General features: G+C 53.1%; 5 protein-coding genes across 16 annotated transcripts in view; 2 read left to right on the top strand and 3 right to left on the bottom strand.

Moving 5' to 3' along the window:
• Positions 1 to 56,580, top strand: part of KIF9 (kinesin family member 9) — a 57,257-nt gene extending 677 nt beyond the window's left edge. The window contains exons 1-21 of one of the 8 annotated variants that reach the window (XR_008448619.1): positions 29,955 to 30,043; positions 31,311 to 31,411; positions 33,510 to 33,675; positions 34,400 to 34,506; positions 35,947 to 36,171; positions 37,519 to 37,602; positions 37,696 to 37,788; positions 38,788 to 38,935; positions 40,031 to 40,095; positions 41,100 to 41,177; positions 42,784 to 42,852; positions 43,134 to 43,235; positions 44,551 to 44,606; positions 45,625 to 45,715; positions 46,953 to 47,086; positions 49,140 to 49,322; positions 50,324 to 50,532; positions 51,842 to 52,021; positions 54,001 to 54,116; positions 54,230 to 54,362; positions 54,470 to 54,883. Coding sequence is in view for 7 of the 8 variants with exons in the window: in XM_054059207.1 (XP_053915182.1) it covers positions 31,316 to 31,411; positions 33,510 to 33,675; positions 34,400 to 34,506; positions 35,947 to 36,171; positions 37,519 to 37,602; positions 37,696 to 37,788; positions 38,788 to 38,935; positions 40,031 to 40,095; positions 41,100 to 41,177; positions 42,784 to 42,852; positions 43,134 to 43,235; positions 44,551 to 44,606; positions 45,625 to 45,715; positions 46,953 to 47,086; positions 49,140 to 49,322; positions 50,324 to 50,532; positions 51,842 to 52,021; positions 54,001 to 54,116; positions 54,940 to 55,044; positions 56,331 to 56,438 (2,415 nt within the window). In the remaining variant the exon portion in view is untranslated. Of the gene's footprint in view, positions 1 to 29,954; positions 30,044 to 31,310; positions 31,412 to 33,090; positions 33,392 to 33,509; positions 33,676 to 34,399; positions 34,507 to 35,215; positions 35,338 to 35,946; positions 36,172 to 37,518; positions 37,603 to 37,695; positions 37,789 to 38,787; positions 38,936 to 40,030; positions 40,096 to 41,099; positions 41,178 to 42,783; positions 42,853 to 43,133; positions 43,236 to 44,550; positions 44,607 to 45,624; positions 45,716 to 46,952; positions 47,087 to 49,139; positions 49,323 to 50,323; positions 50,533 to 51,841; positions 52,022 to 54,000; positions 54,117 to 54,229; positions 54,885 to 54,939; positions 55,045 to 56,330 lie in introns of those variants that run through there. The other 7 variants (XM_054059205.1, XM_054059206.1, XM_054059207.1 and 4 more) reach the window with 7 other exon arrangements.
• Positions 1,314 to 4,483, bottom strand: LOC104055048 (cathelicidin-2-like). The gene is made up of 4 exons (XM_054059219.1): positions 4,242 to 4,483; positions 3,060 to 3,167; positions 2,884 to 2,967; positions 1,314 to 1,472 (listed from the first exon to the last, which is right to left on the bottom strand). Exons 1-4 carry the CDS (start codon positions 4,407 to 4,409, stop codon positions 1,362 to 1,364), a joined length of 471 nt encoding a protein of 156 aa, XP_053915194.1. The 5' UTR covers positions 4,410 to 4,483; the 3' UTR covers positions 1,314 to 1,361.
• KLHL18 (kelch like family member 18) lies at positions 9,589 to 29,796 on the bottom strand. Of its 4 annotated transcripts, none has more exons than XM_054059216.1 (10): positions 29,475 to 29,796; positions 23,837 to 23,967; positions 22,652 to 22,792; positions 21,498 to 21,696; positions 17,958 to 18,118; positions 17,413 to 17,549; positions 15,617 to 15,854; positions 13,680 to 13,784; positions 13,481 to 13,592; positions 9,589 to 11,580 (listed from the first exon to the last, which is right to left on the bottom strand). In XM_054059216.1, exons 2-10 carry the CDS (start codon positions 23,899 to 23,901, stop codon positions 11,194 to 11,196), a joined length of 1,545 nt encoding a protein of 514 aa, XP_053915191.1. In that variant the 5' UTR covers positions 23,902 to 23,967; positions 29,475 to 29,796; the 3' UTR covers positions 9,589 to 11,193. The 4 variants fall into 4 exon arrangements, with proteins under 4 accessions (XP_053915191.1, XP_053915189.1, XP_053915190.1 ...); XM_054059214.1 differs by lacking the exon at positions 29,475 to 29,796 and adding an exon at positions 29,164 to 29,381; XM_054059215.1 differs by lacking the exon at positions 29,475 to 29,796 and adding an exon at positions 29,164 to 29,380 and having other exon boundaries at positions 15,617 to 15,839.
• A 5,218-nt stretch (positions 56,581 to 61,798) lies between the features above and the next one.
• SETD2 (SET domain containing 2, histone lysine methyltransferase) lies at positions 61,799 to 133,600 on the top strand. Its single transcript, XM_054059204.1, has 21 exons — positions 61,799 to 61,940; positions 79,082 to 79,097; positions 80,573 to 85,017; positions 87,083 to 87,214; positions 88,099 to 88,227; positions 91,709 to 91,832; positions 92,257 to 92,334; positions 92,454 to 92,551; positions 93,224 to 93,350; positions 93,820 to 93,954; positions 94,597 to 94,725; positions 95,118 to 95,765; positions 105,047 to 105,095; positions 106,339 to 106,507; positions 112,336 to 113,011; positions 116,523 to 116,657; positions 117,578 to 117,717; positions 120,074 to 120,185; positions 127,429 to 127,509; positions 128,923 to 129,024; positions 132,927 to 133,600. Exons 1-21 carry the CDS (start codon positions 61,903 to 61,905, stop codon positions 133,086 to 133,088), a joined length of 7,725 nt encoding a protein of 2,574 aa, XP_053915179.1. The 5' UTR covers positions 61,799 to 61,902; the 3' UTR covers positions 133,089 to 133,600.
• Positions 133,601 to 137,023: 3,423 nt separating this feature from the next.
• The window catches only part of LOC104055044 (death domain-containing membrane protein NRADD), a 4,168-nt gene continuing 2,654 nt past the window's right edge, over positions 137,024 to 138,537 (bottom strand). For both annotated transcript variants that reach the window (XM_054059228.1, XM_054059227.1), the window contains exon 4: positions 137,024 to 137,496. In XM_054059228.1, coding sequence (XP_053915203.1) covers positions 137,189 to 137,496 — 308 coding nt within the window. In that variant the 3' untranslated portion in view covers positions 137,024 to 137,188. The remainder of the gene's footprint in view (positions 137,497 to 138,537) is intronic.

The raw sequence follows: 138,537 nt of genomic DNA, 5'->3' as shown, positions 1-138,537 counted from the left end.
TTCATTCCATGTCATCCCCATCATCTCCATGACATCATTGTCCCTGTGGTGTTCTGTCCCCCCAAAACCAGTGGTGAGGCCACAGGGGAGGCACCAAGGCCAGGAGTCCACCATGGAGCTGCAGGAGAAGGGACAGGAGGTTCAGCTCCTGAGGGGCCTCAGGAGGTCATCACCACCAGTTTGACGCGAGGACGTTGGGACACAGGGATGAGGTGCACCTTGGTGACCCAAGAGTGGTCTCCTTGGAGGTGTGGTTCCCACATCAGTGGACACGGGAAAAACGATGGATGTCATCTCGCTGGACCTCTGTAAGGCCTTGGTGCCACGTGACATCAAGGTCTTGATGTCCACATGGAGATCCGTGACAAACGGTGGACCTCAGGGGTCCATACAGGGACCAGAACTTCATTAATGACACAGACTGAGATTAATGATCTAATTTGCCACCAACCAGAACCCCCAGATCCCATCTCTGGAGGTGTTGAAGGCCACGTTGGATGGGGTTTGGAGCAACCTGAGCCCGTGGGAGGTGTCCCTGCCCATGGGAAGGAGGTGGAACTGGATGGGCTTTGAGGTCCCTTCCAACCCAACCCATTCCATGAAGCTTCTTTTGGGGTGGAGATGCCAACTCCTCCATCCAAGCCCTTGATCCTCAAGGTTGCGAGGTCCGAGGTGGCACATGGAGACGATGAGGGATGTGGGGAGAGGACCCTGGAGGTGTTGAAGGCCACGTTGGATGGGGTTTGGAGCAACCTGAGCCCATGGGAGGTGTCCCTGCCCATGGGAAGGAGGTGGAACTGGATGATCTCTAAGGTCCCTTCCAACCCAACCCATTCCATGAAGCTTCTTTTGGGGTGGAGATCCCAACCCCTCCATCCAAGCCCTTGATCCTCAAGGTTGCGAGGTCCGAGGTGGCACATGGAGATGATGAGGGATGTGGGGAGAGGACCCTGGAGGTGTTGAAGGCCACGTTGGATGGGGTTTGGAGCAACCTGAGCCCATGGGAGGTGTCCCTGCCCATGGGAAGGAGGTGGAACTGGATGAGATTTAAGGTCCCTTCCAACCCAACCCATTCCATGAAGCTTCTTTTGGGGTGGAGATCCCAACCCCTCCATCCAAGCCCTTGATCCTCAAGGTTGTGAGGTCCGAGGTGGCACATGGAGATGATGAGGGATGTGGGGAGAGGACCCTGGAGGTGTTGAAGGCCACGTTGGAGGGGGTTTGGAGCAACCTGAGCCTGATGAATGTGGGGAGAGGACCCTTCTTGGCTCCTGCCTCAGTTTCCCCCTCCCCCTCAGCACCCAAGGAGCAGCGAGGAGGTCAGATCACACACTTTGGCCACCGGTGGCCTCTTTATTGGCTCAGCCGAGGCCGATGGAGCCGTGGGCGCCGAGGTTGAAGCTGATCCTGGGCCGAAAACGTCGGACTCTGCTCAGGAAGCGTCCGAATCGACCCCTCTGGACGAGAACCGGCTGCCGGAAGGACAATGAGGTCATGGAGGCTGCTCAGGACCTTACACGCAGGACTTCATCCAGGAACCCACCCAGGAACCCATCCAGGATGTTACATCTGGGATTCCTTGCCCAGGAACCCATCCAGGACCCCATCCAGGACCTCACATCTGGGATTCCTTGCCCAGGAACCCATCCAGGACCTCATCCAGGACATCACATCCGGGATTCCATGCCCAGGAACCATCAAGGAACCCATCCAGGACTCCATCCAGGACCTCAGACCTGGGATTCCATGTCCAGGAACCATCAAGGAACCCATCCAGGACCTCAGACCTGGGATTCCATGTCCAGGAACCATCAAGGAACCTATCTAGGACTCCATCCAGGACCTCAGACCTGGGATTCCATGTCCAGGAACCATCAAGGAACCTATTTAGGACTCCATCCAGGACCTCACACCTGGGATTCCATGCCCAGGAACCATCAAGGAACCCATCTAGAACTCCATCTAGGATCCTTGGTGGACACCACACCCATGTTCCTGCTCCCAGGACCCTTGGTGGACACCATACCCATGTCCCTGCTCCCAGGACCCTTGGTGGACACCACACCCATGTCCTTGCTCCCAGGATCCTTGGTGGACACCACACCCATGTTCCTGCTCCCAGGACCCCTGGAGGACCTTCCACCCATGTCCCTGCTCCCAGGATCCTTGGTGGACCCCACACCCATGTCCTTGCTCCCAGGACCCTTGGTGGACCCCACACCCATGTCCTTGCTCCCAGGATCCTTGGTGGACACCACACCCATGTTCCTGCTCCCAGGACCTTTGGTGGACACCACACCCATGTCCCTGCTCCCAGGATCCTTGGTGGACACCACACCCATGTCCCTGCTGCCAGGACCCTTGGTGGACACCATACCCATGTCCTTGCTCCCAGGACCCTTGGTGGACACCACACCCATGTCCCTGCTCCCAGGACCCTTGGTGGACACCACACCCATGTCCTTGCTCCCAGGACCCTTGGTGGACACCATACCCATGTCCTTGCTCCCAGGACCCTTGGTGGACCCCACACCCATGTCCTTGCTCCCAGGACCCTTGGTGGACACCACACCCATGTCCCTGCTCCCAGGACCCTTGGTGGACACCACACCCATGTCCTTGCTCCCAGGATCCTTGGTGGACACCATACCCATGTCCCTGCTCCCAGGATCCTTGGTGGACCCCACACCCATGTCCTTGCTCCCAGGACCCTTGGTGGACCCCACACCCACGTCCCTGCTTCCAGGTTCCCCCCATCCCACCCTGAAGACATCAAGGTGTCCCTTTGGAGAGCAGCAGACCCCAAGACACGTGGTGGGAGGAGGGACACCAGCACCCTGACCCCCACCTATGGGTGCCACCACGTGCTGGACCCCAACTTACATCTGAGGAGACATCCACGCAGCGCAGGTCGATCTCGGAGGAGCTCTGGAAGAACTTCACGGGCCCCGAGCACTCCTTGATGACCTGAGGTGGGGAGGACACGTGGTGTCACCTCAGGTGGGGACACCCAGGACCTTCCTGGTGTGTCCTCCATCCACCTCCGTCCTCGTCCTCACCCCGTTCTCCTTGAAGTCGCAGTCGTCGGGGTTGGCGCGGGCGATGGGGCCACACTCGGTCTCCATGAGGCTGAAGTTGAGGGTCTTCAACTTGGTCAACTCCACATCCTGGGTGTCACCGGTGAGGGGACACGAGAGGGTGGGGGTCAAAAGAGGGATGGGAGTCATGAGTGGATGGAGGTCAGGAGAGGACAGGAGTCAGGAGAGGACAGGAGATCATGAATGGATGGGGGTCACGAGTGGATGGGGGTCAGGATTGGATGGAGGTCAGGAGTGGATGGAGGTCAGGAGTGGATGGAGATCAGGAGTGGATGAAGGTCACGAGTGGATGGAGGTCAGGAGTGGATGGAGATCAGGAGTGGATGAAGGTCAGGAGTGGGTGTGGGTCAGGAGAGGATGGAGGTCATGAGTGGATGGAGGTCATGAGAGGATGGAGGTCATGAGTGGATGGGGGTCAGGAGTGGATGGGGTTCAGAAGTGGATGAAGGTCAAGAGAGGATGGAGGTCATGAGTGGACGAGGGTCATGCGGGGATGGGGGTCATGAGTGGATGAAGATCAGGAGCAGATGGGGTTCAGGAGTGGATGGGGTTCAGGAGGGGATGGGGTTCAGGAGGGGATGGGGTTCAGCAGCGGATGGGGTTCAGGAGGGGATGGGGTTCAGGAGCAGATGGGGGTTCAGGAGGGGATGGGGTTCAGGAGCAGATGGGGGTTCAGGAGGGGATGGGGTTCAGGAGCGGATGGGGGTTCAGGAGCAGATGGGGTTCAGGAGCAGATGGGGTTCAGGAGCAGATGGGGGTTCAGGAGCGGATGGGGTTCAGGAGGGGATGGGGGTTCAGGAGTGGATGGGGTTCAGTAGCAGATGGGGTTCAGGAGCGGATGGGGTTCAGGAGCAGATGGGGTTCAGGAGGGGATGGGGGTTCAGGAGCGGATGGGGTTCAGGAGCAGATGGGGTTCAGGAGGGGATGGGGGTTCAGGAGCGGATGGGGTTCAGCAGCGGATGGGGTTCAGGAGGGGATGGGGGTTCAGGAGCGGATGGGGTTCAGCAGCGGATGGGGTTCAGGAGCGGATGGGGGTTCAGAAGCAGATGGGGTTCAGCAGCGGATGGGGTTCAGGAGGAGATGGGGTTCAGGAGCGCAGGGCGGTGCCCGGGTGGGGGTCACGGCTCGGGGGGTGTCCCTCACCGGGGTGGGTTCGGGGTCGGAGCTGAGCAGGCGGAAGACCTTCTGGGCGTCGGGGCGCTGGTTGTAGGAGTCGACGGCCAGAGCCAGCGCCTGCGGGTAGGAGAGGGGCGCCGGGAGGGCCCAGGCGCCCCCCAGCCCCAGCAGCACCAGCACCCAGGAGCCCCCCATCCTCGGCCCCACCGCCACCACCGCCGCCCCTTTTATCCCTCCCGGGAACCCCGAGGAACCTCAACTCCTTCCCTCCGGAAACACCTGCGCCAACCCACAGAGCGGCCGTTGGGGTGGGGTGGGGGGAAGGACGCGGCACCCAACAGGAGGTCCTGAGCGTGGCCCGAGGACATCGGGGGGCATTGCTGGGTCCCCTTTGGGGACACAGCTCCGCTTTCCAGGGGGTCTCCAGCCCTGGGAGCTCCTTGGCTGCTCATGGTGGGGTCTACAGGACCTTGAGGACCATTCCCAACCCCAATGGAGAGCACGGCCCAAGTGTGGGTGGTGGCATTTCTGGTCCTCTTTGGGGACACAGCTCCACTTTCCAGGGTGTCCCCAGCCCTAGGAGCTCCTTGGCTGCTTATGGTGGGGTCTACAGGACCTTGAGGACCATTCCCACTCCCTGATGGGACACATAGACCATGGTGACACCAGGACCCAAGTGTGGGTGATGGCATTTCCGGTTCTCCTTGGGGACACAGCTCCGCTTTCTGAGGTGTCTCCAGCCCTGGGAGCTCCTTGGCTGCTCATGGTGGGGTCTACAGGACCTTGAGGACCACTCCCAACCCCAATGGAGAGCACATCCCAAGTGTGGGTGGTGGCATTTCTGGTCCCACTTTGAGGACGCAGCCCTAGAAGGTCCTTTTCTGGGCATGGTGGGATCTACAGGACCTTGAGGACCACTCCCAACCCCAATGGAGAGCACATCCCAAGTGTGGGTGGTGGCATTTCTGGTCCCACTTTGGGAACACAGCCTTAGAAGGTCCTTTTCTGGGCATGGTGGGATCTACAGGACCTTGAGGACCATTCCCACTCCCTGATGGGCCACACGGACCATGGGGACACCAGGAACGTTGCCCACGTTGGGTTGGTTCTCCTGAGGTTTGCACAACCCCTGTCTCGCCCCATCCCTGTGGCCCAACGGTGGGACGATGGGTTCCTCTCCGCCCCCACAAACGCACACGTCCGACCCCCAAAATGTCTTTATTGTCACCCCGCAGCGGCCAAAGGTCCACGTGGTGTCTCCAGGTGGGATGGGACAGCGGGGGGACGAGGAGGTGGCCGTGATGATGATGATGAGGATGAGGATGGGTGACCTGGGTTGGTGGCCACGTCTCGCTGGGTGCCACCAACCTGTTGAGAGGAGAAATAGGGTTGGACTTCACCTTTCAGTCAAAAGAACCAACCGCAAAGCGTGAGGGGAGGGTGATGTCCCCACTTGCTGTCCCTTCTCCAGAAGATGGGGAGATAAAGCCCTCACCGGGTCCCGGCCGCATTCCACCATCGATAGTGGCACATCAGGAAGGAAGGCGAAGACGGAGACCTGGGCCATGCACCGTTGGACCTGGGGGATGGAACTACCTTGAGGTGGGGCCACCTTGAGATGGGGCCACCTCGAGATGGGGCCACCTGGAGATGGAGCCACCTCGAGATGGAACCACCTTGAGATGGGGCCACCTCGAGATGGGGCCAACTGGAGATGGGGCCACCTTGAGATGGAGCCACCTTGAGATGGAGCCACCTCGAGATGGAGCCACCTTGAGATGGAACCACCTTGAGATGGGGCCACCTCGAGATGGAACCACCTTGAGATGGGGCCACCTTGAGATGGAACCACCTTGAGATGGAGCCACCTCGAGATGGAGCCACTTTGAGATGGAGTCACCTTGAGATGGAACCACATCGAGATGGAGCCACCTCGAGATGGAACCACCTTGAGATAGAGCCACCTCGAGATGGAACCACGTCGAGATGGGGCCACCTTGAGATGGAACCACCTCGAGATGGAGCCACCTTGAAATGGAGCCACCTTGGAATGGGGCCACCTTGAGATGGAGCCACCTTGAGATGGTGCCACCTTGAGATGGAACCACCTCGAGATGGAACCATCTTGAGATGGAGCCACCTTGAGATGGGGCCACCTCGAGATGGAACCACCTTGAGATGGGGCCACCTCGAGATGGAACCACCTTGAGATGGGGCCATCTTGAGATGGAACCACCTTGAGATGGAGCCACCTCGAGATGGAGCCACTTTGAGATGGAGTCACCTTGAGACGGAACCACATCGAGATGGAGCCACCTCGAGATGGAGCCACCTTGAGATGGGGCCACCTCGAGATGGAACTACCTTAAGATGGAGCCACCTTGAGATGGGGCCACCTTGAGATGGAGCCACCTTGAGATGGAACCACCTCGAGATGGGGCAACTTTGAGTTGGAGCCAACTTGAGATGGAGCCACCTTGAGATGGAGCCACCTTGAGATGGAACCACCTCGAGAACCTTGGGGACACCTCTCTTGGGGGCCCCTGGTCCTATGCTTACCCTGCCCGGCCGAGCTCGGCAGGTGGCACCACGGCGGTCGGGGAGGTCCTTGGGGCAGGCGGGTGGTCGGGCGGTGAAGTTGATGCTGAAATGGGTGCCCCAATCGAACATCTGCCATGGGGAGAAGATGGAGCCATAGAATCATAGAATGGGTTGGGTTGGAAGGGACCTCAAAGCCCATCCAGTTCCAACGCCACCATGGGCAGGGACACCTCCCACTGGCTCAGGGGGATCCACACCCCATCCAACGTGGCCTTCAACACCTCCAGGGATGAGATCTGGGGGTTCTGGGTGATGGTAAGTTAGAAACATGGAATGGTTTGGGTTGGAAGGGACCTCAAAGCCCATCCGGTTCCACCCTCTGCCATGGGCAGGGACACCTCCCACGGGATCAGGGGGATCCAAACCCCATCCAACGTGGCCTTCAACACCTCCAGGGATGGGATCAGGGGGTTCTGGTTGATGGTACGTTAGAACCATGGAATGGGTTGGGTTGGAAGGGACCTCAAAGCCCATCCAGTTCCAACCCCACCATGGGCAGGGACACCTCCCACTGGATCAGGTTGCTCCAAGCCTCATCCAATGTGGTCTTCAACACCTCCAGGGATGGAGCAGCCATCACTTCTTGGGGCAACCTGTTCCAGGGCCTCCCCACCTTCACAGGAGAACATTTCCTCCTAAGATCTCCTCTCCATCTCCCCTCTTTCAGCTTCGAACCATTCCTACACATCCTCTTCCTGCCCTCCCTGATCTAAAGCCCCTCCTCAGCTTTCCTGGAGACCTCTTCCCTACCGGAAGGTCACCCTAAGTTCTTCTCAGAGCCTTTTCTTCTCCAGGTTGAACAACCCCAACTCTCCCAGCCTGTCCTCCGATGGAAGGTTCTCCATCCCCGGCTTCCCAACCCCAGTGGAGAAAGCTGTCCCCGTTGCGATGACCATCAGACCTGGAGGACACCCAACCCCATCACCCATCGTCTTCCTACCGTCCTGCTGACTCCCAACAGCTTGAGAAGCTTCAGCTCCTTCCCGTGGGTCTCCAGCACGGAGCGCGCCAGGTCGCGCGGAGCCGGCAGCCCCGGTGGGACGGCGGCGGCGCCCATCACCACCACCATCACCACCAGCAGCAGCAGAGGTCCCACCACCGCGGCCATGAGGGTGAGGGACAGCAGGAGAAGAGAGAAACCGTCTCTCCGCTCAGGAATCGGCTCTTGACTTGGGGCCCCTCAACTCCTCCGGCGTCACCTCCAGGATAAACACCGCGCCCCCGCTGCCGTCGGCAACGGATCAGGTTGCCGGTGTTTTCCTTGGCGCTCGCCCAGACCTGGTGGAGATGAATCTCAGTAGCGTTGATCTCCCCTCCGTGGCCCCTTCAACCACTCCCAGGTTGAAGGCCACGTTGGATGGGGTTTGGATCCCCCTGATCCAGTGGGAGGTGTCCCTGCCCATGGCCGGGGGTGGGACTGGATGGCCTTTGAGGTCCCTTCCAACCCAACCCAACTCGTTCCATGATTCTACGTGACAACCCACGTCCTCGGCATCCATCCAACCCCATCGCAACGCTCCACCTCCCTCCGAGCTGGGAGCAAGAAGATCTTTCCAGCTCCTCCAGGAAGAAAAACCTCCTCTTTCACTCTTTCTTTCCAGTTTCCAATCTGCTCGAGGGTTGGGAGGCTCTCCAGAGGGACCTGGACAGGGTGGATCCATGGGATGAGCCCAACGGGATGGGGTTCCACCAGGCCAAGGGCTGAGTCCTGCACTTGGGGGACACCAACCCCGTGCAGCTCCAGGCGTGGGGAAGAGCGGCTGGAAAGCTGCCTGGAGGAGAAGGACCTGGAGGGGGTGGTTGACAGCGGCTGAACACGAGCCAGCGGTGGCCCAGGTGGCCAAGAAGGCCACCACCATCCTGGCTTGGATCAGCCCTGGGGTGGCCACAGGAGAAGCACAGGGATTGTCCACCTGGACTCAGCGCTGGTGAGGCCACATCTCAAATCCTGGGGTCAGTTTTGGGTCCTTCACTCCAAGAAAGACCTTGAGGGGCTGGAGAACATCTGGAGAAAGGAACGGAGGTGGGGAAGGGGCTGGAGAACAAGGGTTGTGGGAACAGCTGAGGGCCCTGGGGGTGTTTATCCTGGAGAAGAGGAGGCTGAGGGGAGACCTCATGGCTCTCTGCAGCTCCTGGAGAGGAGGTTGTGGTGAGGTGGGTGTTGGGCTCTTCTCCCAAGTGACAGACGATAGGACAAGAGGAGATGGCCTCAAGTTGCACCAGGGGAGGGTTAGATTGGACATTATGGAACATTTCTTCCTGGAAAGGGCTCTCGGGCCATGGCAGAGGCTGCCCAGGGTGGTGGTGGAATCCCCATCCCTGGAGGAGTCTCAAAGCCGGGCAGATGTGGTGCTCAGGGATCTCCTATAGTGGTGGACATGGACAGTTGGACTCAAGCTCAAAGCTCTTTGCCAACGCAGCCATTCTGTGATTCGATGAAGACGCTGCGGTGGGAGAGCCACGTGGCAGATCCAAAGCCATGGAGAACGAGGAACCCAACTCCCTCCAGCAGCAATGGAGCGAGGAGGAGTCAGGCGAGAGATGGAATCCATCGCGTGGTCCTTCTCTCCCAGGAGTTGGAGGTTACCCTCCTGCAAAGCCCCCTGTGCCTCCACCTCCATCCTTTCTGCTCCTCACAGCCCAAAACTCCACATCTTTTGGGTTCCAACGTTCACAGGTGGGATTTTTTTCACCTTTTCCAAGTCTTAGCAGCGCGGAAATCCCGATGGAATTCTCCCTCTGGTGGCCCAAGGAGGAGATAAAGACGGAGGAGATACGAGATCTACCGACAAATCACATTTATAACCAGATACGCTCATTATATCCCTAAAATATACACGGTACCGGAAATATATTGACATCCACATGGACACCCCGAAATCCCGAGCGGCGCTGGGATTCGGCTACGAACAAGCAAGGAGGAGCTGGATGTGGAGCTTGGGAGGAACCTCCGGTTCTCCTCAGCTTGGGCCAAGGTGGAGCCCAGACTCGCAGCTCACAAAACACTGGGATAGGGCAGGAGGAGAGGGAAAAATTCCTCATCCTTTCGCTGCTGCCGGTGGGATTAGTGTCGAGTTCTTCCTCCCCACCGGGAGCGAAGAGGTTATGGCTTTGCCCCAGGGTGGCACGGGAGGACACGGGCGTAGAAGAAGACCCTGAAGGGCTGGTGGGTCACATTCATGCAAGAGAACTATGGAAGAGCTGATGCAAACAAGGACTTTGCCCAGGGAAGGAGCTTCAAGGAAGAGTTTCCCAGCCCCAAAACCCACCACAAAGACCTTTCCCAGCGCAACGGAGAAGAAAACGTCCAAGGGTGTGAGTCTCACCCCACCGATGTGTGGCTTTCCCTCCATCCTCCATCCCCATGTGGGCTTTCTCCACCTCTGCTGCCCGAGGTGGCTTTGCTTGGGGAGCCAACCTTCTCCCCACCCTCTCTGGGCTTTCAGAGCTGCCAAATCCATCATGGACTTCTTGCCCTTCCTGGAAGACCCCAACCTTGCTCTGCTCCAGCTGCCTCTTAAACATCGCCTTTGAGAAGCCATCAAGATCTCATTTGAGGACCTTTCTGATGGGGCACCTTCCGCGTTTTGCAATCCTACGACGGTTCCTTCGTGTCGTTTCCGTCCATCCTTCTTCTCCAGGGCTTGCTGAAACTCCTCGATGGTTTAACCGACCGGTTTTCCTCTTCCTAATTTCTCCATCGTGTGGCTCTTGCGGAGACGTTTTGCCCATGGAGCTGAAGACAGCGCAGCTTCACCCAGGAGAACCCAAGGACGTCTTGTGAAAGCCCTACCTCAAAACTCAAGACGGGGTTCAGGAACCAACGCTGTTGGGTTTTCTTCTCTTCTGATACGCTAGGTGAGAGCCAAGGTGCCACCACCACCACCCAACCATCGCCGCCGGCCAAACCCCTGGAGCGTGGGGGTCATTTTGGTGTTGAAAGAAGGTGCAAACGTATTTTCCAAGTCATTCAAGTGGTTCTTTTTGATGTCACAACCGTGACTTCCCTCCTCCCCTGACGCTGGCAAGTGCCAAAGGTGGTGCCGAAAGAGGACCACAGGGCTCTTTGGAGAACCAACGGCAAGAGGAAGGATTGGCTTCACCGCAAGGTAACGGGTGGCGAAGGGAAGCAGGAGCGTCCTTGCTCGCAGCAGCACATCAACCGCTCTTTCACAACGTTCCATCTTGGAGGAGCTTCAGCCCCAAAAAGCCAAAAGGTGGGGGGATCGGTTGGTCAAGTTTTTGGGGGCGTGTGGTTTGTGAACGACACTTGAGCACCTGGAAACGCCCTTTGGGTGGTTAACACCCCCTCCAAACCTTCTCTAAACCTCTCCTCAGATTGTCCTTGAGGAGATAACCCCCTCCAAACGCTTTCTTCTCAGATGGTCAAGAGGGGGATGCAACCCACGCCAACCCCACCCTCGTGGCACACCATTGGAGCCATGAACGTCCAGCGGTTCGTCTCCGGGTCATACATTTCCACTGAGCTGAGGTTGGATTGTCCATCGTAACCTCCCACCGCATAGAGGCGCCCACAGTTCGCAACGAGGGAGACGCGGCTCCTCCTGGTGTTCATCGGGACGATCAGGTACCACTGATCCGCCATGGAGCTGTAGACCTCGGCGATGCTGAGGAACCCCGAGCCGTCGTAGCCTCCGCAAACGAACATCTTGCTGCCTAACGAGGCCGCTCCGTGGCGACAGCGCTTGTTGAGCATAGGGGCCACCGGGTGCCAAGTGGCCGTGTGGTGGTTGTAGTACTCCACCTGCAGTCACAAACGAGAGAGAGAGAGAGACCTCACCTTAGGAGACCTCACGTGGGACCTTCTAACCCACACGGAAGGTTTCAACACGCAACGGCCAACACGGTTGGGAAACGCGGGTTTGGGTTTCTTGGTTTCATACGTTTGGATTTCACGCTCTTACCAAGCTTTCCTAACGACCCAAACCTCAGAAACCAGAGAATCATCAGGTTGGAGAAAGACCTCTTGGATGAGCGAGTCCAACCATTCCATCTGCCACGAAACCATGGCCCTGAGCGCCTCATCTGCCCGGCTTTGAAACATCTCCAAGGATGGGGACTCCACCACCGCCCTGGGCAGCCTCTGCCAGGGTCTGATGACCCTTTCTGTGAAAAATCTTCTCCTGATGTCCAGCCTGACCTTCTCCTGGTGGAGCTTCAGGCCATTCCCTTCTCCTGTCCTCTGTCACTCTGGAGAAGAGCCCAACACCCTCCTCTCCACAACCTCCTTTCAGGCAGTTGTAGAGAGCAATAAGGTCTCCCCTCAGCCTCCTCTTCTCCAGCTGAACACCCCCAGGTCCCTCAGCCGCTCCTCATCAGACGTTCTCCAGCTCCTCACCAGCTTCGTTGCTCTTCTCTGGACACTCTCCAGAGCCTCAACATCCTTCTTGGAGCGAAGGGACAAGAACTGAACACAGGATTCGAGGTGTGACCTCACCAGTGCCAATCCAAGGGCAGAATCACCTCCCTGGACCTGCTGGTCACACCGTTCCTGATCCAAGCCAAGATGCCGTTGGTCTTCTTGGCCACCTGGGCCACTCCTGGCTCATGTTTAGCCGCTCAGACCAAGGGCTGAGTCCTGCACTTGGGGGACACCAACCCCGTGCAGCTCCAGGTGTGGGGAAGAGCGGCTGGAAAGCTGCCTGGAGGAGAAGGACCTGGAGGTGGTGGTTGACAGCAGCTGACCATGAGCCAGCAGTGGCCCAGGTGGCCAAGAAGGCCACCAGCATCCTGGCTTGGATCAGCCCTGGGGTGGCCACAGGAGCAGGGAAGGGATTGTCCCCCTGGACTCGGCGCTGGTGAGGCCACACCTTGAATCCTGGGGTCAGTTTTGGGTCCCTCACTCCAAGAAAGACCATGAGGGGCTGGAGAAGTCCGGAGGAGGGACTGGAGGTGGGGAAGGGGCTGGAGAACAAGGGTTGTGAGGAACATCTGAGGGACCTGGGGGTGTTTATCCTGGAGAAGAGGAGGCTGAGGGGAGACCTCATGGCTCTCTGCAGCTCCTGGAGAGGAGGTTGTGGTGAGGTGGGTGTTGGGCTCTTCTCCCAAGGGATGGGATGAGAGGAAAACCCCTCAAGTTGTGCCAGAGGAGGGTTAGATTGGACATTATGGAAAACTTCCTGGAAAGGGTTCTCCGGCCGTGGCAGAGGCTGCGCAGGACGGTGGTGGAGTCCCCATCCCTGGAGGGGTTTCAAAGCCGGGCAGATGTGGTGCTCAGGGATCTGCAGACAGGGATGGTTGGACTCAGTGATCTCATAGGTCTTTTCCAACGAAACAGTTCCATAATCCACGTCTAAACCTGAAGCATCAAAGAAGCTCAGCAAGGAGAGATGGAGTCCGGCATCCGGGACACTGCAGAGCTCAAAGGTTCAAGAAAGCAACGACAAAATGGTCCAAAACGAGAAGGGAATGGGGAAAGGATGAGAGGCACCACCTCAATCCTTTTGGCGCTGGGAACAAGAAGAGCACCTCCAGCCCAGCTTCCAGAAGGCACCTCACAAGGTCACGTCTTCCTGACCACCTAAAAGGACTCTGGAAGCCACAGAATTTGGTGGAGCAAACACTTTGGGTGTCCAAGGAAGGAGCACAGAGCTTTCCTCCAGGTCCATCTTGACCTTCTGGCCACCTCCTGCCCAGAGACTCACGCTGTTGAAGATCTGCAGGCCATCGTGTCCTCCCGAGACGTAGATCCGCCCCTCGAAGACGGTGACTCCAGCGGCGCTCCGGTTGGAGCTCATGGGGGTCACCACTGTCCACCTGGTGGGGAGAAGGGAGAGGTTAACGAAGCTCCTGAAGCCACGGCCCGTGGATTATTTCAACTCGCAAAGCACGAAGGGCTCTTACTTGTTTGCCTCTGGAGAATAGGACTCCACGGAGTTGAGGGATGAGTTTCCGTCGTATCCACCACATACGTAGATCTGACCATCCAGCACCACCGTCCCCATGGCACTGCAATGAAGAAGACACCATGAGATGGATGTAGGGGCCGTCACAACGTCCATAAGACACCAACTCTACCCACTGCTGCCTTCATCCCACCAAACCTCCTCCTCCTTGGGTTTGAGATCCCTTCCAACCCAACCATTCCATGATTCTCTGGACCTCCTCCCACTGCTTCACCTCGAGGCTCCTCAAGCGCTCAAAGCCATCCAAGCGTTGGGGCTCACAGGTCATGGAAGAGCCTTGTGAGCACAACTCATCAAAGGAACATCACCAAAGCACAAAGAGAGGTTTTGACCCAGATCGTGGGTCAAAACCCCATCCAACGTGGCCTTCAACACCTCCAGGGATGGGATCTGGGTGATTGGTAAGTTGGAATCATGGAACCATGAAATGGTTTGGGTTGAAAGGGACCAACGCCCATCCAGTTCCTCCCACTGGATCAGGGGGATCCAAGCTCCACCCAACGTGGCCTTCAACACCTCCAGGGATGGGGCAGCCACCACTTCTCAGGGAAACCTCAGCCTGAACCTCCCCACCCTCACAGGAAAAGTGTTTCTTCCAAAGATCTCATCTCAATCTCCCTTCTTTCAGCTTCAAACCGTTCCCCCTCATCCTCTCCGTGCACCTCCTGATCCAGAGCCCCTCTCCAGCTTTCCCAGAGCCCCTTCAGGTACTGGAAGGTCACCCTATGGTCTCCATGGAGCCTTCTCTTCTCCAGGCTGAACAACCCCAACTCTCTCAGCCTGTCCTCGGATGGGAGGTGCTCCAGCCCTCACATCATCCTTGTAGCCTCCTCTGGACCCATTCCAACAGCTCCATCTCCTTCTTCTGCTGAGGATTCCAGAACTGGACATGATACTCCAGATGAGGTCTCCAGGAGAGGAGCAGAGGGTCAGAATCCCCTCCGTCCCTGCTGGCCACGCTGCTCTGGATGCAGCCCAGGACACGGGTGGTTTCTGGGCTGGGAGCGCACGTTGGGGCTCCTGTGGAGCTTCTCCTCAACGCTGCTCTCCATCCCTTCTCCTCCCAGTCTGTACCACTTTCCTTTAGTTCGATTTCCCTCGTGGATGCCACCAAACCCAACATCTCCTTAGCTGACACCCCCTCTGCTCAGCTCCTTTCAAGCTCTCAACGGATCTTCTTGAAATCAATGCCGTGACGCTCCGGTAGAACTTTATGGAGCTGCTGATGGTCTTCTCCTCTTAGCAGCAACGTGAGTGCCCCAAAGGTGGCCAAGCAAATCCCACCTGCTTCCATACTGCTCCATTCCTCCTTCTTTCACTCCTTCCCTACACATGAAGTTCTCATTTGCCGTTCTAGTGGGTGGTGTGTCCCATCCCTGGAGGTGTTGAAGGCCACGTTGGATGGGGCTTGGAGGAACCTGATCCTGTGAGTGGTGTGTGCCATCCCTGGAGGTGTTGAAGGCCACGTTGGATGGGGCTTGGAGGAACCTTATCCTGTGAGTGGTGTGTCCCATCCCTGGAGGTGTTGAAGGCCATGTTGGATGGGGCTTGGAGCAACCTGATCTCCAGTGGGAGGAACTGGATGGGCTTTGAGGTCCCTTTCAACCCAAACCACTTCATGGTTCCATGATTCTAACTTACCATCACCCAGAACCCATCCCTGGAGGTATTGAAGGCCACGTTGGATGGGGCTTGGATCACCCTGATGCAGTGGGAGGTGTCCCTGCTCATGGCAGGGGGTTGGAACTGGATGGGCTTTGAGGTCCCTTCCAACCCAACCCATTCTATGATCCACCACCACCAGCTTTCCTCCAACTTCGTTTTTCCCCCGTCCTGCTGCAGATGTCCCCTTCCCACCGAGTGACCCACACGTACCTTCGCTTGCTGTTCATACTCTCCACTTTGGACCACGAATCCAGCTCGGGGTTGTAAACTTCCACGGTGCTCAACCTCAATTGACCATCGTAGCCCCCGATGGCGTAGAGCAATCCGTTCACCACCGCCACTCCGACTCTGCTCCGGGCTGTGGTCATCGGTTGGCACTTCTCCCACCGGTTGGCAATGGGATCAAAGACTTCCACCACGTTGAGTGAGTCACCTGCATAAAAATTTGCTACTCAAATTAAAAGAGGGAGACGGGAGAAAACCAACGTTCTACCAAAGTGGTCTTCAAGAAGAGAGACGCGAGGGACGAGCGGTCACTGCTCTGACCTCAAAGGTGGGGCTGATACAAGAACTTTGATTGCTCTTCTCTGAGACAACGGCCAGGATCTCATACATCTTGTTCTGGACCTTCACGTGTCCCATTCCAGCCCACATCAAAGTCAAGTGAGAGGCATCTCCAGCCACGTTTCTACCACCGCCTCTGAGAAACTCATATAAATCCACTGTGCAACCATGGGATGAATCATAGAACCCCTACGTTGGAAAAGACCTTTGAGATCATCGAGTCCAACCAGACCTGTCCATGGCTAAATCAGATCCCTGAGCAAATGGTTTGGATTGGAAGGGTTTGGGTTGGAAGGGACCTCAAAGCCCATCCAGTTCCACTCCCTGCCATGGGCTGGGACACCTCCCACCGGATCAGGGGGATCAAAGCCCCATCCAATGTGGCCTTCAACACCTCCAGGGATGGGGGCAACCACCACTTCTCTGGGCAACCTGTGCCAGGGCCTCCGCACCCTCCCAGGAGAACATTTCTTCCTAAGATCTCACCTCAGTCTCCCCTCTTTCAGCATCAAACCGTTCCCCTCCTCCTATCCCTGAACTTCAGGATCAAGAGCCCTTCTCCAGCTTTCTTGGAGCCCCTTCAGGGACTGGAAGGTCATTGTAAAGTCTCCTCAGAGCCTTCTCTTCTCCAGGCTGAACAACCCCAACTCTCTCAGCCTGTCCTCGTAGCAGAGGTTCTCCAGCCCTCACATCATCTCTGTGGCCTCTTCTGGACCCGTTCCAACAGCTCCATCTCCTCCTTCTGGTGAGGATTCCAGAACTGGACCCAATCCTCCAGATGAGGTCTCCCAAGAGCGGAGCAGAGGGTCAGAATCCCCTCCGTCCCTGCTGGCCACGCTGCTCTGGATACAGCCCAGGACACAGTTGGAGCACAGGTTCCCACCTCACGTTGAGCTTTTCCTCCCCCAACACCTCAAGTCCTTCTCCTCAGGGCTCCTCCCAATCCATTCTCAACCTGTCCTCACATGGGAGGTTCTCCAGCCCTCGCATCATCCTTGGAGCCTCCTCTGGACCCGTTCCAACAGCTCCATCTCCTTCTTCTGGTGAGGATCCTCCAGCTGAGGTCTCCCAAGAGCGGAGCAGAGGGTCAGAATCCCCTCCGTCCCTGCTGGCCACGCTGCTCTGGATGCAGCCCAGGACACGGTTGGTTTCTGGGCTGCGAGCGCACATTCTCAGCTCACGTGGAGCTTCTCCTCCATCATCAATCAATTCTTTGAGATACCCAAGATCGGTTGTCCTAAACAACCCCTGACTTAAGAGTTTCGAGCTGGAAGACATCCAACTCCAGGCACCACCACCACCACCACCACCACCTCGAGCACTTCAGCAGAAGGCTCAAAGCGCTGCACAAGAGGAGGAGAAACTGCTCAACACTTCACTCGAGGGAAGTCCACGGTGCCATCGTCCTCCCCCACCTCTGCTCCCTTGGACGTGCAAGGTACCTGCCGAGTTGAGTCCTCCAACGGCGTAAATCAAGCCTGCGATCGATGTACAACACCGAGGACGCGTCTTGAACGCCGGGAGGTGTGGTCGGCGCTCAGGCATGAGGTGATAATCCTTCGCCTCATCCACCAAATCCCTGAAATCAAAGCAGCAAAGCCAAGATCTCGGTTGATAAAGATGAAATCCCACCACCTCAAGTCCAATATTAAACAAGCGACGTTCCCCCCAACCACGGCCAACGCTTCTAGAAGGCCACGTGGTCCTTCCGTCAGGTTAAAACCGGGGTGGGCGCTTTGGTTGGTTTTTTTTGCTCCATCAGGTTCTGCGTCCACGCAAAGAGGGAATTGGTGTCTCCAAGAGAGATGCTAAACCACATCTCCACTACCTCCACCCCACCGAGGGCCACCAACCCTTTCAGGACGCCGCACCACCTCATTGAAACGATAGATCGCCTAAAAAAAGGTTGGAGGAGATGATGTTGGAGGTTCCTTCCAACCGGGCATTCTACGATCTTCTAAGTGGTTCTCCAACGTCCAAACCTCACCTGCATTTGTGGCAGCAACGGACCAGGTCATCTTGTTGGACGCGGTCGGTGAGGAACTGAGGTCGGCAAAGAGGGAGGCGGATTTTGGACAAGAGTTTGGGGAGGAACGACTCTCTCTGGTCTCGGTCATACCTTATCCACGCCAACGCGGCTTCAAACACCTACGAAAGAGACGTAGGGAAAGTTGGAAGCTTTGGAAGATGTCTTTGCAAGTTCTTCTTGCCGCCAGATGTTTGATGGAGGAGAAACCTCATATTGATAATGATCTTCTCTAGATCTCAAGTGACACCACGTGAGGACACAAGGGTGGTAGTCTCCACATAAACGTATCCAGATAAACCTCAACAGGAGCCTCAACGTGTTCTCCCAGCCCAGAAACCAACCGTGTCCTGGGCTGCATCCAAAGCAGCGTGGCCAGCAGGGACGGAGAAGATTCTGCCCCTCTGCTCCGCTCTGGTGAGACCTCACCTGGAGTCCCACCTCCAGTTCTGGAATCCTCAGCACAGGGAGGACACGGAACTGTTGGAACAGGTCCAGAGGAGACCACGGAGATGATGCGAGGGCTGGAACACCTCTGCTCTGAGGACAGGCTGAGAGAGTTGGGGTTGTTCAGCCTGGAGAAGGCTGCGGGGAGACCTTAGAGCAGCTTCCAGGACTGAAAGTGGCTCCAGGAAAGCTGGAGAAGGGCTTTTTCCAAGTTCCTGGAGTGATGGGATGAGGGGGAACGGCTTTAAATTGGAAGGGGAAGATTTAGACGAGACACTAGGAGGAAACTCTTCCCAATGAGGGTGGGGAGGCCCTGGCAGAGGTTGCCCAGAGAAGTGGTGGCTGCCCCATCCCTGGAGGTGTTGAAGGCCACGTTGGATGGGGCTTTGATCCCCCTGATCCAGTGGGAGGTGTCCCAGCCCATGGCAGGGGATGGAACTGGATGGGCTTTGAGGTCCCTTCCAACCCAAACCCTTCCAATCCAAACCATTTGCTCGGAGATCTATTTAGTCATGGACAGGTATGGTTGAACTCAGATGATCTCAAAGGTCTTTCCCAACGTCTTTTCCCAGGGCAGGGGATGGAACTGGATGGACTTTGAGGTCCCTTCTAACCCAAACCCTTCCAATCCAAACCATTTGCTCAGGGATCTGATTTAGTCATGGAGAGGTATGGTTGGACTCGGATGATCTCAAAGGTCTTTCCCAACGTCTTTTCCCAGGGCAGGGGATGGAACTGGATGGGCTTTGAGGTCCCTTCCAACCCAAACCATATGCTCAGGGATCTGATTTAGTCATTCATGGACAGGTCTGGTTGGACTCGGATGATCCCAAAGGTCTTTTCCAACGTCTTTTCCCAGGGCAGGGGATGGAACTGGATGGGCTTTGAGGTCCCTTCTAACCCAAACCATTCCAATCCAAACCATTTGCTCGGAGATCTTATTTAGTCATGGAGAGGTATGGTTGGACTCGGATGATCTCCAAGGTCTTTCCCAACGTCTTTTCCCAGGGCAGGGGATGGAACTGGATGGGCTTTGAGGTCCCTTCCAACCCAAACCATTTGCTCAGGGATCTGATTTAGTCATGGACAGGTCTGGTTGGACTCGGATGATCTCAAAGGTCTTTCCCAACGTCTTTTCCCAGGGCAGGGGATGGAACTGGATGGAAGAGCAGGAGAAATTCCCTGGTTTGAGGACAGGCTCTCCTGCAGACTAAGGTCCCCCAGCTTTGCTTCGTGGTTTTCAAGCCAGTCCTGAGGAACTTCTTGATGGCAAATTCAGTGGAACGCTGATGCTACAACGCTCACGGCAACTCCTTTCCACCTCAAGAGGGCTCCTCTGGACCAGAACCTGAGCTCCTTGAGGAAGGGCTCCGTTATTGTCTCTCTTCCCCAGGGACACCAAAGTACTGGTGGAAAGGGGCACGGCTGAAGGTCCTGAGAACCCAGCTGGTTCTCCCCCTGTCACTGATGAATCAAAACTCCTCAAAACAACGTTCTCCTCTCCCAGGAACTTCTCAGAGTGAGGTAACGCCGGCGGCACAGACGAGAAGTGGAGCTCAAGGAGCCATCGAGGCTTTGGTTTTTGTGTTCCCACCATCCCAGGTCACCTTCTCTGCTTCACTCAGCCCACGAATAGAATCATAAGGTCACAGAATCACAGAATCACAAGGTTGGAAAGGACCCATTGGATCATGGAGTCCAACCATTCCTAACACTCCCTAAACCATGTCCCTAAGTCAGTTGGTTAGAAAAGACCTTTGAGATCATCAAGTCCAACCGTCCCTGTCCACGACTAAACGAGATCCCTGAGCACCTCATCTGCCCGGCTTTGAAACACCTCCAGGGATGGGGACTCCACCACCTCCCGGCGCAGCCTCTGCCATGGCCTGAGAACCCTTTTGGTGAAGGAATCTTTCCTGATGTCCAATCTGAACCTGTCCTTGATGCTATTTCCTCTCGTCCTACCGTCTGTCACCGGGGAGAAGAGCCCAACACCCACCTCACCACAACCTCCTTTCCAGGAGCTCCACAGAGCCATGAGGTCTCCCCTCAGCCTCCTCTTCTCCAGGATAAACACCCCCAGGGCCCTCAGATGTTCCTCACAACCCTTGTTCTCCAGCCCCTTCTCCACCTCCGGTCCCTTCTCTGGATGTTCTCCAGCCCCTCAAGGTCTTTCTTGGAGTGAAGGACCCGAAACTGACCTCAGGATTTGAGGTGTGGCCTCACCAGCGCTGAGTTCGTGGGGACGATCCCTTCCCTTCTCCTGTGGCCACCCCAGGGCTGATCCAAGCCAGGATGCTGGTGGCCTTCTTGGCCACCTGGGCCACCGCTGGCTCACGTTCAGCTCCTGTCAACCACCCCCTCCAGGTCCTTCTCCACCATGCAGCTTTCCAGCCGCTTTTCCCCACGCCTGGAGCTCCACGGGGTTGGTGTCCCTCAAGCGCAGGACTCTGCACTGACCCTTGTTGAACCCCATCCCGTTGGGCTCATCCCATGGATCCACCTTGTCCAGATCCTTCTGCAGAGCCTCCCAACCCTCAAGGAGATATTTCCACCCAGCTTCGTGTCACCCACAGGGTCATAGAGCGTATTGTCTTCTCCCACGTGATGGGATGAGAGGAGATGGCCTCAAGTTGCACCAGGGCAGGTTCAGGTTGGACATCAGGAAAAAGTTCTTCACCAGAAGGGTTCCGAGGCCATGGCAGAGGCTGCCCAGAAGGTGTTGGAGTCACCAACCCTGGAGGTGTTTCAAAGCCGGGCAGATGTGGTGCTCAGGGATCTGGTCTAGTAGTGGGGACAGGGATGGTTGGACTTGATAGCCTCACAGAATAGTTTGGGTTGGAAGAGATCTTCAAGATCATCCAGTTCCAACCTTCCACCATGGGCAGGGACACCTCCCACTGGATCCGGCTGCCCAAGGTCCATCCAACCTTGGCCTGATGATCTCAAAGGTCTTTTCCAACCAAGCGATTCTACATCCCATTTGATTCCCAAGCAACCGGAAACCCTCCAAGGAGAAAACCATCTTGGCCAAGACCTCCACCAGGTACAAACCTGCTCTTCAGACTTCACATTGAGCTCATCCCTAGAAACGAGCTCCAGGACGTCCTCAAAAGGCAGTGCCAGAAACTCTTCGGACATGGATACCTCCACGAAGTGCTGGTGGATGAAGCTGTTGGCAGCGTCGTAGAGGACCGTACACATCATGGTCTCCGCGAACTGCCGCACGCCCAGACAGTTTTTGGGATGAAGCCTTGGAAAAAGGGGAAAAAGGAGAGCAAAAAAGGAACGTTTTCATGGAAAAATGGAAAGAATTCAAAGAGATTCAGTGAAGCGATGCAAGCCTTGGAGGACAGGAGAAGCCAAAGCCACTGCTGTGTCCTCCTCGGGTTCCAGCTCGCTGGTGAACATATCTACACAGGGTTCTGAAGGTGAATCAGAGCAGAACCAGAAGAGGGAAACCGCGACTTAAAAATCCCCTCTCAGGCTTCCTAGGAGCCACGGGACAGGCTCGGGTGGTCCTGCTGGAAGGTGGGAGGTTGTCCATCCATGGTAATCATGAGGTTCTGCACAGCCAACACACAACTCATGAGCTGAGCATCCAACACCTTCGTGGTTTCTTAACTCGAGTGTTGGACAAAGCTGGACTCAAAGAATCCCGGAATGGTTTGAGTTGGAAGGGACCTTAAAGATCATCAGACCTTTTAAGGTCCCTTCCAACCCAAATCATTCTATGATTCCATGATCATCCAGTTCCAACGCCCCTGTGATGGGCAGGGACACCTCCTACTAGATCAGGTTGCCCAAGGCCCCATCCATGACCTCCAGGTCTTTCTCCTCCAGGCAGCTTTCCCACCGCTCTTCCCCAAGGCTGGAGCTTCACAGGGTTGGTGTGTCCCAAGTGAAGGACTCGGTACTTGGCCTGGTTGAACCTCATCCTGTTGGACCATCAATCCAGTCCGTCCAGAACCCTCTGGAGAACCTCCCAACCCTCCAGCAGATCAACACTTCCACCCAGCAGAAGTGGTTTAGGTCTTGCTTCTCAAGGCCTTACGTCGTGTCCCACCTGTAGCACCTCATAAACCAGAGACGCAACGACAACGGCGACTCTTGGGAGACAGAGACCTCCTCATCTCGCTGGCAGGAGACAACACAGGGGGACCAAAACCTCCCTGCGGTTGAAGGCCAACTGAAAGACGAGGTCCTACCTCTCCCTGAGGAACGTGCAGCAAGCGTCTTTGATGTTCTGCAGCTGAAGGAAACTGGCGCCCATCAGCAGCGATTGGACGTTCTGCTGATCGATGGCCAAGTGGCCGTTGTAGGCGAAGTTGATGAGAGCTTCAAGTGCACTAAAGGAAGAGGAGAAAGGCAGAAGTTGGTCACAATTGACCTACCAGGGGGGCTCCACTAGCAGAAGAACCTTGTTTGGTGTCCTTCACGCAGACGATGGGCTTTCAGCATACGCCACGAAGATGCCCACAGAGGGCATCACAGAAGCGTTGGGTTGGAAAAGATCTTTGAGATCATCGAGTCCAACCGTCCTTGTGCGCTATGAAACCAGACCCCTGAGCTCCTCATCTGCCCGGCTTTGAAACCCCTCCAGGGATGGGGACTCCACCACCGCCCTGGGCAGCCTCTGCCATGGCCTGAGAGCCCTTTTGGTGAAGAAATTTCTCCTGATGTCCAACCTGAACCTGTCCTGGTGCAACTTGAGGCCATTCCATAGAATTGTAGAATCATAAGGTTGGGAAAGACTTTAGGGATGATCATCTCCAAACATACCTCTCGAGTACTAAATCACGTCCCCAGGCACCTCGTCTACCTGCTTTATAGACATCTCCAGGGATGGAGACTCCACCACCATCCTGGGCAGCCTCTGCCAGGGCTTCACTACTCTTCCGGTAAATAAATGGTTCCTAAAATCCAATCTAAACCTCCCCTGGAGCAACTTGAGGCCATTTCCTCTTGTCCCATCATCTGTTCCTTGGGTGAAAAGCCCAACACCCACCTCACCACAATCTCCTTTCCAGGAGCTGCAGAGAGCCATGAGGTCTCCCCTCAGCCTCCTCTTCTCCAACTAAACAGCCTCAGGTTCCTCACAACCCTTGTTCTCCAGCCCCTTCCCCACCTCTGGTCCCTTCTCCGGATGTTCTCCAGCTCCTCAAGGTCTTTCTTGGAGTGAAGAACCCAAAACTGACCCTCAGGATTCGAGGTGTGGCCTCACCAGCACCAAGTCCAAGTGGACAATCCCTTCCCTTCTCCTGTGGCCACCCCAGGGCTGATCCAAGCCAGGATGCTGGTGGCCTTCTTGGCCACCTGGGCCACTGCTGGCTCATGGTCAGGCAGGTTGTGGTCCCTCTGGAAGCCCTCACTCAGACGGTTTGGGACATTACCTGGGATCCATGCCCTGCATGACAATCTCGTCCTGCTTGCACTCCATCATGTCGTTGGTGAACATAGCGTGGAAATACGGGATGGACGCCGCCAGCACGATGCGGTGAGCGCTGAACTTATGGTCCCCTACCTAAAAAGGGAGAAGATAGGAGATCAGCACCATCTACCACCACGGTCCGGATGAGTCGCTGTAGCCCGGCAGTAACCGAGGACTTCCACCTTTCCACCACAGTTTCCACCTGCCAACAGGACAACAGCTCATCGCTTCAATTCCAAACTTCTCGACTCAATCTTCCAGCCTCGGAAGCCACCACGAGTGGTCAACCAGGAAGGAGAAACCAAGAGTGGATCATCTCCAGGTCACTAATGGAGAAGAACAGGTCCACAGAACCACCTGTTTACATTGAATCTCTACGTTGGAGAAGACCTCTGAGATCCTCAAATCCAACCATACCTATCGGTTGGTTTCTGGGCTGCTGTTCCGGTGTCTCATCACTCTCCAACACGAATCCAGGCTGGAGGATGATGGGATGGAGAGCAGCGCTGAGGAGAAGGACTTGGGGTGATGGGGAGGAGAAGGTCGACAGGAGCCCCAACGTGCGCTCCCAGCCCAGAAACCACCCGTGTCCTGGGCTGCATCCAGAGCAGCGTGGCCAGCAGGGACGGAGGGGATTCTGACCCTCTGCTCCTCTCCGGGGAGACCTCAGCTGGAGGATTGGGGCCAGTTCTGGAATCCTCACCAGAAGAAGGAGATGGAGCTGTTGGAAGGGGTCCAGAGGAGGCTCCAAGGATGCTGCGAGGGCTGGAGCACCTCCCATCCGAGGACAGGCTGAGAGAGTTGGGGTTGTTCAGCCTGGAGAAGAGAAGGCTCTGAGGAGACCTCAGAGTGACCTTCCAGAACCTGAAGGGGCTCCAAGAAAGCTGAGGAGGGGCTGTTCCCAAAGGCGTTTGGGGATGGGATGAGGGGCAATGGGGATAAACTGGAGAGGGGCAGAGTTAGACTGGAGATAAGGAGAAATTTCTTCACCATGAGTAGTGAGACACCGGCCCAGGTTGCCCAGGGAAGCTCTCGCTGTCCCATTCCTGGAGGTGTTGAAGACCACGTCGGATGAGGCTTGGATTCCCCTGATCCAGTGGGAGGTGTCCCTGCCCATAGCAGAGGGTTGGAACTGGATGGGCTTTGAGGTTCCTCCTAACCCAAACCATTCTATGGTTCCATAATTCTACCATGCCGTCAACCAGAACCCCCAGATCCCATCCCTGGAGGTGTTGACGGCCACGTTGGATGGGCCTTGGGCAGCCTGAGCCAGTGGGAGGTGTCCCTGCCCATGGCAGAGGGGTTGGAACTGGATGGGCTTTAAGGTCCCTTCCAACCCAAACTATTCCATGATCCTGTCCCTGCCCCCCCTGATCAAGAGCCCCTCTGAGCTTTCCTGGAGGTCCATTCCATGATCCTCCAAAGCAGCTCGAACTTGGCCACGCAGCCTTTGCCCTTTCCATCCGTGTTCAAGACTTGTCTCCAACGTCTGCTCTTCCCTTTTCATTCCTATCTCATCACTGCTGCCCCAGGTTCCAGATCTCCAACGGGAAGGACGCTGCCATCCCACAGAGATGACATCTGCAACGGGAGCAGCTCCCACCGTCACCACAGGACGTGTGTCTACACCAGAATCCTGGTCGGAGATTTCAGCTGAAGGTGGAAACTCTCATCCGCTGTCATAGAATCACAGAATCATTAAGGTTGGAAAAGACCTCTAAAGCTCATCCAGGCCAACCATCACCACCGCGTCTACCAAACCATGGCCTGCAGTGCCGCATCTCCACGGGTTTTGAACCTCTTCAGGGATGAGGACTCCACCACCGCCCTGGGCAGCTTCTGCCAGGGCTTCACCACTCTTCCAGGGAAGAGATTTTCCCTGATATCCAACCTAAACCTCCTGTGGTGCAACTTGAGGCCGTTTCCGCTTGTCCTCTCCTTCGTTCCTTGGGAGAAGAACCCAGCGCCCACCTCACCACAACCTCCTTTCCAGGAGCTCCGGAGAGCCATGAGGTCTCCCCTCAGCCTCCTCTTCTCCAGGAGAAACACCCTCAGGTCCCTCAGCTGCTCCTCACAACCCTTGTTCTCCAACTTCTTCTCCAGCTTTGTGGTGATACCTACGACGTTAGAGAAATGAGGTCCTCCCGTTGAGTCCAACACAACCCAACGTGTCCATCTTTTGGTTTTTGAGGCTGAAGTTCAGGAATGTCTCCAAGGAGAAATGAAATCACCACCGACCCGATCACGTCCACGTCTCTAAGCCAGAACGAGCCATTACTGCTGTGTTTCTACAATCACCAGGAAGAGAAACGCTCCAGAAGCTCCACGTGAGGAGGCGTGAAGTCCTCCAGGAAGCCCTTCAGGAAGGACTATCTCCCCCCTTTCGAACCCTGAGGAAATCAGCTGAGCTTTCAGATCTCCACCTTCACGCAATGACCTTCTACTCTGCAACGTATGATCGTAGGGGTCTTCTCTTTGATGGGTCTACCAGAAACAAGACCAGAGCTTCTGCTCACAGAGCATCCATTCTGACCACAAATACGACCCAACCTCCTTCCAACGTGTCCTCTGGACAAGGAACAAAGGGAACGCTCTCCTTTCTGCTCCCACGTCCATAAAACGTTGCCAAGTTCCAGGGGACGATGAAGCATTCTCCGTAGAAAAATGGTGGAGGTGTAAGAAAGGCATCTATTGTCCTCTCGCCATCGTTACACCGAGAAGTTCTCTGCTGCAAAGATCTCAAACGAGTGGTGAGGGACCGGAAAAGGTCACCCAGAGAAGTCACGGATCATCCTTGGAGGTGTTCAAGGTCAGGTTGGATGGGGCTTGGAGCAACCAATAGTAGGAGGTGACCCTATCCACGATAACGGGTTGGAACGAGATGGGCTTTGAGGTCCAACCCAAACCATTCCATGGTTTGATGAACTACATCTTTAAGACACTTAAGACACAGAGTTGGCCAAGTCAAGGTGGCATCACAGCAACGTTCTGCTGCCAACGAGGAACAGCGAAGCGTAAGAGGTCTTGGATCAAAATTCAGATGAAGAAACAGTGGATGAATGAGACGTGGAAGGCTTTTGATCCAAACGTGGCGTGCAAAGCACCAAGAGATGGATCCACCGAGTCGGACGTCCTTCTGGACCACAATAATTAGGGTCCTCCTGATACGATGGGAGCTGATGGCTTGGAAGAGCACAGGAAGGACATGGATCGGTTAGAGTGACTCCAGAGGAGGCCACGGAGATGATCCAAGGGCGGAAGAAACTTCCATACCAAGACAGGCTGAGAGAGTTGGGGTTGTTCAGCCTGGAGAAGAGAAGGTCGTGGGCTCTGTTCCCTCCTCCGGATGTTCTCCAGCTCCTCAAGGTCTTTCTTGGAGTGAAGGACCCAAAACTGACCTCAGGATTCGAGGTGTGGCCTCACCAGCGCCAAGTCCAGGAGGACAATCCCTTCCCTGCTCCTGTGGCCACCCCGGGGCTGATCCAAGCCAGGATGCTGGTGGCCTTCTTGGCCACCTGGGCCACTGCTGGCTCATGGTCAGCCACTGTCAACCACCACCTCCAGGTCCTTCTCCTCCAGGCAGCTTTCCAGCCGCTCTTCCCCACGCCTGGAGCTGCACGGGGTTGGTGTGTCCCAAGTGAAGGACTCAGCCCTTGGCCTGGTTGAACCTCATCCCATTGGTCTCATCCCATGGATCCACCTTGTCCAGGTCCCTCTGCAGAGCCTCCCAACCCTCAAGGAGACTGATAGTTCCACCCAGCTTCGTGTCATCTGCAGGGTCACAGGGCGAATTGCCTTCTCCCAGGTGAGAAGATGAGAAGAAATGGCCTCAAGGAGTTGGCCCTTGGCCTGGTTGAACCTCATTCCGTTGGGCTCATCCCATGGATCCACCCTGTCCAGATCCCTCTGCAGAACCTCCTCGTCCTCCAGCAAGTCACCAGCCCCACCCAGCTCGGTGTCATCTTCAGACTGATGGAGCCCTCGATCCCTTCATCCAGAAGATGAACAAAGACACTGAACGGACCTGGACCCAACGCAGCCCTGAAGACACCAACTCCACTCCCGATGGACTTAAGCATGGAACTACAGCTCTTCTCCACCACGAACCACCCAGAAGCCCCCAAGTTCCTTGATAGGAATGGTGGGACTCCATGATCTAAGAGGTCTTTTCCAACCAAGCCATTCTATCGTCCTACGTGATGGCACCACCTGTGGGAAACATCACGTTCCAGAAGGTCCACGTTCTTCTGCTGAGAAGGATCTCCACGATCCAGCAGGAGAAGACTTAAGAGCGCGAGGTAGGCTGGGAAACACCTTCTCGGTTAATTAAACCGCAGAGTTAATTGGGGAATGACTCAACCAAGCCAAGGAGTTGGAGATCCCACCCACCGCACAACAAACTCCTCTGCTTTGGAGCTCCAAAGTTGGAAGGGCTCCGGTAGCTCCAACCGATCTCCAGGTGGCCCATGGCCACCCCACCTCCTCCCTTCCAACCCCTCCACCCCCCCTGGCAGAGCCACACCCATAATTCCAAGGATTTATGAGGTTACGGAGGATGTTTTGGCGTCGGGAAAGGAGGAGCTTCAAAGAGAAAGGTCTCCTAAGGAGTAGGAGGCTTCTCCCAGGGGTTGGACCTGAGGTTGGTCCATAAACCGGAACCGATATCCACAGGGAGACCTCTCAAGGACCTCAGTCCCAGTCCCGCCCAACCCATCCCAGTTCGCTCCCAGTCCCCTCCGACCCATCCCAGTTCGCTCCCAGTCCCCTCCAGCCCATCCCAGTTCGCTCCCAGTCCCCTCCGACCCATCCCAGTTCGCGCCCAGTCTCCTCTAACCCATCCCAGTTCGCTCCCAGTCCCCTCCGACCCATCCCAGTTCGCTCCCAGTCCCCTCCGACCCATCCCAGTTCACTCCCAGTCTCCTCTAACCCATCCCAGTTCGCTCCCAGTCCCCTCTAACCCATCCCAGTTCGCTCCCAGTCTCCTCTAACCCATCCCAGTTCGCTCCCAGTCCCCTCCAACCCATCCCAGTTCGCTCCCAGTCCCCTCCAACCCATCCCAGTTCGCTCCCAGTCCCCTCCAACCCATCCCAGTTCGCTCCCAGTCCCCTCCAACCCATCCCAGTTCGCTCCCAGTCCCTTCTAACCCATCCCAGTTCGCTCCCAGTCTCTTCTAACCCATCCCGGTTCGCTCCCAGTCCCCTCCAACCCATCCCAGTCCCCTCCAGTCCCCTCCAGTCCGCTCCCAGTTCCCTCCAGTCCCTCCCAGTCCCTCCCAGTTCCCCCCCCCACCTTGAGGGTGACGTCGCAGAGCTTCCCCTGCCGCCGGATCTCTCCCATCACGCCGTAGCCCCTACTCGGCAGATCCCCCACCGAGAAGTGCACCAGGTCCTCGGCGTCCACCTCGGGCTCCGCACCCGCCGCCGCCTCCATCGCTTCGCCCACCCCGCGCGATGACCCCTCGCGGCCGCCGTACCGGCCGCTCCCTCCCTTTAGTCTCGCTCTATTCTGACCCCGCGCGGCCGCCGTAGCGACCGCTCCTTCGTTTTGCCTTTATGTAGCGACCCCACGCGGCCACCGTAGTGACTGCTCCTTCGTTTTACCTTCTATTGTGACCCTGCGCCGCCGCCGTAGCCACCACTCCTTCGATTTTCCTCTGTATTCTGACCCCGCGCGGCCGCCGTAGCGATCGCTGCTTCGTTTTTGCCTTTCTATTGTGACCTCTCTCGGATACCGTAGCGACCGCTCCTTCGTTTCTTCTTCGTATTATAACCCCGCGCAGCCACCGTAGCGACCGCTCCTTCGTTTCTTCTTTGTATTATGACCCCGCGCGGCCACCGTAGCGACCGCGCCTTCGTTTTGCCTTCTATTCTGGCTCCGCGCGGCCGCCGTAGCGACCGCTCCTTTGTTTTGCCTTTGTATTATGACCCCTCGCGGCCGCCGTAGCCACCGCTTCCTCGCTTCGCTTCCTCGCTTCGCCTTCGTATTCTGACCCCGCGCGGCCACTTGAATGACCGCTATAATCGCTTCGCCTCCGTATTGTGACCCCGCGCGGCCGCCGTAGCGGCTTCGCCTTCGCGCTTCCGCGTTTAGCACACTTCCGGGCGCGGCCGGAAGTGGTGGCTGCTATGGTAACGGCGTCGCGTTAGCGGCCTGGCCTGGAGGAGGCGAGGTATGAGGGGAAACGGGGAGCGGGGGCGGCCCCGCCGAGGGGCCTCGTGCCCTTCCGTGAGGCCTCGTCCCCCCCTTCAAAGCCTCCCTCTCACCGCCATTCTGCCCCTTCCGGGCTGTCCAAGCCGGGACGTCACTTCTGTAAACGGAAGGGTCTTTCTGAACTCAGTCCTGATCGCCGGTTCCTCCTTCTCTCTCATAATCATAGAATCGTGGAAGGGTTTGGGTTGGAAGGGACCTCAAAGCCCATCCAATTCCAACTCCTGCTGTGGGCAGGGACACCTCCCACTGGATCAGGGGGATCCAAGCCCCATCCAATGTGGCCTTAATAAAGGATTAAACTGCAGCTGAAGCCTTCTCAAGGCTTTATTTTTAGTCCTGATTCCTCTGTAGCTGCTTTTGCCCAACAAATACCAGTTTCCATCGTTTTAGGAATCATTGAATAGTTTGGGTTGGAAGGGATCTTCAAGATCGTCCAATTCCAACCCTCTGCAGTGGGCTCGGACACCTCCCACTGGATCAGGGGGATCCAAGCCCCATCCAACGTGGCCTTCAACACCTCCAGGGATGGGGCAGCCACAGCTTCTCTGGGCAACCTGTGCCAGGGCCTCCCCACCCTGATGGTGAAGGTATTTCTCCTTATGTCCAGTTTAAATCTGCCCCTCTCCAGTTTATCCCCATTGCCCCTCGTTCCATCCCCACACGCCTTTGGGAACAGCCCCTCCGCAGCTTTCTTGGAGCCCCTTCAGGTACTGGAAGGTCTCTCTAAGGTCTCCTGGGAGCCTTCTCTTCTCCAGGCTGAACAACCCCAACTCTCTCAGCCTGTCCTCGGATGGGAGGTTCTCCAGCCCTCCCATCATCCTTGGAGCCTCCTCTGGACCCGTTCCAACAGCTCCATCTCCTCCTTCTGTTGAGGATTCCAGAATTGGCCCCAATCCTCCAGCTGAGGTCTCCCAGGAGAGGAGCAGAGGGTCAGAATCCCCTCCGTCCCTGCTGGCCACGCTGCTCTGGATGCAGCCCAGGACACGGGTGGTTTCTGGGCTGGGAGCGCACGTTGTGGCTCCTGTTGAGCTTCTCCTCCCCAGCGCCCCAAGTCCTTCTCCTCAGCGCTGCTCTCCATCCCATCATCTCCCATCCTATCCTGAAACTATAGATTGCCCCAACCCAGGGGTAGGACCTTCCCTTGGCTTGGTTGAACCTCATGAGGTTCTCCAACCCCACTTCTCCAAGTGCAGCATTGTTGATTTTCCCTTTCTTTTCCTCTCCAGCTGGAATGGATGCGAGAGAACAGAGAGTCCAAACGTTTGTGCGGGTCAAACCGACAGCTGATTTTGCCCAAGATGTGATCAAGTTCGGGGAAGGCAACAAGGTAGAGAAAAAGAGGTGGTGAGATTGAAAGGTTTGGAATTGGATTTTAGTTTTGCCCACTGAAATGAAGGGTTCTTCCACTCCTTAAGGCTTACGTGTAACGTTTTGGTGGACGTCGATTCCTGAGTTCCTGCTCACTGTTCTCCTCTGTGCTGACAGGGGTTCGTGGTTTCCTTTCAGGGAGTGGGAAATGTATTTTTTGGGGATACAAGAGACGTTGCTCAAAAGCTTTGGGACTCTGATCCTTGAGGAGCTCCTGGTGGCAACCACAATTCTAACCTAAGGGGTCTCCGTGTGGTGCGGTCTCTTCCGTCCGCCCTTATGCGAGTTCTTCCCTTCATGTGGACAAGCTGGAGAGGTGGGGCTGTGGGAACCTCGTGAGGTTCAACCAAGGGCAAGGTCCTACCCCTGGGTTGGGGCAATCCCAAGCACAAACGCAGGCTCGGTGGAGAATGGATTGGGAGTAGCCCTAAGGAGAAGGACTTGAGGTGTTGGGGGAGGAAAAGCTCAACGTGAGGTGGAAACCTGTGCTCCAACCGTGTCCTGGGCTGTATCCAGAGCAGCGTGGCCAGCAGGGAGGAAGGGGATTCTGCTCCTCTGCTCCTCTCTGGTGAGAACCCATCTGGGTCCAGTTCTGGAATCCTCACCAGAAGGAGGAGATGGAGCTGTTGGAATGGGCCCAGAGGAGGCCACAGAGATGATCCAAGGGCTGGAGAACCTCTTGTATGAGAACAGGCTGAAAGAGTTTGGGTTGTTCAGCCTGGAGAAGAGAAGGCTCCGAGGAGACCTTAGAGCTGTTTCCAGGACTGAAAGGGGCTCCAGGGAGACCTTAGAGCAGCTTCCAGGACTGAAAGGGGCTCCAGGAAAGCTGGGGAGGGGCTTTTTCCAAGAGCATGGAATGATGGTACAAGGGGGAACGGCTTTAGGTTGGAAGAGGAAGATTTAGATGAGACGTTCGGAAGAAATTCTTCTGGATGAGGGTGGTGAGGCCCTGGCGCAGGTTGCCCAGAGACGTGGTGGCTGCCCCAACCCTGAAGGTGTTGAAGGCCACGTTGGATGGGGCCTTGGAGCCCCTGATCCAGTGGGAGATGTCCATGCCTATGGTTTGGGTTGGAACTGGATGGGTTTTTGAGTTCCCTTCCAACCCAACTCATTCCATGATTCACCTTCTTTTGCATAACTCCTCATTTCCCTGGGACACAAAATCAGGCGCATCACTGGAAGATCATGGGATCATAGAATGATTTGGGTTGGAAAGGAAGAGAAACAGGTGGACTCAACCTCTCATGGTTTAGTCCCGGGTGGTTTTGGCAGCTAAAACTGAGCAGTTGGGCTTCCAAGTCCCTTTTAGTGGCAGATGGGAATGGTTGGACTCAATGATCTAAGAGATATTTTCCAGCTTAGTGGTTCCGTGATTCCTTCCTTCTCCTCCGGGGAAAGGGAAATGAGAAGGAAAGATTTGTGGGTTGGAAAACGTGAACTACAGCTTTAATGAAATAATAATAATAATAGTAATTAATAAAATATATGCAAATATATGAGACTACGTCCACATCCCTCGGCGGCTTCGTCAGCCCTGGTGCTGCCGAGCAGACACAAGGGAAAGGATCCAAGGTTAGGAGGGAGCTGAGCTCAGGAACTGGATCCAGGATCAGGGCAAACGCGCAGATGAGGTCCTCACTGGACCTCGAAGAAGAGAATGAGACTCTCGTGATCCCTCAGCTTCATTCTGAGGATGAGGTGTATGGGATGTGATCCTTTCTCGGTCACTTTGGGGGGGGTCACCTGGCTTGGCTGCCCTTCTTTGTGACCTTTTTCCCCTCTCACGGTCCCACCAGCTGGAGGGTGGCCTTGGTTTTTGTAGGAATAAGGACAAGCAACGGCCTTTCTGCATCCTACGTTGTCACTTTGAGAGAGAAACCCTGAAAACCACACCGTTGACTGTCAAAAAATGAGGTTACTCGGACGAAGCTGAGCTGAAGTGAGAAAACCCATTCGACTTTAGCGCCAACCACAACACAGCCGCGTTCCTTTTGGGTTTTTTTTAGAGCATCTTTTCGGGGCCGTTGACGTTCTCTTCGTCTCTTTTTGGCTTTCAGAGCATAGATATATACGTCAAAAAAGACGCCAAGAAAGGAATTGTGAATAACCGTCGCACGGACTGGTCCTTTCGGCTGGACGGTGTCCTTCACAACACCTCGCAGGAGGCGGCTTACGAGGCTGTGGCGAAGAAATTGGTGTCCGAAGCTTTGATTGGCTACAACGGTAATTTTATTCTGGCTTTATTATTGGGATGATTTGATCGGAAGGAAGGATCCTTTGGATGTCGCGGTTGGGAAGTGGAGGGCTCCCTACTGAGTTGATTAGAATCATAGAATCACGGGATCGTTCAGGTTGGAAAAGACCTCAAAGCTCATCCAGTCCAACCATCAGCCCAACCCCACCGTGCCTACCAAACCGTGTCCCCAAGTGCCACATTTACACACTTTTTGCACCCCTCCAGGGATGGAGACTCCACCATTGCCCTGGGAGACCTCTGCCAGGGCGCCACAAGTCTTTCTGTGAAGGAATTTTTCCTGATGTCCAATTTAAACTCTCCCTGGTGTAACTTGAGGCCATCTCCTCTTGTCCCAACCCTTATTCCTTAGGTGAAGAACCCAACTTCCAGGAGCTGCGGAGAGCGATAAGGTCACCTCTCAGCCTCTTCTTCTCCAGCATAAACACCCCCAGGGCCCTCAGCTGCTCCTCATACCCTTGTTCTCCAGCCCCTTCCCCACCTCCGTTCCCTTCTCCGGATGTTCTCCAGCTCCTCAAGGTCTTTCTTGGATTGAGGGGCCCAAAACTCCACCCAGGATTCAAGGTGTGACCTCACCAGCACCGAGTCCAGGGGAACGATCCCTTCCCTGCTCCCGTCGGTCACCCCAGGGCTGATCCAAACCTGGATGCTGTTCTTTTGATGCTGATTCTTTCGCTTTGGAATCTTTTCCAGGCACAATAATGTGCTATGGGCAAACGGGCGCTGGTAAAACTTACACCATGACGGGAGATACTGCGGAGTACAGGCATCGAGGAATTATACCCCGGGCGATACAGCAGGTACTGGATTTGCGGGAGAAAAGAGGCTGGAAAAAATAATAAGGACAAAGTTGTGGCTGTCCCATCTCTGGAGGTGTTGAAGGCCACGTTGGATGGGTCTTGGGCAGCCTCATCCGGTGGGAGGTGTCCCTGACCATGGCAGGGGTTGGAACTGGATGATCTTTAAGGTCTCTTCCAACCGCAAACAATCAATGATTTTAGGATGGGTCAGATAAAATGAAGAGGGGGAAAAAAAAGGATTGGTGGAGGTAAACAACGGATACTTTCAATGTGTCAAAACACGGTCGTGAGTATCAGCAAGAGCTGATATCAAAGATCATGGAATCATTGATTGTTTTGGATTGGAAGGGACCTCAAAGCCCATTCAGTTCCAACCCCTTCCGTGGGCAGGGACACCTCCCACTGGATCAGGTTGCTCCAAGCTCCATCCAACCCGGTCTTCAACACCTCCAGGGATGGAGCAGCCACCACTGCTCTGGGCAACCTCTTCCAGGGCCTCCCCACCCTTATAGTGAAGAATTTCTTCCTAATGTCCCATCTAAATCTTCTCCTTTCCAACTTCAAGTCATTCCCCCCTCATCCCATCACTCCGGGCCTTTGGAAAATGCCCCTCCTCAGCTTTCCTGGAGCCCCTTTCAGTCCTGGAAGCTGCTCTAAGGTCTCGCTGGAGGTTTCTTTTCTCCTGCCTGAACAACCCCAACTCTGTCAGCCTGTCCTCAGAGCAGAGGTCCTTCAGCCCTTGAATCCCCTCCGTGGCCACCTCTGGACTTACTCCAACAGTTCCATCTCCTTCTTATATTGGAGATTCCAGAACTGGAGATGAGATTCCAGGTGAGTTCTCACCAGAGTGGAGCACGGGGGCAGAATCCTCTCCCTCACCTTCTGCTCTTCCCTCAACCCGGTGATGATCACTAAAGAATTAAAGGAGCTTTGAAACACATTTTATCCCTTTGTTTTAGTGCACCGTGACCTCGTGCGTTGCTAACGGTGCTGGTTTGGAAGCACTCTTGATGGTGTTGACCGGGAAGAAGAGGATTTTTTCAGTCCATTTGCTGCACGGAGACCCAAATTTACTGCTGCGCTGAGGAGCGGCTCTGTTTAATTTAGGCAAAGACCCTCCAGAATGCTCTCTGCTCGCACAAAGACGACCGACACACACTGTGGGGCTGACGTGACACACACAACCAGAAATAAAGACAGGAGAGATCCTCCGCTTGGGCTTTATTGCCTTTCGCGGAGGTTATTCCTGGTTAATTCTAGCTCGCGTTAAATATTGAGGCTCCCCAGATGCCACCAGGGCTTCGAAAGTGTTGGGTTTGAAACTATTAATTTGAGATATCGTATTAAATCTATTGATTTAGTCCTCAGGCTCACAGCAAATGCTAAAATCTCTGTTTATGAACTGATTCCACCACTGAAAAACCCTCTGTCTTTGTCCAGGTCTTCAAAGCGGTTGCTCATTCCGTCGACCCAGTCATCAACGTCCAAATATCCTACCTTGAGATCTACAACGAGACTTTGGTCGACCTTCTGTCCGCCGGGAGAAGCAAAGGGACCAGCGAGGTGCCAATGGCCATAGTGGATTGTCCACAGGGTGTTTATGTGAAGGGCTTATCCATACATCCAGTTAGACACGAGGAAGATGCTCTACATCTCCTTTTTGAGGCAAGAAGAGCAAATATTAGATCTCATCTGGTTTTTATGGGTTTTTTGGCTTAGCTGAGGGAGGTGGAGGTGGGTGGTGGGGATGGTGGAAAGAGGTTCAGCCCTCTTTGCTCTTTATTGTGGGTAGAATCATAGAGTTGTTTGGTTGGAAAAGACCTTTGAGATCATCAAGTCCAACTGTCCCTGTCCACTACGAAACCAGATCCTGAGCACCTCATCTGCCCGACTTTTAAACACCTTCAAGAATGAGGACTCCACCACCTCCTGGGCAGCCTCTGCCATGGCCTGAGGACCCTTTCCATGAAGAAATTTCTCCTGATGTCCAACCTGAACCTGCCCTGGTGCAACTTGAGGCCATTTCCTCTCGTCCTATCACTTGTCACTTGGGAGAAGAGCCCAACACCCACCTCACCACAACCTCCTCTCCAGGAGCTGCGGAGAGTGATGAGGTCTCCTCTCAGCCTCCTCTTCTCCATGGATAAACACCCCCAGGTTCCTCAGCTGCTCCTCACAACCCTTGTTCTCCAGCCCCTTCCCCAGCTCCCCAGTGTGTGCTGAGCAGGTCAAGTGGTGGAGAAAACACATTGAGGTGAGACCACAAAACGTTGGAAATTGCAGCCAACACAAAAATAGTGAAGGCAGCCATGGAATTTCCCTTCACATCAGAAGACTTTCCTGCCCCTTTTGCAGCCTCAATCAACCGGAGAGACGTTTTCCTTGTCCTGGTGGTCACGTAAGGGTGTCAGTGAGTGACAAAGTGAGGAATATATGGGATCCTTTTTGACCCACCAGCTGACCTACATGGAATTTCTTCCTGAGCCGTATCAGTGCTCCAAGAAAACGGTCTTAACAGCGGCATCTTTCATCGAATTATGGAATGGGTTGGGTTGGAAGGGACCTCAAAGCCCATCCAGTTCCAAACCCCTGCCATGGGCAGGGACACCTCCCACTGGATCAGGGTGATCCAAGTCCCATCCGACGTGGCCTTCAAGACCTCCAGGGATGGGGCAGCCACCACTTCTCTGGGCAACCTCTTCCAGGGCTTCCCCACCCTCATTGGGAAGAATTTCTTCCGGATGTCTCCTCTAAATCTTCCAATTTAAAGTCGTTCCTCCTCATCCCATCACTCCAAGCCCTCATAAATAACCCCTCTTCAGCTTTCCTGGAACCCCTTTCAGCACTGAAAGCTGCTCTAAGGTCACCCTGGAATCTTCTCCAGGCTGAACAACCCCAACTCTTTCAGCCTGTCCTCACAGTAGAGGTGCTCCAGCCCTCGGATCATCTCCGTGACCTCCTCTGGACCCTTTCCAACAATTCCAAATCATTGATTTTTGACTTCTTTTGCAGGGTGAGACCAACAGAGTGATAGCAGAGCACACACTGAATAAAAACTCATCCAGATCCCACTGCATCTTCACTATTTATATTGAGGTAAGAGCTCCGTCAGGGTTTGGATGGACTCAAATGATGGAGGATTTGGTCTGGTTTTAACTGTAATTCCGTTTATATTCCTTTCTCCTTTAGTCTTGTTTCAGAGCTTTCTCAGACGTCAAATACATTCGTTCGAAAATCAACTTAATCGACCTGGCAGGTTCGGAGAAGCTGAGCAAGACTGGAGTAAGTAATGGAAACAGGATTTTAGTGGCGAGAAAGTCGCGTAATCAACAGCGCGGAGGTGAAATTATGGGTTTTCCCAACAGTAGAATTCAGCCCGTGATAAATAGCGACCTTCCAGTCCCGGAAGGGGCTCCAAGAAAGCTGGAGAGGGACATAAAGGTTTGTGGTGACAGGACGAGGGGCAATGGGGATAAACTGGAGAGGGGCAGATTTGGGTTAAATATAAGGAAGGATTTCCTCACCCCTCTATGGGCAGGGACACCTCCCACTGGATCAGGTTGCCCCAAGCCCCATCCAACGTGGCCTTCAACACCTCCAGGGATGGAGCAGACACATCTTCTCTGGGCAACCTGGGCCTCCCCCACCCTCACAAGAAATGTTTTCGTCCTAAGATCTCATCTCAATTTCCCCTCTTTTAGCTTCAAACCATTCCTACACATCCTCTTCCTGCCCTCCCCGATAAAGACACCCTGGTCAGCTTTGCTGGAGCTGCTTTGAGTCCTGGAAGCTCCTCTAAGGTCTCCTCGGCTGAAGAACCCCAACTCTCTCAGCCTGTTCTCCTACAGGAGGTGCTCCATCCCTCGCATCATTTTCATGACCTCCTCTGGACTCTTTCTAGCTGATCCATAGCCTTCAAATACGAGATGGAATTTCCTTTATCCCGTGTTTTCTGTGTGGGAAAGCTTCTGTCCCACCACTTCAGCAGCTTCCTGTTTCGTAAAACAAAGGAGCCCATCTATCAGCTTCAAACCATTCCCCTTCGTCCTAACCCAGTCCTCCCTGATAAAGAGCTTTCCTGGTGGTCCCCTTTATGTGCTGGAAGGTCTACTCACTTGTAATTTAAATTTGAGGTGCTGAAAGCTTGTTTTGAAACCAAAGAAAGCTCCGGATTGGGAATTTATTGGATCTGGATGAGATCCTTACCTTCGATAAGGAATACGCTTTCTCCTGCGGTTCAGCAAGTCGTGGAAATGCTTTGCTTTTTGCTCTTCTTTGCAGTCTGAAGGACAGGTTCTCAAAGAAGCCACCTACATCAACAAGTCTTTATCCTTCCTTGAGCAAATCATCATCGCTTTGGCTGATCCTAAGAGGGAGCACATCCCCTTCCGACAAAGCAAACTCACTCACGTCCTCAAGGACTCGCTAGGTAAGAACCGTGTAGTCCCAACACCTGGAGAACCGTGTTTTTCCATCACATCCTAAGGCCATCATGAATAAACCCACGGAAGTGGTTTGTTGTTCAAAAGATATCTGGGTTTCCTCATCAGATGAGCAGCTCCTTTGACACAGAACCATGGGATGGGTTGGAAGAGACCTCAAAGTCCATCCAGTTCCATCCCCTGCCATGGGCAGGGGCACCTCCCACTGGAGCAGGGTGATCCAAGCCCCATCCAACGTGGCCTTCAACACCTCCAGGGATGGAGCAGCCACCCCTTCTCTGGGCAACCTCTTCCAGGGCCTCCCCACCTTCAGAGGAAAACGTTTCTTCCTAAGATCTCATCTCAATCTCCCATCTTTTAGCTTCAAACTTGGCTTGGATCAGCCCTGGGGTGGCCACCAGGAGCAGGGAAGGGATTGTCCCCATGGACTCAGCATTAGTGAGGCCACACCTCGAATCTTGGGTTCAGTTTTGGGCCCTTCACTGCAAGAAAGACCTTGAGGGGCTGGAGAACGTCCAGAGAAGGGACCGGAGGTGGGGAAGGGGCTGGAGAAGAAGAGTTGTGGGAGCAGCTGAGGGCCCTGGGGGTGTTTAACCTGGAGAAGAGGAGGCTGAGGGGAGACCTCATGGCTCTCTGCAGCTCCTGGAGAGGAGGTTGTGGTGAGGTGGGTGTTGGGTTCTTCTCTCTGGGAGCCCTTGACAGGACAAGGAGAAATGGCCTCAAAATGTTCCAGGGGAGATTTAGGTTGGATATCAGGAGGAATTTCTTCGCTGAAAGTGTTCTCAGGCTGCAGCAGAGGCTGCCCAGGAGGTGGTGGAGTCCCCATCCCTGGAGGTGTTTGAAAGCCGGGCAGATGAGGAGCTCTTTAGTGGTGGACAGGGATGGTTGGGTTTGATGATCTCACAGGTCTTTTCCAACCAAATCATTCTATGATCATATATATTATTTAGGGGGACAGTGACATACTTACGTTCTTTGTTGCTTCTTTTTTTGGTCAACACGTAATACATCCCATAAAAGGCAACAACAAAAACCCCTCCAAATTATATTCCTTGCTTTTTCTTTCTTATTATTTTTCCCAGGAGGAAACTGCAACACTGTCCTAGTGGCAAATATCCACGGAGAAGCTGTGCATGTGGAAGAGACCGTAAGTGAACTGATTCCCGTTGAATTCAAGTCTTGTTCCTTCTGCTGTTGCCTCTGGCCATGCCTGGGTTTAAGGAATTCTCTCTGGAGGCTATGGAAGGATTCCTGGAGGAACATCCTTCCTAATCCGTCACAAGCGTTGGATCATCTCATCTTATCTCAGAGACTCGGGGAACCACACGGCTCTGCCAATCTGCTTCGTGATGGAAAGAGCTGAGTGGGGATTGGCCCAGGGGAGAGCGAATTGGAGGATCGTGGAATAGTTTGAGTTGGAAGGGACCTTTAAGATCATCCAGTTCCTTCCCCCTACCATGGGCAGGGACACCTCCCACTGGATCAGGACTTCTTTTCAAGATTCCATGAAGAGGAATGAAGCCGGAAGGCCCCTCATGTGTGATTTGGAGTTTATAGGATGTGTTATTTTGATTAGAGATGGAAGCGGCTATTTTTGAGATCGCGGCTGTCCACTTGCAGAGCAGAAAAGACAAAGCCATCGTAGAATCATCGAATGGGTTGGGTTGGAAGGGACTTTAAAGATGATCCGGTTCCAACCAATCATCTCAAGTTGCCAATAAAGATTATCCAGTTCCAACCAATCATCTCAAGTTGCCAATAAAGATCATCCAGTTCCAACCAATCATCTCAAGTTGCCAATAAAGATCATCCAGTTCCAACCAATCATCTCAAGTTGCCAATAAAGATCATCCAGTTCCAACCAATCATCTCAAGTTGCCAATAAAGATCATCCAGTTCCAACCAATCATCTCAAGTTGCCAATAAAGATCATCCAGTTCCAACCAATCTTCTCGAGTTGCCAAATCACGTAGAGAACAGTGAGCTCCAGATACGCTCCTGGAATGAGAAATCCTATATTGCTCCTTGAAGTTAAAAAGCTTTTGTGTGTCTTGAGTTGTGGGATCTGATGTGGTTAAGTGGTCATCGATCACGCGAATGATATCCTCACCAATATCTCTTTTTTAATGACTTCAACCCCATGTTTTTCAGTTGTCTTCTCTTCGTTTCGCTACCAGAATGAAATGTATCACGACGGAGGCGGTCATCAATGAGACGTACGACCGAGAGGTACGTAGAGAAGAGGAATGGAAGAGGTTTTCTCAGCTTTATTGATATTTATCATAGAGTCATGGAATCATGGAATGGTTTGGATTGGTAGGAACCTTAAAAGATCACCTGCTTGGGTTCTCAGTCCCTGATGTGGCCACTAGGGGAAAATCATAGAACCATGGAATGGGTTGGGTTGGGAGGGACCTCAAAGCCCACCCAGTTCCACCCCGTGCCATGGGCAGCGACACCTCCCACTGGAGCAGGTTCCTCAAAGGCCCATCCAACGTGGCCTTCAACACCTCCAGGGATGGGGCAGCCACAGCTTCTCTGGGCAACCTGTGCCAGGGCCTCCTCACCCTCACAGGAGAACATTTCTTCCTAAAATCTAAACTAAATTTCTCCCCTTTCAGCTTCAAAGCGTTTCCCTCGTCTTCTCCCTGCACTCCCTGATCAGGAGTCCCTCCCCAGCTTTCCTGGAGCCCCTTTCAGTCCTGGAAGCTGCTCTAAGGTCTCCTCGGAGCCTTTTCTGCCTGAACAACCCCAACTCTCTCAAGCTGTTCTCCTACGGGAGGTTCTCCAGCCCTCGAATCATCTCCGTGGCTTCCTCTGGACCCGTTCCAACAGCTCCATGTCCTTCTTGCGCTGAGGTCTCCAGGATTTAGGATAATGACCTTAAAAATGAGAGGAAAATTCAGCAGTTTGATGATTTAGTGCTCATCATCCAAACTGAACTTCGCTGAGTTTAGGTGTATGATAAAATGGATTTGTATTAAACTGTTTTAATTGCTATTTAATTACATTTAGAGGATGCAGTCATGCAGATGGGCAAATCTTCCCAGACATGTGGGACCTTTTGTGTTGTGTCCAGTTCTGGAATCCTCAACAGAAGAAGGAGATGGAGCTGTTGGAATGGATCCAGAGGAGGCTCCAAGGATGATGCGAGGTCTGGAGCACCTCCCATCCGAGGACAGGCTGAGAGAGTTGGTGGTGTTCAGCCTGGAGAAGAGAAGGCTCCGAGGAGACCTTCTAGAGACCTTCTAGTACGTTGAAAGGCTCCAAGAAAGGTGGAGAGGGGCTGTTCCCAAAGGCGTGTGGGGATGGGATGAGGGGCAATGGGGATAAACTGGAGAGGGGCAGAGTTAGACTGGAGATAAGGAGGAATTTCTTCACCATGAGAGAGGTGAGGCTCTGGCAGATGTTGCCCAGGGAAATTGTGGCTGGAGATGTTGAAGACCAAGCTGGATGGACCTTGGGCAGCTCTCTACAACTGCCAAAAAGGAGGTTGTGGTGAAGTGGGTGGTGTTTTTTAATCCCTGGTAGCTACTGACCGGACGAGGGGAAATGGCCTCAAGAAGTGCCACGTGAAATTTAGGTTGGACATCAGGAGGAATTCCTGAAAGGGTTGTCAAGCATTGGAAGAGGTTGCCCAGGGAGTGGTTGCGTTGCCACCCCTGGAAGGGCTTAAAAGCCGAGTAGATGTTGTACTTGAGGACATGGTGTGATGGTGAGCTTAGCAGGGCTGGATAGGTGCTTGGACTCCATGATCTTAAAGGTCCTTTCCAGTCAAAACCATTCTGTGATCCTTCGATGTAGTCATTTGCTCCCTCTTTTGCTTTCCTTCTAGTGGACAGTGAAGGCTTTGGAGAAGGAGATTATGCTTCTGAGGCAGGAACTGACCACGCGTCACATCTCGGTAAGGAACGGGCTGCACCACCTTGGATGGGACCTACTTAAGGCTTTGTCGATATCCATGTTTTGCAGCAGGATCGGTTTAACTCAGTGTCCAGTGTGATTTTCTTCCGCTTTCTGCTTCGCTTCCCGTGTACTTTTGACTTAGATGATGAGAAATCGCAATCAGAAATTAAACTTAAAGCTTCGCTGGGAGGAGCAGAGCGATGTCAGGCGTTCACCGGGCTGGAACTCGCTTGGCTTATTGAAATTCACTGATATTTAATTATTCATCCCTTTCCGTAGGTAAATCAAACGGTGACTTATGAACCTCTGACCGACGCCGAGGTCGCAGAGATAAAATCTCAAGTCACTCAATTCCTAAAAGGAGCCATCAATGAAATCGATGTAAGTCGCTTCCCAATAGAAAAAATGACTTAAATACCGATTCCATCCCAAAACAGAATCAATGAAAATGTCTTCTGAAAGACTGTGAGCTTCTGCAAACTTGGCTGGAGAAGTGAGGCTGTGAGACCCTCATGAGGGTTAACCAGGCCAAGGGCAAGGTCCTACCCCTGGGTCGGGGCAATCCGTGGTTTCAGGATAGGATGGGGGATGATGGGATGGAGAGCAGCGCTGAGGAGAAGGACTTGGGGTGTTGGGGAGGAGAAGCTCCACAGGAGCCACAACGTGCGCTCCCAGCCCAGAAACCACCCGTGTCCTGGGCTGCATCCAGAGCAGCGTGGCCAGCAGGGACGGAGGGGATTCTGACCCTCTGCTCCTCTCTGGGGAGACCTCATCCAGAGGATTGGGGCCAGTTCTGGAATCCTCACCAGAAGAAGGAGATGGAGCTGTTGGAACGGGTCCAGAGGAGGCTCCAAGGATGATGCGAGGGCTGGAGAACCTCCCATCCGAGGACAGGCTGAGAGAGTTGGGGTTGTTCAGCCTGGAGAAGAGAAGGCTCTGAGGAGACCATAGAATGACCTTCCAGAACCTGAAAGGGCACCAAGAAAGCTGGAGAGGGGCTGTTCCCAAAGGCGTGTGGGGATGGGACGAGGGGCAATGGGGATAAATTGAAGAGGGGCAGAGTTAGACTGGACATGAGGAGGAATTTCTTCACCATGAGTAGTGAGACACTGGCCCAGGTTGCCCAGTGAAGCTCTCGCTGTCCCATTCCTGGAGGTGTTCAAGACCAGGTCGGATGGGGCTTGGATCCCCCTGAATCCTCACCAGAAGGAGGAGATGGAGCTGTTGGAACGGGTCCAGAGGAGGATCCAAGGATGATGTGAGGGCTGGAGAACCTCCCGTCCGAGGACAGGCTGAGAGAGTTGGGGTTGTTCAGTCTGGAGAGGAGAAGGCTCCCAGGAGACCTTAGAGAGACCTTCTAGTACGTTGAAGGGCTCCAAGAAAGCTGGAGAGGGGCTGTTCCCAAAGGCGTGTGGGGATGGGATGAGGGGCAATGGGGATAAATTGAAGAGGGGCAGAGTTAGACTGGAGATAAAGAGAAACTTCTTCCCCATGGGACTGGTGAGGCCCTGGAAGAGGTTGTCCAGAGAAGCTGTGGCTGCCCCATCCCTGGAGGTGTTGAAGGCCACGTTGGATGGGCCTTGGGCAGCCTGAGCCAGTGGGAGGTGTCCCTGCCCATGGTGGAGGGTTGGAATTGGATGATCTTGAAGATCCCTTCTATGATTCTATGATCTTCCCTGTTTACATCTCTCCTCAGATACTGAGTGTCAGGCAAGTCCAGGAGGTGTTTAAGCAGTTCAAACTGATCTTAAGGTAAGATACCTGAGCAGAAGTGTTGATCTGCTGGAGGGAAGGGCACCTCTGCAGAGGGATCTGGGCAGGGTGGATCCATGGGATGAGACCAATGGGATAAGGTTCAACAAGGCCAAGTGCCAGGTCCTGAACGTGGGACACACCAACCCCGTGCAGCTCCAGGTGTGGGGAAGAGCGGCTGGAAAGCTGCCTGGAGGAGAAGGACCTGGGGGGTCTTGGTTGATAGTGGCTGACCATGAGCCAGCAGTGGCCCAGGTGGCCAAGAAGGCCACCAGCATCCTGGCTTGGATCAGCCCTGGGGTGGCCACAGGAGAAGGGAAGGGATCATCCCCCTGGACTTGTTGGGGTCACACCTCGAATCCTGAGGTCAGTTTTGGGTCCCTCACTCCAAGAAAGACTTTGAGGGGCTGGAGAACATCTGGAGAAGGTACCGGAGCTGGAGAAGGGGCTGGAGAACAAGGAACATCTGAGGGCCCTGGGGGTGTTTATCCTGGAGAAGAGGAGGCTGAGGGGAGACCTCATGGCTCTCTGCAGCTCCTGGAAAGGAGGTTGTGGTGAGGTGGGTGTTGGGCTCTTCTCCCAAGGAACGAGGGATGGGATGAGAGGAGATGGCCTCAAGTTACACCAGGGGAGGTTCAGGTTGGACATCAGGGAAAACTTCTTCATGGAAGAGGTTCTCAGGCCATGACAGAGGCTGCGCAGGGAGGTGGTGGAGTCCCCATCCCTGAAGGTGTTTCAAAGCCAAGCAGATGAGGTGCTCAGGGATCTGGTTTAGTAGTGGACAGGGATGGTTGGACTCGATGATCTCCAAGGTCTTTTCCAACCAAACAATTCTATGATTTTATGAAATACTTTGTAGGGAAAACACATTTCCAGACTGAATCGTAGACCAGGATGGAAGAGCTGCCGGGCAAAGGCCGTAGAGCTTTGGCAATCTGATATTGGCAGGTGTTACTGCTCTTAATACGTTAAATAGTCCTCCTTGGACACCCCGGTAAGGAGCTCTTTTCTCTCCCAGCCATCAGGAGCGTGAGGTGGAGGACAAATTGCGAAGGAAGTACGCTCTGATAGACAAAAGTGACTTTGCTGCCGTCGCTGCTGTTCAGAAGGTAATTCCTGGATCCCGAAACCTCACCCGGAATCCATTTCTGAGTGGGATCCTTTCCTGCTGAAATCTTGACTCGCCTCCTGTGCTCAACTTTTCTCCACTAAAACCTGAAGCTCGGGATTGTTCGTGGGATGAGTGTGTCATAACACTTGCAGGGAGTAGAGATGCACCAGTTTCAAGAGTGGCATTCATGCTCTGGTGAGACCTCACCTGGAGTCCTTCATTCAGTTCTGGAGTCCTTCATTCAGTTCTGGAGTCCTCCATTCAGTTCTGGAGTCCTCAGCACAGGAAGGACCTGGATCCGTTGGAGCAAGTTCAGAGGAGGCCACGGAGATGATTTGAGCACCTCCTGTGTGAGGACAGGCTGAGAGAATTGGGGTTGTTCAGCTTGGAGAAGGCTCCAGGGAGACCTTACAGCAGCTTTCAGGACTGAAAGGGGCTCCAGAAAAGCTGTTGAGGGACTTTTTCCAAGAGCCTGGAGTGATAGGACGAGGGGGAACGACTTGAAATTGGAAGGGGAAGATTGAAATGAGACATTAGGAAGAAATTCTTCCAACCAAACGATTCTGGGAATCGATGAAACACTTGGTAGTTAATACGGATTTTCAGGTTGGATCGTACAACAGCGTGGAAGAGCTGCTGGGGACGGCTTTTGTGGTCTAGAATCATTGAATCATTGAATCATTGAGTAGTTTGAGTTGGAAGGGACCTTAAAGATCATCCAGTTCCACCCCCTGCCATGGGCAGGGACACCTCCCACTGGATCAGGGGGATCCAAGCCCCGTCCAATGTGGCCTTCAACACCTCCAGGGCAGCCACAGCTTCCCTGGGCAACATCTGCCAGTTCCTCACCACCCTCATGGGGAAGAAATTCCTCCTTATGTCCAGTCTAACTCTGCCCCTCTCCAGTTTATCCCCATTGTCCCTCGTCCCATCCCCACACGCCTTTGGGAACAGCCCCTCTCCAGCTTTCTTGGAGCCCTTTCAGGTACTGGAAGGTCATTCTAAGGTCTCCTCGGAGCCTTCTCTTCTCCAGGCTGAACAACCCCAACTCTCTCAGCCTGTCCTCGGATGGGAGGTGCTCCAGCCCTCGCATCATCCTTGGAGCCTCCTCTGGACCCGTTCCAACAGCTCCATCTCCTTCTGTTGAGGATTCCCGAACTGGTCCCAATCCTCCAGATGAGGTCTGGACAGCTCTAATGCTTCCTGATCCATGTTTTATTTCTTCTTGTTTCCAGGCAGGTGTGGCTGATGTTGATGGTCATTTCGTGTGGAAAGAGGAAGGACGGGATGTTGGGACTAGAACTGCTCCTTTTTCATCCAGACGTGGTGAGAAGAAGATATCCAGGAGAAGCGATGAGCAGGTGTCCAAGTGAGTTCAGCAGCCACAGAGCTCTCCCTTTTCCCTGATAATGTATCATCGCAGCGACCGCATCTGGTCGAGGTGTGATGGGCATCCCATGGAGGATGGCCAAGTGCAACGTCCTCCTCCTGAGCTGGAGCAACCCCAGGGACAATTCCAGGCTGAGTGGAGAATGGATTGGGAGCAGCGCTGAGGAGAAGGACTTGGGGTGCTGGGAGAGGAGAAGATGAACATGAGCCGGCAATGTGCGCTCCCAGCCCAGAAACCACCCGTGTCCTGGGCTGCATCCAGAGCAGCGTGGCCAGCAGGGACGGAGGGGATTCTGCCCCTCTGCTCCTCTCATCTGGAGGATTGGGACCGGTTCTGGAACCCTCACCAGAAGAAGGAGACGGAGCTGTTGGAATGGGTCCAGAGGAGGCTCCAAGGATGATGCGAGGGCTGGAGAACCTCCCATGCGAGGACAGGCTGAGAGAGTTGGGGTTGTTCAGCCTGGAGAAGAGAAGGCTCTGAGGAGACCTCAGAGTGACCTTCCAGAACCTGAAGGGGCTCCAAGAAAGCTGGAGAGGGGCTGCTCATAAAGGCGTGTGGGGATGGGATGAGGGACAATGGGGATAAACCGGTGAGGGGCAGAGTTAGACTGGACATAAGGAGGAATTTCTTCCCCATGAGACTGGTGAGGAACTGGCAGAGGTTGCCCAGAGAAGTTGTGGCTGCCCCATCCCTGGAGGTGTTGAAGGCCAGGTTGGATGGGGCTTGGATCCCCCTGATCCAGTGGGAGGTGTCCCTGCCCATGGCAGGAGGTTGGAACTGGATGGGCTTTGAGGTCCCTTCCAACCCAACCCATTGTATGATTCTATGGTTTTGAAAGGGAAGGAGGAACCGGCGATCAGGAGTGAGTTCAGAAAGTTCCTCCAGTTTATAGAAGTGATGTCCCACCTTTGGTAGTTTGTACGACTTGTGTGGCCAAGAGCATCTGCTCGGTTCCTTCCTGGCATTTCCCCAAAGTCCTTTTGCAAGAGAGAAGAGGAACCACTGAGGATTTAGTGGCCACGTGATGCTCAGTTTATTTTTAGGGAGATGGAAGAAGATCTGGAAAAGACTTTTGCGAATCTCTTTGAAGTCACACTGCCTGTCTCGTGCAGACCAGGCTGGTGTTGCTCATGGAGGTTTAGCTCATGGGTGGTGGGGAGACAAGACCTGAGGAGCTAAACAACATCTTGAGGAGGTGAGGCTGAGGGCAACGAGGGGGACAGTGAGATATCTGGAGAGGTGGGGGAGCAAAGCCCAGGGTGGGATGAAGCCTGGAGGAAAGGGGCAAGACCTGGAGGAGAAGGATGAAGCCTTGAGGAGTTGGATGAGACCTTGAGGAGATGGGCAATGCCTTGGAATCATAGAATCACTGAATCTTTTGGTTGGGGAAGAGCTTTGAGATCACCAAGTCCAACCGTCCCTGTCCACTACGAAACCAGATCCCTGAGCACATCGTCTGCCCGGCTTTGAAACACCTCCAGGGATGAGGACTCCATCACCTCCCTGGGCAGCCTCTGCCACAGCCTGAGAGCCCTTTCCAGGAAGAAATTTGCCTGATATCCAATCTGAACCTTTCCTGGTGCAACTTGAGGCCATTTCCTCTCATCCCATCTCTTGTTCCTTGGGAGAAGAGCCCAACACCCACCTCACCACAACCTCCTTTCCAGGAGCTGCAGAGAGCCATGAGGTCTCCCCTCAGTCTCCTTTTCTCCAGGATAAACACCCCCAGGTTCCTCAGATGCTCCTCACAACCCTTGTTCTCCAGCCCCTTCCTCAGCTCCGTTCCCTTCTCCGGATGTTCTCCAGCTCCTCAAGGTCTTTCTTGGAGTGAGGGCCCCAAAACTGACCCCAGGATTCGAGGTGTGGCCTCACCAACGCCGAGTCCAGAGGGACGATCCCTTCCCTTCTCCTGTGGCCACCCCAGGGCTGATCCAAGCCAGGATGCTGGTGGCCTTCTTGGCCACCTGGGCCACTGCTGGCTCGTGTTCAGCCGCTGACCATCAATCACTCTCATCTTTATGTCCCCTGTCAGGAAGGAAGAAGTCAAGAGCTGTCCTAGTGTGACCGCTCTGGATGCTTTATTACCATCAAAAATCCCAGTAACGCCATCCACTGAGGATCTGGAGGTGAAAGAGGTCGTGAGTGACCAGGATACAGCAACCACTGATGCAGAGGTCTCAAAGGCAGTGCCCATGGAGGATTCCCACCGGCCCAGGTAAGCTTTCCTTGGAAGGGAGTATGGTTTGAAGCTGAAAGAGGGGAGATTGAGGTGAGATCTTAGGAAGAAATGTTCTCCTTTGAGGGTGGGAAGGCCCTGGAACAGGTTGCCCAGAGAAGTGGTGGCTGCCCCATCTCTGGAGGGGTTGAAGGCCACGTTGAATGGGGCTTGGATCACCCTGATCCAGTGGGAGGAACTGGATGGGCGTTGGTCCATTTCAACCCAAATCATTTCACGGTTCTATGGTTCTAATCTACCATCACCCAGATCCCATCCCTGCTCAAGGCATGGGGTTGGAACTGGATGGGCTTTGAGGTCTCTTCCAACCCAAATCATTCCAGAATTCTGTGACCAATAGTCATTATTTTGTCTGAAAATTCAGACCGTTAAAAGTTCCACTTCCCGAGGAAGATTCGGTTCTGAGGCAGCTCCTAAGAAAGATGGTTTCTACGCTGAAAACTCTCTCTTCTGGGAGCTGTGGGGGAAAGCGGGTGGGAAGGTTGGCCTGGAGATGATACCACGGTGCTGCTCCTGCAGCCGGATCGTAACGGGCCCATGGAATACCATCCATAAAGCTTGGCTGTGGATGCTCCTACAAACCGTGTCACCCTGCGGAGCAGAACAACCGGACCTCATGGAATCATATTCTAGTTTAGCTTGGAAGGCACCTCAAAACCCATCCAGTTCCATGCCCTGCCAGTGGGACACCTCCCACTGGATCAGGGTGCTCCAAACCCCATCCAACGTGGCCTTCAACACCTCCAGGGATGGGGTAGCCACAACTTCTCTGGGCAACCTGTGCCAGGGCCTCACCACTCTCATGGTGAAGAAATTCCTCCTTACGTCCAGTCTAACTTTGCCCCTCTCCAGTTTATCCCCGTTCCCCCTCGTCCCATCCCCACATTCCTTTGGGAACATCCACTCCGCAGCTTTCTTGGAGGCCCTTCAGATACCGGACGACTCACGTCTATGTGTGTGTCCTTTGAACTTGGTTGCAGCTCCCCTCCACCCAAGCCAGTGGCCTTCGAGCAGTTTAAGAAGGAGAACGGAAGCGAGATCAGCCGGATCTTTAAAGAAAACAAAAGCATCCTCCTCGACCGGAAGAAGAGGAGCAGTGCGGTAGCGCAGAGGATCAACGTCATCAAGCGTGAGATGGAAGGCATCAAAAAGGCTCTGGAGGATCAGAAGCGGGAGCGGTGGCAGCACGGTGAGCCGCTGCTCAGCAGGAGTCATGGAATGGGTTGGGTTGGAAGGGACCTCAAAGCCCAGCCAGTTCCACCCCTTGCCATGGGCAGGAACACCACCCACTGGATCAGGGGGATCCAAGCCCCATCCAACGTGGCCTTCAACACCTCCAGGGATGGGGCAGCCACAGCTTCTCCGAGCAACCTGGGCCAGGGCCTCCCCACCCTCATGGTGAAGAATTTCTTCCGAATGTCTCATCTAAATCTTCCCTCTTCCAATTTAAAGCCATTCCCCCTCGTCCTGTCACTCCAGATCCCTGGAAAAAGTTCCTCCTCAGCTTTCCTGGAGCCCCTTTCAGTCCTGGAAGCTGCTCTAAGGTCTCCTTGGAGCCTTCTCCAGGCTGAACAACCTCTGCTCTCTCAGCCTGTCCTCATAGCAGAGGTTTTCCAGCCCTCGCATCATCTTCGTGACCTCCTCTGGACCCATCCCAACAGTTCCATCTCCTTCTTACGTTGAGAACTCCAGAACTGGACTCAGAACTCCAGGTGGGGTCTCACCAGAGCGGAGCAGAAGGGCAGAATCCCCTCCTTCACCCGCTGTCCCACTGCTTTGGATGCAGCCCAGGACACGGTTTCTGGGCTATGAGCACGTGTTATCGGCTCACGTTGAGGTTCTCCTCCCTCAAGTCCTTCTCCTCAGGGCTGTTCTCAATCCATTGTCCACCCAGCCTGGATTTGTGCGTGGGATTGCCCCGATTTGGGTGCAGGACCTTACAGTTGGTCTTGTTGAACTTCATGAGGTTCTCACAGGCCCACCTTGAAGTGTCGCTCAGCCTTTTTATGGCCATAAAAAGGCTGAGCGACACTTCAAGGTGGGCCTTTGCTCTTTCTCCCACCTGATGGTTTATTGTGGAGGCCCCGGGAACGAACTGATTTGAGGGAACCCAAGAAGAAGAGATGTTTATCACAGGGAAACAGCACTGTTTTAACCGTCCCCAAAGCGTTGACCAACCCTTTGTCTCAACCCCCCCTTATCGTGGCTGCTCAGGGAGTTCCTCAGCAGCCGCCGTAGAAGCTCCAAGAGAGACGCCGTCAGGCTGTCCTTTGGGTGTCTTTCTTCATCCGCGTATGTTCAGGGAGGACCCGTGTCTGAGCAGGTTCAAGAGGTCAACAGTAACTTCTGCCCCACATCATCCAACCCTGTCTTTGTTGAAGGGTTGTCCAAGGAAACGTCAGTCATGTGGTTAACCTCATGTGGTTTGAGATATGAGGACTGTTCTTCACCCTTCTCCACCTTCATGAGAACCTTCGTTTCCTTTTCTTTCCCTCCAGGAGAGTACGTTGATGAGAAAGGACAGATTATAATTGATGAGAAGGAGTTTCTACTCATCGTGAAGTTGAAGGACCTGAAGGAGGAGTACAGATCTGCCTATGCTGAGCTGCAGGACCTGAAAGCAGAAGTCCAGTACTGCCAACGTCTGGTGGACCAGTGCCGGAACAAACTTATCTCAGGTACTGTCTCATCCGAGTGGTTTCCCAACAGCCTCCGGTTCAGCCAGCGAGCGTGAGAGCAGCTCAGTACTGGAACACTTCAGAGTCGTTGGTTGGAAAAGACCTTGGAGATCATTGAGTCCAACTGTCCCTGTCCACTATGAAACCAGATCCCTGAGCACCTCATCTGCCCGGCTTTGAAACACCTCCAGAGGCGGACACTCCACCACCTCCCTGAGCAGTCTCTGCCACGGCCTGAGAGCCCTTTCATAGAAGAAGTTTTCCCTGATGTCCAACCTGAACCTGCCCTGGTGCAACTTGAGGCCATTTCCTCTCATCCCATCCCTCGTTCCTTGGGAGAAGAACCCAACACCCACCTCACAACAACCTCCTTTCCAGGAGCTGCAGAGAGCCATGAGGTCTCCCCTCAGCGTCCTCTTCTTCAACTAAACAGCCTCAGGGCCCTCAGCTGCTCCTCACAACCCTTGTTCTCCAGCCCCTTCTCCAGCTACGGTCCCTTCTCTGGACGTTCTCCAGCTCCTCAAGGATGGGGATCAACCAGGGTCAATGCTGGGTCCTGCACATGGGTCACACCAACCCCGTGCAGCTCCAGGCATGGGGAAGAGCAGCTGGAAAGCTGCCTGGAGGAGAAGAACCTGGAGGTCTTGGTTGACAGCGGCTGAACACGAGCCAGTGGTGGCCCAGGTGGCCAAGAAGGCCACCAGCATCCTGGCTTGGATCAGCCCTGGGGTGGCCACAGGAGCAGGGAAGGGATCATCCCCCTGGACTCGGTGCTGGTGAGGCCACACCTCGAATCCTGGGGTCAGTTTTGGGTCCCTCACTCCAAGAAAGACCTTGAGGAGCTGGAGAACGTCCGGAGAAGGGACCGGAGGTGGGGAAGGGGCTGGAGAACAAGGGTTGTGGGAGCAGCTGAGGGCCCTGGGGGTGTTTATCCTGGAGAAGAGGAGGCTGAGGGGAGACCTCATGGCTCTCTGCAGCTCCTGGAGAGGAGGTTGTGGTGAGGTGGGTGTTGGGCTCTTAAGGAACAAGAGATGGGATGAGAGGAAATGGCCTCAAGTTGCATCAGGGGAGGTTCAGATTGGATATCAGGCAAAATTTTCTCCTGGAAAGGGTCCTCAGGCCGTGGCAGAGGCTGCCCAGGGAGGTGGTGGAGTCCCCATCCTTTGGAGGGGTTTAAAGTCGGGCAGATGAGGTGCTCAGGGACCTGGTTTAGTGGTGCACCGGACGGTTGGACTTGGTGATCTCAAAGGTCTTTTCCAACCCAGTGATTCTATGATTATCCGACCTCTGTGCCATCCTGAAGCGAAGAGGTCATCTCCGAGCTCAGTGCAGGGGATGAAGTCAGTGCTGTTCCATCACGTCCACGGCACCAGGCTCTGGTTTCCACCTTGGTTCTCCTTCCTGACCTCAGCCCGAAGCAGCTCCGTTCCTGGAGTTCCTCTTGGACTTCTTCTGGAGCTGTGGGTTGTCCTGCTCCGTGACGGAACGTGCCAGAGGGACTGAGCCGAGCAGATCCGCTTGGTGGCAAACGCCTGGGAAACGCCTACGTGAACAAGGATACAATTCCTGCACCTGCTTGGTGTTCTCACTGCCTATTATGGGATGGAAAGTGCCTGGGCAGCTGTAGCATTTGGAGGTGAAATCTGATCTCCAAATGTTTCGCGGTCCCTCAAAAAGGTCTTCTCCAGGTGAGATGACTCCAGGATGGAGTGTCATCTCCGGGGAAGTGGCCTCGGGCGACACAGCCCAGGGGACGGCCACCACCTCCCAGACTTCCTGGGCCACCCAAGCGTGTCCTCTCCTTCTTAATCAACCTTTCCAAGAGTCTGAGACTCCAGAGCTTGGAGCTCAGAGGTCCCATCAGAGAATTGAGGTCCCATCGGATCCGTGGACATGAAGCCAAGAGCAATCCACCTTTGTCTCCTCAATCATTACAGCCGTGTTTATTATATCTCTCGGGTTTTTTTTTTGCTTTGCAGAGTTTGAGACCTGGTACAACGAATCCTTTTTTATTCCAAAGGATGTTCAGAAAGCTCTGAAACCTGGTGGGAACATCAGACCTGGAAGGATTCCCATCAACAGAGTCATGTGCCTGGTGAGTTGTTCTGGCTTATTCTCCTTGAGAACCACGCACGGTGTGGTCACGAGGGCACAACTCAGCTTCTGGGAGGAGGAGGAGGTGGCACCTCTGTCCCTTTCTCCACGCAGAGTGGTTGACGTTGAAATCCAACGTGCTGAGATGCAGACACCAGTTAGCTGGAGGTCCATCTTGCTTTCTCGTTCACTTTACCGTTAAAAGGCTAAAATAGGATGGCGTGGTTGAAGGATTTGGTCATCTGCTGTGAGTAACCAGGCAAATTGCCCAGAGGTGGGAGGAGGAGCTGGAACGCTTCTCTCCATTCCACATCCGTAATGTTTACAGCGTCGTTATTGTGTTTCGTGTTGTAGGAGCTGATGCCCAACCAGCTCTCTGGTTAGAAACCACCACTGTGGGGTGGCTGAGATCTCTTGGCATTCCTGATGAAGCCACGTTATAGAATCATAGAATAATTCGGGTTGGAAAGGACCTCAAAGATCATCCAGTTCCAACCCATGGCCATGGGCAGGGACACCTCCTGCTGGATCAGGCTGCCCAAGGCCCATCCAACGTGGCCTTCAACACCTCCAGGGTGTTGCAGAGGGAGGAACATGATCCCATGAGTCGTTACGGCCCTGAGGAGACATCTGAGGGGGCTTTACGCTTGCAGATGGATTGGTCCTGCCTAAATCTGCTCCCCTAAGGCGTGGAAGTGAGGGGACTTCTCACTTCTGAGGCTTCCAAGAGGTTGTTGTATGAACACTCAAACGGGATCGGTTGACATCTGTGTCTCCAGATGTGTGTTCTTCACATGGAGTGAGGTTTGTCTTTCTGCTGGCAGGAGGAAGATGACCAGGAGAGGTTCAAGCAGATGCAGGAGAAAACGCTGCCAGCGTGCCCGGCTTCGGTCTCGTTCTACAATGCGAGAATGAAAACTGATCTAAAGGTAATCCCTGAAGGACACGGTTCCACCTACTCCCTTCCGATGGGCCTTGGAGAGCGATTCTGCACCTCGCTGCCGCACGAGGTGTTGGGACTCTTCTGGAATGGAGGATGTTTTGGTAGATGCTGGTTTGGTTCCGTAGCACAACTAAGCTCTTTGAGATGATGCTACGAGGAGAGGCTGAGGGAGTTGGGGTTCTTCAGCCTGGAGAAGGCTCCGAGGAGACCTTAGAGCAGCTTCCAGGACTGAAAAGGCCTACAAGAAAGCTGTGGAGGCGCTTTTCCCAAGGCTCTGGAGTGACAGGATGAAGGGGAATGGCTTTAAATTGGAAGGAGAAGACTTTGATGAGACAACCATGAGGCATGGTTGGATTTGATGATCCGATGGGTCCTTTCCAACCTGGTGATTCCTCTGATTCTATGATTAGGAAGAAATTCTTCACCGTGAGGGTGGGAGGAACAGGTTGCCCAGAGCAGTGGTGGTTGCTCCATCCATGGAGGTGTTGAAGGCCACGTTGGATGAGTCTTGGATCCCCCTGATCCAGTGGGAGGTGTCCCTGCCCATGGCAGAGGGTTGGAACTGGATGGGTTTTGAGGTCCCTTCCAACCCAAACTATTCTCTGATTCTATGATCGCTGTCTCTGCGTGATGTAAAGGCTCAATCCTGTCCGGTCTTCTGCTAAAACCCAATCCCAACACTTATCACTTCTAGTTCCTTCCTGGTGAGGGCTCACCGTAAGGCCCCACCGAGGCCCTGAGCTTGACGGGACTTCAAAAAGATGGAGTGTTTATGAGCGAGAGGGCCGCCCGCCTTCATCCATGAATGTTTGTAGGAAAACATCTCCAAACCACCTCTCCAGTGCTCAGGAGGAGCTTCTTCTCAGGACTTCTTGTTCCCTGCTTTGAGGGACCAAGTTCTGCTTGGAAAAGCGACCTCAAATTAGAGCTCACTCACATTGGAGCACTTGTGAGAGGTGGCTGAGGGACCTGGGGTTGTTTATCCTGGAGAAGAGGAGGAGAGACTTCATGGCTTTCTGCAGCTCCTGGAAAGGAGGTTGTGGTGAGGTGGGTGCTGAGCTCTTCTCCCAAGGAACAAGAGATGGGATGAGAGGAGGTGGCCAGGGAGGTGGTGGAGTCTCCATCCCTGAAGATGTTCAAAAGATGGGGAGATGAGGTGCTCAAGGATCTGGTTTCGTAGTGGACAGGGGACGATTGGACTCAAAGATCTCAAAGTTCTTTTCCATCCGGATGCTCCTGCGATTAACGATCCTCTCTTGGTTTTGTTGCCAGGACGCGTACGCCAGAACTTTGTCATCCCTCGAGCAAATGCAGAAGAAATCTGGGCTTCTGAGAACTGCTGGGAAGAACAAACCCCTCTCGTTCCTGCATGTCACGTAGCAGATGTCCGCTCAGCCTGGAACCTCGCATTCAACACAAGCAAAGCCACCTCAGAAACCATCTCGTGTTTGTGTCCACCATAGATTTATCAACAATAAACAGTAGGAAGAGCAGCAAGACTGGTGGTTACTGCTAATCAAACCTCTTTCCATCCCTGTGCCGGAGGTAGGACCTCCTGAACTTGTTCTTGATGGAGCATCAGATCACGTCGTTGCTGGTTTGATGCTCTCAAGGTGGACCTTGAGAATCGTTGAACCATAGAATCACTTGGTTGGAAAAGATCTTTGAGATCAAGTCCGACCATACCTGTCCACTATTGGATGAGATCTCTAAGCGTGTCATCTCCCCATCTTTTAAACACCTCCAGGGATGGGGATTCCACCACTGGAGAAACCTGGTGAGAGCAAGTCCTCTCTTGGATTGAAGCAACCGCAGGGTGTTTGCTCTCCAGGAGAGAAGAAAAGGCTGGAGAAGCACTGGAGAACACAGAAGCGTTTCCATCTGCTCTCTGGCGTGGGTTGGTGGCATCTTCCCCACCTCAGGAACTGGATGACGTTGGCCCACTGCTTTCTTGGAAGGTGATTCAGATCCAGAAGGAGATCACGGTGCCCAGGAACCCGAGAGCTCCAGAAGATGCGTTGGGCTGCGTCCAAAGCAGTGGTGAGGGAGGGGATTCTGCCCCTTTGCTCTGCTCTGCTCTGGTGAGACCCCACCTGGAGACTCGTGTCCGGTTCTGGAATCCTCAACAGAAGAAGGAGATGGAGCTGTTGGAACAGGTCCAGAGGAGGCCATGGAGATGATCTGAGGGCTGAAGCACCTCTGCTGTGAGGACAGGCTGAGAGAGTTGGGGTTGTTCAACCTGGAGAAGAGAAGGCTCTGAGGAGACCTCAGAGCAGCTTCCAGGACTCGAAGAGGCTCCAGGAAAGCTGAGGAGGGGAAAAGCAGGACAGGATGAAGAGGAACGGTTTGAAGCTGAAAGAGTGGAGATGGAGATGAGATCTTAGGAAGAAATGTTTTCCTGGGAGGGTGGGGAGGCCCTGGAACAGGTTTCCCCAAGAAGTTGTGGCTGCCCCATCTCCGGAGGTTCTGAAGGCCACGTTGGATGGAGCTTGGAGCAACCTGATCCAGCGGGAGGTGTCCCTGCTCAGGGCAGGGGGTGGAACTGGATGGGCTTTGAGGTCCCTTCCAATCCAAACCATTCCATGATTCGACGGTTATTGATTTCCAAAGTTGCTGGAATTCTGAGCCAGGTGGAATTCCCCACGGAAACGCCTCCCCAGGAACTGAACTCAGCCTTCCTTCGACCTCCTTCTCCCTCCACCATAACGTGCTTCAGGGTGGGAGCTTCTCCCCACCCTGAGGGTCCGTGTGTCACTGCCGCTCGCAGGGTGGTCCTAAAAAAAGGGGGAAAAAAAAGCAAAGAAATCTCAATTTTGGATGCTGCAAACGTCATTTTTGAGACTCCCCCGTGAGTGGAAAGGCCCATACTGCACCCCATAAAATCATGGAAACGTTCAGGTTGGAAAAGACCTCATCCACTCCAACCATCAGCCCAACCCCATCGCGTCTACTAAACCGTGTCCCGAAGTACCACGGCCACATGGCTTCTTGAACCCCTCCAGGGATGGAGACTCCACCACCATCCTGGGCAGCTTCTGCCGGGGCTTCACCACTCTTCCGGTAAATTAATGTTTCCTAAAATCCAATCTGAACCTTCCCTGGTGTAACTTGAGGCCATTTCCTCTCATCCCATCCCACGTTCCTTGGGAGAAGAGCCCAACACCCACCTCACCACAACCTCCTTTCCAGGAACTGCAGAGAGCCATGAGGTCTCCCCTCAGCCTCCTCTTCTCCAGGATAAACACCTCCAGGTCTCTCAGCTGCTCCTCACAACCCTTGTTCTCCAGCCCCTTCTCCAGCTCCGTTCCCTTTTCCGGACGTTCTCCAGTCCCTCAAGGTCTTTCTTGGAGTGAAGGACCCAAAACTGACCCCAGGATTCGAGGTGTGGCCTCACCAGTGCCGAGTCCAGGAGGACAATCCCTTCCCTGCTCCTGTGGCCACCCCAGAGCTGATCCAAGCCAGGATGCTGGTGGCCTTCTTGGCCACCTGGGCCACTGCTGGCTCATGGTCAGCCGCTGTCAACCACCACCTCCAGGTCCTTCTCCACTTTCCAGCCACTCTTCCCCACGCCTGGAGCTGCATGGGGTTGGTGTGTCCCAAATGCAGCACTCAGAACCTGGTGGAACCCCATCCCGTTGGTCTCATCCCATGAATCCAACCAGCCCAGGTCCCTCTGCAGAGCCTCCCAACCCTCCAACGGATCACCTCTTCTGCCCAACTTGATGTTATCTCCAAACTGACTGAGGGACCACTTGATTCCCTCATCCACATCATGGATAAAGATGTTGATGGGAACGGGACCCAGCACGGAGCCCTGGGGTCACCACCGGTGACCAGCCACCAACTGGATTGAACTCCCCAAGCCCAAAAGCTGGTGGAGACACTGAGTTCTCCAGCCTTGTCTCACTGGAAGAACTTGGATCTCCGGGATTTGTGGAGCTGGTGGAATAAAACCACCTCGGAACGGAAAGGAGTGGGGTTTGGTGGATTTGTGGTTCCTCTTGGCAACGTGGCCTGGGCTCTGGTGGGACATCGGTGCCCTCAGGAGGACCTGGGGGAGACCTGGGGGAGCAGGTCTGTGTGGTTGGTGGAACGCAAGGAGGTGATCCTGAGGGTGATCCAGGATTGCCGGTGATCCCACGGGAGGTTCCAGGGATTTTGGTGGCCCTGGGGTGGTGGTGTCATGAGCTGTGGGTGATCCTGGGGTGCTGGTGGCCCCGGGTGTGGGACATCCTGGAGCTGCTGGTGGTCCCATTGCCCTGGAATGTTTGGATTCCTGATCCTGGTGGGATCCTGGTGCGTTCCCAGTGATCCTCGGGAGATCTTGGTGATCTCACAGCTCATCCTTGTGTGGTCCCACCAATCCCAGGAAGATCTTCATAATCCCGGTGTGACCTCAGTCTGATCTCAGGGGTCCTGTGGCCAATCCTGGTGTGGCCCCAGTGATCCCAGTGTGATTCCAGTATGATTTGGGCGAGATCCTGGTGGTCCCAGTGAGGAAGCTGTGCCTGATCCCGGGGAGATCTCCGCCAACCTGGTTTGGTCCCAGTGATCCCAGTGTGATTCCAGTGTGATTTAGGTGAGATCCTCGTGGTCCCATCACTGATCCTGGTGTGACCCCAGTGATCTGGGGGTGATCCTGGGGAGATCCCAGGGCGGCTGTGGCTGATCCCAGTGAGATCCCAGTGGCCCTGGTTCAGCCCTGGTGATCCCAGTGAGATCCCAGTGAGATCCCAGTGGTCCTGTTTCATCCATGGTGATCCCAGTGAGATCCCAGTGGTGCCGGTTCAGCCCTGGTGATCCTGGTGAGATCCCAGTGAGATCCCAGTGGTGCCGGTTCAGCCCTGGTGATCCTGGTGAGATCCCAGTGAGATCCCAGTGGCCCTGGTTCAGCCCTGGTGATCCCAGTGAGATCCCAGTGAGATCCCAGTGGTGCCGGTTCAGCCCTGGTGATCCTGGTGAGATCCCAGTGAGATCCCAGTGGCCCTGGTTCAGCCCTGGTGATCCTGGTGAGATCCCAGTGAGATCCCAGTGGCCCTGGTTCAGCCCTGGTGATCCCAGTGAGATCCCAGTGAGATCCCAGTGGCCCCGGTTCAGCCCTGGTGATCCCAGTGAGATCCCAGTGGCCCTGTTTCATCCCTGGTGAGTTCCCAGTGAGACGCTATGGGCGTGGCCTGGCAAGTGGGTGGGCGGGGCTATGAGTGACATGGGTGTGGCTTCCAGCGCAGTTGGGCATGGCCACGCAGGGCTTTGACTGATGTGGGCGATGGGCGTGGCTTTGAGCACAATGGGCGTGGCTTCAAGTGCGACGGGCGTGGCTTTGTGCGGCTTGGGAACGGCCATACGGGGGCTGTGAACAGTGTGGGCATTGCCTGGTGGGCTATGGGCGTGACTTTGACGGTTGTGGGCGTGGCTTTGAGCACAGTGGGTGTGACCATAGAATAGGCATGGCCTGTTGGGTGGTGGGCGTGGCTTTGCTCGCTGTGGGCAGGGCCTGATGGGGCAATGGGCGTGTCTTTCATTGCAGCGGGAGGTGGCTTTGTGCCCCTTGGGAATGGCCATATGGGCCTGGCTGGGTGATGGATGTGGCTTCTATGGTTGTGGGCGTGGCTTCGAGGATGGTGGACGAGGTTTGAGTGCTGTGGGAGTGGCCTGAAGGGCGGTGGGTGTGGCTTTGAGAACAGTGGGCGTGGTTTCAAGGGCATTGGGTGTGACTCTGCTCGCGGTGGGCGTGGCTTTAAGTGCAGTGGGCGTGGCTCTGTGGGCAGTGGATGTGTCTTGGCCGATGCTGAGCGTCGCTATGATCGACAACCTTGTGTATGTGATTCTGTGTGTGTGACATGGTCGTGGCCTGGAGGGGTGGTGGGTGTGGCTTTGCCCCTGTGGGCGTGGTCTGGTGGGTGGTGTGCTTTACCCTTAGCTGGCAGGGCTGTGGGAGTGGCTTTGAGAGGTGTGGGCGTGGCCACATGGGGCCCTGAGCTGCATGGACTGGGCTTTGATGATTGTGGGCGTGGCTTTAAACCAGTGGGTGTGGCCTATCATGGCGGTAGGTGTGGCCTGGTGGGGCAGTGGACACTTCTTTGCTGACGATGGGCGTGGCCTGGCAGGCGATGGGCGGATTTTGGCTGGCGATGGGCGTGGCTTCACCCGCAGTGACCACAGCCTGAGGGCAGGGGCGTGGCCTCGCTGCTGGTGGCCTGGCAGGTGGTGGGCGGTTTGTGGCTGGCGATGGGAGTCGCTTCACCCGCAGTGAGCAGAGCCTGCGGGCGGTGGGCGTGGCTTCTCTGCTGGCGGGCGTGGCCCGGCAGGCGGTGGGCGTGGCCTGTTGGTCGGGGCCTGACGAGCGGCGGGCTTGTCTTTCGCACGCGGTGGGCGTGTCCTGTCAGGCGGTGGGCGTGGCCTGTTGGGGCTTGGCGAGCGGCGGGCTTGCCTTTCGCACGCGGTGGGTGTGGCTCTGTGGAACGGCCATACGGGGCTTTGAACCTCGTGGGCGTGGCCTAGAGGGCGGTGGGCGTGGCCTGTTGGCCGGGGCCTGGCGGTCGGTCGTCTTGTCTGTCTCGCGCGGTGGGCGTGGCTCGGCCATACGGGGCTTTGAACCGCGTGGGCGTGGCTTCGAGCGCGGTGGGCGTGGCCCGGCGGGTGAGGCGGCGGGTCCGGGGCGGGTCCGTTCGGGGCGGGGGCGGGTCCGGGCAGGCGCGTGGCGGGTCGGTGACGCGCGGGGCGGGCGGGGGGCGGTCCCGGGGCGGGGCCCGGGCCGGCAGGCGATGGCGGGGCCCCGGCGGCGGGCGCTGAGGCGCGGGGCCGCCCGCGGGCCCTGAGAGCCGAGCCCCGCGCTGCCCCGGCCATGGGCGACTTCTACGACCCCGAGCACCCGACCCCGGAGTGAGTGCGGGGGGGACGGGGCGGGCGGGGAGCCCTGCGGGGAGAGGGGCCCGACGGGACTGGAGAGGCCTCCGCGAGGCCTCCGCTGCCTTCCCCGCTCCCCTCCTGTCCTTCTCCCCTCTCCTTCCCTCTCTCCCCTCTCTTTCCCCCTCTCCCCTCTCCTTCCCCCTCTCCTTCCCCCTCTCCACTCTCCTTCCCCCTCTCCCCTCTCCTTCCCCCTCTCCCCCTCTCTTTCCTCCTCCTTTCCTTCCTCCTCTTTCCCCTTCCTTCTCCCTCTCCCCCTTCTCTCTCCTCCTTCTCCCCTTCGACACTCTCTCCCTCCATCCTGCTCTTCCCTCTCCCCTCTTTCCTCCTCCTTCTTCCCATTCTCCCTCCTTCCCCCTCTTCTCCCTCTCCATCTCCTTCTTCCCCCTCTCCCTCCTCCTCTTCCTCCTTCCCCCTCAGTCCTTCTCTCCTTCTCCCCCTCGTCCCTCTCTCCCTCTTTCTTCCTCTCTCCATCTTCCCTCTCTCCATCTTCCTTCTCTCCATCTTCCCTCTCTCCTTCTTCCCTCTCTCCTTCTTCCCTCTCTCCTTCTTCCCTCTCTCCTTCTTCCCTCTCTCCTTCTTCTCCTTCTTTACTTCCCCCTCGTCTTTCCTCCTTCCCCCTCGTCTTTCCTCCTTCCCCCTCGTCTTCCCTCCGTCCCCCTCGTCTTCCCTCCGTCCCCCTCGTCTTCCCTCCGTCCCCCTCGTCTTCCCTCCGTCCCCCTCGTCTTCCCTCCGTCTTCCCTCGGTCTTCCCTCGGTCCCCCTCGTCTTCCCTCCTTTTCCCCCCAGAAATCCCATTTCTTCCCCCTCATCCCCTGTTTCTCCCACCTTTGAATCACATTTCCCCCCCTCAAACCCTGTCTCCCCTCTTCCATCCCATTTCCCCCCTTCAATCCTATTCCCCCTCAGGATCACGTTCCCTCCTCCAATCCCATTCCAGCTCTTAGATCCTGTTTCCCCTCCCCAAATCCCATTCTCCCTCTGAATCCTGGTTTCCCCTTTCAAATCCCCTTCCCTGTCTTGGTTCCCATCTCCCCCCTCAAATCCTGTTTACCCCCTCAAATCCCCTTCCTCCTCTGGATCCTATTTCCCTCCCTAAAATCCTTTTCCCTCTTGGATCCCGTTTTATTCCCCTTGTCAGATCCCGTTTTATTCCCCTTCCAATCCCGTTTCCCCCTCTTGGATCCCATTTTACCCCCCTCCAATCCTATTTCCCCCACTTGGATCCCATTTAATGCCCCTCCAATCCTATTTCCCCCTCTTGGATCCCATTTAACCCCCCTCCAATCCTATTTCCCCCTCTTGGATCCCATTTAACCCCCCTCCAATCCCATTTCCCCCTCTTGGATCCCATTTCCCCCCCCAATTTCTATTCCAGCTCTTGGTTCCCTTTTCCTCCCCTCAAATCCCGTTTCCCTCCTCAGATCTCATTCCACCTCTTCACTCCCATCTCCCCCTCTCAAATCCCATTCCAACTCTTGGATCCTGTTTCCCCCCTCCCCGGACCCCCTTTTGCCCCCCAAACCCCGTTTCCCCACCCTCCGACCCCGTTCCCCCCACTCTCGGACCCCGTTTCCCCCCCTTCCAACCCCGCTTCCTCCCCCCGCCTGTACGCCGTTTCCCCCTCTTGGATTCCATTTCCCCTCCCCCTTACAACCCCGTTTCCTCCCCCTTCCAACCCCATTTTCCCCCCTCCAACCCCGTTTCCCCCCTCCAATCCCTTTCCCCCCCCCGTTTCCCCCTCTCCAACCCCATTTCCCCCCTCCAATCTCCTTTCCCTCCCCTTCCCCCCTGACCGCATTTCCCCAACCGTTTCCTCCCTTCCAATTCCGCTTCCCCCCCCGTCCGACCCCGTTTCCCCCCCAAGCCCTTTCCCCCCCTCTCTGACCCCCTTTCCCCCCCCTCCGACCCCGTTTTCCCCCCTCTCCAACCCCCTTTCCCCCCCTCCTACCCCCTTTCCCCCCCTCCTTCCCCATATCCTCCCTTCCAATCCCATCCCACCTCTTCTCTCCTGTCTCCCCCCCCCAAACCTCATCCCACCTCTTAGATCCCGTTTCCCCTCGTCAAATCCCGTTCCTCCTCTGGATCCCGTTTCTCCCCCCAACCCCCCCCCTCCCCAAACCCCCCCAATCCCGTCCCTTCCCCCCCAAATCCTCTTCCCATTCCTTTCCCCTCACCCCATTTTCTGACAGGACACCGCCGCCTCTGACCTCCTCTTCCCTTCTCCCCCCCGGGATTTTCCCGGCTCCCCTCAACATCCCGGCACGGGCGCCTCTTTGGCCGCTTCTCGTGAGCGAACGCTACCGCTTACGGTGGGATTTATCCCTCCTTCCTTCCTTCCTTTTCCTTTTTTCTTCCCCCTTTTTAAAGGCTAATTGGATATTTTTTTAGACTGGAAGCAATCGGGGGCTCCGTAAACTTGGCGGCGGCGGCGGCTCCGGGGTGGGAAGGAGGCGGTGGGCGCTCGGCACGTCACCGTGCAACGAGCGGCTCGGAAGCAAAGCTAAAAATGGCGCGGTTTGAGCAAGGACAACAGAGCAAACCTTTTTTCTGAGCCAGAGCCGATGGCTCTGTCCGTACCCACCTGGAGAAATCCGACGGCTTCGGTGGAGCCGAAAGGATCGATTCCTCCCATTGAGGCTTCTCCAATGAGTGAGAGTTTGTAGAATAATAGTTTAGGTTGGAAGGACCTTAAAGATTATCCAATTCCAACCCTTCGGCCATGGGCAGGGACACCTCCCACTGGATCAGGGGGATCCAAGGTCCATCCAACGTGGCCTTCAACACCTCCAGGGATGGCGCAGCCACAGCTTCCCTGGACAACCTATTCCAGTTCCTCACCGCTCTCGTGGTGAAGAAGTTCCTCCTTATGTCCAGTCTAACTCTGCCCCTCTCCAGTTTATCCCCGTTCCGCCTCGTCCCATCCCCACATGCCTTTGGGAACAGCCCCTCCGCAGCTTTCTTGGAGCCTCTTCAGGGACTGGAAGGTCACTCTTAAGGTCTCCTCGGAGCTTTCTCTTCTCCAGGCTGAAGAACCCCAACTCTCTCAGCCTGTCCTCACCTGGAAGGTTCTGAAGCCTCTTCAGATGGAAGAGTTCACTTGGATTTGCGCTTGACGTGGCTCCTGCATCTCTCCTGGGATGGAAGAGCCTAAAGCAAACCCTGTGCTTGGTTTATAGAATCAGAGAATAGTTTGAGTTGGAAGATAAAACCCCATCCAACGTGGCCTTCAACACCTCCAGGGATGGAATTGGGTGTTCTGGTTGACAGCAAGTTAGAATCATGGAACTATGGAATGGTTTGGGTTGGAAAGGACTTTAAAGATCATCCACTTCCAACCCCAGCCATGGGCAGGGACACCTCCTACTGGATTAGGTTGCTCCAAACCTCATCCAACGTGGCCTTCAACACTTCCAAGGATGGGGAAGGCTTTTAGGAGCCTTCTTTCCCTGTTTTGAAGCCTGGGACTTGCGTTTGTTGCTTCGTTAATGGTGTGTCTTATTTGGGACGTGCTCGTCCTGAGGAGACCTTGGAGCATCTTCCAGGACTGAAAGGAGCTCCAGGAAAGGTGGAGAGCGGCTCTTGATCAGTGAGTGCTGGAGTACGATGAGGGGGAGCAGTTTGAAGCTGAAAGAGGGGGGGATTAAGATGAGATCTTAGGAAGAAATGTTCTCCTGGGAGGGTGGGGAAGCCCTGGCCTTGGTTGCTCCATGGAATCTGTGGCTGCCCCATCCCTGGAGGTGTTGAAGGCCACGTTGGATGGGGCTTTGAGGAATTGGAACCATTGGGAGGTGTCCCTACCCATGGAAGAGGGTTGGAATTGGATGATCTTTGAGGTCCCTTCCAACCCAACCCATTCTATGGTTCTATAGCTCCGTCTTCTCCCCGTGGCAGATGTTCCACTGAGACATCCAGAAAAGGATCCACATCCTGGTGGAACCTCCATGTCTGGAGGGCTTCAAACAGCGTGTGGTCGTGGCGCTTGGGGCCATGGTTTAGTGAGCACGGGGTTGAGCTGATGGTTGATCTGGATGACCTTATGAGTTTTTTCTCCCGACCTTAACGATGCCCTGATTCTATTTGCAGTAGCTCGGTGAGGGTTTTCTCTGGAGGTGGGGGTTCCTCAAGGTTCTTCACCTCCTTCTCTGCTCTTGAACGTCCCCGTGGTAGAAACGCCCCGTGCGATGCGTCCCAGGAACTGGTTGAGCATTTCCAAAGCTCAGTGACCCACTGCGGTGGAGGACACTGTTCAAAACCAACCACGGTGGCTGCAGGACAATTGCTGTGGATGGAGATGTTGGCTTTCTCCGTTCTCATTCCCACTTTGTGGGGGGATGAAGAGGATTGCGCGTGGTTTGTTCTTTGGAGGAGGTGATTTTGGAGCTCCAAGCGTTGGAGTTGTGCTGCTTGTGAGGTGTGGGGGCTTGGAGAGCGTTGGGTAGATCTTCAGGCTCAGCCTTGTTTCCCATGGGAATGATTCACCGAATGGTTTGGGTTGGAAGGAATCATCCAGTCCAACCACCACCAGAGGCTTCAACCATGAGATGAGGTTCCTCAAAACCCCATCCAATCTGACTTTGAAGATGATGGAACGTTGTTGGTGCTGTGGTGGAGCTCAGCGCTGACTGCAGGAGGTGGAATACTGAGTTGAGGACCTGATCTACAGGTGACTTGAGTAGATGCCGATGGTCTTTACCAAAGGTTTCCTGTTGGCTTTCACCTGCTCGCTCACTCTCCACGTCCCACGTGGCTGCTCAGGTTCTTGAGAACATCAGCGTCCAGCAAGCCCAGCTCGCCTCGCCCCTTTGGATGCTAAAATTGCGACTGTCCTGAGTCCCTGTAGCTCCTGCCAAGCTGCAAGCGAGGTCTACGTCTTCTCCATGGAGCTGCTCAACGTCGACCTGGACCTACTTGGTGGATGTTTGTATCGTAAGCTGTGAGCGGAAGGAGCTTCATCTCTTTGTGCTCTTCATGGAGCTGTTGTGGTGCAGCTGATGTGGCCAAACCTCAGATGAGTTGGTGCTTCTTGTGATGAGACACCGAGATCGTCTGTGGTGGACAAGTGATGCGTTGGTGGGGTCATCGCGTGAGGAGAGTTGGATTGGGAATCACAAGGAGTTCTTCGACTTGCGTCCACACGTTGCGATGGAAACCAAAGGTGCTGCAGTAGGTTCTGTTGCACGCCCTACGGTTGGAATAACTTCTCTTCTGCTTCTTGGGGACCTCCAGGAAAGCTGGGGAGGGGCTTCTGATCAGGGAGGGCGTGGAGAGGGCGATGGGAACGGTTTGAAGCTGCAAGAGGGGAGATTGAGATGAGATCTTGGGAAGAAATGTTCCTCCGTGAGGGTGGGAAGGCCTTGGAACAGGTTGTGCAGAGAAGTGGTGGCTGCCCCATCCCTGGAGGTGTTGAAGGCCACGTTGGATGGGGCTTTGATCCCCTTGATCCAGTGGGAGGTGTCCCTGCCCGTGACAGGGTGGGGTTGGAACTGGATGATCTTTGAGGTCCCTTCCAACCCAAACCATTCTATGCTTCTTCGGTGCTTCACTGCACGTAGACCACCTCCTCAACTTGAGTCCCACTCCGTTTTGAGGGACGATGATCTCCCCGCCGTCCAGCATCTCCTCAGGCTGGTGGAGCTTGGTGGGGCACGTGGGTGGTTGGGTGGGACCAGGGTTTAGGCCCAACCCGTTTGAAGCCCGCGGTGATTTTGTTGAAGTGCAAAGTGCACCTTCAAACCGTCTAAAACTTCAGGTTTTTGGTTGCGCCTCCGAGTGGGGTTTTCAACATGCGTTGCAGCTGTTGGGACTCGTTGGGACAGCGTTTGGGGCATTTGAGACTTGATGTTTCTTTCGCTTCCTGAATCATAGGGTAGTTTGGGTTGGAAGGGACCTTGAAGATCATCCAGTTCCAACCCCTCTGCCATGGGCACCTCCCACTGGATCAGGGTGATCCAAGGCCCATCCAACGTGGCCTTCAACACCTCCAGGGATGGGGCAGCCACAGTTTTTCTGGGCAACCTCTTCCAGGGCCTCACCACTCCCATGGGGAAGAAATCCCTCCTCATGTCCAGTCTAACTCTGCCCCTCTCCAGTTTATCCCCATTGCCCCTCGTCCCATCCCCACACGCCTTTGGGAACAGCCCCTCTGCAGCTTTCTTGGAGCCTCTTCAGGTACTGGAAGGTCTCTCTAAGGTCTCCTCGGAGCCTTCTCTTCTCCAGGCTGAACAACCCCAACTCTCTCAGCCTGTCCTCGGATGGGAGGTTCTCCAGACCTCGCATCATCTCCATGGTCTCCTCTGGACCCATTCCAACAGCTCCATCTCCTTCTTCTGTTGAGGATTCCCAAACTGGCCCCAATCCTCCAGATGAGGTCCCCCACAATGTCCTTCTCTCTAAATTTCTTCCTAATGTCTCATCTAAATCTCCTTTCAATTTAAAGCCATTCCCCCTTATCCTATCACTCCAGGCCCTTGGAAAAAGTCCCTCTCCAACTTTCCTGGATGCACTTTCAGTCCTGGAAGGTCGCTCTGAGGTCTCCTCGGAATCTTCTCTTCTCCAGGCTGAACAACCCCAACTCTCTCAGCCTGTCCTCGGATGGGAGGTTCTCCATCATCCTTGGAGCCTCCTCTGGACCCGTTCCAACAGCTCCATCTCCTTCTTCTGGTGAGGATTCCAGAACTGGACCCAATCCTCCAGTTGAGGTCTCCAGGAGAGGAGCAGAGGGGCGGAATCCCCTCCGTCCCTGCTGGCCACGCTGCTCTGGATGCAGCCCAGGACACGGTTGGCTCGTGTCGATGAGACCTGCAGGAGGATGAGGCTTTGAGTAGGGGGATGAAGCTTTTGAGGGATGGTGAGGAGACTTGGAGGTGAGGACAAGCCCTGGAAGAAGAGACGTGGATCGGGGCACCAAAAAGTTTGGTGGGGTGGGAAACAAAGTCTTGAGACTCATCTGGGTTCTATTTTCTGCTTTTCTTTAGGGAAGATGGTCAGTGATGTTTGTTCCCTCAACACAAGGCAGAAGCTCCTGGTGATGGCGTTGGGGTGAAACGCCCAATTTTGGGTTCTTGGGTGTGTTCTCATCTCTTGGTGAGAAGGTTATGGAAGAGAAGGGCTCGGTTTGACACCTGCATTCCCTTTTTGATCCTTCTGCTTTATGAAGGACACAATGATGATCCCATGGGTGTAAAATCCAGAGTAGGGAAGGAAGAAAACTGCCTCTGGTTGCCTGAGAGAGCCTGAAGGTTTTCCATCTCATTTTTTAAGCCTGAATGTCTCCAAAAAGTCAATTTCTTTAAAGAAAAATAGTCTTTTCCTGTCTGAATTTGTCTCGGTCGTGGGAGGAGTCCTTCACTTGGTCTCCAAGACAAGTTTCCAGACAAGTTTCTCACTTGGGTTTGTTGTTTTTGACGGGATCTTAGGAGACTTCCCAACTGGACTTGGATTTTCTGAAGGCTTTCAGGAGAACCCAATTAAATGAGGTCGTTTCTCTCCAGGTTTGGTACCTCCAGGAAGGAGATGTGGACACCGTGCGGTGCTACTTCTTCTGCTCTTCTCCTGCTCCACCCACAGCGTAGTTTTGGTACCGTTGCCTTTTGTACCTCAAAGCGTGAGGTTTGTAGGTTGGATCTTAGAGGAGTTGTCTTCAAGGGCTGGAGCACCTCCCATCCGAGGACGGGCTGAGAGAGTTGGGGTTGTTCAGGAGAAGAGAAGGCTCTGAGGAGACCTTAGAGCAGCTGCCAGTCTGGAAAGGATCTCCAGGAAAGCTGAGGAAGGGCTTTTGATCATGGAGGGCAGGGACAGGGCGAGGGAAAGCTGAAAGAGGGGACATTGAGATGAGATCTTAGGGAGAAATGTTCTCCTGTGAGGGTGAGGAGGTCCTGGACCAGGTTGCCCAGAGCAGTGGTGGTTGCTCCATCCCTGGAGGTGTTGAAGGCCACGTTGGATGGGGCTTGGATCACCCTGATCCAGTGGGAGGTGTCCCTGCCCATGGCAGGGGGTGGAACTGGATGAACTTTGAGGTCCTTTCCAACCCAAACCATTCCATAGTTCCATGATTTTAACTTGCTGTCAAACGGAACACCCAAATCCCATCCCTGGAGGTGTTGAAGGCCACATTGGATGGGGCTTGGATCACCCTGAGCCAGTGGGAGGTGTCTCTGCCCATGGCAGAGGGGCAGAACTGGATGAGCTTTAGGGTCCCTTCCAACCCAAACCATTCCATAGTTCCATGATTTTAATTTGCCTTCAACCAGAACACCCAAATCCCATCCCTGGAGGTGTTGAAGACCACGTTGGATGGGGCTTGGATCACCCTCATCCAGTGGGAAGTGTCCCTGCCCATGGCAGGGGGGTGGAACTGGATGAGCTTTGAGGTCCTTTCCAGCTCAAACCATTCCATAGTTCCATGATTTTAATTTGCCTTCAACCAGAACACCCAAATCCCATCCCTGGAGGTGTTGAAGGCCACGTTGGATGGGGCTTGGATCACCCTGATCCAGTGGGAGGTGTCCCTGCCCATGGCAGAAGATTAAACTCCTATAATCGTCGAAGAAATAAATACGTTAAGGATTTGCTATTAAAGCTGCGATTCATTCTTGGCCGGAACGTTGCAGAACATCTACGGCACCGAGAAGACAAAGGGTTTGGAGTTGAAGGTTCCACCCTACGAAGGCTGAATTTAGGGATGTTTGGGTGTTGGGAAGTGTCTTCTCGTGAAGGTTGGAGTGAGTTATGGGGTGAAGATGGGGTGTTGTTGGTAGCCTGAGAGATGGTGGATGGTCATAGACTCATGGGATGGGTTTGGGTGGGAGGGGGGACCTCAAAGCCCACCTTGTTCCACCTCCTCCCATGAGCAGGGACACCTCCCACTGGATCAGGTTGCACAAAGCCTCCTCCAACGTGGCCTCCAACACCTCCAGCCACAAGTGGGCAGCCACCACTTATCTGAGCGACCTTGGCCGGGGCTTCACCAACCTCAGAGTGAAGAATTCCTTCCTGAGAGCTCATCTACATTTTCCCCTTCCAATTCCAAGTCCTCCCCCCTCGTTCTGTCCACCCACACCTTCATCAAAGGCCCTCCTCAGTTTTCCTGGAGCCCCTTTCAATCCTGGAAGCTGCTCTAAGGTCTCCCTGGAGGAGAGATGGGATGAGAGGAACTGACCTCAAGGTGCCCAGGAGGACGTTTAAGTTGGATATTAGGAGGAATTCCTAACCGGAAAGGGTCCTCAAGCTCCAGCAGAGGTGGCGGTGGTGGAATCTCCATCCCTGGAGGAGTTTAAAAGACGAGCAGTGGAAACTTCTCGTAGAGCTTTAGAGGTATTTGGTGCTTCTCGTGGTGGGAACTCCTCGTAGAGCTTTAAAGGTATTTGGTGCTTCTCGTGGTGGCAACTTCTCGTAGAGCTTTAAAGGTATTTGGTGCTTCTCATGGTGGGAACTTCTTATAGAGCTTTAAAGGTATTTGGTGCTTCTCGTGGTGGGAACTTCTTATAGAGCTTTAAAGGTATTTGGTGCTTCTCGTGGTGGGAACTTCTCGTAGAGCTTTAAAGGTATTTGGTGCTTCTCGTGGTGGGAACTTCTCATAGAGCTTTAAAGGTATTTGGTGCTTCTCATGGTGGCAACTCCTCGTAGAGCTTTAAAAGTATTTGGTGCTTCTCGTGGTGGCAACTTCTCGTAGAGCTTTAAAGGTATTTGGTGGATCCCATGGTGGAAACTTCCTATAGAACTTTAAAGGTATTTGGTGCTTCTCGTGGTGGGAACTTCTCATAGAGCTTTAAAGGTGTTTGGTGCTTCTCGTGGTGGGAACTTCTCATAGAGCTTTAAAGTTATTTGGTGTTTCTTGTGTGGCAACTTCTCATGGTGGAAACTTCCAATAGAAGAATGTCTTCTTCTGGCACTGAGCACAAAGAGGAGAGCACCAAAACTGAAACAGCACCAAAAGCGAATTATTTTCATAAATCCTCCTTTTTCCCCATTATTTCATCCCATTCTTCCCGGGTTTTGGTCGCTACTTGGGTGGATGTGTCCTGGGAAGGGTCTTAATGGACTCTGCTGGCCCCGGAGCTTGGGTAGAAGTTCTTCCAGCTGGCAATTCCAGGCATTTTAGCTTTTATAGTGCTATAAATTTTCCATATTGGGACTTAATGCCTCTTGAATCCCTTCTTGGAGGCTTTCTTCCAGCTGGATGAGAGACACGACGTGGAAGCTACAGGAGTTGAGTTCCTTCTTCTTCTTCTTCTCGGTGTCTACTGCTGAAATGCTTCACGTTTGGGTTTGATCTTGGTTTATAAAGTTGATCCGAGGGAGGACAGGCTGAGAGAATTGGGGTTCTTCAGCCTGGAGAAGGCTCCAAGGAGACCTTAGAGCAGCTTCCAGGACTGAAAGGAGCTCCAAGAAAACTGGGAAGACCTTCTTGATTAAGGATTGCAGGAATAGGACAAGGTTTGAAGCTGCAAGAGGGGAGATTGAGATGAGATCTTAGGAAGAAATGTTCTCCTGTGAGGGTGCTGAGGCCCTGGAGTAGGTTGTCCGGCGAATTTGTGGCTGCCCCATCCCTGGAGGTGTTGAAGGCCACGTTGGATGGGGCTTGGAGCAACCTGTGGGAGGTGGGCAGGGGATTGGGTTGAAAACTGGTTGGATGGCTGTGCCCAGAGAGTGGTGGTCAATGGAGTTACCTCCAGCTGGAGGTCAGTTCCAAGTGGGGTTCCTCAGGGCTCGGTGCTGGCCCAGCTCTGTTCAAGGTCTTCATCAATGACCTGGATGAAGGCGTTGAGTGCACCCTCAGCAAGTTTGGAGGTGACACTAAGCTGGGTGGAAGTGTGGATCTGCTGGAGGGTACGGAGGCTCCAAAGGGATCTGAATAGGATGGACTGCTGGGATGAGACCAATGGGATGAGGTTTAACAAGGCCAAATGCCGGGTCCTGCACTTGGGGGTCCTGCAGCGCTCCAGACTGGGGAAAGAGTGGCTGGAGAGAAGGACCTGGAGGGGTTGATTGACAGCAACTGACCATGAGCCAGCAGTGGCCCAGGTGGCCAAGAAGGCCACTGGCATCTTGGCTTGGATCAGAAACGGTGTGACCAGCAGGTCCAGGGAGGGGATTCTCCCTCTGTGCTCGGCACTGGTGAGACCACACCGTAAGTACTGTGTTCAGTTCTGGGCCCCTCACCACAAGAAGGATGTTGAGGCTCTGGAGAGTGTCCAGAGAAGAGCAACGAAGCTGGGGAGGAGCTGGAGAACATCTGATGAGGAGCGGCTGATGGACCTGGGGATGTTCAGCCTGGAGAAGAGGAGGCTGAGGGGAGACCTTATTGTGCTCTACAACTGCCTGAAAGGAGGTTGTGGAGAGGAGGGTGTTGGGCTCTTCTCCCAAGTGACAGAGGACAGGACAAGAGGGAATGGCCTGAAGCTCCGTCAGGGGAGGTTCAGGTTGGACATCAGGAAAATATTCTTCATGGAAAGAGTCATTGGCACTGGAACAGCTGCCCAGGGAGGGGGTGGAGTCGCCTTCCCTGGAGGTGTTTAAGGAACGGGTGGATGAAGTGCTGAGGGACATGGTTTAATGGAGCATTAGGAATGATTGGACTCGATGATCCAGTGGGTCCTTTCCAACCTGGTGAGTCGATGATCTTTGAGGTCCCTACAACCCACCCCATTCCATGATTTTCAATCTTTGGTTTCCTGCCACGTTCGCTCCTCTCTGCTCTCTATTTTCAGGAGAAACTTCTTTTCTTCTTCTCCTTCACACTTCCAGCTCCAAACTCAGCTCAAATAGTCTTTAATCCACCAAACGCTGCTTTGGTGGGAAGAAACGCGGGATCGGAGGGATGTGCCGTGGAGGGACAGGTATCCGCTTACAACTGCCTCGACCTCCTTTCCCGGAGCCCTCGGCTCGATTTCAAACTTCCGCTCAAATAAAGTGTGTGATAATGTTCGGGATTTATTTTCCTCCTCCCGACTGTGCTTTTGGCCTTTCCTTTGGCGCTGGCGGCGAAGGATCGGGATTGTTTATTAACTTCCCTGCTCTCCTTTTTTTTCCCCCCTCTCCTGGTTGTACATTATCCAGTTGAGGAGCAGCAAACGTAGGAGAGATCCGAGTAGAAAAGGCAAAATAAGGTTTCAAAGCAACTTCGCGCTCTGTTTCGGATCATCTCGAGGACCTCAACACGTTTGTCCATGTGTCCACTGTGAGGAAACAGAGAGAGTTGGGGTTGGTCAGCCTGGAGAAGGCTTTGAGGAGAACTTAAGAGCAGCTTCCAGGGCTGAAAGGGGCTCCAGGAAAGCTGTTGAGGGACTTTTTCCAAGGATCTGGAGTGATAAGATGAGGAGGGACGGCTTTAAATTGGAAAGAGAAGGTTTAGATGAGATATTAGGAAGGAAATTCTTAATGATGAGGGTGGGGAGGCCCTGGAAGAGGTTGCCCAGAGAAGTGGTGGCTGCTCCATCCCTGGTGGTGTTGAAGGCCAAGTTGGATGGGGCTTGGAGCAACCTGATCCAGTGGGAGGTGTCCCTGCTCATGGCAGGAACTGAATGGGCTTTGAGGTTCCTTCCAACCTAAACTATTCCGGTGTTTCATGATTCTAACTTACCATCAACCAGAACGCCCAAATCCCATCCCTGGAGGTGTTGAAGGCCACGTTGGATGAGGCTTGGAGCCCCTGATCCAGTGGGAGGTGTCCCTGCTCATGGCAGGAACTGGATGGGCTTTGAGGTCCCTTCCAACTCAACCCATTCTGTGATTCTATGATCCATTCAACCCATTCCGTGATTCTATGATCCACGTCCCTTCTCTTGTAGGACGTTTCTGGCTGACGTGACCTAAACGAAGCAGCCTCGAGGTTGGAATTCCATACCATCATAGAATAATTTGGGTTGGAATGGACTTTAAAGCCCATCCAGGTCCCCATTCCCATGAGAACTCCACCAGGACACCTCCCACTGGCTCAGGCTACCTAAGCCCCATCCAACCTGGCCTTGAGCACCTCCAGGGATGGGACAACCACAACTTCCCTGGATAACCTGTTCCAGGGCCTCACCAGGACATGACCTAAATAAACCAACCTGGAGGTTGGAATTTCCTTCAGGGATTGCTGAGGTTTTGCATTTTCTTTCCTTCCTTTGGAAAGAAAGGCGATTGCTCCGGGCTGGTGGCTTTTCAGATGGACCTATGCTAATGTCTACACAATGCCCCATCTGCAGGTTCCTCAGTGCCTGCTGGGACTGAGGCTTTGTGGGCTCTCAGGGCTGTTGGGCTGCAGATGTTTAGATAAGAAAAGCTTTAGGCTTTCCACCTTTTTCTCCTTTAAGAAGAAGAAAATGAACAATAAAACCCAGGAGATGGAGGAGGTGAAGCTCTTCAGGTTTTATCTCCATTCAGCTTTTGTCCTTTAGACTTTTGCAGCCTGGAGGCGTTTTTTTTTGGTTGTCCGCCTTTGTCGTTGGCTTTTTTAGCAGCAGCAAAGCCCTCTTCCCGGGAGGATTGATCCTGAAAATGGAGAGGAGGCTCTTTAAGCATCCCAGAAAACCCTTGGAGCTGTGGAACCTCAGGATTCAAATCATAGAATTGTTTGGTTGGAAAAGATCTTTGAGATCCTCCAGTCCAACCGTTACTGTCCATCATGAAACCAGATCTCTGAGCACCTCATCTGCCCGACTTTGAAACACCTCCAGGGATGAGGACTCCACCACCTCCTGTGCAGCCTCTGCCACGGCCTGAGAGCCCTTTCCATGAAGACATTTCTCCTGATGTCCAATCTGAACCTCCCCTGGTGCAACTTGAGGCCATTTCCTCTCATCCCATCTCTTGTTCCTTGGGAGAAGAGCCCAACACCCATCTCACCACAACCTCCTTTCCAGGAGCTGCAGAGAGCCATGAAGTCTCCCCTCAGCCTCCTCTTCTCCAGGATCAACACCCCCAGGGCCCTCAGCTGCTCCTCACAACCCTTGTTCTCCAGCCCCTTCCCCACCTCCGTTCCCTTCTCCAGACGTTCTCCAGCCCCTCAAGGTCTTTCTTGGAGTGAGGGACCCAAAACTGACCCCAGGATTCGAGGTGTGGCCTCACCAGCGCCGAGTCCAGGTGGACAATCCCTTCCCTGCTTCTGTGGCCACCCCAGGGCTGATCCAAGCCAGGATGGTGGTGGCCTTCTTGGCCACCTGGGCCACTGCTGGCTCATGTTTAGCCGCTGTCAACCACCACCCCCAGGTCCTTCTCCTCCAGGCAGCTTTCCAGCCGCTCTTCTCCGAGCCTGGAGCCGCACGGGGTTGTCCAAGTGCAGGTTTCATCATATCCTGGTGTAGAACCCACTGCTACTCGTCATTATTGGTCTTCCCCACGCCTGGAGCTGCACGGGGTTGGTGTCCCCCAAGTGCAGGACTCAGCATTGACCCTGGTGGAACCCCATCCTGTTGCCCTCATCCCATGGATCCAACCAATGCGGATCCCTCTCTATGGCAAACCAAAGGGTTGTGTGTTTTGGATGGATCCCGAGCTCCCGTACGCTTGTGTTGTGCTGTGTCTTCTTCCTGACAGTTCCTCAGGTTCATAACGTGGGGATTTGATATAACTTCCAACCCAGTGTGGGAGGAATTTGGCAAAAAGGGTTTTTGAAGGGAAAGGCTGAAACGGGTCCAGAAGAGGCCACAAGGATGAGCCGAGAGCTGGAGAACCTCTGCTAGGAGGACAGGCTGAGAGAGTTGCGGTTCTTCAGCCTGGAGAAGAGAAGGCTCCAGGGAGACCTTGGAGCAGCTTCCAGTATGGAAAGGGCCTCCAGGAAAGCTGAGGAGGGGCTCCTGATCATGGAGTGCAGGGATAGGACAACGGGAATGGTTTGAAGCGGAAAGAGGGGAGATTGAGGTGAGATCTTAGGAAGAAATATTCTCCTGTGAGGGTGGGGAGTCACTGGTTGTCCAGTTGGGAAGTTGTGGCTGCCCCATCCCTGGAGGTGTTGAAGGCCACATTGGATGGGGTTTGGATCCCCCTCATCCAGTGGGAGGTGTCCCTGCCCATGGCAGAGGGTTGGAACTGGATGGGCTTTGAAGTCCCATCCAACCCAACCCATTCTATGATCATCGATTCCAGTGTTGACGTTGGGTCTGGGCTGCGCCAGACCTCAGTGTGGTTCTCACCGCTTGTCAACACTTGCGTTTAGCACTCGGAATCCGTGACCGATAACAACATGGATGTCCTGGAATTCTAAAACTCCACATTCTGTAATCCTTAAACCGAAACCTCCTTTTTAGGCACCGATTTGTATCCAAGTGCTGTTCTCAGAACTTCTGAGAACTTCTCCAGGTCGGCAGTGGTTTGAATTCATTGCTTCCTTTACCCCATTAAAGCACACGTGTGCTCCACAGGTTCCTTAAAGGTGTGGCTGATGTTTCCTCAAGGAAAACCAACCCTCTTTTTGCTGCTCCAAGAATGATTTGTAGCCTATTAAGAAGCTTCATCAACTGGATCTTGGTAGAGGCAGGACAACTGTTAGTGGTTGGTCTTTCTACTTGGTTGCTCCTCATTCTCTGGTGATGATGATTGAGATGGAGGAATGGGTGGTTCTTACCGTGCTGTCACCGCGTTGGGTTCCCGTTTGCGTTATGCAGAAACCGAGAGTTTTGGCGTTCTTCTCCAGGCAGCGGTACCTCCTGATTGGTTGATGTTTGCAGTCAACCTTCCTTGCAAGAAACCTTTCACCGTCTCGCTGCGACAGCGTTGAATTGTGGCTCAAAAGCTGGTGTAGAACCGTAGAATCACCAGGTTGGAGAAGACCACTTGGATCATCGAGTCCAACCATTCTTCTCTGCCACTAAACCGTGTCCCTGACGTGGTTTAGTGAAGGTCCTGCTGAGAACTTATCTATAACGTGGACAGGGAAAAGGTTGTCTGTGTGTGAACATCCAGAGGAACCCACAGAGATGATCCAAGGGTTGGAACATCTCTGCCAAGAGGACAGGATGAGAGAGTTGGGGTTGTTCAGGAGAAGAGGAAACCTTGGAGCAGCTTTGAGGACTGAAAGGGCCTCCAGGAAAGCTGCGGAGGGGCTTTTTCCACCGGTCCGGACTGGTGGGACAAAGGAGAAATGGCTTTAAATTGGAAGGGGAAGATTTAGATGAGCCATTAAGAAGAACTTCTTCACAAGGAGGGTGGGGAGGCCCTGGAAGAGGTTGCCCAGAGAAGCTGTGGCTTCTCCATCCCTGGAGTTGTTGAAGGCCACGTTGGATGGGCCTTGGATCACCCTGATCCAGTGGGAGGTGTCCCTGCCCACGGGAAGGAGTTGAACCTGGATGGGCTTTCAAGTCCCTTCCAACCTAAACCATCCTTTGATTCCATGAATTTTCCTGGTCTTAGCAGGAGTCGTGTTCTTTCTCCTTCCTTGTAGGAGAAACTGCTTTGCTCGTGGTATCAGAGTGAAGAACTTGGGGAGCAGAGAAGAGTTGGGTTTGCCCGTGGGCTCAGCCTTATCGGGTTGGGTTGGGATCGAAATAGTGCTCCAAATGAGTTCCTTGTCAAGTCGCTAATTGCTCAAATACTAATTAATTAGCGCTAAGCATCGTGGTGAACATCCGGGGGCTGTGGTTCCATAATAGGTTATACGGCACCAAGAGGTTCATGAGTATCTTCATTCCTGGTGGTGGGAGATGCTTCCACTCTTCTTGGTCTACTACGGAAAACACGAGACTTGAAAGGCGACCAAATATACCTTCTCACAACTCACTTCCGAGACTTTTAGAGCCGACTCTTCATTCTTACAGCGGACATCTCATCAAGGTCTGTTGAACCAAGGCTCTTCTTGGTCTTCCCACCCACAGAAGACCTCTCCAAGCTGCCACTTTGCTCAGAAAAGGTTTGCTCTGTCCCAAGTCCCTACGAAAATATTCAGTTTGGAATTTCCTGAGTTTTTCAAACTCGTGTCGTCTTCCCTTCCGGAAAGTGGTTGACCTCTGGTTGACCACCAGGTGATGTTGGAAGGGACATCTTAGAGCCGGGTTGGCGTTGGCTTTGCTCTGTGTCTCCAAGGCCTGTCCTGTTTGGAGCTCTGGAGATCTGATGTGACCTTTCGTGGTTTTGCCTGATGTTTACGCTTTGATTTTGTGTTTTCTTTTTCATGTTCCCTCGGCCGCGCTCCGACAGAGAAGAAGAAAATGAGGTGAGTAAACCCGATTCTTTCCTTGATGGAACTCTGATACAACCGAGATCGTTTCGTCTGTTGGTTCTTGAGTCAAAAGAGACAGAACGTTCAGATGAACGTATCCAGAGAGAGCTCAACATGAGATGGGAACGTGCGCTCCCAGCCCAGAAACCACCCGTGTCCTGGGCTGCATCCGGAGCAGCGTGGCCAGCAGGGACGGAGGGGATTCTGACCCTCTGCTCCTCTCTGGGGAGACCTCATCTGGAGGATTAGGTCCAGTTCTGGCATCTTCACCAGAAGAAGGAGATGGATCTGATGGAACAGGTCCAGAGGAGGCCACAGAGATGATCCAAAGGCTGCAGAACCTCTGCTGTGAGGACAGGCTGAGAAGGGTTGGGGTTGTTCAGCCTGGAGAAGGCTCTGAGGAGACCTTAGAGCAGCTTCCAAGACTAAAAGTGCATCCAGAAAAACTGGGGAGGGACTTTTTCCAAGGGTTTGGAGTGATAGGACGAAGGGGAATGGCTTTAAGTTGAAAGGTTTAGATGAGACATTAGGAAGAAGTTCTTCACCATGAGAGTGGGGAGGCCCTGGAGTAGATTGTCCAAAGAATTTGTGGCTGCCCCATCCCTGGAGGTGTTGAAGGCCACGTTGGATGGGGCTTGGAGCACCCTGATCCAGTGGGAGGTGTCCCTGCCCATGGCAGGAGATTGGAACTGGATGGGCTTTGGGATCCCTTCCAACCCAACACATTCCATGATTCTATGATTTGAACTTACCGTCATCCAGAACCTCCAGATCCCATCCCTGGAGGTGTTGAAGGCCACGTTGGATGGGGCTTGGAGCAACCTGAGCCAGTAGGAGGTTCCCATGGCAGGGGCTTGGAACTGGATGGGCTTTGAAGTCCTTTCCGATCTAAACCAGTCGGATCGGATGATCGAGTAAACCGGTGTTGTTTTGGGATTCCAGTTCTTCAGTGCTTAAACCCAGGAAAGAAAGGAAAGTCCTCCGGTGGCACTTGTGCCGTCCCCATCCAGGGATGTGCCAGCAGAGCGCCGCGAGGCCGTTGACTCATTTGGTGTTGGTGGGCGCCCAGGGTGATGGTGGAGTCCCTATCCTTGGAGGTGTTTAGAAGATGGATAGGTGAGATCTTTATGGATCCGGTTTACCGGTGGAGGTTGGACTCAATGATCTCAAAGGTCTTTTCCAACCAAACCGTTCTATGATTCCATGATCTCAAAGCCCATCCTGTCCCACCTCCTTCACCGTGGCAGGTGAGGTTCTCCCACCTATCCCACCGATCAGGTTCTCCAAGCCCTATCCCACCTGATCTTGACCACCTCTATGTAACGACTGGGAAAGTAATTATTGTCTCCGGCCTAAGGAATCCAATTCTATTTTATCATCGTGAAAAATGAAAAGAAAAATGCTGTAAAATAGAGTTTAAATCCTCCCAAATCGGTTCTTTTAACTCTTATCTTCTTTTTCTTCTCCAGGGCAAGCCTGAAACCGTGCAGAAGGGCGGCTTCGTCAAAGGCCCCGTCTTCAAAGGCGTTGCTTCCAGTCGTTTTTTGCCCAAAGGCACCAAAACGAAGGTGAACCTTGAGGAGCAAGGAAGACAAAAAGTGTCTTTCAGTTTTAGTTTAACCAAGAAAACTTTACCGAATCGGTTTCTTTCTGGTCTCGGAAACGAGAAACAAAATGAAACTCCGAATTCTCCGGCTACTGCGTCCCTTCAAACCGATTCGAACTCCAAAAGTAAAATGGACTTGGGGGACACCACAGGTTCAGCTGAAGAGTCTTCACCTCCAAAACCGAAGGTAGAATTAGGAAAAATTCATTTTAAAAAGCATTTACTTAACGTCACAGCGAAACCGTCACCAGTTCCAGCAGCGACGCTGCCGCCACCGCCGCCACCGCCGCCACCTCCGGTAACGGAAGCAACGGTATCGACCGTGGACTTTTCTTCAACGCCACCACCTCCTCCTCCACCTCCTCCACCAGCCACGGTGACGCCGGCAGCGTCGTTACCGGTTCCTGCGGCCGCAGCTTTGCCACAACTGCCGGTAACGCTGATGTCGATGCTGTTACTGTCACCACCCGTTGAAGGTGAAGGAGCTTCGAAGGAGCCATTCCTGGTGGGATCTAAGGAGGCTTTGGAGCCAGAGGTCAAGCAGGATGTGGTATCGCGTGGTTTGGAAGAAGGTGTAACTCAAACCACGCTTGAGCAGATGGAGAGGACTCCGCAGAAGGAAGATTCCCATATTGGGAAAGACGAGGAGGTTTCTGATGGCTCCAAGGGTGCTCCTCTCTGCTCCCGGAGACAGGGCTCGAAGAGGAAGTTCTCCCAATCCGATGGGACGCAACTGGGCTCTGAGTCTGATGAAGATTCGGTGAGGACCTCATCCAGCCAAAGGTCACACGAGCTGAAGGTATCCAGTTTGGAAAAGGAGAGAGAACCAAGACGAAGCTCCACATCCATCCGAGGTGATGACTTGGGGAAGTCCTCCTCGCGCTCCAAGTCGGACAGAGATGAGAAATACTCGAGTTATTCTAAATCCGACCGAGATTCGCGGTATTCATCCTCCCGTTCTCGATCCGACAGAGAGAGAAGGCGAAGCCGGTCTCATTCCCGTTCCCGATCGGATCGAAGCTCCCGAACCAGCTCTTCCTACTCGAGATCGGAGCGTTCGCATTACTACGAATCCGAGCGGAGATACCATCGCAGCTCTCCGTACAGGGAAAGGTCGAGGTATTCCCGTTCGTACGCCGACAGCAGGACCCGTGAGAGCTCAGACTCCGAGGACGAATACAGGAGGACCCATTCCAGGTCGAGCGACTCCAGGCGGACGTCATCCCACTCCTCCTCCTCCTACAGAGACTCCAGGTCTTCTTACAGTAAATCGGACCGAGACAGCAAATTGGAGTCATCTCACGCCGACCCGGAGCGGAGAGGAAGATCTTCTTCTTCCAAAGCAGATAGAGATTCCAAACGGACTTCCGAAAGTGAAGTCACCAAAAGGTGCTCTCCCCTTGACGAGCTCGGCTATCGGAAGGGGACATCCCATTCTAAACCTGACAGTAATGTGAATTCCTCCCGTTATAAATCCACCCCTTCCAAGACCCCCGCGCCAAAGCCCGATAAATTTAAGAGTTCTTTCTGTTGTACAGAATCGATGGAAGAAATCAAAGCGCAATCTAATTCTCTAGATGTTGAGACCTCTTGTCTAAAGAGCAACGAGAGCAGGGTGGCTCTTGCCAAAAGAGTCGAAAAGGCGCTTTCTCCGTTAAATCCCGTCAACGATTCGCCCGCTTCCAAAAAGGCGGATGAATCCAAAGTGGATTTCGCCCACTCCAAGTCTGAGGAGCTGGCGGGAAATGAATGCCGCGGCAGTGTTAAGGAGCAGGAAACTTCGTTGAAGATAACGTGTGATCCGTTAAGAACGTGTTTTCCCGGGGAGTTGAGTGTAACCGCGTCTCCGGAGGACAAAGCTGATGGTTTGGCATCTTCCAGTGCCTCCAAACCAGAGGACGTGGCCGCATCTTCTGACGATAACCTGTGTCAATCAGAGGCATCGCCTGTCGTGAAGATAAATCCGTCGTATCTGTTGCCATCTAATGGGTTGGAGAACGCGTATGTGTCTCAAGAAGAAGAAGCAGATGATTCTCAGGTCCAGTCCAGCGATTGCAACGTTCTCCTTGGGCAAACGGAGGCTCCGGTCCCGCAGCAGCAAGGAGAAGTCATCCCTTTACCCGTTGTGAATGTAGATGACGCTAAACCTGGACTTCAAAAGCTTGAGGATCAGGTAATTCTGGGCGATAAAACCAAAGAACCAGTTTTTTGCTACATTTCAGATGATGCCACCGCTGCTTTGTATCATTCGGAAGTTGAAATCGAAGCAGAATCGGGAGATTCGAAAGTCACATCTGAGACTTTCTTGGAGGTGCAGGTAGAGCCGGAGACGGTTACGTGTGGTTATGAGAACGTGGAGGATCAGCACGTGAAGTCTACTTGTGACGATGAGCGCAGTCATCCTGCCCATAAAATGAGCTCGGCAGCAGAAAGCTCGAGCACGGATCCTTCCCAGGATGGTTGTTCCTCAAGGCTCGGGTCAGATCATCCCACGCCGGAGGAAAGCGTCTCTTCCAAGTGGGACGTACCACCACCGGATGGACACCAAGAGCTGTTCCAGCATTCGGAAGCCGAAGAGGTGCTGGAGTTGGATACTCAACACGTTGATCTTGGGTCGGCAAAAGGTAAAGCGTCCTTCCAAGATGAACATTCGTACTATTCAGAAGCGCCCCTGGAGCATCGCTGCAGAGAGGAGGTGACGGAAGAAGGTGCCGTTTCCAGCGAGAGGGTTGGGCCGGATGATTTGGGACATCAATGTCTTGGTGTCTTCGCTGAGAAGGAGGAGGGAAACGAGCCTTTGGTGGCTTCGGCTTTTCCAGATGCTTTGTTTCCCTCTTGCGATGTCGTCGTCACCACAGAAGAAACGGAAACGGTAACTCAAGCCCCGACGTGCGACAGCAGCGGCAACACCTCCGAGTTCGTTCCTGCTGCTCACGATGATTATTCGGACACAGGGGAGAGCGACAGCGAGGCGGGAAGTGAGGACAGTGAGACAGAAGACTCGGATTCGGATGACGGCACGCCACGAAAGCGCCTCCAGTCTGTTGTGGTTGTACCAAAGAACTCAACCATAGCCACGGAGGAGACCAGCCCAGGTTCCTCGTGGAGCAACCAGAGCAACCGGCGCTTCTCCGACCACTGGGATGATGAGCGACCAGAGCCCAGTAGACCCTACTATGAAGAAAGATCGGAGAGTAAAAGTGGTCCACAAGCAGAAAGCAGATGTTCTCCAAGAGGGATGGAGAAGAGTCTGGCAACTTCTACTGAGCTCAGCAGGAAGGACACCGAGGAGCTCCGAGCAGATCCGTGCCAACCTCAGAGCGATGGTGTTGATAGTACGAGTCAGGCAGACCTATTGGCGGATTCTCACGGCAAACCCAATCCGGATGAGACGGTAACGTTGAAGGAGCTGATGTCCGTTGGGAGACCAACCGGCCGACAAGACGAACAACCTTTTTGTCTGCCGGAGAGTTTTGAAAGCGCTGAGAAATCCCACCACGAGATGAGCTCTTCCAAACCTGACAGCAGGCAAGGGAATGATGGGTTCAACCAGGCTGGTGGTGGAGATCTCTCCAGGGTGGACGGCTTTCAGGCAACGGGGGATTTGGGTGGTGTGGGCTGGGACTTGGCCCAGTCGGAGAAGCCCAGCAGCACCTACCAACAGCCAGATAGCAGCTTTGGAGTCTACTCGGGCTACATCTACCAACCGGGCTCGGAAGCGTACAGCGGCTCTCAGAGCTACTGGCAAGGTAACGGTTACTGGGACACAAGGTCCACCAGCCGACCTTCTCCAGTTCATTATGAACGAATCCAAGGGCAAGTCCCGGATTCTCTAACGGAGGATCACGAGGAGTTCGAAGAGGATGACCGTTGGGATGATGAGTGCAAGCCTCGTTTTCTCAGCCCCTCGAGTAAATCCCAAGAAGTCGGGCAGAAAGAAACGGGCTCCGTTCAAGCCCATGAGATCAGCAGCAATTCCACCAAGGAGTCGGTTCCCGGCGGCGAGAAAAAAGAGGAGGAGGAGGGAAAAGTGGTGGAAAAAAATGATACAAAAGAACGAGGTCCACCAAAAAAAAGAGGTCCGGAATTAGAAAGCGACTCCGAGAGCGACGTGGACTCAAGGGAGAAGAAGAAGGCCAAGCCGGAGGGGGAGCAAGGGGAGGTGGCACCACAGGACTCCTCCATGGTCGGTCGACCGTGTATCATGGATGACTTCAGAGACCCCCAACGCTGGAAGGAGTTTGCCAAGCAAGGGAAGATGCCGTGTTACTTTGACCTTATTGAGGAGAACGTCTACTTGACAGAAAGGTAACTCATTTTTTTACCCTTTTCTTTCCCCTTTCCGGGAGCGATTTTAGGTTTTAACCAACATTTGGTTCCGTTATAGCTTTTTTATGGCCAAAATTGGGGTCGTTTGGAGGGAGGGATGTCACGTTCCCTACGTCTGGCAAAGCAGCTCATCGAGGAACTGATGTTGGACAAATGTTTAACCTCCCCTGGATCTCTTCTCCTAAACGGAAAATCCTGGTTGGGCCCCGGTGATGGGAAGAGGTGGAAGATTGGATGATATAGAACCATGGAATGGGTTGGGTTGGAAGGGACCTCAAAGCCCATCCAGTTCCAACCTCCTGCCATGGGCAGGGACACCTCCCACTGGATCAGGGGGATCCAAGCCCCATCCAACGTGGCCTTCGACACCTCCAGGGATGGGGCAGCCACAAATTCCTTGGAGAACTTACTCCAGGGCCTCCCCACTCTCCTTGTGAAGAATTTCTTCCTAATGTCTCATCTAAATCTTCCCCTTCTGATTTAAAGCCACTCCCCCTCGTCCCATCACTCCAGGCCCGCGGAAAAAGTCCCTCTTCAGCTTTCCTGGAGCCCCTTTTAGTACTGGAAACTGCTCTAAGGTCTCCTCGGAGCCTTCTCCAGGCTGAACAACCCCAACTCTCTCAGCCTGTCCTTGGATGGGAGGTTCTCCAGCCCTCGCATCATCTCCATGGTCTCCTCTGGACCCATTCCAACAGGTCCATGTCCTTCTGCTGAGGATTCCAGAACTGGACCCAATCCTCCAAATGAGGTCTCCCACAATGTCCTTCTCTCTAAATTTCTTCCCAATGTCCAATCTAAATCTTCTCCTTTCAATTTAAAGCCATTCCCCCTGAGCCTATCACTCCAGGCCCTTGGAAAAAGTCCCTCTTCAGCTTTCCTGGATGCACTTTCAGTCCTGGAAGCTGTTCTAAGGTGTCCTCGAAGCCTTCTCCAGGCTGAAGAACCCCAACTCTCTCAGCCTGTCCTCGGATGGGAGGTGCTTCAGCCCTCGCATCATCCTTGGAGCCTCCTCTGGACCCGTTCCAACAGCTCCATGTTCTCCTTCTGTTGAGGATTCGGGGGGATCCAAGCCCCATCCGACCTGGTCTTGAACACCTCCAGGAATGGGACAGCGAGAGCTTCCCTGGGCAACCTGGGCCGGTGTCTCACTACTCATGGTGAAGAAATTCCTCCGCACGTCCAGTCTAACTCTGCCCCTCTCCAGTTTATCCCCATTGTCCCTCGTCCCATCCCCACACGCCTTTGGGAACAGCCCCTCCACAGCTTTCCTGGAGCCCCTTCAGGTAGTGGAAGGTCGCTGTAAGGTCTCCTCGGAGCCTTCTCTTCTCCAGGCTGAACAACCCCAACTCTCTCAGCCTGTCCTCGGATGGGAGGTGCTCCAACCCTCACATCATCCTTGGAGCCTCCTCTGGACCCGTTCCAACAGCTCCATCTTCTCCTTCTGGTGAGGATTCCAGAATTGGCCCCAATCCTCCAGATGAGGTCTCCTGGAGAGGAGCAGAGGGGCAGAATCCCCTCCGTCCCTGCTGGCCACGCTGCTCTGGATGCAGCCCAGGACACGGGTGGTTTCTGGGCTGGGAGCGCACGCTGGGGCTCCTGTCGAGCTTCTCCTCCCCAACACCCCAAGTCCTTCTCCTCAGCGCTGCTCTCCATCCCATCATCCCCCATCATCTACTGAACCCACAGATTACCCCAACCCATGGGTAGGACCTTTCTCTTGGCCTGGTTGACCCTCTTGAGGTTCTCCCACCCCTCTTCTCCAGCCTGTCCAGGTCCCTCTGGATGACATGAAGATGGGATGAAAAGAAGTTAACTATTCCAGGTTGTCTTTCTATAAAATCATCTTTTGTGATCAGAAAGTCCTCCTCTCCCACTCAAAGCAGTGTCCTCAGTTACCCCTCTACCTTCTGGTCGTTGTCCAAATCCACCCATCTGTCTGGTTTTCTAGAGGACAGATGAATTTCCTCCAGGAACAACTGATGGAGGAGTAATTTCTCTTCCCAAATCCGATCTAACCTGACTTTTACTGCCTCGTCCTCCACAGGAAGAAGAACAAATCCCACCGAGATATTAAACGAATGCTGTGCGAGTGTCCTCCTCTCTCCAAAGAAGAACGAGCCCAAGGGGAGGTCGCTTGTGGAGAAGACTGTCTCAACCGCCTCCTCATGATAGAGTGGTAAGTGGCGTTTTGTGCTACCCAAGTGGCCAAGAAGGTTCTTTCTCATCTCACGTGAGTTATTGTAGATCTCAACGTGAGCCAACGGTGGCCCAAGTGGCCAAGAAGGCCACCAGTATCCTGGCTTGGATCAGCCCTGGGGTGGCCACAGGAGAAACACAGGGATTATCCCCATGGATTTGGTGAGGCCACACCATCGAATCCTGGGGTCAGTTTGGGGTTCCTCACTCCAAGAAAGACCTTGAGGAGCTGGAGAACATCCGGAGAAGGGAACGGAGGTGGAGAAGGGGCTGGAGAACAAGGGTTGTGAGGAACATCTGAGAGACCTGGGGGTGTTTAGTTGGGGAAGATGAGGCTGAGGGGAGACCTCGTGGCTCTCTGGAGCTCCTGGGAAGGAGGTTGTGGTGAGGTGGGTGTTGGGCTCTTCTCCCAAGGAACAAAATGTGGGACAAGAGGAAAATGCCTCAAGTTGTGCCAGAGGAGGGTTAGATTGGACATTATGGAAAACTTCTTCCTGGAAAGGGTTCTGAGGCCGTGGCAGAGGCTGCCCAGAGCGGTGGTGGAGTCTCCATCCCTGGAGGTGGTTCAAAGCCGGGTAGATGAGGTGCTCAACCTCAAAGGTCTTTTCCAAGCGAGTGTTTCTTCAATTCTCTGAAATCCGGAGCCGTTCACATTCCGAATGGTTTTATCCTCCTTCCAGAAATAAACGCTCTCCCTTTGCCCGTTGCCTGTCAGATGGTCGGAGCTTTTTATAGCAAACCACGCTCGGAGCTTTCACGCTGAATTTATTACCATCGTTTGGGATCTGTTTCCCATCTGAGGCCCTTTCTCTTCTCGCTCGTGTCCTACTGGGAACTGATTTCTTCCCTTATCCTTCCTTTTAGTTCTTCCCGGTGCCCAAACGGCGACTACTGCTCCAACAGACGCTTCCAGAAGAAACAACACGCAGACGTCGAGGTGATCCTCACGGAGAAGAAAGGTTGGGGGTTGAGAGCTGCCAAAGATCTGCCATCGTAAGCTTTTGCTCTTTGAATGACGTCCTCGTGCTCTTCCGTTCTCTTGGGAAGGGGAAATCAATTGGGTTTTCCTCATTTCGTTGACGTTAAGAAGTGTGGTTGAGGTTCTTCCGGCTTTCTACGCCATCCTTGGACACCTGGGAGGTGTCACTCTTAATTAACAGCAGCTACGGAGCTTCTAATTGCGTGATGGATCTCCTCGTTTCCTTTTGCACTTAGTTGTCATCTCAGTTGAGTTCTTGTAGACCTGAACATGAGGCAACAGTGGCCCACGTGGCCAAGAAGGCCACCAGCATCCTGGCTTAGATCAGCCCTGGGGTGGCCACCAGGAGAAGTACAGGGATTGTCCCACTGGACTTGGTGAGGCCACACCTCAAATCTTGGGTTCAATTTTGGGTCCCTCACTCCAAGAAAGACCTCGAGGGGCTGGAGAACATCTGGAGAAGGGAATGGAGCTGGGGAAGGGGCTGGAGAACAAGGGTTGTGAGGAACATCTGAGGGCCCTGGGGGTGTTTAGTTGGAGAAGAGAAGGCTGAGGGGAGAGCTCATGGAGACCTCCTAGAAAGGAGGTTGTGGTGAGGTGGTTGCTCATCTCTTCTCACAAGGAACGAGGGATGGGGTGAGAGGAAATGGCCTCAAGTTGCACCAGGTGAGGGTTAGATTGGATATTGGGAAGTATTCCTTCGTGGAATGGGCTCTCAGGTCTTGGCAGAGGCTGCCCAGGGAGGTGGTGGAGTCTCCATCCCTGGAGATGTTCCAAATATGTGAGACCTCACCTGGAGTCCTGTGTCCAGTTCTGGAGCCCTGAGCACAGGAAGGACGTGGATCTGTTGCAGTGAGTCCAGAGGAGGCCACGGAGATGCTCCGAGGGCTGGAGAACCTCTGCTCTGAGGACAGGCTGAGAGAGTTGGGATTGGTCAGTTTGGAGAAGAGAAGGCTCCGAGGAGACCTCAGAGCAGCTTCCAGGGCTGAAAGGGGCTCCAGGAAAGCTGAGGAGGAACTTTGATCCTGGAGTGCAGGGAGAGGACGAGGGGAACGGTTTGAAGTTGAAAGAGTGGAGATGGTGATGAGATCTCAGGAAGAATTTCTCCACAATGATGATGGTGATGCCCTGGAAGAGGTTGCCCAGAGATTTTGTGGCTGCCCCATCCTTGGAGGTCTTGAAGGCCACGTTGGATGGGGCTTGGATCCCCCTGATCCAGTGGGAGGTGTCGCTGCCCACCGGGGGGTTGGAACCGGATGGGCTTTGAGGTCCCTTCCAACCCAAACCATTCCATCATTCCATGAATTGCTGGAGTCTCTCCGTGGTGAAGCCTCCGAATCCCACCGGGCTCTGATTTCCATCTCCAAAAGCTGTGGAGTGCACTTGGTGAATCCATTCAGAAATGGACCTTCAAGACAATATGCCGAGAACTTCATTGTGCAAAGATTTTCTTTTAACTCTGGATTTTTTAGAGAGTTTCCGTGGAAACGCTGAGGTGGTTTTTTTTTTGTCTTCTCTTGAAGACAGAAAAATTCCTGCCGAGGAACCGAGTGGTGTTTCTGACACTTTAGAAAGCTGTAGGACATCATTTTTTACTCCTTTCTTGGATATAGAACCATGGAATGAGTTGGGTTGGAAGGAACCTCAAAGCCCATCCGGTTCCAACCTCCTGCCATGGGCAGGGACACCTCCGGCTGGACCAGGTTGCTCCATGCTCCATCCAACGTGGCCTTCAACACTTCCAGGGATGGAGCAGCCACCACCTCTCTCTGCAAACCCGTTTTAGGACCTCCTCTCCTTGTGAACAATTTCTTCCTAACTTCTTCTAAATCTTCCTCTTCCAATTGAAAGCCATTCTCCCTCATCCCATCATTCCAGGAACTTGGAATAAGTCCCTCCACAGCTCTTCTGGAGCGTCTTTAGGTACTGGAAGGCCACCAGATAACCTGGAAGTCTCTGGTGGTGCCGAACCCGACCTTTGGAAGAGTAAAATATTGATTTGGGAATGACATGGGGTGAGGGAAGTGGAAGGGATGAGGACTGGGACGGTGATGGTCCTTTTCCGTGTGGAAACAGCAGCTCCGGTTTTAGGAATTGCTTTTGAAGAGAAGATACGGAGGTTGTCATGAAGATCCGGCTGATAGGGAAGAGCTCAGCAGAGCAGGAGTTGTGTCTGCTGGGATGGGCGTGGCTCAGGAACCTTTGGAATGGTGGGAAGGAGATGGGATGGGAGTGTTTTGCGGAATCGTTGAAGAGGATGATTTGGGGCAACTGAGAGAGGAGAAGGTGGACGTGAGCCACAAATGTGGACTTTACAGCCCAGAAACCACCCATGTCCTGGGCTGCATCCAAAGCAGAGGGACCAGCAGGGAGGGAGGCGATTGTGTCCCTCTGCTCCTCTCCCGGGAGACCCCACCGGGAGTCGTGGGTCCAATTCTGGAGTCCACAACAGAAGAAGGAGATGGAGCTGTTGGAACAGGTCCAGAATAGGCCACGGGAGATGATGCGAGGGCCGGAGAACCTCTGCTCTGAGGACACGCTGAGAGAGTTGGGGTTGGTCAGCCTGGAGAAGAGAAGGTTCCAAGGAGACCTTAGAGCTTCCAGCGCTGAAAGGGACTCCAGGAAAGCTGAGGAGGAACTTTGATCCTGGACTACAGGGACAGAATGAGGGGAACGGTTGGAAGCTGCAAGAGGAGAGATGGAGATGATATCAATTAATTCTTTGCAATGAGGGTGGTGGGGCCCTGGAACAGTTTCCCCAAGAAGTGGTGGCTGCTCCATCCCTGGAGGTGTTGAAGGCCACATTGGATGGGGCTTGGATCCCCCTGATCCAATGGGAGGTGTCCCTGCCCATGGCAGGGAGTTGGATCTGGATGGGCTTTGAGCTCCCTTCCAACCCAACCCATTCCCTGATGTTCAGCGTAGGAAAACATAGTTGAGATGTCAAGAAAAGCTGTTTGACGATGCTTCTTGGTAGACTGGAAGGGTTGAAATCCCGGTTGTCCTGCAGAATGCGAGGTTGGTTTCTTTGTGGACCTGTGAGGAGTTGTCCTCTTCCATCTCTGCCTTTCAATTCGTCTTTCTTGGGGTTAAAAAGGAGGTTTTCTTGGCGCCCTCACTTCACCCACCGAGGTGCAGCCAAGCTTTCTTCTCCAATCGATGAAAGCTCGCACCTTCTCTTCATCCTCATGTTCTTCACGTCGCCCACGAGGTCTTGCTCTTCTGAAGGATAAACCGCGCTTGAAGAAGAGCTTTATCCTTGTGCGTGGCCTTTTCCCTTTGTTTTTTTCACCCATGAGACAGCGTAAAAATATCAATTAATTAGAATCGGTTGCGACGAAGGCGCGGGAGAAACGTAAGTGTCCCCACCAACGTGACGAGGTTCCACCATGTCTTCAGACACTCGGTCTCCACAGTAGGTATTCTCTGTTCCTCGGCATTTCTTGCTTGGAGATAAACCCAGTGATGCTCTTTTTATCTTCTTGGACTTCACAGCAACACGTTTGTCTTGGAATACTGCGGAGAAGTGTTGGACCACAAGGAATTCAAAGCTCGAGTGAAGGAATATGCCCGGAATAAGAACATCCATTACTATTTTATGGCGCTGAAGAACGATGAGGTGAGTTTTGGGGATCGCTGAGCTTGGCTTTGGGGGAGGTTGGTTGGACGTAGGGCTGCTTATGTAGAGCCCCAACTCCCTGAGACCCCACTAGCAACATCCTGAAGCTCTCAGAAGGGTTATCCGAAGGAAAGGAAGCTCTGGTTGGCTTTATGTCCCTCATACCTTACGTTGATTTGAACCCATCGCTCCATTTCAACCTCATTTAACAGCGCTCTTGGAGCTTAACTCAATCCCAGTGCCCCAAAGAGGACAAATGATGTGTTGAGATGAGGTTCAACCAAGCCAAGTGTTTTGAGGTCCCTTCCAACCCAACCCCATTCTATGATCCATGGATTCCACGTTTGTCGCTCTACTGCTTCCGCTTTCTTCTGCGCGTGGACGGAAGGAACGCGTTTCACTCTTGTTCGTTGGTTCTTTGCAGATAATCGATGCCACTCAGAAGGGAAACTGCTCTCGCTTTATGAACCACAGCTGTGAACCGAACTGCGAGACGCAGAAGGTAAAACCGCTCCCTCGAAGCCGCTCCTCTCGCTTTTATCGACTTCCATTCCGAGCAAAACCGGAGTCGGTTTGGTTTGCGTCGTAACTCTTTTGTCATCTTCTTTCTCTTTGCTTTAGTGGACCGTGAACGGGCAGCTCAGGGTTGGCTTTTTCACCACCAAACTGGTCCCGTCGGGCTCGGAGCTGACGTTCGATTACCAATTCCAGAGATATGGGTACGTTTTGCCTCTCGCTGTTCAACCTCTGAATATGAACCTCCTCGTTTAACGAAGCGGTTGTAAACGAAGGCTTCAATGTCTTCTTCATCAATGACCTGGATGAAGGCATTGAGTGGCCCCTCAGATGACACTAAGCTGGGTGGAAGCGTCGGATCTGCTGGAGGGTAGGGAGGCTCCAAAGGGGTCTGGACAGGATGGATCCATGGGTTGAGACCAACGGGATGAGGTTCAACAAGGCCAAATGTTGGGTCCTGCACTTGGGGCACAACCCTGTGCAGCTCCAGATGTGGGGAAGAGCGGCTGGAAAGCTGCCTGGAGGAAAAGGACCTGGAAGTGTTGGTTGACAGTGGCTGAACGTGAGCCGGCGGTGGCCCAGGTGGCCAAGAAGGCCACCAGCATCCTGGCTTGGATCAGCCCTGGGGTGGCCAAAGGATCAGGGAAGCGATTGTCCCCCTGGACTCGGCGCTGGTGAGGCCACACCTTGAATCCTGAGGTCAGTTTTGGGCTCTTCACTCCAAGAAAGACCTTGAGGAGCGGGAAAGACTTTCATGGCCAGAAAGACCTTTTGACGCAGAGAAGTTTCTTCTGCGTTGCATCTAAGTGGATGGTGAAGGAACCGGTTATGAGCTGGGGTGGTTGAATTGCTTTATTCCTTTTCCCCACCGACAGAAAGGAAGCTCAGAAGTGTTTCTGCGGCTCAGCCAACTGCCGTGGTTACCTGGGAGGAGAGAACAGGGTCAGCATCCGCGCCGCCGGAGGGAAGATGAAGAAGGAACGCTCCCGTAAGAAGGACTCGGTGAGTCCAAATCACCCTTTTTGTGTTTCTCTTGAAGAGTAACAGCAGCCAAGGGTTGAACCTGGGCTTGATCCTTTCTATCCGAGTCTTTTTCTGGGATCAACGAGTCCTAACAACTTCAAAGTCATGTCTTTTCCTGGTGGGGAGGCCCTGGCTCCAGAGATTTTGTGGTGCTCCATCCCTGGAGGTGTTGAAGGCCACGTTGGATGGGGCTTGGAGCAACCTGATCCAGTGGGAGGAATCCCTGCCCATGGCCGGGGGTTGGAACTAGGTGGGCTTTGAGGTCCCTTCCAACCCAAACCATCTCTGATTTTATGATGGAATTCAAGCCAGGCTTCTTTTCTCTATGGGCAAATTAAGGAGAGGCTTCTTCTGGCCCTCAAAACCACGGAACGGATCATCTTTGCCATCACGTTTGGTGGGATGAGCCTGACATGACCTGAGACTTCTTTTCCTTTGGCTCTTGTAGGTGGATGGGGAGCTGGAAGCGTTGCTGGAGAACGGAGAAGGTCTCTCTGATAAGAACCAAGTTCTCAGCTTATCGCGGCTCATGGTTCGCATCGAAACTTTGGAGCAGAAGCTCACTTGCCTCAAGCTCATCCAGGTGAGGAGGACTCAGCTGAAGGAGGAAGCCAAGTGACATCCTTGGGCTCTTCTTGGAGGAGAAGGGGGGGAGGTGGCAGAAAGATCTCACCCTGATCTGTCATCTCCACCCTTCACTCGTTCTGTATCCGGCGGAGTTTGGGTGGTGATGCCAAACGCTCCTTTCTAGAAGCAGATGGTACCTACAGGACTTGGGGTGGTATCTACAGGACTTGGGGTGGTACCTACAGGACGTGGGGTGGTACCTACAGGACGCGGAGTGTAGATGTGGAGTTTGGTGGCCTAAAATCACAGCTATCTTCAAGGTTATCCTATATTTTTTCTCTCTGAGTGCAGATGAGTCGCAACCACTTTGCTCTGCAACTCCTTATCTCATGAAGTTCTACCTCCGGTAGGAGTTGTCCATCGGGTGATGGTTGTAGTGGTTTTGCGTGAGTTAATCGCTCCAAACCGTGCGGTTAAAGCCACTTAAATCATCTTAGACGTGCGCTGATCTTGGCAGGTGCCAAGTTCTGGTTTCTCCAAGAGCTTTGACCACCACCATCAGCCCCGTTGAGCCGTTTGTTGTGTTAATCCGTGGAAGTCAAAACCTTTTAAGTCTCTGACCATTCCCATCGAGTCTTTCTAACTTTGCTTCATTCAGAACACCCACTCCCAGTCCTGCTTGAAGTCCTTCCTGGAATGTCACGGCTTGTCTCTCCTCTGGATTTGGATGACGGAATTGGGTGATGGAAGAGGAAGCACCGCGAACAACTTGAAGTTGCAGCTGGAGGTCAGTGATTCCCTCGGGTTTGAGGTTTTCCTCGTGGAATTGTTTTTGATGGACGTATCATCGAGGTGTTAAAGGCCACCTTGGAATTGTTTTTGATGGACGTATCATCGAGGTGTTAAAGGCCACCTTGGATGGGACTTGGAGCAACCTGATCCAGTGGGAGGTGTCCTTACCCATGGCAGAGGGTGGAACTGGATGGGCTTTGATTTAGGTGTGGTAGAACTCCATCCTAAAGGCTTTTTTCAACCTAACGATTCTATGATCGTTAAGGTCTCTTCCAACCCAAACCGTTCTATGATTCTGGAGTTATTTCTTGTTGAGAAAAGGAAATCATTCCATCTTGGAGGTGGCTTTAAATCCTGATGGCTTTAACGATCGTCTTTGTCGTTTAGATCATGAAGACCCTGGAGCTCCTGCCTATCCCGACCAAGAACATGCTGGAGGAGAGCAAAGTCCTTCCTGTTATTCAACGCTGGGCTCAGACCAAGACCGCTGTCCCGCAGCTCAGTGAAGGTGACGGTTACTCAAGTGAGAACACCTCGAGGGCTCACACGCCGCTCAACACGCCGGATCTTTCCACCAAACAGAGCACGGAAGGCGATACGGACACTCCCAAGAAGTTGGTCTTTCGAAGGCTGAAAATTATAAGCGAAAACAGCATGGACAGTGCCATCTCGGATACAACCAGCGAGCTGGAAGGAAAGGAGGGCAAAGAGGACCTGGACCAGCTGGAGAACGCCCCCATGGAGGTGTCAGAGGAGCAGCAGCAGCAGCAGCAGCAGGAGATCAAAGCTGGTGTTGAAGCGTCGGTGGAGAGCAGCAAAGCCCAAGCTGCGGAGTTGGAGGCTGAGCCGGAAGCGGAGGTGAAGGAGAGCAACAGTGCCAAACTGGAAGAGCCCATTCTGATGGAAACGCCTTCTCAAGATGAAGAGGAAGGCGTATCCGACGTCGAGAGCGAGAGAAGCCAAGAACAGACGGACAAAATCGTGGATGTGAGCGATCTGGCTACCAGGCTGCTTGACAGCTGGAAGGAGCTTAAGGTAAGAGAGACCTTCTTGAAGCTCCACCACCTCTGATCTCGTTGAGGGGAAATGCAGAGGTGTTGGTGGCTCCGGGGTGAAGTTCTTGTCTTGTTGGTAGATCTTTGATAACTGAGGTGACCTTCTCTATGTCAAAAAAGGCTTCTCCGGGTGCTTTGTGGAGGTCCTTTCCTTCCAAATCGCCTTGTACGTGAGGAGGACTATGGTGAGGATCTCAGGGCTGGAGAACCTCTGCCGTGAGGACAGGTTGAGAGAGTTGGGGTGGTTCAGCCTGGAGAAGAGAAGGCTCTGAGGAGACCTCAGAGCAGCTTCCAGGACTGAAAGGGGTTCCAGAAAAGCTGGAGAGGGACTTTTTCCAAGCGCCTGGAGTGATGGGATGAGAGGAAACGGCTTTAAATTGGAAGGAGAAGATTTAGATGGGACATTAGGGAGAAATTCTTCATGATGAGGGTGGGGAGGCCCTGGAAGAGGTTGCCCAGAGAAGTTGTGGCTTCTCCATCCCTGGTGGTGTTGAAGGCCACGTTGGATGGGGCTTGGAGCAACCTGATCCAGTGGGAGGTGTCCCTGCCCATGGCAGGGGATGGAACCAGTGGTTCTGGGCCTCTCACTACAAGAAGGATGTTGAGGTTGTGGAGCGCATCCAGAGAAGAAGCGGTGAAGGGGGTGGAGAACAGGTCTCTACAAGGATTGGCTGAGGAACTTGGGGTTGTTCAGCCTGGAGAAGGCTCTGAGGAGACCTTAGAGCAGCTTCCAGGACGGAAAGGCTCCAGGAAAGCTGGAGAGGGGCTCTGGATCAGGGACTGCAGGAATAAGATGAGGGGAATGGTTTGAAGCTGGAAGAGGGGAGATGGAGATGAGATCTTTGGAAGAAATGTTCTCCACTGAGGGTGGGGAGGCCCTGGAACAGGTTGCCCAGAGAAGTTGTGGCTTCTCCATCCCTGGAGGTGTTGAAGGCCACGTTGGATGGGGCTTGGAGCAACCTGATCCTATGGGAGGTGTCCCTGCCCATGGCAGGAGGTGGAACTGGATGATCTTTAAGGTCCTTTCCAACCCAAACCTTTCTATGATTCTAAGGCCTTCCTGGAGGAGATGACCTCTTTAGGAGAAGGGCTTGGTGTTTGCAAGCTGTCTTGTCTCCTCCAGAATCAGGTTCTCGTACAGCATAGGTGGCCAACTTGGCTGTTTGATCTTCATCTTTTGTTGATGGGACATAGGATGATGTTCCAGGAACTCATCACTCAATGCTTCAGGCATTTCTTGGGGTTCCTTTAGGTCTTTGCAAACCCTTCACCCATCTCCTGCTTCTGGAGGTCTACGTTCCTTATATTACGCTCAAGAAGAAGATGGGTGAGAGCCTTCAAGTTGCGTTTAGGCTTTAATAAGCCTAAAAGCATCGTTTGCAGAGGATTCAGCGAAGGAATCGAAGGTCCTGTTGGGCTTCTGGCGTGGTGTGGGTTTGGTGGAAGAGCTTGGGAAGGGTCTTCTGCCCTCCTCTTAGGCGATTCCCGTCCATTGGAAGGGGTCTCTAAGGAAATTGATGGGGTTTTGATGCATCGTGTAACGAAAGAGTTCGTTTACCCCTCGGATTTGATAATTAGTGGTGATTATAAGTTAAGGAAAATAATGGGCGTTACTGTAGAGATGGAGGAGACTCCAACAAGCTTTGAGTCCACCTTTTGACACCTCCATCCCTGGAGATGTTGAAGACCAGGTTGGATGAGGTTTTGAGCAACCTGATCCAGTGGGAGATGTCCCTGTCCACAGACAGGGGTGGAACTGGATGGGCTTTAAGGTTCCAACCCATTCTCTTAAGTTCCTCCTCGAGCAGATGACCTCTTAAAGAGAAGGACTTGGTGACTGCACGCTGCCTTCTGGCCTCCAGAATCAGGTTCTCAAGGAGCATCTTGGTTGCTCTATCTTCAGCTGTCAGCTTTTATTGGTGGGACATAGGAGGACGTTCTGGTAACTCATCACTCGCTGCTTGAGGCATCTCCTGGTTGCCGATATTCGGGATCGGTTAAAATTGAGCCAAGTCTTAGTCCTCCACTGCTTCAAAGATGGACTTTGGGTTACTCAGCTTCGTTTTTCTGGTTGCAACCAGACATCTTCACTTCCAGAACCGCGTGCTGATGTGTCTAAACTTCAATCAGCACAGACAAAAGCTTCACCAAACGAGGGACTCCTCCAAAACGTTGGTTAGAAACCAAACTTGACCTCACGGTGTCCTGTAATCGTCAAGGCTTACGTTTCCTTGGAGGATCAACCTTTGGGTTTCTAGAGGTCTTCACTGAAGATCAGGTTCTGATTATATTATCAGGTTCTTAATTAGCACCCTTGCTAATTAAGATGTGAATTAACATCTTCTCAGTGTGCTTATTAATTAACGTCTTGTTTCGAGGATGCTCGTTGCCTACTGCAGAACCGCTTTCTAGTTGTAGGGATGGAGGTCCACCTCACGAGCTCTGTGGTGGTCATAGCAAATCCAACACAAACCTGTGGGATCTGTGGATCTACAAAAACTCGTTTGTCCTCTTTCAAGTGTTCACGGGGAACCTGAGAGCCGGAGATTCAACCCTTGGAGGATCAACCTTTGGGTTTCTAGAGGTCTTCACTGAAGATCAGGTCTTGTTTTGAGGATGCTCGTTGCCTACTGCAGAACCGCTTTCTAGTTGTAGGGATGGAGGTCCACCTCACGAGCTCTGTGGTGGTCATAGCAAATCCAACGCAAAGCTGTGGGATCTGTGGCTCTACAAAAACTCGTTTGTCCTCTTCTTCGTGGGGAACCTGAGAGCCGGAGATTCAACCCTTGGAGGATCAACCTTTGGGTTTCTAGAGGTGTTCACTGAAGATGAGGTTCTGGAGTCACCCTTGCTAATTAAGATGTGAATTAATGTCTTCTCAGTGTGCTTATTAATTAACGTCTTGTTTCGAGGATGCTCATTGCCTACTGCAGAACTGCTTTCTAGTTGTAGGGATGGAGGTCCACCTCACGAGCTTTGTGGTGGTCATAGCAAATCCAACGCAAACCTGTGGGATCTGTGGCTCTACAAAAACTCGTTTCTCCTCTTTCAAGTGTTCGTGAGGAACCTGAGAGCCGGAGATTCAACCCTTGGAGGATCAACCTTTGGGTTTCTAGAGGTCTTCACTGAAGATCAGGTCTTGTTTCGAGGATGCTCGTTGCCTACTGCAGAACTGCTTTCTAGTTGTAGGGATGGAGGTCCACCTCACGAGCTCTGTGGTGGTCATAGCAAATCCAACGCAAACCTGTGGGATCTGTGGCTCTACAAAAACTCGTTTGTCCTCTTCTTCGTGGGGAACCTGAGAGCCGGAGCTTCTATTTGTCCTGGACTTTATGGTGGCACTAAGAGTTAACTGCTTCTGTCCAACGTTCACCTGTTAAGTGTGAAGGACTTGGAAGGTGTTCCTGCTGATGGCAGAGGGTTGGAACTAGATGGGCTTTGAGGTCTTTTCCAACCCAGCCCATTCCATGATTCCATGCTGGGTGGTGGCCAATGTCCAAAAGAAAAGACTAAGCTGGGAAGGCAAGTCTTTAGGTGGACAGGAGATGGATTGTCACCTCAAACTACCCAATGACAGGAGATCCAAGTGCCTTCTCCAGCGCATCCGAGCTTTTTAGAAGCTGGTTTTCTTTGGAGTGGTGGAACATCTGCCATCAGCAGCTTTGGATGGGGCGGTGAGAGGGTCTGAGACCTCCTCACTTTAACTATGTCCTCTCCAGTCTAATGCTGAAGGACCTCCTCGTAATTTCAACCGTTTCCATGCAGCTTCTCAGGGCAGGAAGGAGCTCCTCATGGGTCTCCTTTGCTCAACTCCATCTTCAACTCTGTACTGAATGAAGAAAGGAGAGGACATAGCGTCCATACGGTGAAGAAGATGGTTGGGAAGGTGGATGATGCGTGAGCAATGTGATGGGTGAAACGAGGACAGAGGTGGTTGACTCATTGATGCCGACGTTCTGGTGGTGCGTCCATTAGACGTCGCTCCGGGGAAAAATCCCAACTCCTGGCGTGGAAGGATTGAGTGAGGAACTTTCTTCTCTACTTCTACAAACAGGACTTGTAAGTCTTCTGCTTACGGTCCTCCTCCACTCCATCTCCTTAACCCACGTGGAGTGGTGGCCGCTTGTCACACGACCATCACAGCACGCAGACGCTCTTCCCAGTAGGGTAAATCTTCAGCCTGGGCTCACGCACAACGTTCCTCCTCTCCGAGGAGGTCGTGTGTGTCTTCTCCTGTGCTGAAAACTCACTCTTGAGTGGCAGAAGTTGCTTGGTGGACACCCAGCGTGGTGCTGGTGGTGGTTCTCTGTGGTTCTTGGAGGTATCTTAGCCCGTTCCAGCTGGAAGATTGCACTCAGGTAAGACTCTGTGGACTGATCCGTGGTGGAGAAGACACGCGGTGTGGTGGTGCTCTTAACCTCTTGGTATCTCAGGAGGGGCAACACCACCAAGAACCCGTTTCTCAACACCGTTTCGGTGGCTTAGGTTTCCGTAGCTAAGGCTGAGGGACAGGAGATCACGTCTGGCTTGGAGTGCAGCGTGAGCTTTGGTACCGTTGATGTTCAAGGTGGTTTGGATCTTGGGGTTTCCTCACCATTTACCCCAAAGCAGGACCCTGAGGTCCCTGCCATCATCTTGTGATGACCCTATGAATGTTCCACCACGTTGGTGTGGTTTGGGCACCACTCTACTGTAGGTGGCACTGAACTTTGGGCATCTTCCTCCACTTTAGGTGGGCAGATGATGCTCTGATCTTCTCAGGAGGGGTCAGGTAGGACTTGAAGCTGTGGTGATCCCCCAGAACTTGCCCTGAAGAGGTAGAGAAGATCTTGTTTGAACAAAAAAACCTTTCAGAAGAGCCAAATGTCTTTGTGTTTAGAAGGTTCTGACCTCGTAAGGATTTCACAGTGACTTGGAGTTGAAGGTTCAACTTGGACTTGGATTTCAACCTCAGCTTCAGCCAAGGTGGATTTACTCTCGAACGCCCATTCCTTGAGCTTAATTATCAGCCTGAACGGGGACAGCAGAACCAATGACCCAAACGAGCTGAGCTGCTGTCATCTCCTGAGATAGACTTCCCAAATCCCGTCTGGTCCATCTTGATAGGACAGCCCTGGGAAGCTGCTTTGCCTGTCCTGTTCCACCTTGGAGTTCCTGGTTCTTCTTCCAGTATGGACATCTCGTGCTTTAATTAGGAACCTCCTACAGGAGAGGAAGATCAGATTCGTGGACACCTGAGGAACCTGAACGTAGAGAAGTTCATGGGACCTGAGGAGATGCATCCAAGAGTCCTGAGGGAGTTGGAAGACGTGGTTACGAAGCCGCTCTCCGTGATAGCTGAAAAGTCATGGTGGTCAGGAGAAGACCATGGTGACTGGAGGAAGGGGGACGTTGTGCCCAGTTTTACAAAGGGTAGAAAAGATGACCCTGAGGACCACCAACCTGTCAACGTCACCTCCTGACCCCTCCTGAGAAGATCAGAGCATCATCTGCCCACCTAAAGTGGAAGAAGATGCCCAAAGTTCAGTCCCACCTACAGTAGAGTGGTGCCCAAACCACACCAACGTGGTGGAACATTCATAAGGTCATCACAAGATGATGACAGGGACCTCAGGGTCCTGCTTTGGGGTAAGTGGTGAGGAAACCCCAAGATCCAAACCACCTTGAACATCAACGGTACCAAAGCTCATGCTGCACTCCAAGCCAGATGTGATCTCCTGTCCCTCAGCCTTAGCTACGGAAACCTAAGCCACCGAAACGGTGTTGAGAAACGGGTTCTTGGTGGTGTTGCCCCTCCTGAGATACCAAGAGGTTAAGAGCACCATCACACCGCGTGTCTTCTCCACCATGGATCAGTCTACAGTCTTACCTGAGTCAGAGAAGATCATGGAACAGGTCCTCCTAGAAGCTCTACTAAAGCACCTGGAGGACACAGAGGTGATTAACGGCAGCCGACGCGGCTTCACCAGTCCTATCTGACCAACTTGGTGGCTTTCTATGGTGGGATAACCGCAGCAGTGGACACGGGTAAACCAACGGATGGGATCTATCTGGACTTCCATAAAGCCTTTGACACAGTCCCCCCACAACGTCTCCTTCTCTCTAAATTGGAGAGATGTGGATTCGATGGGTGGACGGTTTTGGTGGAGAAGAAATTGGTTGGATGGTCGTATTCAGAGAGTGGTGGTCAATGGCTCAAAGTCCAGATGGAGATCCGTGATGGTGTCCCTCAAGGGTTCATACTGGGACCAGAGCTGTTTCATGTCTTCATCGATGATATTGATTGAGGTGAGATTGAGGTGAGATTGAGGGCACCTTCATCAACTTTGGAGATTGAGGGCACCTTCATCAACTTTGGAGGTTGAGGGCACCTTCAGCAACTTTGGAGATTGAGGGCACCTTCAGCAACTTTGGAGATTGAGGGCACCTTCAGCAACTTTGGAGATTGAGGGCACCTTCAGCAACTTTGGAGATTGAGGGCACCTTCAGCAACTTTGGAGATTGAGGGCACCCTCAGCAACTTTGGAGATTGAGGGCACCTTCAGCAACTTTGGAGATTGAGGGCATCTTCAGCAACTTTGGAGATTGAGGGCACCTTCAGCAAGTTTGGAGGTTGAGGTCACCTTCAGCAACTTTGGAGATTGAGGGCACCTTCAGCAACTTTTTGCAGCCCTAAAATCATGGATTCTACAAAGCCGTCGGGATATTCTCTGGGTTTCCTTCGTGTCCGCACGTTCCGGTTGTAGATCAAAAGCACATTGTCACCAAGAGATCTCTTTGAGATGTTCCCAGAGGAGCTGCAAAGATCTCTTAAGGAGAAACTTATTGATGTAAAAAAAAAAGTTGGATTTCAACAATTAAAAGTCTTTCCGGACACTGCCGGAAGGGTTTAGGTGAGAAGAAGACGGCGTGGAAGGATGGGCAGAAGAAAATGAGATGTTACGAGTAGAGCAAAGCAGCCATGCTCTTGTGTTTGTCCTCCTCCTCTTTCCACCGACTCGAGGGACATCGTGGGGTCCATACTGGGTCCGGAGTGGTTTAATATCTTCATTAATGACACACACGGCAAAACTGAGGGCGCCCTCAGCAAGTTTGGAGATGACACCAAGCTGAGTGGGGGCAGTGTCACGCCAGAAGGATGGGACGGCATCCAGAGGGACCTGGGCAGGCTGGAGAAGTGGGGCTGGAGAACCTCAGGAGGGTCAACCAGGCCAAGAGAAAGGTCCTATCTATGGGGTTGGGGTAATCTGTGGGTTCAGTAGAGGATGGGGGATGATGGGATGGAGAGCAGCGCTGAGGAGAAGGACTTGGGGTGGTGGGGAGGAGAAGCTCAACAGGAGCCACAACGTGCGCTCCCAGCCCAGAAACCACCCGTGTCCTGGGCTGCACCCAGAGCAGTGTGGCCAGCAGGGACGGAGGGGATTCTGACCCTCTGCTCCTCTCCTGGAGACCTCATCTGGAGGATCATGTCCAGTTCTGGAATCCTCACCAGAAGAAGGAGATGGAGCTGTTGGAACGGGTCCAGAGGAGGCTCCAAGGATGATGCGAGGGCTGGAGCACCTCCCGTCCGAGGACAGGCTGAGAGAGTTGGGGTTGTTCAGCCTGGAGAAGAGAAGGCTCTGAGGAGACCTTAGAGTGACCTTCCAGAACCTGAAGGGGCTCCAAGAAAGCTGCGGAGGGGCTGTTCCCAAAGGCGTGGAGTGATGGGATGAGGGACAATGGGGACAAACTGGAGAGGGGTGGAGTTAGACTGGACTAGAATAGACTTGGCCACCATCTGGTCTTCATGGAGCAACTTTGACGTGTTCCTCTGTTGGCTGCTGGGTCAAAGACTCCATCTGCTTCCATCTTCACCGGAGGTGGTGGTTCTGCAGATCCAGAGATGCTCTCCAGTGAGATGTTGCTGTTCTCTCCAGTGGTGGTGAGGCCACACCTCAAATCCTGAGGTCAGTGTTGGGCTTCTCACTTCAAGAAGGACATTGAGGGGCTGGAGAACATCTGGAGAAGGGAACGGAGGTGTGGAAAGGGCTGGAGAACAAGGGTTGTGAGGAGAAGCTGAGGGCCCTGGGAGTGTTTAGTTGGAGAAGAGGACGCTGAGGGGAGACCTCATGACTCTCTGGAGCTCCTGGAGAGGAGGTTGTGGTGAGGTGGGTGTTGGGCTCTTCTCCCAAGGAACAAGAGATGGGATGAGAGGAGATGGCCTCAAGTTGCACCAGGGGAGGTTCAGGTTGGACATCAGGGAAAATTTCTTCACCAAAGGGTGCGGTGCAGCCCTGGCAGAGGCCGTCCAGGGCGGTGGGTCTTTGTCAGGACGTTGTTTGGAACCGTTTCTTCTCACAGCCCAAAGCCACTCCTGGTGCCTGGTGGCCATGGAGCTCTCTGGGCTATAGAGTCATAGAATGGAATCAGAACAGTTTGGGTTGGAAGGGACCTTAAAGCCCATCCAGTTCCACCCTCTGCCATGGGCAGGGACACCTCCCACTGGAGCAGGGGGATCCAATCCCCATCCAACGTGGCCTTCAACACCTCCAGGGATGGGATCAGAGGGTTCTGGTTGAGGGCAAGTTGGGATCATGGAACCATGGAATGTTTTGGGTTGGAAGAGACCTCAAAAGCCATCCAATTCCACCCCCTGCTATGAAGGGGACACCTCCCATAGGATCAGGTTGCTCCAAACCCCATCCAACGTGGCCTTCAGCACCTCCAGGGATGGGATCGGGGGGTTCTGGTTGACCGCAAGTTGGGATCATGGAAGCATGGAATGGTTTGGGTTGGAAGGGACCTCAAAGCCCATCCAATTCCACCCTCTGCCATGGGCAGGGACACCTCCCACTGGAGCAGGTTGCTCCAAGCTCCATCCAACATCTCCAGGGATGGGATCTGGGGTTCTGGTTGAGGGCAAGTTGGAATCATGGAACCATGAAATGGTTTGGGTTGGAAGGGACCTCAAAAGCCATCCAATTCCACCCCCTGCTATGAAGGGGACACCTCCCATTGGATCAGGTTGCTCCAAACCCCATCCAACGTGGCCTTCAACACCTCCAGGGATGGAGCAGCCACCACTTCTCTGATCCGAGGAGATACATAGAAAGCACCACAATATATGCCTAAAACCCACACTTTGGGGTTTTTTTTGGGGGGATTCTTCCTAAATTATGATTGAATTGCTTCGTTATCGTCGCCGTGGTGTGATCCTCACTGTCCCATTGTCCTTGGGAGTGTCTACTGCCATCCTCACTCTTCTTGGGGCTTCTTTTGCAGGAGGTCTACCGCATCCCGAAGAAGAGTCAATCGGAGAAGGAGAGCAGCGGTACGTACACGCGTTGTCCCATGTATTGCTTTGCTTCTAAGACTCCAAACTGGCCAACGGCATCTTTGCTTGGATCAGCCCTGGGGTGGCCACGGGAGCAGGGAAGGGATGGTCCACATGGACTTGGTGAGGCCACACTTGGAATCCTGGGGTCAGTTTTGGGTCCTTCACTCCAAGAAAGACCTTGAGGAGCTGGAGAACGTCCAGAGAAGGGAATGGAGGTGGGGAAGGGGCTGGAGAACAAGGGTTGTGAGGAGCAGCTGAGGGACCTGGGGGTGTTTATCCTGGAGAAGATGAGGCTGAGAGGTGACCTCCAGGCGTGGGGAAGAGCGGCTGGAAAGCTGCCTGGAGGAGAAGGACCTGGAGGTGGTGGTCAACAGTGGCTGACCATGAGCCAGCAGTGGCCCAGGTGGCCAAGAAGGCCTCTAGCATCCTGGCTTGGATCAGCCCTGGGTGGCCACAGGAGCAGGGAGGGGATTGTCCCCATGGACTCGGTGCTGGTGAGGCCACATCTCAAATCCTGGGGTCAGTTTTGGCCCCTCACTCCAAGAAAGACCTTGAGGGGCTGGAGAACATCTGGAGAAGGGAACGGAGGTGGGGAAGGGGCTGGAGAACAGGGGTATGAGAAGCAACTGAGGGCCCTGGGAGTGTTTATCCTGGAGAAGAGGAGGCTGAGGGGAGACCTCATGGCTCTCTGCAGCTCCTGGAAAGGAGGTTGTGGTGAAGTGGGTGTTGGGCTCTTCTCCCAAGAGATGGGATGAGAGGCAATGGCCTCAAGTTGCTCCAGGACGGATTCAGGTTGGACATCAGGGAACATTTCTTCATGGAAAGGGTCCTCAGGCCGTGGCAGAGGTTGCCCAGGAAGGTGGTGGAGCCCTCATCCCTGGAGGTGTTTCAAAGCCGGGTAGATGAGGTGCTCAGGGATCTGTTTTAGTGGTGGACAGGGATGGTTGGACTCGATGATCTCAAAGGTCTTTTCCAACCAAGCGATTCTATGAAACCTCTTCGTTCTTCCAGTTTGGGATATCTTGAGATGTTCTACCTCCATAACGTGGTGTTCCTGCTCATGGAAAACACCTCCTCTAAACAGGGAGTGATGGGAAACGTAGCCCTGAGGTTGATGTGGGACAACCCATCGCTTCTTCGGATGGAGTCTCCGTTGTTACTGCAGCTACAGGAGGAAGGAGCTAAAAATCTACTCAATTATGATCCTTTTCTCCCTTTTCCGTGGTTTCCCGAGCAGCCGAACGTGGGAGAGAGACAACCGGCCTCAAGGACCAGACTCCAACTCCAAAGAACCCCATCTTGAGCGCTGAGAAGCAGATCCAAAGTAAGGAGAAGAAGAGGCGGAGAGACTCGTTGTCCCCTCCATCCTCGGCGTACGAGCGAGGAACAAAGAGACCGGAGGACAGGTAAGAAGTTGTCTGGAAGGGTGTGAGGTGGGCCGGGAATGTTGGAAACTGTGATTGTCCTGGGTGAAAATGCTTGGAAAAATGGTTCTGGAGATCCTGGAGAACATCCAGAGATGGAGAAGGAGATTTTTTTCTCCTGGAGGAGTCCTGTGTGAGCAGTGAGATGCAATCTCTGGTCAGAGTTGAGTGGTTTCTTGGTCTAAGGTGGACTCTTCTCTTGGATAACCTTCATTTTTAGGTGGTTTCACCTTTGCCTTCAGGGCTCTTTGGGGAATTAGATGGAGGACAAGAGAAGCTGTGGCCTCAAGTTGTCCCACGGGGACATTCCGATTAGACAGCAGAAGGATTTCTCCACCAAAAAGGTTCTGAGGCTGTGGCAGAGGAAGGTGGTGGAGTCCTCAACGCCGGAGATGTTTCAAAGCCGGACAGATGAGGAGCTCGTGGATCTGGTTTAGTAGTGGACAGGGACATCTGGATTTGATGATCTCCAAGGTCTTTTCCTTGGAGGATTCTATGATTCTATAGTGTAGAAACGGAGCTGAGGAACGGTGGCGTTGGGAGATGAGAAGGAAGGTGGAAGAAGTTTCTTCCTGGATTATTATATAGAATTATGGAGTCACGGTGGTGGCAGCGTCTTCTGGGGATCGTCTCCCCGCTCTGATTGTCCTCCTTCGCCTTTGTCATATGAAGGATTTAATACAATATCATAGAATCAGAGAATCGTGGGATGGGTTGGGTTGGAAGGGACCTCAAAGCCCATCCAGTTCCACCTCCTGCCATGGGCAGGGACACCTCCCACTGGATCAGGGGCTCCAAGCCCCATCCAATGTGGCCTTCAACACCTCCAGGGATGGAGCAGCCACCACTTCTCTGGGCAACCAGGACCAGGGCCTCCCCACCCTCATCAGGAAGAGTTTCTTTCTAATGTCTCATCTAAATCTTCCGCCTTCCAATTTAAAGCCGTTCCTCCTCATCCCATTACTCAAGGAACTTGGAAGAAGTCCCTCCTCAGCTTTCCTGGAGGCCCTTTCCGTACTGGAAGCTGCTCTAAGGTCTCCTTGGAAGCTTCTCCAGGCTGACCAACCCCAACTCTCTCAGCCTGTCCTCAGAGCAGAAGTTCTCCAGCCCTTGGATCATCTTTGTGGCCTCCTCTGGACCCATTCCAACAGCTCCATCTCCTTCTTCTGGTGAGGATTCCAGAACTGGACACAAGTCTCCAGGTGGGGTCTCCCAGAGAGGAGCAGAGGGTCAGAATCCCCTCCGTCCCTGCTGGCCACGCTGCTCTGGATGCAGCCCAGGACACGGGTGGTTTCTGGGCTGGGAGCGCACGTTGTGGCTCCCGTCGAGCTTCTCCTCCCCACCACCCCAAGTCCTTCTCCTCAGCGCTGCTCTCCATCCCATCATCCCCCATCCTCTACTGAACCCACAGATTACCCCAACCCCATGGATAGGACCTTTCTCTTGGCCTGGTTGACCCTCCTGAGGTTCTCCAGCCCCACTTCTCCAGCCTGCCCAGGTCCCTCTGGATGCCGTCCCATCCTTCTGGTGTGACACTGCCCCCACTCAGCTTGGTGTCATCTCCAAACTTGCTGAGGGCGCCCTCAGTTTTGCCGTGTGTGTCATTAATGAAGATATTAAACCACTCCGGTCCCAGTATGGACCCCACGATGTCCCTCGAGTCGGTGGAAAGAGGAGGAGGACAAACACAAGAGCATGGCTGCTTTGCTCTACTCTTAACATCTCATTTTCTTCTGCCCCTCCTTCCACGCCGTCTTCTTCTCATCTAAACCCTTCCGGCAGTGTCCGGAAAGACTTTTAATTGTTGAAATCCAACTTTTTTTTTTTTTGCATCAATAAGTTTCTCCTTAAGAGATCTTTGCAGCTCCTCTGGGAACATCTCAAAGAGATCTCTTGGTGACAACGTGCTTTTGATCTACAACCGGAACGTGCGGACACGAAGGAAACCCAGAGAATATCCCGACGGCTTTGTAGAATCCATGATTTTAGGGCTGCAAAAAGTTGCTGAAGATGCCCTCAATCTCCAAAGTTGCTGAAGATGCCCTCAATCTCCAAAGTTGCTGAAGGTGCCCTCAATCTCCAAAGTTGCTGAAGGTGCCCTCAATCTCCAAAGTTGCTGAAGATGCCCTCAATCTCCAAAGTTGCTGAAGGTGCCCTCAATCTCCAAAGTTGCTGAAGGTGCCCTCAATCTCCAAAGTTGCTGAAGGTGCCCTCAATCTCCAAAGTTGCTGAAGGTGCCCTCAATCTCCAAAGTTGCTGAAGGTGCCCTCAATCTCCAAAGTTGCTGAAGGTGCCCTCAAACTCCAAAGTTGCTGAAGATGCCCTCAATCTCCAAAGTTGCTGAAGATGCCCTCAATCTCCAAAGTTGCTGAAGATGCCCTCAATCTCCAAAGTTGCTGAAGATGCCCTCAATCTCTAAAATTGCTGAAGGTGCCCTCAATCTCCAAAGTTGCTGAAGGTGCCCTCAATCTCAAAGTTTCTCCTTAAGAGATCTTTGCAGCTCCTCTGGGAACATCTCAAAGAGATCTCTTGGTGACAATGTGCTTTTGATCTACAACCGGAACGTGCGGACACGAAGGAAACCCAGAGAATATCCCGACGGCTTCGTAGAATCCATGATTTTAGGGCTGCAAAAAGTTGCTGAAGATGCCCTCAATCTCCAAAGTTGCTGAAGGTGACCTCAATCTCCAAAGTTGCTGAAGATGCCCTCAATCTCCAAAGTTGCTGAAGATGCCCTCAATCTCCAAAGTTGCTGAAGATGCCCTCAATCTCCAAAGTTGCTGAAGGTGCCCTCAATCTCCAAAGTTGCTGAAGGTGCCCTCAATCTCCAAAGTTGCTGAAGGTGACCTCAATCTCCAAAGTTGCTGAAGATGCCCTCAATCTCCAAAGTTGCTGAAGGTGCCCTCAATCTCCAAAGTTGCTGAAGGTGCCCTCAATCTCCAAAGTTGCTGAAGATGCCCTCAATCTCCAAAGTTGCTGAAGGTGCCCTCAATCTCAAAGTTTCTCCTTAAGAGATCTTTGCAGCTCCTCTGGGAACATCTCAAAGAGATCTCTTGGTGACAACGTGCTTTTGATCTACAACCGGAACGTGCGGACACGAAGGAAACCCAGAGAATATCCCGACGGCTTCGTAGAATCCATGATTTTAGGGCTGCCAAAACATTTCCGCTTCTAATCCCTCTTTTACCACACTCGTAACTTCTTAAAATATCCCCCGTTTGATCTGGAAATTTTCCGTGGTTGAGGTCTGATCAAAGTCCTGAGGCTTTTTGTTCTCCTTGAAGTCCTCGGAAAACTCCTTCCAGCTGCGTCCCGGCTTGAAAATGAGGATTTGTTTAAAAAAACTGAGGAATTCCATGACTTTATCCACTCTTTATTGGGTTGGAAGTGGAATCTGTGGTCCAGGAAATACCAGAAGTCCAAAGAGGAACGTGTTGGGTTGGAATTCTCTTCTTCTTCTGCTTGTCTGCGTCTACAGCTCCACTGACGTGGTGGAGACCTTAGAGAAGAAATACCACAGGGTGGTTTCCTCGTCGTGGAATGGTTTTGGTTGGAAAAGACCTTTAAGATCTTTGAGTTCAACCATCGATTCAGCCCTGCGAAGGTTCTCACCAGACCACGGCCCCACATGTGACATCTACTTGTCTTCTAAACCACTCCAAGGATGGCGACTCCACCACCTCCCTGGGCAACCTCTTGCCAGAGCTTGAGAACTCTTCCAGTTCCTCCTGATGTCCAACCTAAATATCTCCTGGGGTATCGCTAAGCTTCCTGGGATCAATTTTGGGTTCCTCACTCCAAGAAAGACCTTGAAGGGCTGGAGAACATCCGGAGAAGGGAACGGAGGTGGGGAAGGGGCTGGAGAACAAGGGTTGTGAGGAGCACCTGAGGGTCCTGGAGGTGTTTATCCTGGAGAAGATGAGGCTGAGGGGAGACCTCATGGCTCTGTGGAGCTCCTGGAAAGGAAGTTGTGGTGAGGTGGGTGTTGGGGTCTTCTCCCAAGGGATAAGATGAGACGGAATGGCCTCAAGTTGCACCAGGGGAGGTTCATATGGGACATCAGGAAGAACTTCTTCCATGAAAGGGTCCTCGGGCCGTGGCAGAGGCTGCTCAGGGAGGTGGTGGAGTCCCCATCCCTGGAGATGTTTAAAAGATGAGGGGATGAGGTGACCAGAGATACAATTTAGTAGTGGACACCTATGTTTGGACTTGAGGATCTCAAAGGTCTTTTCCAACCAAGCGATTCTATGAGTCTACGCTGTGGTGTGAGCTGCGTCCGCTGTTTGGAGACTCTCTTCCAAACCCCTTCTTCGTTGGTTCTACTTTGCGAAGGTGGGAGAGGTTCCTCAAGGTGGGTCTCCAGCCTCCTCGAGGGGCGCTCTGCTTCTTCTGCCTTCTCTTCAGGTTCTCAGGTGGCCCTGGAGATGTTCTCTCCCCTCTCTGGGTGTCGCGGTGGTGCGTGGCAGCTCCTCCGGATATATTTCCGCTCAGACTTCATAGAATCCTGAAATGATTTGGGTTGGAAGAGACCTCAAAGGTCATCCAGTTCCACCCCCTGCCTTGAGCAGGGACGCCTCCCACTGGATCAGGGGGATCCAAACCTCATCCAACGTGGCCTTCAACCCCTCCAGGGATGGGGCAGCCACCGCTTTTCTGGGCAACCTCTTCCAGGACCTCCCCACCCTCCCAGGAGAACATTTCTCCTTAAGATCTCATCTCAATCTCTCCTCTTTCAGCTTCAAACCATTCCTTCTCGTCCTCCTCCTTGACCAAAGCTTCTTCCCAGCTTTCCCAGAGCCTCTTTTAGTCCTGGAAGCTGTTCTAAGGTCTCTCTGGAGCCTTCTCCAGGTTGAAGAACCCCAACTCTCTCAGCCTGTCCTCCTACAAGAGGGTCTTTGGAGCTCCAGCAGTTGATCCAAAGTTGGTAAATCCCATGAGATTTAGTTCCTTATCTGCCGCAGCTTCTTGCTGGTGGACAAGCGGGACCACGGGGTGTTTCTCCTGGAGAAGAGGAGGCTGAGGGGAGACCTCATGGCTCTCTGGAGCTCCTGGAAAGGAGGTTGTGATGAGGTGGGTGTTGGGCTCTTCTCCCGAGGGATAAGATGAGACGGAATGGCCTCAAGGTTCACCAGGGGAGGTCTCTCTGGAGCCTTCTCTTCTCCAGGTTGAAGAACCCCAACGCTCTCAGCCTGTCCTCCTACAAGAGGATCTTTGGAGCTCCAGCAGTTGATCCAAAGTTGGTAAATCCCATGAGATTTAGTTCCTTATCTGCCGCAGCTTCTTGCTGGTGGACAAGCGGGACCACGAGGTGTTTCTCCTGGAGAAGATGAGGCTGAGGGGAGACCTCATGGCTCTCTGGAGCTCCTGGAGAGGAGGTTGTGGTGAGGTGGGTGTTGGGCTCTTCTCCCGAGGGATAAGATGAGACGGAATGGCCTCAAGGTTCACCAGGGGAGGTCTCTCTGGAGCCTTCTCTTCTCCAGGTTGAAGAACCCCAACGCTCTCAGCCTGTCCTCCTACAAGAAGATCTTTGGAGCTCCAGCAGTTGATCCAAAGTTGGTAAATCCGATGAGATTTAGCTCCTCATCTGCCACGGCTTCATGCTGGTGGACGAGTGGAGTGTTTCTCCTGTCTTGGAGTTCCTGTGGTTGGTTGAGCAGTTGGAAACGAATGCTTTAAGGAACCGTTGCTCCTGATGGGCTTTTGGATCCCTCAGGTTCTCCCATGGTTGGTGGTGACCCTTTTGCTCCTGGAGCTTTAGACCTAAAGGTTCTTGAGGTCTCACGAAGCCTTTTCTTTCCTTTCTCTCCCAGGTATGACACGCCGGCGTCTTCCAAGAAGAAAGTCCGCCTTAAAGATCGGAACAAATTGACCACGGAAGAGCGCAGGAAGCTTTTTGAGCAGGAAGTGGCCCAACGAGAAGCCCAAAAACAACAACAGCAACTGCAAAACTTGGGAATAACGTCCCCTTTGCCCTACGATTCCATGGGCTACGGAACGCCCCACCACAGCTTCATCGGTTACCCACCGGGTTACCCCATGCAAGCCTACGTAGATCCCAGCAACCCCAACGCCGGCAAAGTCCTTCTCCCCACTCCCAGCATGGATTCCATGTGCTCACCAGCGGCCTACGAGCATCCACAGACTTTGGTTGGACCTCCGGTGGAATCCACCCTTACCACCCCTCAACCAGTTCCGGTAGTCCAACATGTAGCAACGACGATGGAGGTGACAACTCCGCAGTACGTAGCCCAAAGCGACGCGGTGGTCCATCAAGAACCCAACGTGGCCGTTCTACCTGTAGCCACGACGGGACCGGTGCAGAGTCAAAGTTACGGAGTTTGGGATTCCAACCAACAACCGGTGGCCGTCCAACAGCAGTACTCCCCCGCCCAATCCCAACCGGCCATCTACTACCAAGGCCAGACCTGCCAAACCGTCTACGGAGTGACGTCACCCTACTCGCAGACCACCCCACCGATTGTCCAGGTGAGCGGGTGAACGTCAGGTGTTCCTTCAGTCCGTTTGTAGATGACAACGTGGTGGGTGGGAGTGTCGATGTGCTGGAGGGCAGGAAGGATCTGCAGAGGGATGTGGACATGGTGGGGTCATTGGTTGCGATCAACGGGATGGGGTTCCACCAGGGTCAGAGGTGGGTTCTGCGCTTGGGACACACCAACCCCGTGCAGCTCCAGGCGTGGGGAAGAGCGGCTGGAAAGCTGCCTGGAGGAGAAGGACCTGGAGGTGGTGGTTGACAGTGGCTGAACATGAGCCAGCGGTGGCCCAGGTGGCCAAGAAGGCCACCAGCATCCTGGCTTGGATCAGCCCTGGGGTGGCCAGAGGAGCAGGGAACGGATTGTCCACCTGGACTCGGCACTGGTGAGGCCACACCAGAGTGTGTCTGGAGAAGGAGAAGGTGCTGGAGAACATGGGTTATGGGTATGTTTAGACTGGACATTATGAAGAATTCCCTCACCATGAGGTTGATGAAGCTCTGGAAGAGGTTGCCCGGAGAAGCTATGGCTGCTCCATCCCTGGAGGTGTTGAAGGCCACGTTGGATGGGGCTTGGATCACCCTGATCCAGTGGGAGGTGTCCCTGCCCATGGCATTGGGTGGAACTGGATGGGCTTTGAGGTCCCTTCCAACCCAACCCATTCCACAGTTCCATGATTCTAAGTGGCCATCAAGCAGATCCCATCTCTGGAGGTGTTGAAGGCCACGTTGGATGGGCCTTGGATCCCCCTGCTCCAGTGGGAGGTGTCCCTGCCCATGGCAGAGGGTGGAACTGGATGGGCTTTGAGGTCCCTTCCAACCCAAACTATTCTATGTTGACCAACGCAACCAGAGGAGATACAGTCCCACAGCACCAATAATGATCAGTAGAAGTGGGTTCTCCACCAGGATATGATGAATCCTGTACTTGGGGGACACCAACCCCGTGCAGCTCCAGGCTTGGAAAGCTGCCTGGAGGAGAAGAACCTGGAGGTGGTGGTTGACAGGAGCTGACCATGAGCCAGCGGTGGCCCAGGTGGCCAAGAAGGCCACCAGCATCCTGGCTTGGATCAGCCCTGGGGTGGCCACAGGAGAAGGGAAGGGATTGTCCCCATGGACTTAGTGAGATCCCACCTCAAATCCTGGGGTCAGTTTTGGGTCCTTCACTCCAAGAAAGACCTTGAGGAGCTGGAGAACATCCGGAGAAGGGAACGGAGCTGAGGAAGGGGCTGGAGAACGAGGGTTGTGGGAGCAGCTGAGGGCCCTGGAGGTGTTTAGTTGGAAAAGAGGACACTGAGGGGAGACCTCACGGCTCTCTGGAGCTCCTGGAAAGGAGGTTGTGGTGAGGTGGGTGTTGGGCTCTTCTCAGTGAGAGGACGAAAGGAAATGGCCTCAAGTTCTCCAGCGCAGGTCCAGGTTGGATATTGGGAACCATCACTTCACTAAGGGAGTGGTGCAGCCCTGGCAGAGGCTGTCCAGGTCGGTGGTGGAGTCTTCATCCCTTTGGGGGGGTTCAAAGAGTGGGGGGACTGTTGCACTTTGGGGATCTGATTTGGTTGACACGATGATGCTGAGCTGGAAATTGGACTGAATGATCTCCGAGGTCTTTTCCAACCTGAATGATTCTCTTCTTGGTAAAAGCTTCTCCTGTGACTGCCAAGTCTTGAGGATCTTGAGAGTCTTGAGGGTCTTGAGGCTCTTGAGAATCTTGAAGTACTTGAGGATCCTGAGGATCTTGAGACCCTTGAGGATCTTGAAGAACTTGAGGGTCTTGAGGATCTTGAAGATTTTGAGAATCTTGAGGATCTTGAGGATCTTGAAGACCTTGAGGATCTTGAAGACCTTGAGGATCTTGAAGACCTTGAGGATCTTGAGACTTGAGGATCTTGAGGATTATGAAGATCTTGAGGATCTTGAGAATCTTCAGGATCTTGAAGATCTTGAGGATCTTCAGTGTCTTGAGGATCTTGAAGATCTTGAGAATCTTGAAGATCTTGAGGATTTTGAGAGTCTTGAAGATCTTGAGAATCTTGAGAATCTTCAGGGTCTTGAGGGTCTTGAAGATCTTGAGGATCTTGAGGATCTTGAGAATCTTGCGAGTCCTGAAGATCATGAGACTCTTTAGGATCTTGAGAGTCCTGAAGATCTTGAGGATTTTGAGAGTCTTGAGGATCTTGAGACTCTTGAAGATCTTGAGAATCTTGAGGATCTTGAGGATCTTGACGATCTTGAGGATCTTCAGTGTCTTGAGGATCTTGAAGATCTTGAGAGTCTTGAAGATCTTGAGGATCTTGAGACTCTTGAGGATCCTGAGGATCTTGAGGATCTTGAGACTCTTGAGGATCCTGAGGATCTTGAGACTCTTGAGGATCTTGAACCTTGAGGATCTTGAAGATCTTGAGGATTTTGAGAGTCTTGAAGATCTTGAGAATCTTGAGAATCTTCAGGGTCTTGAGGGTCTTGAAGATCTTGAGAATCTTGCGAGTCCTGAAGATCATGAGACTCTTTAGGATCTTGAGGGTCTTGAAGATCTTGAGAGTCTTGAGGAACTTGAGAGTCCTGAAGATCTTGAGGATCTTGAGAATCTTTTGAGTCCTGAAGATCTTGAGACTCTTGAGGGTCTTGAAGATCTTGAGGATCTTCAGGATCTTGAGGGTCTTGAGGATCTTGAGACTCTTGAAAATCTTGAGGATCTTGAAGATCTTGAGGGTCTTGAAGATCTTGAGAGTCTTGAAGATCTTGAGGATCTGAAGATCTTGAGGATCTTGAAGATCTTGAGGATCTTGAGACTCTTGAAGATCTTGAGGATCCTGAGGATCTTGAGACTCTTGAGGATCTTGGGAGTCTTGAAGATCCTGAGAGTCTTGAAGATCTTGAGGGTCTTGACAATCTTGCGAGTCCTGAAGATCTTGAGACTCTTGAGAATCTTGAGGATCTTGAGACTCATGAAGATCTTGAGGATTTTGAGAGTCTTGAGGATCTTGAGGAGTTTGAGAGTCCTGAAGATCCTGAGAATCTTGAGGATCTTGAAGATCTTGAGAATCTTGAGGATCTTAACGGTCTTGAGGATCTTGAGACTCTTGAGGATCTTGAGGATTATGGAGACCTTGAGGATCTTGAAGATCCTTGAGGATTTTGAGAGTCTTGAAGGTCCTGAGGATCTTGAGACTCTTGAAGATCTTGAGAATCTTGGCGATCTTGAGGATCTTCAGTGTCTTGAGGATCTTGCAAGTCCTCAAGATCTTTAGACTCTTGAGGATCTTGAGGGTCTTGAAGATCTTGAGACTCTTGAAGATCTTGAGACTCTTGAAGATCTTGAGGATCTTGAAGATCTTGAGGATTTTGAGGATCTTGAGGGTCTTGAAGATCTTGAAGATCTTGAGGACTATCGCCCCCTTCCTGCCTCTTTGGTTTGAATCCCAGTACGGGACGTTGTAAACTATGTCCTGCAGTGAAGACCTTTGTGGTGGCAGAAGCTGACGTGGGGTTCCTTGTGGTCCTTTGCAGAGTTACGCCCAACCGGGGCTGCAGTACATCCAAGGCCAACAGATCTACACCGCTCATCCCCAAGGAGTCATCGTGCAGCCACCGACAGCCGTCACCACCATTGTTGCAGCCGGACAACCTCAACCCATCCAGCAGGTGAGCTTTGGTGGGACAGAAGGGATGGAGAACGTTCATCTCCATCTACTTTAGCTTTGCCGTGATTCTTTGTAGCTTCTGGAAAGCGGTGGTGGTACCACCTGGAGGAGCTTCCAACGTGGCAGTGTCCTCCCACCCTTTAGGATTCGTTGAGACTCGTTTAGGAGGAGTTTTTAAGTCCAGATCTTCTTGTGGTGGAGCTTTGTGGTGCATCTGAGGTGGCTTTGTTGGAGTGGCTACATGGGACCTCCATCACCATGAAGTCTACTTTGATCACTGGAGCTCCTTTGTCACAAAAACAATGGGTTTGGTGTCCACCACAGAGGATTTAGGAGCACGAGTGGCAGAGTGGCTCTCTGAGAAGCTCGAGATGTGGTCAGAGGGGTTCTTGAAGGTGAAGAACGAGGGAAAGACGTTGTCCTCAATGCTCCTTGGGCCACCACTGGTGGAGCTTTCGAGTTGACGTTCATGGAACTCTTCATTGCGGGGGAAAAAAAGCTCTCAGGGCTGCTCTGATGTTTAACCTGGAGAAGACAAAGCTGAGGGGAGACCTCATGGCTCTCTGCAGCTCCTGGAAAGGAGGTTGTGGTGAGGTGGGTGTTGGGTTCTTCTCCCAAGGAACGAAGGATGGGATGAGAGGAGATGGCCTCAAGTTGCGTCAGGGGGGTTTAGACTGGATATTAGGGACTATTCCTTCATGGAAGGGGTTTGTCAAGCGCTGGGGGTGGAGTCCTCATCCTTGAAGGTATCTAAAAGACATGGAGATGTGCTACTTGGAGACTCGTTTTAGTGGTGAACTCGGCAGTGTGAGGTTGGACTCGATGATCTTCGAGGTCTTTTCCAACTGAAACGTTTCCGTGGTCACCTTCAGAACCTCTCACCTCTTTCTCTTCACCTCTTTTTTTGGTGCTGTTTTTCAGCCAGAGCTCGTGGTGACCAACAACCTTCTGGATTTACCTCCACCGTCTCCTCCCAAACCCAAAACCATTGTCCTTCCACCCAACTGGAAAACAGCTCGAGATCCAGAGGGGAAGATCTACTACTACCACGTGGTAACAAGGTAAGCGCGACGAGGAGACGAGCGCCATGGTTGCGTCCAGGGTGGACTTTGATGACTCAAGCGGAGGTATTGGATGGAGAAGTAATGGTTCTTCAGCCTTTAGTGTTTTGTTGGGCACCTCTTGGCCCGTTCGAGGTGGGACGCCGCTCGTTAGGTGGGAAGTTGCTTGAGATCATCGAAGCATCAGGTTGGAAAGGACCCACTGGATTGAAGACTATTTGAGCTGAGTTTGGAGCTGGAAGTGTGAAGGAGAAGAAGAAAAGAGGTTTCTCCTGAAAGTAGAGAGCAGAGAGGAGCGAACGTGGCAGGAAACCAAAGATTGGAAATCATGGAATGGGGTGGGTTGTGGGACCTCAAAGATCATTGAATCCCCAGGAAAGGACCCACTGGATCATCGAGTCCAACCATTCCTAATGCTCCCTTAAACCATGTCCCAACCTCAACTCTCAGCGTTTCCTCATAGTGGACACCCGGACAACCGTGTTGAGGTCCTCAAGATGATCCAAAACAGAGCGTGAAGTTGCTTTGAAGGAATTCCTAACGCAATTCCTTAAACCATGTCCCAACCACAACTCTCACCAGGTTGGAAAGGACCCACTGGATCATCGAGTCCAACCATTCCCAACAATCCCTTAAACCACGTCCCTCAGCACCTCATCCACCCGTTCCTTAAACACCTCCAGGGAAGGCGACTCCACCCCCTCCCTGGGCAGCTGTTCCAGTGCCGATGACTCTTTCCGTGAAGAATTTTTTTCCTGGTGTCCAGCCTGAACCTCCCCTGACGGAGCTTCAGGCCATTCCCTTGTCCTGTCCTCTGTCACTCTGGAGAAGAACCCAACACCCTCCTCTCCACAACCTCCTTTCAGGCAGTTGTAGAGCGCAATGAGGTCTCCCCTCAGCCTCCTCTTCTCCAGGCTGAACACCCCCAGGGCCCTCAGCCGCTCCTCGTCAGATGTTCTCCAGCTCCTCACCAGCTTCGTTGCTCTTCTCTGGACACGCTCCAGAGCCTCAACATCCTTCTTGTGGTGAGGGGTCCAGAACTGAACACAGTACTCACGGTGCGGTCTCACCAGTGCCGAGGACAGAGGGAGAATCCCCTCCCTGACCTGCTGGTGACCCCATTTCTGATCCAAGCCAAGATGCCGTTGGTCTTCTTGGCCACCTGGGCCACCACTGGCTCATGGTCAGCTGCTGTCAACCATTGCATTAGAAGAGCAATGAAGCTGGTTCTATCTTTGGATGGAACATGCCCAGGGGACAACGTGATTGAGAGCAGCCCTGAGGAGAAGGACTTGGGGTGGTGGTGGATGAGAAACTCAACATGAGCCACCAATGGGTGCTTGCTCTACAGAAGCCAACCGTGGCCTGGATGGCACCAGAAGAAGTGTGGCCACCAGGGGAGGGAGGGGATTCTGAGCCATTGTTCTGCTCTGATGACACCTCACCTGGAGTCCAGTTCTGGAATCTCCAGCAGAAGAAGGAGATGGAGCTGTTGGAACAGGTCCATGGCCTTTTCCAACTTGCAAACCTTCTCAAACTCATCATTAATTGCGAGGTAGGACCACGCGTTGCACCCGTGTTCTGGTGGCTGATGGAGATCTGATGTCTCAGTTGATGGGACAACCGATGAGAGGTGCTACTTACTTCTAAGAGGCTGATGGACACCAGATGTCCCACTTGGTGGGACAATCGATGAGCAGATGCCGCTCACTTCTAAGAGGCTGATGGACATCTGATGTCTCAGTTGATGGGACAATCGATGAACAGGTGCTGCTTACTTCTAAGAGGCTGATGGAGATCAGATGTCTCAGTTGATGGGACAATCGATGAGCAGGTGCTGCTTACTTCTGAGAGGCTGATGGAGATCTGATGTCTCAGTTGATGGGACAACCAATGAGCAGGTGCTGCTTACTTCTAAGAGGCTGATGGACACCAGATATCTCAGTTGATGGGACAATTGATGAGCAGGTGCTGCTCACTTCTAAGAGGCTGGTGGAGATCTGATGTTCCCGTTGATGGGACAACCAATGAGAGGTGCTGCTTACTTCTAAGAGGCTGATGGAGATCTGATGTCCCATTTGATGGGACAACCAATGAGCAGGTGCTGCTTACTTCTAAGATGCTGCTGGAGATCAGATGTTCCTGTTGATGGGACAATCGATGAGCAGGTGCTGCTTACTTCTAAGATTCTGGTGGAGATCTGATGTCTCAGTTGATGGGACAACCAATGAGCAGGTGCTGCTTACTTCTAAGAGGCTGATGGTGATCAGATGTTCCAGTTGATGGGACAATCGATGAGCAGGTGCCGTTTACTTCTAGGACGGTGATGATGGTCTGATTGTCTCTCTTCCTCCAGGCAAACCCAGTGGGACCCTCCTACCTGGGACAGCCCCGGGGATGACGCCAGCCTTGAACACGAAGCTGAAATGGACCTTGGGACCCCAACGTATGATGAGAACCCCATGAAGGTAAGCGTGCGGTCGGTGATGGAAACTCAGCGTTAACGTCTCTCTGATAGAACTCGGGGATAATGTTGTCCTGCAGAGCAGGAGAAGGAAACGTTGAGGCTGTTGTTGAGGTCCGTATGGGTTTGGGAGATGACACGAGGGTAGAAGTGATCCAAGAGAAGCTGTAGAAGCCGTGCTGACCATAGGACCTTTGGGGTTTGGTGCTTAAAAGTGGTGGTAGAGGATTAGTAGCTCAGACTTGGGTCCAGTTCTGGTCCGTATCTTCATCTGAAGATTGAGTGGTCCCTTAATAAGTTCATAGGTGGAACCAAGCTGGAGGTGTTGATCTGCGTGAGTATAAGGAGGTTCTACAGTGGGATCTGGACAGGGTGGATCCATGGGCTGAGGTCAACGGGATGGGGTTCCACCAGGCCAAGTGCTGAGTCCTTCACTTGGGACACACCAACCCCGTGAAGCTCCAGGCGTGGGGAAGAGCGGCTGGAAAGCTGCCTGGAGGAGAAGGACCTGGGGGTGGTGGTCAACAGTAGCTGAACATGAGCCAGCGGTGGCCCAGGTGGCCAAGAAGGCCACCAGCATCCTGGCTTGGATCAGCCCTGGGGTGGCCACAGGAGCAGGGAAGGGATTGTCCACCTGGACTCGGCGCTGGTGAGGCCACACCTCGAATCCTGGGGTCAGTTTTGGGTCCCTCACTCCAAGAAAGACCTTGAGGGACTGGAGAACATCCGGAGAAGGGAACGGAGCTGAGGAAGAGGCTGGAGAACAAGGGTTGTGAGGAGCAGCTGAGGGCCCTGGGGGTGTTTATCCTGGAGAAGAGCTGCTGTCTTCAACTACCTGAAAGGAGGTTGTGGTGAGGTGGGTGTTGGGCTCTTCTCCGCAGTGACAGGATGAGAGGAGATGACCTCCAGTTGCACCAGGGCAGGTTCAGTTGGACGTCAGGAGAAATTTCTTCCTGAAAAATGTCCTCAGGCCATGGCAGAGGCCGCCCAGGGCGGTGGTGGAGTCCCCATCCCTGGTGGTGTTTCAAAGCCGGGCAGATGAGGTGCTGAGGTTTAGTGGTGGACAGGTATGTTTGGACTTGATGACCTCAAATATCTTTTCCAACCAAACCATTCCACGATTTCCTGGCACTGATGTGGTCCTCTGTGCTTCCTGGTGGCTGCTGAAGATCAGGCTCTTCTTGTTGCTCCGTGGTGAGAAATAAGGGAGCAGAGATTTTCACGCTCCTCTCACCTCTTTGTCCTTTTGGGTCTTGGTGCAGACCCTGGAGCTCCTTTGCTCCACCACACCTTGAGTGAACGTAGGACTTCTGTGAGGGGCAGATGATGTTCTGCCCTTGATGCCAAGCATCTCTGTAACCTCCTTTGTGGAGATGACCTTAAAACTGGCCAAAAGTGGATGATGAAATAGGAAAAACTAGCGGTGCAGGAGTAGAGGAGCTCAGAGCTCTGTGTTGCTTCCACCTCCAACATCTCCATTGCTCCTGCTGTCAAAAGTACCATCTGAGATGATGGAACTGCTCTTCAAGTGGGCCTTAACTCGTAGAATGGGTTGGATTGGAAGGGATCTCGAAGCCCATCCAGTTCCAACCCTCTGCTATGGGCAGGGACACCTCCCACTGGAGCAGGTTGCTCCAAACCCCATCCAACGTGGCCTTCAACACCTCCAGGGATGGGGCAGCCACAAATCACCTTCTGCACAAGAGTCATGGAATGGTTTGGGTTGGAAAGGACCTCAAAGCCCATCCAGTTCCAACCCTACAATGGGCAGGGACGCGTCCCGCTGGATCAGGTTGCTCCAAACCCCATCCAACGTGGCCTTCAACACCTCCAGGAATGGGGCAGCCACAAATCACCTTCTGCACAAGAGTCATGGAATGGTTTGGGTTGGAAAGGACCTCAAAGCCCATCCAGTTCCACCCCTACAATGGGCAGGAACGCGTCCCGCTGGATCAGGGTGATCCAAGCTCCATCCAACGTGGCCTTCAACACCTCCTGGAATGGGGCAACCACAAATCACCTTTCTGGTTCCCCAAGAAGAAGAGAGAAGAGCTGCGGGGAGAAAGGTCTATTGTGCTCTAACTCTTGGAGAGCAATTCCATCAACGCTTGGGTGGCTTGGGAATCCTTCGACCTCAGACTTTTGGAGGTCTTGATGATGTCTGGGACCTGCAGAGGGAGCAGCGAGGGAAGAAACCGCTTTTATTCCGTGTTTACAGGTTGGATTCAACTCCTTTGGGATAAAAGAGCTGCTGAGGAACGGGGTGGGGTGGTCCTTCAAGGGCTTGGCCTCAAGGCAGGCGTGACCTGGCTGCTTCGGAGTTTTCATTCCTTCCTCAAATCCCAAAAGCCTTAATTTCAAGTGCCAAACTTCTCCAAAGCCATCAACACTTCATTCCTAAGAGCGCGCCGGCCGAGGAGGACCTTTGGCTGACCTCCCCGTGATGTCCTTCTTGTTCACTTTAGAGCCTTCCATCATCTTCTTCTTCTTCTTGGTGGTCGTAGATATAACATTGAATTCCCACGTGGTCTTAGCTCGCTCGCCGCCGCCTCCGTACCGCTTCCACCCTGAAATTACAACCACATTCCTTGAATATTTTACTCTCCTCCTCCCACACCTTCGCTAAAAGGGATGAAACCCATCGGCATGGTGGCTCCGGGTGTCCGACAGCTGCTGCTGCTATTCCTGGTGGCCCACGCCTGGAGGACATCGCTTAAAAGGAATGCAACGACACCGAGTCGGGTATTTTATTTCCTCCGGAGCATTTTTATGGCGCTTCGGAATATCATCTGTTCATTTCTCCGTACCCTGAAATCCCCACGTGGACGGTGTCGGCAAAGGGTGGGCTCTTCTCTCTCTCTCTCCCACCGGCATTTAGGACTTTGATGGAAAGGGACAACAGAAACGCTGAGCTGCGCTCGTTGGTTGCCTTCAAAGCACAGGTTTAAACCTGCTTTTCTTTGGAGAAAGGGTTTTGTGTCACGATGGCCCTCGAGGAGGTTGGGAATGAGATGGATGGTCAGGCTTAGGTTGGACGGTCGCTCTTAGGTTGGACGGTCAGGCTTAGGTTGGACGGTCACTCTTAGGTTGGACAGTCACTCTTAGGTTGGACGATCAAGCTTAGGTTGGACGGTCAGGCTTAGGTTGGACTTTCAGGCTTAGGTTGGACTTTCAGGCTTAGGTTGGACAATCAAGCTTAGGTTGGACGGTCAGGCTTAGGTTGGACGGTCAGGCTTAGGTTGGACGGTCAGGCTTAGGTTGGACTTTCAGGCTTAGGTTGGATGGTCAGGCTTAGGTTGGACTTTCAGGCTTAGTTTGGACAATCAAGCTTGGGTTGGACGGCCAGGCTTGGGTTGGACGGCCAGGCTTGGGTTGGACGGCCAGGCTTAGGTTGGACTTTCAGGCTTAGGTTGGACTTTCAGGCTTAGGTTGGACTTTCAGGCTTGGGTTGGATGATCAAGCTTAGGTTGGACCGTCAGGCTTAGGTTGGACGGTCAGGCTTGGGTTGGATGATCAAGCTTAGGTTGGACGGTCAGGCTTAGGTTGGACGATCAAGCTTGGTTTGGATGGTCAGGCTTAGGTTGGACTTTCAGGCTTAGGTTGGACTTTCAGGCTTAGGTTGGACTTTCAGGCTTAGGTTGGACAATCAAGCTTAGGTTGGACGGTCAGGCTTAGGTTGGACGGTCAGGTTTAGGTTGGACTTTCAGGCTTAGGTTGGACGGTCAGGCTTAGTTTGGACTTTCAGGCTTAGGTTGGACAATCAAGCTTAGGTTGGACGGTCAGGCTTAGGCTGGACGGTCAGGCTTAGGTTGGACGTTCAGGCTTAGGTTGGATAATCAGGCTTAGGTTGGATGATCAAGCTTAGGTTGGACGGCCAAGTTTTTGCATGGCTTCACCTTAAAGCCTACAAAGAAGATCTCTTTGATCCATAGGTTTTCGCGTCTCTCTTTACACATCGATATAGACTCATAGACTCACCAGGTTGGAAAAGACCTCTTGGATCATCGATTCCAACCGTTCCATCTGCCACTAAACCACGTCCTCCGTGTGTGGCTCGGTGGAAGCTTTTGCGTCCTTTAAAATGGAAAAAGCCTGGAGTTACTACACAGATGTGTCTGTGCTCATCGGTACCTCCCAAAGAGCATGAAAAGCGGTGGCCCAGGTGGCCAAGAAGGCCACCGGCATCCTGGCTTGGATCAGCCCTGGGGTGGCCACAGGAGCAGGGAAGGGATTGTCCCCCTGGACTCGGCGCTGGTGAGGCCACACCTTGAATCCCGGATTCAGTTTTGGGTCCCTCACTCCAAGAAAGACCTTGAGGGGCTGGAGAACGTCCGGAGAAGGGAATGGAGGTGGGGAAGGGGCTGGAGAACAAGGGTTATGAGAGCAGCTGAGGGTCCTGGGGGTGTTTATCCTGGAGAAGAGGAGGCTGAGGGGAGACCTCATCTGAACTCTCTCAGCCTCTCCTCGGATGGGAGGTTCTCCAGCCCTCGCATCATCCTTGGAGCCTCCTCTGGACCCGTTCCAGCAGCTCCATCTCCTCCTTCTGGTGAGGATTCCAGAACTGTCCCCAATCCTCCAGATGAGGTCTCCCGGAGAGGAGCAGAGGGTCAGAATCCCCTCGGTCCCTGCTGGCCACGCTGCTCTGGATGCAGCCCAGGACACGGTGGTTTCTGGGCTGGGAGCGCACGTTGTTGAGCTCCTGTGGAGCTTCTCCTCCCCAACACCCCAAGTCCTTCTCCTCAGCGCTGCTCTCCATCCCATCATCTCCCATCCTATCTTGAACCCGCGGATTGCCCCGACCCATGCGGAGGACCTTTCTCTTGGCTTGGTTGACCCTCATGATGTTCTCCAGCCTCACTTCTTTTATTTTAGCATAAGGAGATATCACCACCTTTGCCCGAGACAGAGCTGAGAAATAAAGGTCCTCTTTCTTCTCCTCATCCTCCCCAAAACTTCTGGCACTGAATTTTTTCCCCACATCCTTCCTGCTCCCACCGACCGGAGGAGGAGGAGGATTTCCCATCGCCCCGCGCTGTCTGCGCCGAAGCAGCGACCGCAGCCGTGCGTTGGCTTTCCCTTCCCTTGGAGTCTTTCCCATCCCTTGGAGCCTTTCCCTTCCCTTGGAGCCTTTCCCATCCCTTGGACTTAATGCTCAGCCAGGCTTTGGCTTCTCCTCCTCACTCTACTCTCCCAAAAAAATCCCTTTTTTTTTGCCCTTCCAGGTCATCCCGGCAGCTCCTGGTGGGAATCCCTGGAGCTTCTTCATGGCTCCGAATCCCACGAGCATTTAATCCCAGGTTTAATCCAACCCGGTCAGGCTTTATTTTCACCTTTACTTTCTTTATGCCTTTATTTCCACATGTCTTTCTTTGGTTTTTTTTCCCCTAAAACCTTCTCCAAACCCATCCTCCCGCTGGAATTAAACCGGCTAATTAGCGCCGATAATTAATCCCATCCTTTGAGGGCTTAATTAAAACCCTATTGTTACCAAACTGACCTCATGTCAAAAAGAACTCTTTATCCTTGAGTTGGTTTTAAGGGGGGGGGATTAAGAGCAATTCCTTGCGAACCTGAGGATTTCGGTGCTGGTGACGCCGGCGTGCCGGTGCCGCTCCGGGAGCCGGCAGGAATCCGTCTGCTCCTCATCTCCAAGCTTTTGATGTTGGGAGTTGAGCCGCGGGCAACGAGTGGAGAGCTTTGATCTTCAGCCAAACCCGAGACGCTCCAACGCTCGCTTGGGACAACCCTCGGCAATAAAACTTCCACGGGAAAGGAGGGGGGAGATTTAAGCTCCGGCGTTCTTTTCCGAATGGGATTTAGGGCGTCTCCGGCTTTTTTAGGGTTAAATATTGCTGAAAATCGGGGGGTTTTTAATCAAAAGAAAGAGTTGGGCTACCTTGGAAGAGCAGAAGGAGAAGGCAAACCTCGTCTTCGCAAGACTTGGAACACGCCCTTCCGCTCTCCCTACCCTTAAAATCCCAAATGGGGATAATTTGTGGGATCCGAAGCTTGGAATCCTCAGCATAAGGAGGAGATGGAGCGGTGGGAACGGGTCCAGAGGAGGCTCCAAGGATGATGCGAGGGCTGGAGAACCTCCCGGCTCAGAGAGAGTTGGGGTTGTTCAGCCTGGAGAAGACTCCGAGGAGACCTTAGAGCAGCTTCCAGGACTAAAAGAGGTTCCAGGAAAGCTGGAGAGGGACTTGGATCCTGGAGTGCGGGAATGGGATGATAAGGAATGGTTTGAAGCTGAAAGAGGGGAGATGGAGGTGACATCTTGGGTAGAAATGTTCTCCTGTGAGAACATCAGGCTGGGAAGCTCACTGGGAGCAGACTGGGAAGTGTTCCTGGACTGGGATGGGGGAGCATGGTGGCATCAGGCTGGGAAGCTCCCCAGGAGCAGGTTGGGATGCACACATGGATTGGGATGAGGATCATGCTGGGATTGGACTGGGAAGCTCATCAGGACCAGGTTGGGAAGCTCCCTGGGAGCAGACTGGGAAGTGTTCCTGGACTGGAATGGGATAGCATGGTGGCATCAGGCTGGGAAGTTCCCCAGGACCAGGTTGGGAAGCACACATGGATTGGGATGAGGATCATGCTGATATTGGACTGGGAAGCTCACTGGGAGCAGACTGGGAAGTATTCCTGGACTGGAATGGGATAGCATGGTGGTATCAGGCTGGGAAGCTGACTGGGAGCAGACTGGGAGGTGTTCCTGGACTGGAATGGGGTAGTGTGGTGATATCAGCCTGGGAAGCTCCCCAGGACCAGGTTGGGATTCATACATGGATTGGGATAAGGATCATGCTGATATTGGACTGGGAAGCTCACCAGGAGCAGACTGGGAAGTGTTCCTGGACTGGGATGGGGTAGTGTGGTGGTATCAGCCTGGGAAGCTCACCAGGAGCAGGTTGGGAAGCACACATGGATTGGGGTGAAGATCATGCTGGGATTGGACTGGGAAGCTCACCAGGACCAGGTTGGGAAACGTGCCCAGACTGGGGTGAGGAACATGCCGGTGTTGGGCTGGGAAGCTCTCTGGGACCAGACTGGGAAGCACTCCAGGACCAGGGTGGAGAACGTGGTGGACTGGACTGGGAAGCTCATCGGGAAGCGCACGCTGCCCATCCGGCTGTAGGACAGGGGTGGGACACCATCGCCAAGGTGGGGACGGGGACTGGGATGAGGACACGGAGCAGCTGTCACCCTGGCCAGCATCTCATCATCTTCTGTTTCCTCCTCTCCAGTCTTCCAAGAAGCCCAAGACGGCAGAAGCGGACACGTCGAGTGAGCTGGCCAAGAAGAGCAAGGAGGTGTTCAGGAAAGAAGTGAGTTCCTTTGGTCCCTGTGGGGCGTTGTCACTGTCCCACGTTGGGGACGTTGAGCCCAGGTGATGCTGGAGGAGGTTCAGAACCCCATGGAGATGACGTGATGATGGAATGGGGGACGTGGATCTGAGGGGGGTTATCAGATCGCTGAGTACACGTCATCACCACACGGTTGGGGACACGTCAACTTGGGGATGGAGGGATGTCATCATCCTGGAGATGGGGACATGTTGTCACCCCAGGGAGAGGGACGCGTCGTCAACCTGGGCGTGGGGACATCTTGACAGCCCTGGGAGGGGGACACGTCATCATCCAGGGCATGGGAACATGTCATCACCCTGAGGATGGGGAAACATCATCGCCCTGGGGATGGGGACACGTTGTCACCCCAGGGGTGGAGACATGTTGTCACCTTGGGGATCACCTCCCACTGGATCAGTTTGCTCAAAGCCCCATCCAACGTGGCCTTCAAGACCTCCAGAGATGGGACAGCCACCGCTTCTTCTGGGCACGTCATCTCCCTGGGGTTGGGGACACGTTATCACCCCAGGGATGGGGACACGTCATCCTCCTGGGGATGGGGACACGTCACCTTGGAGATGAGACCACGTCATCCTCCTGGGGATGGGGACACGTCACCTTGGAGATGGGGACACGTCACCTTGGGGATGGGGACACGTCATCCTCCTGGGGTTGGGGACAAGTTATCACCCCAGGGATGGAGACACGTCACCTTGGGGATGGGGACATGTCATCCTCCTGGGGTTGGGGACAAGTTCTCACCCCAGGGATGGAGACACGTCACCTTGGGGGTGGGGACACATCATCCTCCTGGAGTTGGGGACAAGTTATCACCCCAGGGACGGAGACACGTCACCTTTGGGGTGGGGACACATCATCCTCCTGGGGTTGGGGACAAGTTATCACCCCAGGGACGGAGACACGTCACCTTTGGGGTGGGGACACATCATCCTCCTGGGGTTGGGGACAAGTTATCACCCCAGGGATGGAGACACGTCACCTTGGGGGTGGGGACACGTCACCTTGGAGATGGGACCACGTCATCCTCCTTGGGTTGGGGACACGTTATCACCCCAGGGATGGAGACACGTCACCTTGGGGGTGGGGACACATCATCCTCCTGGGGTTGGGGACACGTTATCACCCCAGGGATGGAGACACGTCACCTTGGAGATGGGACCACGTCATCCTCCTGGGGTTGGGGACACATTATCACCCCAGGGATGGAGACACGTCACCTTGGGGGTGGGGACACATCATCCTCCTGGAGTTGGGGACACGTTATCACCACAGGGATGGAGACGCATCATCCCCCTGGGGTTGGGGACACGTTGTCACCGTGGGATGGTGCCGGGCACTGAGATGGGGCTGATCCGATGTCCTCTCCTGCAGATGTCACAGTTCATCGTGCAGTGCCTGAACCCCTACCGCAAACCCGACTGCAAGGTTGGACGCATCACCACCACCGAGGACTTCAAGCACCTGGCGCGCAAGGTGACCGCCGTGGCGTGGGTGACGCGGGGACGTCCCCTTCAGCCCAGGGTGGGGTTGGGTGGCATCTCCCCATCTGCTGGTGGGGCCGGGTGACGGCGGCGGAGAGTGGCCAACGTTGGGAATAAAGGCAAATAATTGGGGATAATGGCAAATATTTTGGGGATAATAGCAAATATTTTGGGGATAATGGCAATTTTTATGGAATTATGTCAAATATTTGGGGAATAATGCAAATATTTGGGGTTAATGACAAATATTTTGGGGATAATGGCCATTTTTATGGAATAATGCTTATATTTGGGGAATAATGCAAATATTTTGGGGATAATGGGAAATATTTTGGGAATAATAGTATTTTTTATGGAATTATGTCAACTATTTGGGGAATAATGGCAAATATTTTGGGGATAATGGCAAATATTTCAGGGATAATAGTATTTTTTATGGAATTATGTCAAATATTTGGGGAAAAATGCAAATATTTGGGGCGTAATGGCAAATATTTGGGGATAATGGCAATTTTTATGGAATAATGGCAAATATTTGGGGAATGATGTCAAATAATTGGGGTGTAACGGCAAATACTTTGGGGATAATGGCAATTTTTATGGAATAATGGCAAATATTTGGGAAATAATGCAAATATTTGGGGCATAATGGCAAATATTTTGGGGATAATGGCCATTTTTATGGAATAATGGCAAATATTTTGGGGAACGATGTCAAATAATTGGGGCGTAACGGCAAATACTTCGGGGATAATGGCAATTTTTATGGAATAATGGCTAATATTTGGGGAATAATGGCAAATATTTGGGGGGTAGTGGGAAATAGTTCGGGGATAATGGCCATTTTTATGTTATAATGGCAAATATTTGGGGATAATGGCAAATATTTCAGGGATAATAGTATTTTTTATGGAATTATGTCAAATATTTGGGGAATAATGCAAATATTTGGGGTGTAATGGCAAATATTTTGGGGATAATGGCAAATATTTGGGGATAGTGGCCGTTTTTATGGAATAATGGCAAATATTTGGGGAATAATGCAAATATTCGGGAGGCAATGGCAAATATTTCGGGGATAATAGTATTTTTTAAGGAATTATGTCAAATATTTGGGGCGTAATGGCAAATATTTGGGGAATAATGGCAAATATTTTGGGGATAATGGCAAATACTTCGGGGATAATGGCAATTTTTATGGAATAATGGCTAATACTTGGGGAATAATGCAAATATTTGGGGTTAATGGCAAATATTTCGGGGATAATGGCCATTTTTATGGAATGATGGCAAATATTTGGGGAATAATGCAAATATTTGGGGAACAATGTCAAACAATTGGGGCGTAATGGCAAATATTTCGGGGATAATAGTATTTTTTATGGAATGATGGCAAATATTTGGGGAAAAATGCAAATATTCGGGAGGTAATGGCAAATATTTCAGGGATAATAGTATTTTTTATGGAATAATGGCTAATACTTGGGGAATAATGCAAATATTTGGGGGGTAGTGGGAAATAGTTTGGGGATAATGGCCATTTTTATGGAATAATGGCTAATACTTGGGGAATAATGCAAATATTTGGGGTTAATGGCAAATATTTCGGGGATGATGGCCATTTTTATGGAATGATGGCAAACATTTGGGGAATAATGGCAAATATTTTGGGGATAATGGGAAATATTTTGGGGATAATAGTATTTTTTATGGAATTATGTCAACTATTTGGGGAATAATGGCAAATATTTTGGGGATAATGGCAAATATTTCAGGGATAATAGTATTTTTTATGGAATTATGTCAAATATTTGGGGAATAATGGCAAATATTTTGGGGATAATGGCAAATATTTCAGGGATAATAGTATTTTTTATGGAATTATGTCAACTATTTGGGGAATAATGGCAAATATTTGGGGATAATGGCAAATATTTCAGGGATAATAGTATTTTTTATGGAATTATGTCAAATATTTGGGGAATAATGCAAATATTTGGGGTGTAATAGCAAATATTTGGGGAATAATGACAAATATTTCGGGGATAATGGCCTTTTTTATGGAATAATGGCATATATTTGGGGAATAATGCAAATATTTCGGGTTAATGGCAAATATTTTTGGGATAATGGCCATTTTTATGGAATAATGGCAAATATTGGGGAACAATGTCAAATAATTGGGGCTTAATGGCAAATACTTCGGGGATAATGGCAATTTTTATGGAATAATGGCTAATACTTGGGGAATAATGGCAAATATTTTGGGGATAATGGGAAATATTTTGGGGATAATAGTATTTTTTATGGAATTATGTCAACTATTTGGGGAATAATGGCAAATATTTTGGGGATAATGGCAAATATTTCAGAGATAATAGTATTTTTTATGGAATTATGTCAAATATTTGGGGAATAATGCATATATTTGGGGTGTAATGGCAAATATTTGGGGAATAATGGCAAATATTTGGGGATTCTGGCAATTTTTATGGAATAATGGCAAATATTTGGGGAATAATGGCAAATATTTGGGGAATAATGCAAATATTTGGGGTTAATGGCAAATATTTTTGGGATAATGGCCATTTTTATGGAATAATGGCAAATATTTGGGGAACGATGTCAAATAATTGGGGCATAACAGCAAATACTTTGGGGATAATGGCAATTTTTATGGAATAATGGCTAATACTTGGGGAATAATGGCAAATATTTTGGGGATAATGGGAAATATTTTGGGGATAATAGTATTTTTTATGGAATTATGTCAACTATTTGGGAAATAATGCAAATATTTTGGGGATAATGGCAAATATTTCAGGGATAATAGTATTTTTTATGGAATCATGTCAAATATTTGGGGAATAATGCATATATTTGGGGCGTAATGGCAAATATTTGGGGAATAATGACAAATATTTCGGGGATAATGGCCATTTTTATGGAATAATGGCTAATACTTGGGGAATAATGCAAATATTTGGGGTTAATGGCAAATATTTTGGGGGTAATGGCAATTTTTATGGAATAATGGCTAATATTTGGGGAATAATGCAAATATTTGGGGGTGATGACAAGTATTTCAGAGATAATAGTATTTTTTATGGAATTATGTCAAATATTTGGGGAATAATACAAATATTTGGGGTGTAATGGCAAATATTTGGGGAATAATGACAAATATTTCGGGGATAATGGCCCTTTTTATGGAATAATGGCTAATACTTGGGGAATAATGGCAAATATTTGGGGCGTAATGGCAAATGTTTTTGGGATAATGGCCATTTTTATGGAATAATGGCAAATATTTGGGGAACGATGTCAAATAATTGGGGCGTAATGGCAAATATTTTGGGGATAATGGCAATTTTTATGGAATAATGGCTAATACTTGGGGAATAATGGCAAATATTTGGGGCGTAATGGCAAATGTTTTTGGGATAATGGCCATTTTTATGGAATAATGGCAAATATTTGGGGAACGATGTCAAATAATTGGGGCGTAATGGCAAATATTTTGGGGATAATGGCAATTTTTATGGAATAATGGCAAATATTTGGGGAATAATGGCAAATAATTGGGGCGTAATGGCAAATATTTTGGGGATAATAGTATTTTTTATGGAATTATGTCAAATATTTGGGGCATAATGCAAATATTTGGGGCGTAATGGCAAATATTTGGGGAATAATGACAAATATTTCAGGGATAATGGCCTTTTTTATGGAATAATGGCATATATTTGGGGGATAATAAATATTTGGGGGATAATAGCAAATATTTAGGGAATAATGTCAAATATTTGGAGAATAATGTCAAATATTTGGGGACATAGCGTCGAACCCTTGAGGCTGTGGCTCTGACCTTGGCTCTTCCCTTCCGCCCGGCAGCTGACGCACGGCGTGATGAACAAAGAGCTGAAATACTGCAAGAATCCGGAGGACTTGGAATGCAACGAGAACGTCAAACACAAAACGAAGGAATACATCAAGAAATACATGCAAAAATTCGGCGCCCTCTATAAACCCAAAGAAGATCCGGAGCTGGAATAAACCCTCTCCTTATTCTCCATCCGCTCTTTTCGAACCACCAAATCGACCCAAATTATCGGTTTTTAACCCAACGCAAACTCCGTTCTTCGCGCCGCGAGGGGGAAAAAACACGGAAAATCCAATATTTTCCCCTCCAACCGCGCTCTCTGTATCATATTTTAACCTATATGTGAATATATTGATAATTTTGGGGGGGTTTCCTTCACTTTTAGCCTCAGCCGCCATCGCGTCGCGGCGACACTTTGTAAGGAAAGAGTTTTGGGGTTTATTATTATTATTATTATTAATTTTTTTTTTTTTTCCCCCCTCGTTTCCTTGGTTTTATTTTCAGTTTCGCCCGATTTAAGCTGTTTTCCTGTAAATAATTCCGGAAACGAGACCCGTCTCCCGGATTTCGGATGAGGTCTCGCGCGATGTTGATAAGATTTGATTTTACTGCTTCGATCGATTTTACTTTATCCAATTTTTACGGAACTTTTTATGTAAAAAATACACAAATTGGACAAAAAAAAAAATAAATAAAAGGAAAAAAAAGGATAAAAAAGAAAAGGAAAAAAAAAAAAAAGGATAAAAAATGGAAAAGTGGCTCCAAAAAAAAGAAAGAAAAGTTGGGAAAAAGGGGAGAAGGAGGGACGTGGTGGTGGCATCAGTGGGGACGTGGTGGTGGCATCTCCGTGTCCTCAGGGAGTCTCCAGCATCCTTAGGGTCTCCAAGAGCCCCAGATGGGAATGGGAACCCCAATGTCACCCTTGGTGTCCCCAGGAATCGGGAATGGGGACCTCAATGTCACTCTTGATGTCCCCAGGAGATGGGAATGGAACGCCAATGTCATCCTTGGTGTCCTCAGGAGTTGGGAATGGGAACCCCACTGTCACCCTTGGTGTCCTCAGGAGCTCCAGATGGGAATGGGAACCTCAATGTCACCTCACTGTCACCCTTGGTGTTCCCAGGAGTTGGGAATGGGAACCCCAATGTCACTTTTGGTGTCCTCAGGAGCTCCAGATGGGAATGGGAAACCCAATGTCACCCTTGGTGTCCCCAGGAGTTGGGAATGGAACCCCAATGTCACCCTTGGTGTCCTCAGGAGTTGGGAATGGGGACCCCAATGTCACCCTTGGTGTCCTCAGGAGCTCCAGATGGGAATGGGAACCTCAATGTCACCTCACTGTCACCCTTGGTGTCCCCAGGAGATGGGAATGCGGACCTCAATGTCACCCTTGGTGTCCTCAGGAGATGGGAATGGGGACCCCAATGTCACCCTTGGTGTCCTCAGGAAATGGGAATGGGAACCCCAATGTCACCCATGGTGTCCTCAGGAGCCTCTGATGGGAATGGGAACCCAAATGTCACCTCACTGTCACCCTTAGTGTCCCCAGGAGTTGGGAATGGGGACCACACTGTCACTCTTGGTGTCCCCAGGAGTCAGGAATGGGAACCTCAGTGTCACCCTTAGTGTCCCCAGGAGTTGGGAATGGAACCCCAATGTCACCCTTGGTGTCCCCAGGAGTTGGGAATGGAACCCCAATGTCACCCTTGGTGTCCCCAGGAGTTGGGAATGGGGACCTCAATGTCACCCTTGGTGTCCTCAGGAGCTCCAGATGGGAATGGGAACCTCAATGTCACCTCACTGTCACCATTGGTGTCCCCAGGAGATGGGAATGGAACGCCAATGTCATCCTTGGTATCCTCAGGAGCCCCAGATGGGAATGGGAACCCCATTGTCACCCTTAGTGTCCCCTGGACACTGGAATGGGGATCACACCATCACCCTTGGTGTCCCCTGGAGTCAGGAATGGAACCCCAATGTCACCCTTGGTGTCCTCAGGAGCTCCAGATGGGAATGGGAACCTCACTGTCACCTCACCGTCACCCTTGATGTCCCCAGGAGATGGGAATGGGGACCCCAATGTCACTCTTGGTGTCCCCAGGAGTTGGAAATGGGACTTCAATATCACCCTTGGTGTCCCCAGGAGCCTCAGATGGGAATGGGAACCCAAATGTCACCTCACTGTCACCCTTGGTGTCCCCAGGAGATGGGAATGGGGACCTCAATGTCACCCTTGGTGTCCCCAGGAGTCGGGAATGGAACCCCAATGTCACTCTTGGTGTCCCCAGGAGTTGGGAATGGGACCCCAATGTCACTCTTGGTGTCCCCAGGAGTTGGGAATGGGAACCCCAATGTCACCCTTGGTGTCCTCAGGAGCTCCAGATGGGAATGGAACGCCAATGTCACCATTGGTGTCCTCAGGAGCTCCAGATGGGAATGGGAACCCCAATGTCACCTCACTGTCACCCTTGGTGTCCCCAGGAGTTGGGAATGGAGACCTCAATGTCTCCCTTGATGTCCTCAGGAGCCCCAGATGGGAATGGGAACCTCAATGTCACCCTTGGTGTTCCCAGGAGTTGGGAATGGGAACCTCAATGTCACCCTTGGTGTCCTCAGGAGTTGGGAATGGAACCCCAATGTCACCCTTGGTGTCCCCAGGAGTTGGGAATGGAACCCCAATGTCACCCTTGGTGTCCTCAGGAGCTCCAGATGGGAATGGGAACCTCAATGTCACCTCACTGTCACCCTTGGTGTCCCCAGGAGATGGGAGTGGAACCCCAATGTCACTCTTGGTGTCCCCAGGAGTTGGGAATGGGGACCTCACTGTCACCCTTGGTGTCCTCAGGAGCTCCAGATGGGAATGGGAACCTCAATGTCACCTCACTGTCACCCTTGGTGTCCCCAGCAGTCAGGAATGGAATGCCAATGTCACCCTTGGTGTCCCTAGGAATCGGGAATGGGAACCTCAATGTCACCCATGGTGTCCTCAGGAGCCCCAGATGGGAATGGGAACCTCAATGTCACCTCACTGTCACCCTTGGTGTCCCCAGGAGTCAGGAATGGAACCCCAGTGTCATCCTTGGTGTCCTCAGGAGCCCCAGATGAGAATGGGAACCCCACTGTCACCCTTGGTGTCCCCTGGAGTTAGGAATGGAACCCCAATGTGACCCTTGATGTCCCCAGAAGTTGGGAATGGGGACCTCAATGTCACCCTTGGTGTCCCCAGGAATCGGGAATGGGACACCAATGTCACCCATGGTGTCCTCAGGAGCCTCAGATGGGAATGGGAACCTCAATGTCACCTCACTGTCACCCTTGGTGTCCCCAGGAGTCAGGAATGGAATGCCAATGTCACCCTTGGTGTCCCTAGGAATCGGGAATGGGAACCTCAATGTCACCCTTGGTGTCCTCAGGAGTTGGGAATGGGAACCCCAATGTCACCCTTGGTGTCCCCAGGACCCCAGATGGGAATGGGAACCCCAATGTCACCTCACTGTCACTCTTGGTGTCCCCAGGAGTTGGGAATGGGGACCTCAGTGTCTCCCTTGGTGTTCCTCAGGAACCTCAGATGGGAATGGGAACCTCAATGTCACCTCACTGTCACTCTTGGTGTCCTCAGGAGTTGGGAATGGAACCCCACCATCACCCTTGATGTCCCCAGGAGTTGGGAATGGGACCCCAATGTCATCCTTGGTGTCCAGGAGACACACGGACAGTGGAGAACATCCATCCTGGTGACACGTGTGAAGGGACACGGGGACACCTGAGGGGACACATCCTGGAGACACACAGAGAGAGGAGAACATCCATCCTGGTGACACGTCTGAAGGGACACGTGGACACCTGAGGACACACATCCTGGAGACAAACGGACAGTGGAGAACATCCATCCTGGTGACACAGAGACACCTGATGACACCCAACCTGGAGATACATGGACACCTGAGGAGACACATCCTGGAGACATGTGCTTGGAGGGACATCTGAGGGGACACCTTGTGGGGCCACACAGACAATGGAAGATGTTCTTGGAGATGTTCTTAGAGGGACACACGGACACCAGAAGACATTTTGGTGGCACACAAGTGACACATTTAATGCCCCCTTCCAGGGACCATCCATGTCCCCACGTCCTCCACCTTCTGCCACCACATTGTGGCCACCAAATGACCTCCCCCACCCCTAAAAAAAGGTACAAAACCCCCCGAAGAACCCTCAAACCACCCAAGAGCGAAGCAGGAGCACCCGGTGTCCAACCGTTGGGGACACACGGTCACACGGTGGAGATGACGTCCTCAGCTCCTGCCAAGCGCTGGGCGACGTCCTGGTGGCCAATGGTGGCCAGGGCCTGGCAGAGGGTGGCCAGCGTGGCCCCCTCGGTGGTGGCCCAGGTGCTGAGCAGGGTACGGGTGGGACTTTGGCCACGGCAGAAGGTTCCGATGGCATCAGGACCAAAGCCCAGGCTGGTGGCCAAGCTGCGCCAGTCGCCTCCAGGTCCTCCGTTCTCCAGCAGCTCCACCAGCTCCTCCTGACGTTGCGGTGACACCATCACGTTCAACAGGTGGCCCTCAGGGCGGGAGGCTGAGGGGACAAGGTCATGGGCAGCGGGCAAACCGCCGCTCGGTGGTGGCTCTGTGCCACCCAGAGAGAGAGACGTGACACGGTATAGGTGCTCCTCAACCTCATGTAGGTGCTACCTGGGGTATAGGTGCTCCTCAACCCCATCCTGGTGCTCCTGGACCCTCATCTTGGTGTTCCTCAACCTCATTTAGGTGCTACCTGGGGTACAGGAGCTCCTAAACCCCACCCAGGTGCTCCCTGACCCTCATTTGGGTGTTCCTCAACCTCATTTAGGTGCTACATAGGGTACGGCAGCTCCTAAACCCCACCCAGGTGCTTCTTGACACTCATTTGGGTGCTCCTCAGCCTCATTTAGGTGCTACCTGGGGTACAGGAGGTCCTCAACCCCATCGTGGTTCTTCTGGACCCTCATCTTGGTGCTCCTCAACCTCATTTAGGTGCTACCTGGGGTATAAGTGCTCCTCAACCGCATTCAGGTGCTCCCTGACCCCCTTTGGGTGCTCTCTGACCTCCATTTAGGTGCTACCTGGGGTATAGATGCTCCTCAACCCCATCCTGGTGCTTCCTGACCCTCATCTTGGTGTTCCTCAACCTCATGTAGGTGCTACCTGGGGTATAGGTGCTCCTCAACCCCATCCTGGTGCTCCCTGACCCTCATCTTGGTGTTCCTCAACCTCATTTAGGTGCTACCTGGGGTATGGGAGCTCCTCAACCCCATCCTGGTGCTCCCTGACCCTCATCTTGGTGTTCCTCAACTTCATGTAGGTGCTACCTGGAGTATAGGAGCTCCTCAACCCCACCCAGGTGCTCCCTGACCTTGATCTTGGTGTTCCTCAACCTCATTTAGGTGCTACCTGGGGTACAGGAGCTCCTCAGTCCCATCCTGGTGCTTCTTGATCCTCCTTTGGATGCTCCTCAACCTCATTTGGGTGCTACCTGGGGTACGGGAGCTCCTAAACCCCACCCAGGTGCTCTCTGACCTCCATTTAGGTGCTACCTGGGGTACAGGAGGTCCTCAACCCCATCCTGGTGCTTCTGGAC

Source organism: Cuculus canorus, chromosome 2, assembly GCF_017976375.1.
Source record: "Cuculus canorus isolate bCucCan1 chromosome 2, bCucCan1.pri, whole genome shotgun sequence".
In the NCBI taxonomy this organism is placed as follows: Eukaryota; Metazoa; Chordata; class Aves; order Cuculiformes; family Cuculidae; genus Cuculus; species Cuculus canorus.
The sequence above is the reverse complement of the archived record's forward strand: the minus strand, read 5'-3'. Positions and strand labels throughout refer to the sequence as shown.

Coding starts and splice junctions, on each gene's coding strand:
- LOC104055048 (XM_054059219.1), bottom strand. CDS start 4,409: ATGGGGGGCTCCTGGGTGCTGGTGCTGCTGGGGCTGGGGGGCGCCTGG. Junction 3,168..4,241: donor CCGACCCCGAACCCACCCCG/GTGAGGGACACC, acceptor GGTGACACCCAG/GATGTGGAGTTGACCAAGTT. Junction 2,968..3,059: donor GCGACTTCAAGGAGAACGGG/GTGAGGACGAGG, acceptor TCCCCACCTCAG/GTCATCAAGGAGTGCTCGGG.
- SETD2 (XM_054059204.1), top strand. CDS start 61,903: ATGGGCGACTTCTACGACCCCGAGCACCCGACCCCGGA. Junction 88,228..91,708: donor GCTGCCAAAGATCTGCCATC/GTAAGCTTTTGC, acceptor TGGACTTCACAG/CAACACGTTTGTCTTGGAAT. Junction 116,658..117,577: donor AACCTCAACCCATCCAGCAG/GTGAGCTTTGGT, acceptor GCTGTTTTTCAG/CCAGAGCTCGTGGTGACCAA.
- KLHL18 (XM_054059214.1), bottom strand. CDS start 29,304: ATGGAGGCGGCGGCGGGTGCGGAGCCCGAGGTGGACGCCGAGGACCTG. Junction 23,968..29,163: donor TCTGCGACGTCACCCTCAAG/GTGGGGGGGGGA, acceptor CTCCCTTTTTAG/GTAGGGGACCATAAGTTCAG. Junction 18,119..21,497: donor ATGTGAAGTCTGAAGAGCAG/GTTTGTACCTGG, acceptor TCTCTTTCGTAG/GTGTTTGAAGCCGCGTTGGC.